The sequence below is a fragment of the Gopherus evgoodei genome, chromosome 19 (assembly GCF_007399415.2).
Source record: "Gopherus evgoodei ecotype Sinaloan lineage chromosome 19, rGopEvg1_v1.p, whole genome shotgun sequence".
Taxonomy (NCBI): domain Eukaryota; kingdom Metazoa; phylum Chordata; order Testudines; family Testudinidae; genus Gopherus; species Gopherus evgoodei.
In genome coordinates this window covers 16,624,893-16,766,541 of record NC_044340.1, presented here as the reverse complement: position 1 = coordinate 16,766,541, position 141,649 = coordinate 16,624,893, and the positions used below count along the sequence as shown (strand labels likewise).

The 141,649-nt window shown below is 48.0% G+C and overlaps 7 protein-coding genes and 1 pseudogene across 13 annotated transcripts in view; 2 read left to right on the top strand and 6 right to left on the bottom strand.

The window, feature by feature from the left end:
• The window catches only part of LOC115637411 (succinate dehydrogenase [ubiquinone] cytochrome b small subunit, mitochondrial-like), a 7,943-nt gene extending 175 nt beyond the window's left edge, over nucleotides 1–7,768 (bottom strand). The window contains exons 1-3 of the mRNA XM_030538659.1: nucleotides 7,665–7,768; nucleotides 6,005–6,109; nucleotides 2,314–2,458 (exon numbers count right to left, since the gene is read on the bottom strand). Coding sequence (XP_030394519.1) covers nucleotides 2,314–2,458; nucleotides 6,005–6,109; nucleotides 7,665–7,719 — 305 coding nt within the window. The 5' untranslated portion in view covers nucleotides 7,720–7,768. The remainder of the gene's footprint in view (nucleotides 1–2,313; nucleotides 2,459–6,004; nucleotides 6,110–7,664) is intronic.
• A 52-nt stretch (nucleotides 7,769–7,820) lies between these two features.
• On the top strand, nucleotides 7,821–9,904 carry LOC115637119 (mitochondrial import inner membrane translocase subunit Tim8 B-like). The gene is made up of 2 exons (XM_030538043.1): nucleotides 7,821–7,952; nucleotides 8,635–9,904. Exons 1-2 carry the CDS (start codon nucleotides 7,863–7,865, stop codon nucleotides 8,800–8,802), a joined length of 258 nt encoding a protein of 85 aa, XP_030393903.1. The 5' UTR covers nucleotides 7,821–7,862; the 3' UTR covers nucleotides 8,803–9,904.
• Nucleotides 9,905–13,194: 3,290 nt separating this feature from the next.
• Nucleotides 13,195–27,237, bottom strand: LOC115637117 (uncharacterized protein NKAPD1-like). Its single transcript, XM_030538040.1, is given in 8 exon segments — nucleotides 13,195–13,405; nucleotides 13,408–13,572; nucleotides 13,574–13,775; nucleotides 14,693–14,746; nucleotides 15,833–15,991; nucleotides 24,059–24,159; nucleotides 26,368–26,444; nucleotides 27,219–27,237. Coding segments are annotated over 7 exon segments (888 nt in total). The 5' UTR covers nucleotides 26,437–26,444; nucleotides 27,219–27,237; the 3' UTR covers nucleotides 13,195–13,267.
• Nucleotides 27,238–27,240: 3 nt separating this feature from the next.
• PIH1D2 (PIH1 domain containing 2) lies at nucleotides 27,241–32,747 on the top strand. Its single transcript, XM_030538036.1, is given in 7 exon segments — nucleotides 27,241–27,361; nucleotides 28,913–29,143; nucleotides 30,566–30,689; nucleotides 31,271–31,510; nucleotides 31,976–32,085; nucleotides 32,087–32,239; nucleotides 32,357–32,747. Coding segments are annotated over 6 exon segments (948 nt in total). The 5' UTR covers nucleotides 27,241–27,361; nucleotides 28,913–28,957; the 3' UTR covers nucleotides 32,492–32,747.
• A 2,436-nt stretch (nucleotides 32,748–35,183) lies between these two features.
• Nucleotides 35,184–46,630, bottom strand: DLAT (dihydrolipoamide S-acetyltransferase). The gene is made up of 14 exons (XM_030538261.1): nucleotides 46,533–46,630; nucleotides 45,788–45,889; nucleotides 44,859–44,983; nucleotides 44,575–44,731; nucleotides 42,190–42,316; nucleotides 41,562–41,752; nucleotides 40,744–40,891; nucleotides 40,444–40,511; nucleotides 39,513–39,605; nucleotides 38,333–38,440; nucleotides 37,616–37,731; nucleotides 37,141–37,303; nucleotides 36,795–36,931; nucleotides 35,184–35,926 (listed from the first exon to the last, which is right to left on the bottom strand). Exons 2-14 carry the CDS (start codon nucleotides 45,860–45,862, stop codon nucleotides 35,797–35,799), a joined length of 1,638 nt encoding a protein of 545 aa, XP_030394121.1. The 5' UTR covers nucleotides 45,863–45,889; nucleotides 46,533–46,630; the 3' UTR covers nucleotides 35,184–35,796.
• Nucleotides 46,631–51,703: 5,073 nt separating this feature from the next.
• On the bottom strand, nucleotides 51,704–126,401 carry DIXDC1 (DIX domain containing 1). 6 transcript variants are annotated; one of them, XM_030538225.1, is made up of 22 exons: nucleotides 126,345–126,401; nucleotides 115,887–116,008; nucleotides 109,637–109,775; nucleotides 90,013–90,142; nucleotides 88,994–89,119; nucleotides 86,523–86,772; nucleotides 85,151–85,258; nucleotides 74,088–74,200; nucleotides 71,498–71,646; nucleotides 68,137–68,226; nucleotides 67,987–68,040; nucleotides 66,937–66,987; nucleotides 65,422–65,526; nucleotides 64,739–64,792; nucleotides 64,090–64,182; nucleotides 63,928–63,999; nucleotides 63,269–63,355; nucleotides 62,728–62,889; nucleotides 61,105–61,171; nucleotides 58,130–58,238; nucleotides 57,380–57,488; nucleotides 51,704–55,611 (listed from the first exon to the last, which is right to left on the bottom strand). In XM_030538225.1, exons 3-22 carry the CDS (start codon nucleotides 109,694–109,696, stop codon nucleotides 55,531–55,533), a joined length of 2,070 nt encoding a protein of 689 aa, XP_030394085.1. In that variant the 5' UTR covers nucleotides 109,697–109,775; nucleotides 115,887–116,008; nucleotides 126,345–126,401; the 3' UTR covers nucleotides 51,704–55,530. The 6 variants fall into 6 exon arrangements, with proteins under 6 accessions (XP_030394085.1, XP_030394087.1, XP_030394084.1 ...); XM_030538227.1 differs by lacking the exon at nucleotides 109,637–109,775; XM_030538228.1 differs by lacking the exons at nucleotides 115,887–116,008; nucleotides 126,345–126,401 and adding an exon at nucleotides 108,968–109,088 and having other exon boundaries at nucleotides 51,705–55,611; nucleotides 109,637–109,679.
• LOC115637212 lies at nucleotides 98,140–98,451 on the bottom strand (annotated as a pseudogene).
• A 458-nt stretch (nucleotides 126,402–126,859) lies between the features above and the next one.
• Nucleotides 126,860–141,171, bottom strand: C19H11orf52 (chromosome 19 C11orf52 homolog). 2 transcript variants are annotated; one of them, XM_030538465.1, is made up of 4 exons: nucleotides 141,033–141,171; nucleotides 132,450–132,490; nucleotides 131,023–131,069; nucleotides 126,860–130,450 (listed from the first exon to the last, which is right to left on the bottom strand). In XM_030538465.1, exons 1-4 carry the CDS (start codon nucleotides 141,062–141,064, stop codon nucleotides 130,199–130,201), a joined length of 372 nt encoding a protein of 123 aa, XP_030394325.1. In that variant the 5' UTR covers nucleotides 141,065–141,171; the 3' UTR covers nucleotides 126,860–130,198. The 2 variants fall into 2 exon arrangements, with proteins under 2 accessions (XP_030394325.1, XP_030394326.1); XM_030538466.1 differs by having other exon boundaries at nucleotides 126,860–130,447.
• Between the last annotated feature and the right edge of the window lie 478 nt (nucleotides 141,172–141,649).

Below are 141,649 nucleotides of genomic sequence, written 5' to 3'. Positions count from 1 at the left end.
CTCTATCTATGCAAAGTTCTGTTTTCAACAATGACCATCATAAATTTAAAATACTGATCTTGGCTTACAGATGCCCCATCTTGATGATTGCCTTATGAACAGGCCTAATCTATCTCCCAACTATGAAACATTAGCTGAAGAAATGCAGTGCCAAAAATCATCACTGACTTATTAGAAAAACCACGTGAATTAATGATACCTATTTTCCATTAAGTGCTGAAGAGTGTGCATGATTAACTGTGTTTAAGTTTTTTTCATATTTGTTTGTTTATTGAAATCCAGATACAAGTAACAACACAAAAGATTTTTTAATTAACCATAACTGGCTATGTATGTTAAGTAAGAATAATAAATATATTGGCACCAGCAGTTCAATAAGTTTTATATATAGGACTGAATATTACTAGCCTACCTTCTGCTACAGCTAGTCTACATTTTTCCAAAAAACTGTCCCATCAAAAAATAATTTTTTTTTTTAAATAAATAAGAGAAAACTGGTTATGATATTTATTTTGTAAAAAGCCTTATTTTTCTTGCAAGTAGAAAAAAGAGCAAATTCACATGTTAAGGTGACGGAGTAATTGCCAAATAATTTATTTAATACCTTTAACATGAAAAATTACCTTTTTTATCTTATGAATTCATATATTATATAATATTAAGTATGATGTTTTTCATATTATTTAATGTACAAATACAAAATAAGCCTTGAAAAATTGTTGGCGCCCACCACACACTTCTGAAAACATGAATGTGCTATTGGCCACAAAAAGGTTGGGGACCACTGTACTACAGTATCACAGCTAACTGTGTAGCTTGAAAGCTTGTCTCTCGCACCAACACAAGTTGATCCAATAAAAGATATTCCCTCACGCACCTTCCTTCTCTAATACCCTGGGACCCACACAGCTACAACAACATGGCATACAACAATTCCATCTGTGGCTGATTAGAAGACTGTGCCAGTTCGGAGAGGCTTGTGAATGCAGAAAACAGAATTTTCACAGGACCTTGACCTAGAATTTCTTACATCAGATAGAAACCACAAGCCTCAGCACAATCAGAACTAAATGCCAAAAAGGTTTATTTGACTAGCTTCCTTTCAGTGGGTCATGCACTTGCACATACAAAGGACCAATCGATAAGTGTGAAACCATTTGTCCTAACAGGCTGAAAAGTAAGAGTGATGCTATTTCCATTTTAAAGTACTTGGAAAAATGGTTTTTCAACTTCTAGAACCAATGGGGGCTACATAAACTAAGGGCCATGGCTACACTGGCACTTTAGAGCGCTGCAACTTTCACGCTCAAGGGTGTGAAAAAACACCCCCCTGAGCGCTGCAAGATACAGCGCTGTAAAGCCTCAGTGTAATCAGTGCCGCAGCGCTGGGAGCGCGGCTCCCAGCGCTGCAAGCTACACCCGTAGAGGATGTGGAGTACATGCAGCGCTGGGAGAGGGTCTCCCCAGCGCTGGCACTGCGACCACACTTGAAACTTTCAAAAGCAGCTGCCAGCAAGTGTATCCCATACCCTTAGAAAGATAACGGTAAACACACTCTCATTGATGCAAACCCATACTCAGGTTCGAAACTTATAACAAGTTTAATAGTGCTATATAACCACAGGGAAGCGAAAAATAGTATCCAACTGAAAAAGGAATTTAGGGAGCTAAAGTGGAGTTACCCAAAAAGATATCTGGCCAGAATTCAAGACTAACATCCTGACTCTCTCAAAAATGCTAGGGAATTAACAAGCATGTGTAGTCAAGACTGATTTTTGTCTCACCCAAAAGATGGCACCTTCAGTAATACAGTGCCCCTAATGCTAAGCTGATGCCCAGACTCTGTACTGGCTCTGAGGAAAAAGAGCCACCAATAAAATCTTGAATTTCCCTTGGAGGTCTTATTTAAGCACAGATCTGTCCTGGTGCTGCTTTAGGGGTATACTCTAAAACATTCAGATCTGAAGGCCATATATAACCTACTAGCCAAAGACAGCCAATAGTCCCTCTTAGGTAGATTTCCTACTGTCTGCAAAGTATGAGGTATGGAAAGTATCTACCCTGCCTTCTAACTGAAGAGACAAAATGACAAAGACCGTACCTGGTGTTAGTCTGGTCAAGGCTATAACAGACCAAGATGCCAGTCACAATAACACAAGGAATAAGAGTTTTGCTCTTGCGTTTTACCAAGTGTTCTAATGTGAACTTCCTGATGCGCATAGATTTACTGCTCAGCTTCTTTTGCATCCAGGACTATAAGCTCTGGCTGGTCCTGGTGAAACATCTACCAGACTTTTTCACACCTACGCTTACCAGTGCCCATGGAGTGTGAGGGCTGCAGCCAGTGAATAGTCCATGGTAGGTCCAGGGTACAGATAGGCTGCAGGGAGGAGACCCAGCAAGAGGACACTGACAGCTCGCTCACTCGTCCAGTGCAGAGATGCAGCCTTGGAACCGGCTGCAAAAAAAAAGCATTTTCAACACAGAGGTTTTTCTCACAATAACCCAATCTGAACAATGGTTAACTTATTCTGACCAGTTTTGTGCAGCTAGGTGCTTTCTTAGCCCTAGATACACAACCCTTAGCGGGGCAAAACCAGGTTGCCTTTGACTTATTGCTACAAACCATATTCGTAAGAACATAAGATTGGCAATACTGGGTCAGAACAATGGTCTATTTAGCGCAATACCTTGTCTTCTGACAATGGTCAGTGCCAAATGCTTCTGAGGGAATGAACAGAACAGGGCAATTATCAAGTGATCCATCCTGTCGTCCAGACCCAGCTTCTTACAGAGATTTAGGGGGACACAGAGCATGGGGTTGCATCCCTGGCCATCTTGGCTACCAGCCATTAATGGACTTATCCTCCATAAACTTATCTAATTCTTTTTTGAACCCTGTTATACTTTTGCTCCTCACAACTTCCCCTGGCAATGAGTTTCAAAAGTTAGCTGTGCATCAAGTGGAAAAGTACTTCCTCTTGTTTCACGATACCTGTTTCCTACTAATTTCACTGGGTTACCCCAGGTTCTTGTGTTAAATATTCCTATTTTAAATACTGCCTTAAACACTTGTTTTAAATATCTCTTCTCTGAATGCTCCCTCTGCTGTTCAGAGAATATAGTTCCTTTAATTATGACACAGTCAACAATAGACTGAAAAAACTGATAGATGAGGCCAAAGCAAATGCCACCTTTATTACTTTCATGGCCTGCTGTTCATTAACAGGCCCTTTCACAAACACCACAGAACAGGCATTTTTTAAAACAATAGTAAAGGTTGTTGCCCTAGTGCTTAATTGTATCAGGAACTGCCAGCAGATGCAGTGCTTGCCAGTTCTGCCTCCTTGTGGCCATCACTGAGGGCCCTGCACAGTACATGACAGTTTGAAAGGAGTGGCTGAAGAACAATGAAGCAGCGTAACAGGATAGAGAGGAAAGAACCCTGGGCACCAAGATGCATTGGTTCTATTTCCAGTTCTCCCATCAACTCTGTGTGACCCAAGGCAAGCCACCTCCCTTCTCTCTGCCTTAGTTTTTCATCTGTGATATGGGATAATGATATTGAAACCCGCCCCCCCATTTCTTTGTGAAATGTTTTAAGACCTTTGCATGGAGTGTGCTGTATCCATTAAGTATCTGGTACCTCTGTGATAACTCTATGAAGAGGTGAGTGCTTGAATTAGGATTGCTGTTATCTTAACAAGAGTAGGGGTTGGAGCCTCTGGGACTTCCCGAGGTATTCAGTGCCTAGAAGTAGCCCAAGAGGCCCCATGCTCTCAATCCTCTTCCATAGACAACTACCAATACACAGTTCTGTTTGCACAAAGTGACTCAGACAAGCACAGAAGTGGTAGTTTGGGTTCCTTGTAACCTTGCCTACTTTTCCTATACATTTTGGACATCAGTAGAAGAAATATGGTTCAAAGAGATGTTGACATATACTGAGGGAAGCAGGATACCTTACAATACACTGGCACTTAATAGCAGAGTGCTAGCAGCGTAAAGTTACAGAGAACTGATTTTAAACACACATGAAATCACTTGTCTAAATGCTTACTGCTGTTTGATCAGCATGAAATCATGAGCTGGAAAAGAGAGAGAATGTGAACTGTACCAAAAAGAAGACATGGAATTTCTCCTGCTCTGTGCAGGGTGACTGATATTAAACAAGAACTGCTGTGACAATGGAACAAAAAGATCACCAGTAAAACAACTGTAGTGGACTAATGTGCTACTACCATGAACTTCAAGAAACACTTTCCAACATGCAACAAGTTTCTTCTTGACATAAATGTAGCAAACTTTTTTTTTTTGAGTTGAACTTGTTTACATATTGAGACTGTCCAAGGCCGTGTTGTTTCAAGTAGAATGGTCTGTGGAAACAACTGTTAACACAGTGTGAGTAGTTATCATAGTACAAGAAAGTAGAAAACTTGGAGGGGACAAGGTGTGGGGTCAGCTTGGCTGTCACGTTTTTATCAGTTTGTTTAGTTGGTGTCTACATTCTTTCTATTTTCTGCCATGGGTTAGGGTAGAGGTCCCCAAACTATGGGGTGGATCCTCCAGGGGCCACGGAGGAAGGTTTGGGGGTGCACAACAGGACCCAGGCCAACCCCCACAGGAGGTGGGGAACGCCACCCAGACCCGATATGACCCCAGCTGCAGCTCCACCCCAGCACCAGCACCAGCACCAGCTGCAGCTCCACTCTGCCCTTTTTCACTATCTGCCACCAGGTCAGCTCCACCTCCAGCTCCGCTTCACCCGCAGCCCAGATCCAGGCACAGCCACAGCCCCGCTTCAGCCACAGCCCATCTCTGCCCTCATACCCTCTCCACCCCCAGGCCAGACTGACCTCTCGCCCCAGTTTCTCCCCCATCCCCAGTTCTATTCCCAGTTCCACCTTCAGCCCAAGCTCCTCTGCTGAGCCAACTGTGCAGTAATGGAAGGGGGGACACAGGCAGATTCCATTACTGGTGGTGGTGGTGACAGGAAAAGTTTGGGTTTAAAGGATATAAAATCCTAATTAATCCCTGGTCATAGCATTTCTCAGGTTTAATGGCATACATTATGACAGTCCTGGATTTCGGTCTTTGCCTGTTTATCTTACACCACTCTCCACTGATTCCTGCTATGTGGAGAAAGGAAATTTTGTCCAGCAATGAACCTTGCCTCCAGTTCATTCTTTCTAGCCTGACCTCAGATGGACCAGAAGCTCCTGTTCACTAGAGGAGCCACAATTTCTGCACCAAGCTTACAACAATCACCATCGATCTATGACAGGGCCATAAAAAGCACCACCCATTCTTTAATCTATCTTCCCTTTTCCTATCTTGTGGATTTATGTGGAAATTGACTTGATTAAACTAACATCTTTGTTAGTAAACTGAGAATGTCTGTTTGAAACTCAGTCAATTTCTACAATTTGAGAGAGATGCTAAGGAAAAAAACGGTGGATTTAGAATGACACTTTTCCTGCACACTGTAGTAAAATGACACTGCATGTGAGATTACCGCAAAGTTAGCTTTAGGTTGACAGAGAGAATCGTGAAGTTTTCAGCAGAAACCATGAAATGCAAAGTGAAGTCTAATAAGCCATAACAGCACTAGCTCCTGTCCATAAAGATGACTGCCAGAATTTTCAGGCAATACCAATTTCTATGCCCTTCAAAACAGGAGGGAAAAACCACACAGCAATTTGCAAATTTTTGTAGCATTGAATTATACTGTAGATGTTTACTTGTCCAACTCCTAATTTAAATTATGTCAATTGATTTTAAATCAAAAACTTGTTCAGATTAGGTGCAGTGAGTAGATAAGGCAACTTCTTATCTGGGACTATACAAATCACTCCATGAGGCCAAGAAAACACTAATGACTAGGGTGATTGAGCTGGTTGAAAGGGTCAGGATCAAATATCACATAAAACAATATATAGACAAAGAATAGCAGCTTCCCAAGTGGTTATTAACAGAACTTTTATCCCAACTTAGACTAACATACCATAGCTCCTGGGAGAGATGTGGATTTGATGTGCCAGAGTTGGCTGATCCAAGGTCGTTGTACAGGCAACCACAGGTCTGGTCAACAGACTTTTATTGAGAAGAACTGTCAACAAAACAAAGATCGATTAGTTGCCTTTTACACCCCCAAAACTTAAAAGTAAATCCCTGGAAGTTAAACTACAGCAACCAGCATCATAATCAATAAGCAATAAGAGTCCAGAGGGCTTCCTGAAAAGGAAAGCCAGTGGTTTCTTCAGAAAAGAGAATGCACAAAGAATAAAGAATACAAATTACATGCCACAAATAACACCTGGGGCGTGTGTGTGTGTGTGTGTATAAATGTGTTATTTGCAAAACTTCTCACAAGCCTGGTGTACACATGTGTCAGAGTTTCCCTACTAAGGATTTAATATCCAAAGCCCCATGCTTCCAAAAGTGAGGCCAGCTGCACCCAAAACAGTGCTTCATGGAATCTGAGACAAGAACATTAACCACCAACTGTGGCATGACAAACTTTGCAGTATTGTTGTGAGCATTAGGGAAATCTTGCCTTCATTTCATGAGCTAAACAAGCTACACTAGAAGAGACCTGCTCAATAAGCTCTTCTGGGTCTGCCAGATCTTTGTGGCATTGACTCATTCAATGGCTTGGCATAGCTGACACATATTAAAATGTTCTGCACATCTACAGTTAAGTAGTAATAATGCTATGCCTTTCACAAAGGGCCCTCAAATGAGCTTTTACTACCTCTTTAAAGCTCACACAGGCAGCTGGAGTGCTGCACAATTACAACTGACAAAGCGTGAATTAACAGATAGTTTGGAGCAGTTGCTCTCAACCTTTCCAGACTACTGTATGCCTTTCTGGAGTCTGATTTGTCTTGCGTACCCTCAAGTTTCACCTCACTTAAAAAACTATGTCGCTTCCAAAATCAGACATAAAAATACAAAAGTGTCACAGCACACTATGACAAATTGCTTATTGTTCTCATTTTTACCATATAATTATCAAATAAATTAACTGGAATATAAATATTGTACTAACATTTCAACGCATGGTCTATACAGCAGTGTAAACAAATCATTCGCTGTATGAAATTTTAGTTTGTACTGACTTTGCTAAAGCTTTTTATGTAGCCCTGTTGTAAAACCAGGCAAATATCTAGAAGAGCTGCTATACCCCCTGGAAGACCTCTGTGTACCCCGGCTGAGAACCACTGGTTTAGTGACTCTAAACTCTCTGGGGAAAGGAGCATTTCTGGCTCTGCGTTTGTACAGCACCCGGCACAAGAGGCTCCAACCCACCTTCGAGCCTTGGGGCACCAAGCCATATAAACAGCAGCGGAGGAGATGGGAAAAAAGCAACAGCCACCCTCCACCCCCCGGGCCAGCCTGCAATGGGGGAGGCCGCCCTAAGCCGCGCAAACCACGGCATTCAGTGGGCAGGCAAGACCCAGGGGGCCCCAGACCCGCTCAGCACCAGGCAGGCGGGTATCCGCCCCTCGCCACAAAGGGGGTCGTCACTATCGCTGCCCCGCCTCACCCAGGCCCAGGCCCCACCGCGGTCACCGCCAGAGCTGGGAACAGAGCCCGCAACCCTGGCCCGGGGCAGCGCCGTGGAAGGGGCGCGCTGAGCCCCGCGCGCCCCCGACACTCACCCCGCCCCAGGCCTCGGGACCGCCACAGGCCCCCCCGGACCAGCAGCGCCGCCATCTTGGTGTCTGACCCTTCCCCGCCCCCGCGGCCCCAAGGGCGTCAGGGCACCCGGAAGCGGAAACAGAGCCGCCGGAGGCGGGTTGGCCCCGTCACTTCCGGTTCCGCCGGTGAAGGTCACAGCGGCCGGACTCGCCTTCCCCATGGCGGAGCCTGGCGGCCCGGACCCCGCGGTCTCCGAGCTGCAGCGGCTGGTGGCCGCTGAGGAGCAGCGGGCGCAGTTCACCGCCCAGGTACCTGCCCGAGGGGCCCCCCAGGCCCGCGATGGGCAGCCGGGCGCCAGCCAGCCCTGCACGCTCTTCCTGGGGCTCCTCCCACATCGGCCCCAACGGCGTCCAGAGCCTCAGTCACTGGGACCCCTGGCGCCACCCGCTTCCCCCAGGGGCTCCTCCTCCTCCCCCTAGATAACCGGTGCTGCGTGGCAGCTCACAGCCCCGGCACCTCTGGGCTTGCTCCATCAGTTAGGAATGTAAACATTGCTCAAGCCGCCGCCACTCTTTCGTTACAAATTAAGCCCTGCTTGTAACCCTCCCGGAGAGAGCAAGGCAGCCCCCTGTACATGTCCCTTGACACTCGTTTTGCGAGATGAATGTGTGTGGGGTAATGTGAGACAGTGACTTGGTTCAGTCCCTAATAAGTAGATGCATACAGCACAGAAATCACACTGTCTTTGGCATTAATGGACCCCTTTGTGTGTGTCAGTAGAAGGGCCAAGTACTGAATCGGCCACAGTGACTGAACTTCTCAGTTCCGAGGGTGATGGGCCCTTTAAGGATAAAGCACAGGGGGAAAGGATGGTGTTTTGGCAGGACTCCTAGACAAGTGATTTTTGTGCTCCTCTCATATTTTAGCTTTCCCATCTGTAAAATATTTGATTAAATAGTAGTAACTAACATGTTTTCTGTTCACATCAAGGTTCATAACTTCATGGACGTTTGCTGGGACAAATGTGTGGACAAACCTGGCTCAAAGTTGGACTCCAGAACAGAAAGCTGTCTAGCCAGTTGTGTGGAGAGATTCATTGATACCACGTTATCCATCACTAACCGCTTTGCTCAGATTGTACAGAAAGGAGGACACTGATTACTGCATTTCCCAACTCCAGACAACCCAATCCTTCCTATTCAGGTCGACAGACTTATCACCTGTCAGTGGAGCATAGTCACATGTTCTAAGCTACATTTTATCTGACACTTTCACAAATGCAGAGGTGGTTGAACAATCATCTGCGGAAAGCACAGTTGTCCCTGTGAATTCTTTAGCTGCACTGAACTGTTCACAAATGCATCATCATACTGCAATTTAATTAACGATCAGGAACACTCATCCAAACAAGTCTTGTGATGTGAAAGTGTATATTGCTGCTTTTCTAAGTCTTATCTAATTAGAGGAAAGTAGAGAAAAGATGTGCTTGTACCGACACAGGGGATGTGCATAGTATCTTAGCATCAAATTAAACTTTAAAAATGTAATACGAATATAAATGTTTTCAATGAACTAATAAATTAATGAAAACTCTTGTTCTGCTGGAGTGTTTGAAGTCTAAATGTAGAAGCTGCACAGTAGGATAATGAATGAAAACCAAAAAGTGAAACTGATTAAAAGCTTATTGCTAAGGCCTAGTCTATTGCACAGCAGTTCTGTGGCTGTGAAATTTGCTGCACGCTCCAAGCTTTTTTTTCTTTTATATCGGTGACAGCCCCTCTGGTTATAAAGATGATCTTCAAAATGTCAGTGTAAATTGATATAGTACCTGAAATTTTGTCTGTATTAGAAAAGTTGTACTGGTTTAACTAAATGTAGTCAAACAGGTGGAAGGCCCTATTACAGAAGCATTTTCATTGGGTTAACCCTCACTTATATCAGCTTAGCTTAATTTGGCAGTACACTAATGCAAATGACAGAAGACCCCAGTTATCTGAGTATGTTAGAGTATGATACAGAAATCTGATGAGTGCTTGAGAGACCAAACTAGATTTCCCCTTACGTTTAAAGGTACAGGAATAGATGCAGTCTTATTAATGATCTACATGGTGATATTTTACACAAATTTAGCCTAACCTGGTGAGCAGTGATTGTAAATAAACTGACCACATATTTGAAAAGTCTAGTTTATTCTGTGAGCCATTAGAACTTATGTTATCTAATAACATGAACATCCACCACTGTCTCTTTCACACACAGACACACAGTAAAAATCCTGTACTTAAATTTCATAGAAAGGATATACAATCTACCCTTCCTTCTCTGGCAACCTCTTCGAATTCTCTGCAAAAATATATTCAGTGGTGGTAGTACAACATCATATGGTGCAGGAAACCTGGTCTTGGGTAGGAGATTATCCAAATAGTCCTGGAGACTAACAGATTTGGGGAAGGGGTAGAAAAAAGAGGGCAATTTCTTAAGTGAATTTCTTATCTGTTCAACAAGCACTATTATGGAGCACCATTCCAGCAGCCTCAGGCAGAGATTTAGTACTGTAGACACTGCCGCGTAAGGGGAAAGAAGGCAAAGTTAGGATCATCGTGGGTAAATAAATAGTGGCCAGGGCTGGGTAAAAGGTCCTGAAGCCCATTTTGGCCAGCCCATTATCCTGAGTAAATGCCTTTAACTGGCAGGAGCCCAACTGGCATATGTTCTTAGAATGAAGAAGCATGAGACAGCCAATGTTAAAATGCTTGGAGACACTAATCCACCAAAGCAAAAGTACTGACATTCCAAGCACTCTTTTCAGTGGTTGCATTAGGAGCTGGACTGTATAGGATAGTAGGATCACTGTTTGAGCCCCAACATTCAGCCCTGCCCTAAAATCCACCCATGAAGTCCACATTGGGTCCAGTGCAATATATGAATCTATTCTGCAGTTACACATTTCCTAATTTAAAATCTTTCTGTAGAGGATTTCTTTATAAAAATAAAATCTCCTGGATGATTTCTCTTGTGGTGCATGAAAAGCTGCTGCACTGTTACTGCATGAACGTTTCTGCAGATTGCAGTAGAGAAGTGGCTCTCACACTGAACTAGAAAAGAACATTGGCAGCTCCCCTTCCTGCCCATGGGAATCCCTGCACCAGGAGACAGGCCTTAGAGAAATAAGACATTGCTTAACCCCATCAGAGAAGGAGCTACCCATATATTCGTGCCCTGGAAAGGAAGTCACAAATATTGGCCTTCTAGAAGAGGGAGTGGATGACAGAATGTAGACCAAGCACTGTGGCAGTGGGGAAGAGGGACACAGAATGAAAGATACAGTGATGTTCTCCATTTTACCAATGTCAGCCCATATGCACAGGGAGACCTAAAAAAGCTTCACCTACAGGTGAAGAAAGGGAGATGACAAATTTAAACAAAGACCAAGAATCTGGGCTATGGTGTATTTATCCAGGTTCCCTCCCTCTCCTCCCAAGTATCTACTAGTTGTCTGATTGAGCAGATTATAGACAGTAAGGCAGGGAAGATTTGTTTGCCAGGCTGACACGTAAGACATTCTCACTAGAAGATAAACTACCCCGATGTTGTGTTTCTGCTATCTAGTTTTGAACTCTCAACCTCTCTCAGCCCCAGGTATTCCCATTCTATGCACTATTCCTCCAGCTGAGGACTGGTCCTTTGGGGCCCACCGCCCTGATTCTAATTCCTCAGGGCCTGATTCTGCTCTCCCCGCAGGGTAAATCAGGAATAACTCCACAGAAGTCAACAGAGCTACTGTGATATAAGATTGGGAGTTCAGAATTGGAATCTCAGGCAATCTACATCTGCCAGAGGCTGTACAAACATTAATTCCACTCACAGAGACCAAGAGGTAGGTACGAACAAGGCACTTTGTCTGCAGCCCAGGAGCTGCGAGAGCTGTCTCAACAAGAAATTCTGAGGAAGAAACCTATAAAACCCCTATGTGTATAACCTGCCTTCAGGAACTGCAGAAGCACAACTGGGAACATTTATTAGTTCATAGATTAGCAGACTGAGGATGGGTAAGAGTTTTTAATACAAAAGCATGCCCCAACCTCAATATGTCAGAGCAGTAATCTACACTGCTCAGACCAGATAAGCATTAGCACTGTCCAGTCTCAGTGGTAAAAGCTTTTAACTGGACACTTCACTCAAGCAAAGCTAAGACAAAGGAGGATCCCAAGACATGCACAGATCTGAACTCTCATAAGAATGATGTTTCCGCTTGATTTGGGCACAGATTTATAATCTCACTGTATTCCCATGGCTTACATATATGCAAGCACACACAGAGAAAGGCTTTGTGAAAGGTTTGAGACCACAGTTTAGATATCTGGGAGCCCAGACACCTCGATTCTGATCTAGAAAGATTCAGACCTCCACATTCCGTGAGCGTAGACACCACCTACTGTTGATATGGAAATTCAGAGGAACATGGAGTATGAGGACTGTATGTGCTAAGAGTCTCCTTTGCCATCTTCTACAGGAGGGTATTAAGCAGGGATGCAATCTCCTATATACAGACTGGCTCCATAAAACATATTCACAGGTCTATGGAACCTAATCAGCGGTGAACATATTGTACAAAGAGAGGAGCAGCCTGACCAGACTTTTAGAACCCCTGAACACATTCATGCTCTGTCCCTGGGTCTTGCACTAAAGTGGTGGTAGGAGATCAGATTTCAAAAGGAAAATACAAATGGAGTCTTCATGTTATTGCAGGGAGAAAGGGTTCATTCCCGCCCTGTATCTCAATCTTTGTGTCAAACATACTGGGCCAGCCAGAGACAGAACAGGAAATCTATCAGAGGCCCGTCCATCAGCACAAGTGGATCGAGAGGGACATGTTGCTGATAAGGAGGGCAAGTCAATCACACAAACGGCAGAGGTAGGGGATCTGAGGTAAGTTTGAAACAAACCACTGCAGTGGGGTCACCACACCCGCAGCTAGAATTGTGACACCCCACTTGCCCTTCCTTGTTCCAGACCAGTGCCTCCTCCTTACTTTGACTGTCCCACCTGGACCACATCCTTTTATTTTCATCATGGGATAATGCTGCAGTGAAGGGCCCCTGCTGTTAAATCCAATGGCACATCCTTTGTAATCAGGTTGGCAGAAGTGCTGTTAGTCTGTGGCCTCTGCTCTTTATTGCAATTGTGGTCTTGGTCATTATGGGTTATGCATGAAAAGAGGAACAATTTTAAAAAAACCCAGAAACAGCGCCGATGCATCTGTTTCCCTTCTTAACATGGCCCACAGGAACTGTCAATTAAAACTGAATATGGCCAGGAAATTAGACCAATTATAGAATCAGGAGTCTGGGGTGGGTGGGTAGGAGACCGTGACTTGGGGGACAGACTTCTTCTCCACAGGCCTTTCAGCTCTCCTGGTTGTAAACCAGCAAAAACCAAAGATGTGCCCTCTGCGAGCCAGCAAAGTGCAGAGCCCATACGTGGGCTGGCACGGTATAAAGTTCTGTGCTCCAGAAATCAGTCAGCACCATGTTTGTACCACTGGGGCAGCATCAGGAGAAAACGTCCGCCTCCATTCGCTGACGTGCAATTTCACCCATGGCCCCAGACTCACAGCCTCTTGTTAGTCCTCATCTGAGCTGTCCTCCGACTTCTCATCAGCTGCCACTTTCCAGTTCTTCCTCTTGTTTTGCTTCTCCTGAATCTCACTGTGCCTCTCTAATGCAGACACAGGGCATTTCCTCCTTTTTTTCTTAGACCACTTTTCCTTTTCTCCTCAGGTTCGCTGTCCTCAGAGCTGCTCACACTGGAAGAGTCACTTTCCCGCCCAGAGGAAGAGGCAGGTTCCTTTGCAAGCCTTTTCCTGGTCTTCTTCTTGTGCTTGTGTTTCCCTCTCCAGGTGCACGAAGTCCCCTCCTGAACACTCGCTTTCCTGGGAAGAATCTGATGATGCCTTCGCCTTCTCCTTTTTCCTCTTCTTTCGCTTTTTTGTGTGACCTCTTTTCTTCCGCTTCTTCTTCTGTGATTTCTTTGGCCTCTTCCGTTTGAGTGACTCAGGCACAGATTGTTTTCCTGGGTGAGACTTCCTCTTTCCATTGACAGCGTTTTGTTCATCTTTCTCTTGCTGGTCACTGTAACAGGAAACACAGAATAGAGCCTGGGCAGATTCTAAATTAGCATTCCCTATTTCAAAGCATCAATCAAGCCCTTCTACCCTGAGCTCCTTTCAGGACAGACATATGGATGCTATGAAGGTAAGCTGGATGCATTTTTAACTTCACCACTTAACAGTTTGGGTCCATATCTTATAATTGAGATGAGGGGCCATTTCAAAGGCATTTTAACCATCCTAGAGTACGGAAAACATAAATTATGCTGTAAAACTTACTAAGAACTCCTTATCTGTGACTGTCAGGAATCAGATAAGTGCTAGATCTGGACATTCTACTATGTACAGTTTTTTAAATAATAAATCTGTGTCCCAATCATTTTTTTTTAATTTGTTTGCATTTTCACTCTTAATTGCTCTCATGCTGCTGAAGCTCTCATTCTGACTTGCAATTTCTAGGTGCACACATGCCTGCAGCTAGTCATGAAAGCTGGATCGCTTCAGGAAATAGCCCAACTCCGAGAAGCCAAACACTTACTTGCGTAACATTTCAGTCACTCTTAATATAGAGTTAAAGCTGGATGTCCTGTTATTAGAAGAGATACAAACACCTCTCAGGGCTCAGAACAGGGAGGGCTCTTCACTGCAGGAACGATGCCACATATGGGCAAAGTAAGGACAGCATTCAAGCCTTAACTGAATGTTTATGCCTTATGAACTGAAGCCGGGCCCTCTCACATTATTGTCAGAATTGTTTTGAGTAAGAGAACACATTAATGGACTGGAATTTCAGGCCACATGTCTGCTAGGTAAACAATTCAATCTGCCTTGAAAGGACAATTTACAGTCTATATTGGAGAGGTACAAGCTCTATATTTCATTGCGTAACTTGACAGAAATTAAGATGTTGGGACTTTTCAGTAAGCCTGTTGTCCTTACCTGTCAGTATCAAATTCCTCTGGATATAACTCTTTATAGCCACTGTGACCCCATCTGCAAGAGAACAGCAGGAAACATGTTAAAATCACACAAGATGTTCAGAACCAAAATGAGGGTGAAATGAAAGAGAGCGCTTTAGGGAAAATACAAAACACGAGTCGGGAGCAATAACAGCTAGTATCTTTCCTTACTTGTTTAAAGTCCTAACATTTGCTTTGCTAGGTTCTGTTCAGACCATTCTGGGCAGACTAATGGCCACTTTGCTTTTTTCTGGTAAGAACTTGTACCTCCTTGTGCAGCAGAAGCCCAATGATTTGGGAGTTCACACTTCTCATAAACACCCAGGAAACATGGGGTGAAATCTTAGCCCCACTGAAGTCAATGGAAGTTTTGCCATTGACTTCACCCATGGGGTGTAATTTGCTTTGCTCACCCTGTGTATTTTCCCCATAGTAAGAGGGTTTCATTTGTATTCAACTGTGTGATCACAAAACTCCATTATAATGCAAAACACACATATATGGTCCTTTATCACTGTGGTAAAATCTACATATATCTAAAACCTATCCAAATACAGAATTATAGCTGTACAAGTATTTCAGGCAGCAAGAATGCCAACAGCCAGATTAGGACTGGGTGCTAATAAAAATAAAAAGAAGACACCTGGAGGAATGAAAACAATTAGCTAAAATGACAGTAAAGGAGGCACAAGGCAGCTCTTGTTTCTTAGAAATACCCCCAAAAGCACTGACTAGTATTTCCCTGTCAAGCTGGGAGATTAGCTATTTGGATATCATAAGTAGGTTTGGTTAAATTCTACAGAGGGCAGTACTAAACAAGTCTTGGGTTTAGGGCTGTATTTATTTCATGCCAGAGAGGAAGAATGCTCTTGTGACTAGGCAGAGGACTGAAACGCAGGAGATCTGGGCTCAGTTCCTGGCTATGTGTGACACTGGGCATGTTACTTAAGTCTCCCTGTACCTCACTTTACCACCTGTAAAATGGGGATGATACTACTTCCTTATTGCACAGGAGTGTTGTGAGGATAAATTCACTAACTTTTGTGAAATGTGGGGGCCATAAAGTACCAGATCCTTTTTCTGTAGGAATCATGCTAGGATAGTAATTCCACCCACAAACCTATCTGGCATGTTGGCTTCACATTCATGGAGCTTCTTATTCCAGGTCCGGGCCCGGAGAAGATCATCTTCAGTCATGTCAGGAACATGCACAAAGCTCTTTGCCTTCCAATCAGCCCTTTGGCTCTCCTCATCGAAACCGTCACTGCGCATACGACTACTGCAGAGAGAAATGAGAGTTCTCCAGTGGTCAACTCAGAGGACACAATGACTTTTTGGGCAATCAATCAATCTAGGGCACAGAGGGCACTTGGGACAAAGCACACATCCGACAGTCTCTGGATGTCACTCCATGCAAAGAGATTCACCTCCATCCCCACAGGATGGTCACTCAGAGCTTCCATGGGACCAACCCAATGATTAATAAATGACTTGCACAGACAGTTGCCTTTCATCAGTTTCTCAAATCACTTTGTAACAGTAATTAATTATACCTCACAGTACTCTGAAAAAGCAGGTATGCATCGCATCAAGCACCACTGAAATGCTACCACCTCCGCTTAACAGTGGACAGTGACACAACAATTTAAGGCAGGAAATAAAGATGACAGTATCCAGTACAAACTGGAGGGGGAACACAATTACTGGAGTTGGAATTTGGTGAGAGTACCAGGGTTAACAGCCCAAATCTAATAAAAAGTGCCATGGGTTCTTCAATTATTACAGCTGATTACAACTTCACTTTTACATCGCATCTAAAGACAGCCTCTCCCAGCACCAAGCTGGGCCACTGAGCTCAATACAGACTCAAATGCAAGAGTTAACAAAACCACTTCTCTCATCACTTGCTCATTCCTTGAAGGTCTTCATCCACGTAAAACCAACCTGATCCTGCTTAGCTTGTGAGATCTTTGTTTCAGAGTAGTAGCCGTGTTAGTCTGTATCCACAAAAGAATAGGAATATTTGTGGCACCTCAGAGACTAACAAATTTATTGTTAGTGTTAGATCTTTGTGAGTTTGTTATGGTGACAGTACCCACAGGTACCTGGCTCTTACCTACATTAATACTGGACAGGAGCTGGGCGAAATTTATGTGGTGCAAAACCTCGGGTCAGAATGATTTAATTTAGTGATAACCCACATCACACTATAAATACTAATGCACCAGCACTGAGTACATCTACCAAAGACACCGCAGGACTTTTCAGATGTCACTATCACATTTCTTAACCAAACTATAATCTTGCTATATCAGAGGTCCCAACATATCTAAAGTATATATTTTTAAAGCTGCACACCTGGATCACCACACAAAGATGCAGTGTGAAACTTCAGCAGGAAGTGTGGTGTGTACAGGTGTGATGGGGCGCCTTCCCCACGCTGGGCTCTAAGGAGTTAATAGAGCCCTAGGGAGGCTGCACAGGAGGCAGCCAATCAGAGAAGGGCTAAAGGGAGCAGCCAATAAGGGCCAAGCAGACCCATATAAAAAGTGAGAGGCTGGGCACAGAAGGGTAGTTCTTCTTCGAGTGATTGCTCATATGCATTCCAGTTAGGTGTGTACGCGCCGCGTGCACGTTCGTCGGAGAAACTTTTACCCTAGCAACCCAGACGGGTCGGCTGGGCGCCCCCTGGAGTGGCGCCGCCATGGCGCCCCATATATATCCCAGCCGACCCGGCCACCCTTCAGTTCCTTCTTACCGCCCGTCGGTCGTTGGAACTGTGGAGCGCGGCTTCACTGACCTCCACACTCCCTAGCAGCTCGTTTTGCTACCGTTGTATATAGTAGTTATAGTCATTATTGTACATATATAGATATATAGTTCTTAGTTAGTAAGTTATATAGTGTGTTAGTTTAGTTAGTAGTGGTAGCGAGGGGATCGGGGTACCCCCCCGCACCGGGAGCCGGAGCCCATGCCCGGCTCATCGGGCTTCAGGCAGTGCTCGGCTTGTCACAAGCCCATGCCCGTGGGAGACCCCCATGACTCATGCTTGAATTGCCTAGGGGAGTCACACTTATCAGCCAAGTGCGCGATCTGTAAGTCCTTCAAGCCGAGGACTAAGGAGGAGCGGGACATTAGACTGCGACAGCTACTCATGGAAGGCGGCCCTGACACCCTTGCCCTTGGCCACCGAGCGCAAGTCAGCCGGTGAGCAAGAGCACCGCCACACCGAGTGCCACCACCAAGAAGCCGGCACCGAACCGGCCCAGAGTTGCTCCCTCTCCCCGAGGCCAAAGGCTGCAAAGGCACAGATCATCTCGCCTTCAGCCATCCCGCAGTCAGACCCTGCGCAGAAGATGGATCGCCCGGCACCGATACCTACTGCGGCACCGCCGAAGCCAGTACCGTTGACTCCGACCCCGCGCGGGCCGTCGAGTCCGGCACCTGGCAGCTCCCCGGTACACACCGTGGGTGGAGCTCGCCTCTCCCTCTACACAGGAAACATTCGCAGGGGTGAGGGAGCTAATTGCGATCACCGAGGCACCGATGCCCTTACCCCTGGACACCGCCGGTGCGGGTTCTCTGCTCTGTGGGCAAACCGACCCTGACCAGACCAGCTTCGGTCAGTGTAACAGGCCGGCACCGCTCCAGATCGCGGTCCCGTGGACGCTCCACATCAAGGCGCCACTCAGGCTCAAGGCAATCGATCACGATCCCGGCACCGATCGCCTCGGCACCGTCGGACTCCCGGCACTGATCACCCCGGTACCGCTCAGACTCCCGGCACCGGTCGAGCTCCCGGCACCGATCACCCCGGTACCCGCTCACGCTCTTGGCACGGTCGGCTCCCCGGCGCCGGTCTGCTTCCCGAGGGTCAACTCGGGTACTCCCGACACCCGCTCCAGCTCTTGGCACCGAGGTGGGCGCCGCACTCCAGGAGCAGATCTAGGCAACGGCGCTCGTGATCCCAGTCGACCTCCCCGGCACCGAGCCAGTCGCAGGTCCGGTCTCAATCCCAGCACCGATGCCAGCACCGGTCACCGTTGTCCAGAGGTGTGAGGTCGGTCGGTACCCGCGGGCACCGACTTTTGCAGCACACCACCGTGGCCATCAAGGGGCACGTCGGCATCCTCCCAGGCGGGCCGTTACTATGGGGACCAGCACCCTGAGGCCACCGCTGGGTGTGTTCCAAGACCCCCGACCACAGGACTCCCTGGGCTTACCATCAGGCCCAGGGCGCCCCCGTGCCTCAGATACGTCCCACCACCTCAGAGCATCGGGTACCAGAGGCCACTGTTTCCCGCCCCCCGGTGGTTGAGTCGGACAGACAGTCGCCCACGCACCTCCCCGGGACAACAGGAGCAGGAACCGGGTCAAGAGCAAGAGGCCGTACAGGAGACCCTTATCCCCGGGGTATCCTCCTCCTCTTCCTCACCAGATGAGGCAGTGGCCGGATCGTCGGCATCGGGGCCTCCACCAATAGACCTCAAGGCCCACCAGGACCTCCTCCGTCAAGTGGCTCTTAATATCAACCTCCCCGGTCGAGGAGGTCGCCAGAGGTGGAGGACCCAGTAGTGAGCATCCTCTCGGTCGATGCTCCTACCTGGGTAGCCCTCCCGTTCCTAAGAACCATTCAGTCCACTGCCGAGACCTATGGCAATCGCCAGCCTCCATCCCGACGACAGCTAAAGGGGTGGAGAGGAAGTACATGGTACCCTCTCGGGGGTACGAGTACCTATATGTTCACCCTCCTCCCCTTCCTCCCTAGTGGCCCAGCGGTTAATGACAGGGGAACGGCATGGCCAGCAGGCACCGGCCCCCAAGTCCAAGGAGGCAAAACGGATGGACCTCATGGGTCGCAAGGTATGCTCGGCGGGGGCTTTGCAACTCCGGGTGGCCAACCAGCAGGCCCTACTGGACGCTATAACCACAACATCTGGACGGAGGTGGGAAAGTTTGCCGAACTGCTTCCCCAGGACTCACGCCCAGAATTTAACACGTTCCTGGAGGAGGGTAAAAAGGTGGCCAGGACCTCCCTCCAGGCCTCCTCGACGCAGCTGACTCGGCAGCCAGAACCCTGGCGTCCGGGATAACCATGAGGAGCATCTCATGGCTTCAAGCCTCCACACTACCACCGGAACTGCAGTATAACAATCCAGGACCTACCCTTTGACGGGAAAGGGTTGTTCTCGGAGAAGACGGACTCCAAATTACAAAACTTAAAGGACAACCGAGTCATCATTCACTCACTGGAAGATGCATACCCCTTCCACCCAGCGTAGACCCTTCAGGCCCCAAGCACGGCGCCCATACTTCCCACCCCGTCAGAGGCAGGACCTCAATAGACGGCGTGGCGGGGGGGACGCAAACGCCAACCCAACTCCCAGGGAGGCCAGAACCAAGGGCCTTCCAAACCACAGCCGGGCCCCAAGTCCGACTTTTGAAGGTGCGCCCGGGGACGACTTACCAGTCTCAACACAGGATCCTTCCCCTACCTTCTCCAACCGCCTCTCCCACTTCCTCCTGGTGTGGTCCCGATTAACGTCAGTGAAGCAGGGTTACCATCTGCAATTTGCTTCCTCTCCCCCTTCCCGCCCCCCCTTCCCGGTCCCTCTTCAGGGACCCCTCTCACGAGCAAACCCTCCTGCAGGAGGTTCGTTCCCTCCTGGAGGCAGGGGCTATAGAGGAAGTACCTCTAGCCGAGAGAGGCAAGGGATTCTACTCCCGATATTTTCTGATCCAAAATCCAAGGGAGGTCTCAGGCCCATCCTAGACCTAAGGGCCTCAACAAATGGATTGCTGAAGTTGAAGTTCCGCATTATCTCCCTGGGAAACCATTATCCCATCCCTGGATCCTGGAGACTGGTACGCCGCCCTCGACATGAAGGACGCGTACTTCCATATCGCCATCTTTCACCACACAGAAGTACCTCCGCTTCACGGTCAGACACCAGCACTTCCAGTTCGCAGTTCTGCCTTCGGCCTCTCGACTAGCTCCGGGGTGTCACAAGTGCATGGCTGTCGTGGCTGCCCCCTCCGTCGGTGAAAAAATCCACGTCTTCCTGTACCTCGACGACTGGCTCCTGAAAGGGTCCTCCCAGTCTCAGGTGCGACGGGATGTCGAGGCCGTTACGGACCTCTTTTCACAGCTGGGCCTGCTTATCATGCCGAGAGTCCAGGCCTGATACCCACACAGAGGTTGGACTTCATAGGCGCGACCCTGGACCTCAGTTCAAGCCAGGGCCTTCTTACCTCAACCTCGCTTCCAGGCGATCGGGGTGATCATCCGGAGCTTGCAAGCCTCCCCACTCACCTCGGCTCGAACTGCTCACAACTGCTCGGCCGATATGGCTACTTGCACTTACGTGACAAAGCATGCCAAACTCAGAATGAGGCCCTCCAAACGTGGCTTCACTCAGTAATTCCGACCGAGCAGGGACCAACCAGATGTATTAGTGACGATCCCCTCCGACCCTCTCTCCGCTCCTTCGACTGGTGGCTGACCCATCTCTAGTATGTGTGGGCATTGCCGTTCCATTCAAAGCAACCATCGGTAACTCTAGCAACCGATGCGTCATCCCTGGGGTGGGGAGCCCACTTAGGGGACCTGCGCACCCAGGGCCTCTGGTCGCCCCAGGAGCTGTCACTCCACATAAATGTCCGTGAGCTAAGGGCAGATCCGCCTCGCCTGCCAGGCGTTTCAAAGACACCTACAAGAACGCTGTGTTTCCGTACTCACGGACAACACAACGGCCATGTATTATATCAACAAGCAGGGGGGGACCCGTTCGTCTCCCCTATGTCAGGAGGCCATTCGACTCTGGGACTTCTGTATAGCCCAGTCAATAGACCTGGTGGCATCCTTCCTCCCAGGGGTCGAGAACACGCTGGCGGACAGCCTCAGCAGATCCTTCCTCTGCCACGAATGGTCGATCAGACCGGATATCATCCATTCCATCTTCCAGAGGTGGGGATTTCCCCGCATAGACCTCTTCACAACCAGGTCCAACAGGAAGTGCCAGGAGTTTTGCTCCTTCCAAGGTCTCTCTCCGGGGTCGATCTCGGACGCATTTCTCCTGCCATGGACCCACCACCTCCTGTATGCCTTCCCTCCGTTCCCTCTGGTGCACAAGGTCCTGTTGAAGCTGCGCAGGGACAAAGCGCATCTGATCTTGATCGCACCTGCATGGCCCAGACAGCACTGGTTCACCACCTTGCTGAACCTATCTGTGGACCACCCAATTCCCCTTCCTCTCCACCCAGACCTGATTACCCAGGATCACGGCGCGCTTCGTCACCCGGACCTACGAGCGCTACACCTCACGGCGTGGCTCCTGCATGGCTGAGCACAGTGGAGCTCAGTTGCTCCGCACCGGTCCAGCATATACTCCTTAACAGCAAGAAGCCCTCCACTCGCTCAACGTACAGGGCCAAGTGGAAGCGTTTCTCTTGCTGGTGCGCTTCTCAAGGGGTGAACCCTACACAGACTCCGATGTCCACGGTCCTGGACTACCTCTGGTACCTTAAGCAGCAGGGCCTGGCAACTGCCTCCTTAAAGGTACACTTAGCGGCCATATCCGCCTTCCGGCCAGGGGAAGGGGGTCGCTCCATATTCTCCCATCCCTTAGTCTCCAGATTTCTTAAAGGCCTGGAACGTCTATACCCCACAGTACGCCGCCCTGCCCCTACCTGGGACCTTAACTTGGTCCTGAACAAACTCACGCTCCCACCATTTGAGCCACTGGCAACTTGCTCGCTCATGTACCTGTCATGGAAGACGGCATTCCTGGTGGCCATTACATCGGCCAGGCGGGTCTCCGAGCTCAGAGCTCTCACAGTGGACCCGCCCTACACCCTTTTCCATAAAGACAAGGTACACCTGCGGCCCCACCCGGCGTTCCTCCCTAAGGTGGTTTCCACCTTCCACACCAACCAGGACATCTTCCTCCCCGTCTTCTTCCCGAGACCACACGCTTCTCAGCGGGAGCAACAGCTACACTCCTTAGATGTACGTAGAGCGCTTGCTTTCTATATCGAGAGAACAAAGCCATTTCGGAAGTCCCCTCAGCTGTTTGTGGCGATCGCAGAACGAATGAGAGGGCAGCCTATATCCTCGCAGAGGATTTCCTCCTGGGTAACTGCATGCATTCGCGCATGCTACGACTTAGCTCGTGTCCCCTCTGGCCACCTCACGGCACATTCCACGAGGGCTCAGGCGCCTTCCTTGAGCACGTGCCTATGCAGGAGATATGCCGTGCAGCGACCTGGTCGTCGGTCCACACATTCGCCGCGCACTATGCGCTGGTCAGACAATCAAGAGAGGATGCGGCCTTCGGCGTAGCAGTCTTAAATACCGCCACATCGCGCTCCGACCCCACCGCCTAGGAAAGGCTTGGGAATCACCTGACTGGAATGCATATGAGCAATCACTCGAAGAAGAAAAGACAGTTACTTACCTTTGTAACTGTTGTTCTTCGAGATGTGTTGCTCACATCCATTCCACACCCGCCCTTCTTCCCCACTATCGGAGTAGCCGGCAAGAAGGAACTGAAGGCTGGCCGGGTCGGCTGGGATATATATGGGGCGCCATGGCGGCGCCACTCCAGGGGGCGCCCAGCCGACCCATCTGGGTTGCTAGGGTAAAGTTTCTCCGACGAATGTGCACGCGGCGCGTACACACCTAACTGGAATGGATATGAGCAACACATCTCGAAGAACAACAGTTACAAAGGTAAGTAACCGTCTTTTCTCTGCTGGGAGTCAAGGAGACTGTATCTCTGGAGGACTGAGAGAACTGCCAGCATCCTGGACAGAGCAGTGCTACAAGCAGGGACGGGGGAGCAAGAGACAGCTCCTGGCTGGCTGGCTGCTGGGGTTTGCAGGCTCAGGCAAGAGCAAAGATGATGATGAGGCCATGAAGAACTGGCCAGACAATCTGCTGCAGCAGCCACAAAGGGAAATGGCTGAACAGTGGACTGCAGATACCCTGGAACAAGGGAGTACTGTGTGTGGCATAGCCAGAGGGCTGTGTCACTAAAAAGGATGCCACGGTCCTTAGACGTGGGTCCTAGAGTAGGTGATGGTGGCAAGACACCACCCAAAGAAGGTGTGCTAATATGAAGAGCTAATCCCCAAGACAGCCAGCAGGAGGCACTACAGGGATGAACGAACCCCATTTCAACAGGATTATATAGGGATGCTCCTGTGTGGTCACCAAAATAGTTAATAAAGTTTTGGCCCTTACACAAGGCTCTTCCTCTCTCTTTAAATAACTTTGTAAACATTAAATAATACTACAATACAGAGTAGTACAGAGGATTATTTCCTCCAGGTAACTAAGTCCCACCTGGAGGTATTGGGTGACATTCTCCCTTGCTTCCATCGGTAAGTCTCTTGAGTCTGCTTCTCCAACTCCCTTATTTTCCACATTTCTGATTCTTCCTGAATCTGAAAAATATGAAGAAAATGATAAAATAAAATTAAGTACTCTACAGAAGTGATGCTTTTCAACTACAAAACACTATAACCTCACTTCTTCTGGGTCAATAATTGAAGTTTGATGGATTTCAAACTAAACTGACCTGCTGCAATGACACAAATGAGCCTTTTAGCTGCATCAAGTTAACTAAAACAAGAAACGTCATAATGACAATTAGCTGCAGCAGCAAATAACTTTGTTTTACAGATGAGGAGCCTTATTCTGTAATCTGATCCATGCCGGTGGACCCTTCAGTTCATACAGAATCTCTCATTCATGGGAGCTCTGTACTCCTCCAGAGTTCTGCTCACACAGCTATTGCAGAGCTGAGTCCCAAGTGAGGATTCATGCTAAACGCTTGAAAATACAGCATACCCAGTGCTTTGACACAGATTTTGTTCACATAGCCTTGTCGTGCATGTGGCATCATCTTAAGCACATATGAGATAAATGCCTCTTGGAAAATGATCCTGATGAATTAAATGCCTTAGCAAAAAATGGCCAATTTCTAAATCTCTCAGGAAATACCAGCCTTGTGCACTAAAGTGAAATTCAAATCCCAGTGGGGATCCATTTTACAGAGGCACAAAAACCTAACAAATGCTAAATTAAAATAATTATCTTTCTTATTTTAAAGAGACGACAAAACTCAAAGTAAATGTTGTGGGGGGAAAAGCTTTTGTAAGACATCAGAGCCACAGAAACACTTCCATTCATTTTAAATAAATGAAACTTGTAAATAAATATTACCCTGCTATGCCTACAAATCAAACAAGGCAGCACTTAGCATCTGAAAGTGAAACTGACCTTTCATTGCCCTAGCTGACAGATAGGCAAAAAACGACACAAGAGTTTAAACAGGGAAAAGCTAGATTAGTAAAAATACAAGTCATTGTTAGTAATGTAGGCAAGGAGCTGTGCTTGTGCATAAAATGTGATTATTTTTTTTTCAACTAATGGGGCTCCTTTAAAAATTAATTCACCTGTGCATTCAGGATTAAATTCACTTCTGTGCAGAAAATTAGCAGACAGCCTTGGCGCCACCTAAGTTCAAAACAGAGCCCTCTGAAATGCTTACTTGTTATATATTTTCATTTTATTTCTGGCAATGTAGTGTTAATTCATTTTATCTACACTCAGTAGGTGAGTTGGATCATGGTGGGTGGGTGGGCAGGCAGGCCCTGGAGGTGGGTTGGGTTTGGTCTGGTCATGTCCTGCCCCTGGGGTAGGGGAAAAAGACCTTGGAGGGACAGGTGGGTTGCAGAGAGAGCCCTCCCCACTCTCACCATGCATTAGTGGCTCCTGTCCTGTGGGGCTGAGCTCAGCTCCTGCCACTGAGACCTGGAGCATGGAGTTACAGCACTGGTCAGGTTTGGCCCAGCCAACCCGCCATCATGATGATGGAGGGGCAGCTGGGTCAAATCTGAGCTAGCTCGCTGTGACCCACGTGCCAGATGGCAATGCATGGAGAGGCAAGCTATGTCCAGCCCCGCAGAACAGGAGCCAACACTGCAGAGTGAGTTTTTCCATTTTATTTTGTGTTATTTCTCATTTGCAAAAAACAGGGAGCTCTAGCCCCACATACGCTCCCAGACTAGAGGCCTTGTGCTGGTCTTCTGCCCAAGAGTTAACTTCACCCTAAGCTTTGTCTGCTAAATTTAAAATTAGTGTAAGTTTTTAAGATGAGTAATAATATCTTTAAAATGTAGGAAGAAAAATGTTTGAAACAAATTTAATCATGGTGCAAGTAGCATGGACCTCTCCCTCATTGTTGCGCTGCAGAAATGTCTACCTTCAAAAATATACATGTATGTGGAACTGATTTGCTGTGTGCAACAACGTAAGTTCAGCCACCATAATTTAGCAACAACAAAATGAAAATAGCATCGCTTCACACAATGGCAGCAAGAAAGATCATAAATATTGTAAATATCATAACTCTGGACATGCAACACTAAAGTAACAGGAGACAGATCTTGATATACATGAGGAAAGCCAGACTGTATCAGCAAGACAAGGGGATACAATAATATCTTGGATTGGACTAACTTCTGTTTGTGAAAGAGACAAGCTTTTGAGTTTACAGAGAGCCCAGACCTGAAGAAGAGCTATCAGAGATAGTACCACACTTCACCACAGGAGAGAGAGAAGCAAAGGAATAGAACATGGTCCCATACCTTGTTGTGTGCATCAGTGTGACGAATGACATTTCGTAAGAGGACTTTTCCTAAAGGGACCCGGGACATTCTTTAACCTTCACAGAAGTAACAAAAAATAAGGCTATTAGAAAATCACATAAGACTCGGTAATGCACAATACGCTCTTGTCAGGACAGGGAGATGAATGGCATAAAGGCAAGTCTTTTTCCATCTGTGTGACAGTAAATGTGCTATTGACACAGGCTGAGATATGTGTTCCCTAAAGAGCCACTGCATTACTCCCAAACTAAGCTTCCTGTGAGACAGTCTGCATGAACAGGGGCAAGAAAGGATGATCCAGCAGTTGGTGCCCACGTCCACAGTCTCTGATAAATCTCTGTATCTCATATCCCACATATCAGTGAGAAGATAATTGATCATTATTCCGTCTCTCAATCTAATACTTCCATGTTGATTGTTTAACATGCTGTGGCTCTGAGCCTGCTGCTCCCATTGACCCCAGCCTGAGTCAGAAGTAACTGCACTGAACTCAAGGAGCGATGTTTGAAGAGAGAGCCAGGCTCTACCTATACAGCCCGAAGCGCAGCTCCCTGTGCGGTATCACCCAGCAGCCAGCTGACAGCGCAGGGCAGCAAATAACGGGAGCACCCGGAGAGCGGGGAGATGTGCTTTCATCTCAGCCCGCGTGGGACCCAACAGCAGCAACACGCAGCCAGCCGGCCAGACACAGCGCCAGCTGGCAGGGAGCGCAGGGCAGCCGGTGGGGCGGGGGCGAGGTACAGGCCCACAGCGATACAGTCAGGCCTGGGGAGACTCCCCCCCAGAACCCCCGGGCCAGTAACCCGCCCCCAGCCCAGAGCCCTTCTCACCCACGGAGCGAAGTACTCGCTCCCTCCACCCGGAAGTGCGTGCCCCGGAAGTGCTTCCAACGGAAGCACTAGGCTGCCTGCGGGGGGAACAGATCCGGGGCGAGAGAGACGCGGCTCTTGTCCGGCTCCGGCGCGGAGACCAAGTCATGAATCGGAACTCAGGGAGCTGAGGGGGGGGTGGGCTGTTGGGACACTTCCACTTCCGGGTGACTTCCGTGCCCGTTGCTATGGAAACGGCGTCGTGTACCCGGAGGGAGGATCCCTGTGGCGAGTGAAGGGGAGAGAGTGGGGGCGGCACGGGGGGGCGCCGGGGTGGGGCTAAGGGGGCGGCACGGGGGGGCGCTGGGATGGGGCCAAAGGGGCGGCTCGGGGGGCGCCGGGTTGGGGCCAAGGGGGCGGCTCGGGGGGCGATGGGATGCGGACTTAGGGGGCGGCACGGGGGGGCGCCGGGATGCGGGCCAAGGGGGCGGCACGGGGGGGGCGCTGGGATGCGGGCCAAGGGGGCGGCACGGGGGGCGCTGGGATGGGGCCAAGGGGGCGGCTCGGGGGGCGCCGGGTTGGGGCCAAAGGGGCGGCTCGGGGGGCGATGGGATGCGGGCCAAGGGGGCGGCTCGGGGGGCGCCGGGTTGGGGCCAAAGGGGCGGCTCGGGGGGCGATGGGATGCGGGCCAAGGGGGCGGCTCGGGGGGCCCTGGGATGGGGCCAAGGGGGCGGCTCGGGGGGCGATGGGATGCGGACTTAGGGGGCGGCACGGGGGGGCGCCGGGATGCGGGCCAAGGGGGCGGCACGGGGGGGGCGCTGGGATGCGGGCCAAGGGGGCGGCTCGGGGGGCGCTGGGATGGGGCCAAGGGGGCGGCTCGGGGGGCGATGGGATGCGGACTTAGGGGGCGGCACGGGGGGGCGCCGGGATGCGGGCCAAGGTGGCGGCACGGGGGGGGCGCTGGGATGCGGGCCAAGGGGGCGGCACGGGGGGGCGCTGGGATGGGGCCAAGGGGGCGGCTCGGGGGGCGCCGGGTTGGGGCCAAAGGGGCGGCTCGGGGGGCGATGGGATGCGGGCCAAGGGGGCGGCTCGGGGGGCGCTGGGATGGGGCCAAAGGGGCGGCACGGGGGGCGCTGCGATGGGGCCAAAGGGGCGGCTCGGGGGGCGATGGGATGCGGGCCAAGGGGGCGGCACGGGGGGCGCTGGGATGCGGGCCAAGGGGGCGGCACGGGGGGCGCTGGGATGGGGCCAAAGGGGCGGCTCGGGGGGCGCCGGGTTGGGGCCAAAGGGGCGGCTCGGGGGGCGATGGGATGCGGGCCAAGGGGGCGGCACGGGGGGCGATGGGATGGGGCCAAAGGGGCGGCTCGGGGGGCGATGGGATGCGGGCCAAGGGGGCGGCTCGGGGGGCGCTGGGATGGGGCCAAAGGGGCGGCTCGGGGGGGCGCTGGGATGGGGCCAAAGGGGCGGCTCGGGGGGCGCTGGGATGCGGGCTTAGGGGGCAGCAGAGGGGGCGCCGGGGTAGGGCCAAAGGGCCTCTAATGTGACTCTCAGATCCCAGGGGCAGGTGAAGGGGCTGGGGACAGGTTGGCAGATAGATCCCCCATCCTTTTTCTTGTGACTAGAACATATTTTGCCCTGGAGTCCCAGATACAAACCCCGTGGACGCTGTGCAGGGCAGCTGTTCAAAGCAAATACTCTCCCTAATTCTCTTATAGGTTAAGTGTAAAACCCCTGCTGCTTCCTGGGGGACATTTGTGCTAATGATGGCGGCTCCTGCTCACTCAAAGGACATGCTGACTCAAGTGACCCAACTCTGGAGTATGCTGGATGAGATGGCAGAAAGCACCCCTGAGAGTTACCACAGATTCATGCAGCAGCAGCTGGAGGATGCAAAGCAATATTGCACTCCTCCTGAACCACATCTTTGCCTACAGACCCACATACTGGTACATGGGGCAAGGGCTTATCCTATGAAAGAGCCATGAGATTCCAGTAGGATCTCACCTGGCAATGGTAGTGCTTGGAAGATGCTTCCAGCTGCAAAAAGGCCCTAACCAGCACTGCTAGCTGAGCTGTGTCTGAATACCCGTGGGAGTGGGTGAAGGTCCTTCTGTGCGCCAGTGTTCACTGCTAGAGACCCAACAGTACTGAGACACCAGTGGGGGATGGAGTGAGGATATCATTCTGCCTAACGTCTCAGTAAGGTTAAAAAAGGATTCGATTTTTGTGAGGAAAAATAGCCTCTGCGGTGCCATTGGTTAGGATAAAAATAATAAAAGTTCTCATGCTTTGTGCTTCTGGGTGGGAGGTAGTGCTCCTTCCAAAATGCACTATCATGAAGGGCACAAAGAACTGCATTGTGGAAGATTTTTATTTTCACAGAAGCATTGGACAATAGCCATTGTCAGAGCCAGGTTACCCAACTGGTCTATATGCCTGTGGCAAAAGCACCATGTTTACATGGAACTGAAAGCAGATGCAGATATGAATTCTAGTGTTAAATGCAAAGCCATTCCTAATTAAACCAAGCAGTGCCCATGGGAAAAGTAAGGGTCTGGAGGAGATCACATATAATTCAGGTATACTTAGTGGCCTGAGGTTCATTAATAAACAGGAATGCATCCCATTGAGACAGAGCTTGATTCCTAGCTCTGAGATTCTGCCAGAATTGATAATCATAGCAGATCACTTAATGTAACATGGAAATCCAGGATATATTCTGCATCTAAGATCACAGTAAACTTTGAGAGGGTGAACCCCATAACTTGAGCTGGATACTAGTACCTCTGGGCAGTGAATACAAGTCTTTAGAGAGGCAGCTCTCCCCCCTTGTGTTATGGAAATAGCCAGCTCCTTGATACTAGAAACCTGATTCTCCTCTCAAACTACTGCAGCAGTGTAACTCCATTGACCACCCTGGAAGTACTCCCCAGTTACACTGGCACAACCATAGGTCACCATCAGACTCTAAAGCAGTGCTGGTTTGTTGTTGAATGTCCTACATAGCACAGACTATGACAAGACACGTGTTGTTGCTGTTGTCTGGTAAAAAGACCCCTTTGTGTCCCTAAAATCAATGTTCATACACCGTATTTAAATCCTATTCTGCTCCTGGTATATGATCATTTAGACTCGCTTTGTTTTTTCCACCTGTGTATTTTTTCTTCAATATGAAAGCCCGGTGGGCACAAATACAAACATAGCTCTTTACGTTTTATATAAAGTTGAACTAAGAAGTTTATAGGTAGTTAAGGATTTGAAAGTGGCCTATGATTTTACCTGTTGTTAACATTTGGTTCCATTGCACTTTTGGCTATAAGGAGACCTAAACATTTGTGGTGATTAAGTGGTTTGGGTTCTCTTTGCAGGATCCTAAGGAAAAATCATTATTCATTAACCTCTGCAGGTGGAAAAGGGTCCCAGCTCCTAAGTCACCTACTGATCCAATACCTCTAAGTGCTGGCCCACTTGAGGAGGTGTCAGATAAAGCAGGCAAGTACATAATGGGTTCCAAAATACTCTTTGTACATGCCACAGTTAGGACACTTTCCTCTCATTTCTATAGGATTGTATTGGAAAGGCAAAGAGCAGCCCTTTTAGAGTGCCACTGGCGGTATATAGCTTGCAACTTGAAGGTTGAGGAGGCATAGACTGAACCCTAAGTAAAATTGGTTGTTCCTTCTGAAAAAGCAGATCACACTAAATGCTTAAGTGCCTTGCAGGATTAGGGCTTTAGCGCATGTACCCATCTTTAAGCACATGAGTAGTCTCAGTTCCATTAAATGCAGGGAAATTACTCCCATGCTTAACTTTACACATGTCCATAAGTGATCTGCTGGATGGGAATGGTATTTTCTACAGGTCAGTTTTCTGGAACCAGGTCTTCATAGGAAACCACACATCAAGCCACTTCCTATTCATATTATTGATTCTTCAAAACATTTAATCATTAAAAGCATCAAAATTATTCTTAATATAGGTTACCTCCACTGTACCTATGGCAGATGTATTCTATCCCCTATAAAACAGATTGTAGCAGTACAGCAATAATGTTTGACACATTGTTTTTCTAGAGACTTACTCCATCATAGATATTGCATATAATCCGACTGTTCTTCAGCGAGAGAACCAAGCAGAAATGGATCACTTGATCCGTCTGACATTTAAATACATTGAGGAGCATTACAACCTCTCTCTCTCCCACTCTTACCACATTGCAACATTCACACTCAAAGGAAGCCTGAAAAGGATGAAACAGAGTCTGAGAGGAGGGCCACTACCAGCTCCACTTTTCAACAAGAACACGAGGAATGGTACATACACTTCTTTTAAATTACTGTCAAGAGATGGTGTAATGGAAACAGAAAAGGCTAAACTCCCAGTCCCATCTATGTGGGGGGTGGCTACAATGTTACTTTCCATCCCCTTGAAATCTAAAGAATATTGAAACTGACCTGTGCCCTGACCCTGCAAGACATCTTGCAGACCTGTGTCCAGTAGAATCAGGCCTGTGTGGTTCCCTGTAAGATACAGAACACTGAAACTTGAGTTCAGTCTTGTACCTACTAACAAATAAAAAGTGGAAATGAGGAATGAAGATGGAAAGAGCTCCATGAAATTAGTATACAAGCTTAGCAGCTGAGTTCATAATCACAAAGCTGACGCTTACATTTTGGCACATTTTGCTAACTGGTATAAATCCATCAGTTAAAGCTACAGCTAAACTATTCTAATAAGATATTTTATTAACTACTGTGTGAATATTATTTTTCTGGAAGAACTGACACTGGACCAGATAAAGAACAACCTCAGAGAGGAGGACCGCAATAATGCTACACTGCTGCTGAACAAGGATGTTACACAGTCTAAAGTGCATCTGATAGAAGAAAATTGCCAGTATGGAGCTGCCACAGGAGCCAGTCACACCAACCTATGAACTGACCATTGCAAAGGATGCAAACAGGAAACCTCTAAAGATTGAACTGAAAGTAGAAATGCCTAAAGTTAGTTCCATTTCTGAATGTGAACTGAGCCTTTCAAGGGTAAGTTTTGTAGGAACGAAAACCTGTGCTTCCTCTCTGTTGAACCCAAACAGGCTTAGAAAGTCACTTTAACACATATACTTGCTGACGGAGTATTTTAATTTGCCTATGTTTTAGGATGATGTAATCATTGAAGTCCCTGAAAAATACAGATTACAGCTGGATTTGCCAGAGTTGGTCGATGAAGAAGCAACTACAGCAACATTTAACAAAGGAAAAGGTGTGTTGCTTATCATAATGCCAATTCCCTAAAGAAAATGTTAGGGACAACAGGTTCTCAAAAAATTAGTGGGTATGTGTCACTCTTAAAGATTAAAAGGAAGGTTAATGGTAAAGATCTTAGTAATATATAGAAATCAGTATCACTGTGTTATTCTAAGTATCTGTTCTGCTGTCTATGCATACACCATTTCCTTTGAGAACGGGGGGTGATGTAGTTTACATAGAGAGGAAGTGTACTGTATATAGAGTAGGAAGGAATTCTTAATAAAAGTTGTAAGCATTTAAGGGTTACTTTAGATCTTTTATCTCTAACGCAATTCTACATTATACCTTTACTACCCGGTTCAGTTTAGTCCACCAGTAGAGCATAAAGGGTGATTAACTCTGAAGAATAGTGTTCCCCTTTCTGTTTTACTCCGCTGAAAAAACTCTTATCTGTGTTAGCAAACTGTTTTCTTTTTAAATAGAGGGTTTAATGCTGGTGAAAGTAGGGTGACATTGATGATGCTTGATATGTAACAGTGCAAGCTCTCCCACAGCCTGGCTTCTTTTTCAACTAGATCTGCAGGGGTTACTTTTAAAAAGTGAGGTAAGCATCCCAAGCCAATTCACTACTCAGGGCCTACTAAGTTGGCCTTAACCCACCCATGCAATGGTGTTGCAATCTCAGCAGAACTAGGGCAGACATAACAGTAGTGCTCTAGCACTAGTCTGCCAATTCCAAAGACTGTTTACATAATGGATATTAATGCTCAAGAACCCTGTGAACGACGGCATCTACCAAAAGAGTTTCTCTACTATAAACACTTCCCAAGTGCTATATGTCTGTGGTGCCAGCTGGCATTCACGAAGAAAACAAGCCAAAGCAGATGAGATAACATTACAAATGAGTACTTCAGAGGTTGGAAAAGGTGGGTCAAGAGTCGAGTTGTCTTACAAAGGCAATAATGATCGTATTCTATTCTAATATCAAATTATTTTTCAGACTGTAAGTGAGGAAATAAAACATGAGTTTCATGATGCCTTTTTGGTAAGTAATTTGATGTCCCAATATACTCACTCCACCCTTTATACCGGGCTGTACCACTTTAGCTTTACCTTACTCTCCTCCATTACAGCATATAACAATATGGCAGAGGAATAACTATGTTAAACAATTGATCAGAAATTAGGACAGGTTAGAAATGTATAATTGTATTTAATTTTAACAGACTCATTTACTCATGAGCAGCAATTCTTAGTTTTCCTCCTTCTTCTGTTCTGAAACTGTTACAAGGATTGCATCTAAAGACTGCATTTCTATAGTTATAGGTCAGACTGAAACGTGTTCATGTACATAAGCTGCCCTTGTTGGAGTGTGTAGCATCCACCAGGGCACTGCAAGCACCACAAAGCCAAATACTAACACGGAGCTGAAAGGATCATTCTGCTGTTCTGCAACCTGTTCCCCAGTCAGGCTCTCACTAGGACAGTAGGTCCTATTGGCACAAGGTAGTTCCTGTTATGATTCATTTTCAGGTTATTATGGGGATGTCCAGGATTTCCTTAACCAGAATTCTAAGTACACAGTGTAGCAGTGGAGTCAGAAACATAGATCATCCAAGTCCAGTGGTGCATGACAGTGGCCTACCAAAGACGTTACTGAAGCACTTATGGCTGGAAATCTTAAGGTTAATAGAGTAAGTTAATTTGCCCAACCAAAAGGGTTGACAACTTGGATAGACTGTGCACAAGCAGTGAGGTCAGCAGCACCCATTACTAAACAGAAAAAGCAGTGGGACAATTTTTATTTGTCTTACAATTCCAAAGATTTAATAGAACACATGGACTCACTAGAGAATCTGGAATTGAGAGAATTAGAACATTTTTAAACTTAAGTGCAACAACTTTTCTTCTTACCCAACCATTAAAGTTAGGCATAACTGCAACCAATCAAGTAAAACGTTAAATAGTTCTCACAAAAATATTTCATCTCCACAGTATATTTTTTCAGTATTACCTTTAGTGGATTCTGTAGCACAGCTTTACAAGAGACAATACTTAATGTAATGTATAGGGTACAGAATAAGTTTCTATATAGAATTTATTTAACCTTTTGTTCCTACCAAGCTCTCCTGATCACTGATCAACTACATGATCATTTTAAAGTTAACATTTCCCTTTGGAAAGTGGAATATTGGGAGTGGCCACAATGTGTCCCCCCACTGTAGGACACAATTATTAGTGTATTTGGGTACAAGTCCAATAGAAAACCATTTAAAGCATTTTACATACATTATATACATGGAACAGCACATTCGCAGTTTACTAAGGCTGGGACAGTAAAGACATTTCATCTAAGAATTGTGGTATCAATGACCTCAACTCATGTCAGAGATTCCTATGTCAAGAATGTCTGAAAAATCAATTTTCAAACATCCAAGTCATCACAGAAATGATTCCCAGGGATGGGATTCCAATGGCCAAATGACACATGCTAATAATGGGTATCAACACACATAGCAAGAAATTCTCCTGACTGTTCTGCAGACAACTATTTCCATTGCAACAGGGTGTATTGTTAACACTGCAAGAGGGAAGCAGCCATTTAAGATAATTCATACAAAAATACACACACGTAAAAATCCACAAGGATGGGGCACATTCTCTGTGGCATTTAGAAGAGATTTGATTTACTGTTTTGATAGCCTGATTAGTGCAACTTCTCTCTTGCCTCTTATTATTTTTTTTAATGATTTTTTAAAGTCCTCTAAAAGGGTTCACTTAGCTGTGAAAATCTGAGCTAGTGTTGAATTTCAAGGAGGAATTGGAATGTGAACCCTTTGTCCTATGAAAAAATATTCCTCCTCTCAATATGTGCCTGTCACTCTCACTAATACTAGCAGAGAACAGACCACTTAGGGTTCACTTTTTAAAAAAAAAGCCAACTAGCTTGTAAATTTGAGCTACCAATCCTTACAAATGCTTTTGCACAGATGTTTACAATCTGGTTCTCTTATTTCTGAGAACACAAGGGATTATATATCTGTGTATGCTCTCCCCTCCACCTCCCGACCTTTAAGGAGTTCTCACATGATTTTAAATCCAAAACGCTTGACTTTTTTCTTTTTTTTTTGAGAAACATTGGCAAATTAACTGTATAAAATACAGTATAACTATATTGCTCTGTAAAGCCTTCCGCAAACTATTTATCTGTACAGACTGGTAAAAATTACCAGTTAATATACATATTAAAATAAGGAAAATTTGTTTAATAGAGTCTAATCACTGAAATATAAATAGCTTGATTAGAACAGAACAATGTGACCTAGGAAAGTCTTGGTTGTTTGGTTCAATTATAGCAGCATGGTTGTTGGCTTTTCAAGGAACTTTTTGAACTCAGCAAGCCACTGGGCTCCAACTGCTCCATCCACAACTCGATGGTCACAACTGAGAGTAACTGACATCATGCTGGCCACATCAAACCTGGGAAGAGAAACAAAATTCCATATTTAGCACTCTGCAAGTTAGTTAGCAGAGATTTGTCAGCTAGTGATATTCACACACCACCCAGGACTTTTATAAAAGATAAACACCAAAGGGGGTTAGTCCTGTAGTACTCAGATCTACTTTTCTATCTCCACAAATGTTCATGGTGAAGATGTACATGACAAAGTAGATCGTATCCATTTTCTGAAATTAGGTGATCCCTTTGGAATATGCAGGTCATTTTTATTTAATAAAATGCAAATACATTTGTGGTACAACTTCACTCCACCTCCATGCTAAGTCACACTCTGGGCCTGTCTACCTCAGGGTGAGTTTTCAGGCAGTATGATGGCTTTTTATCTATACGACATGTCATTCGTATGCTCACCAGATTCAAAAGTCTGCACTGTGTCATCAAAATTTACCAACAAAATATGGTCCCGTGAGAAAGGCACTAATCTAGGATTTAGGAGACAAAGGTTCAATTCCTTCCTCTGCCACACAGTTCCTGTGCGACCTTGAACAAATTATTTCCTCTCTGTGCCTTGGGAACAACAGGACTTCCCTATCTCACAGGGGCATTGTGCGGAGAAATACATTAACCATTGCGAGATGGTTGGATAATATGGCCACGGGAGCCACATAAGTACCTAACATAATTAAACTGGAAACAGATTGATAAGATTTGTCTATACAATGTATTTAAAATTGATGTATCAAAAGCAGCTCATGAAAAGCAATAGTTGCACTGTGCAATATTGCAAAATACTGATCTTCTGATGGGGAAATCAGCCATTATTCCAAAGTAAATGTCACCTGTTTGAAGAGTTAACTGAATCTGGATAATGCTCTATTTAATACTTACCCCTTCTCATTATTTGCTGGCACCAGCCTGTTTTCTGAAGTACCAACTGCCAGAATACATGCCTGAGGGGGATTGATTATGGCAGAGAAATTCTTAATCCCATACATTCCTAAATTGGAAACCGTAAAAGTGCCTCCCTACAGGAAATAAACACAGATAAATATATGGAACTTCACAAAAGTCACTTCACACAGCATGTTAATTAACATGGCAAAACTAGATCATGGACTTGAAAGTGCCTGTTCTGAAGAGGTCATTTGACCGATATTTCATGAAATAGTTCAATTTTTTTTTTCAGTTGGTGACAATCACAGCTGCAGAATTACTAACACATCAAGCGCCTCACCTGGAATTCATGGGGCTGAAGTTTACCTTCTCGTGCTTTGGCTGCCAAAGAGGCAACGTCTTTACTAATGGAAGCCAGTCCCTTTATGTGCGCATTGAACACGATGGGCGTTATAAGCCCTGCGGGAGTACTCACTGCAATGCTAACATCCACTACATGATTTCTGTAAGACACAGAGACACAACCCACATTACCTGAGTAGGACACACAGATTTTTTTAAAGCATTAAAGCCACCTTATATAAGTGAGTAGGTACTGTCATGTCTATTAAGTCTAGTGCCCAGACCTCACTCACAAGGGCTGTGAAGCAAAGTATATGAAGTATTGAGAATCCCCTGAGTTTTACACTGCAGCTGCTCCCATTCCTGCCCCAGCCTTTATGAGATCCTGCCAAAAGTGTGGGAGAATTGCTCCATTTTTGCTATTAACACAATACTGAATAAAGTTACTAGCTACTTTTGGACCATATACTTACTGCCTGATAACAGTGTCCAACCATGAGGAATTGGCTTCAGGCACCTTCACACATGCCAGAGCTGAAGCTTTAATGATGAAATCATTGACAGAAAGCTTAATGTTCTCTGACACCTCCTGTAAAGAGAAGACAGAGGTTTGAAATGTCAGTGATTTACTCACTCCTTATTGTCACCACAAAAACGGAATTAGTTTGCATAAACACGAGACTATACTACCTGTTCACACTTACTGTGTGACCCTATCACAGTCAATCTAGAACATCTCTATGAGGAAACAACATTTGAAAGTGTCTTAAGCCCATTTAACATTTGCATCTCCCCCCTTATAGTCTGAGAAGCAGCATTCAGTTTTGGGATAGGTGTTATCTTCATTTCTTCAAAAGAAAAAACTCAGCTCAGAAGCACTATCTTGTTTATGGTTTGATCCTGCTCTTTATCCTATTTTCTAGCTGAGACAACATTAGTAAAAGAAAGCTGCGCAGCTTGTCTAGGATTCAGTGTGACCAGGTTGGGGAACTCTGAGCACACAATGGACACTGTTTGGATGAAGAAGACTTCTCCACCTGACTAGCAGGAGGCAGCAAACTTTGGATGCGAAGGAACCCGTTCTTCCCAAGTCCAGCTGGCTCAACACTGAAGAACAGACGCAGGAGGCTCACCATACTGGTTATCTACCTGTCGCTCAGACCCACACCACAACCCTTCAATAGTGTTACCTTATTAAGTTCTTTCCTGAGCTCCAGTATTTCTCCCACATTTATATCAATAGACAGATAGTAGTGAGGTATTGTTTGTTTAGACTGCATCAAACGCTGAGCAATGACCTGAAGGCAAACAGAGCAGGTCATCAGAACACAACACACTTTGCAAAATGGGTTTCCATCCAAGCTAAAAGTAGGGCTGACAATGCACACCACTGTCTTAGATGCACACACTGCAGCACAATTGGGTTTGGTCCAAGTGTCTTTGGAGTTGCTACATAAAGACTACTGAGCAGCAGACAATAGCCAAAACACCAATATACGGATTTTGCATTTTTAAAACAGCTAGAATTTATACACCTTCTCTCATTGTGTTCTCCTAGGCTTTTGCTAAATGGAGTAGAGAGATGAACAGATGGGCTGGGACAGAGGAAAACTTTGTTATGGTGATTTGGGAAGCATCTTAGTTTTGGGGAATTTGGTCCTGTTACTTGTATTTTAGAGAGAGAGATTGTACGAGGCCAGAAACATTGGATGGATGCATTTTTATAAACACAATAAAGCAGTTGCTGTATATAAAAGGCACCTCCACAAGAAGAAGATCTCGCCCTCACCTTCAAATGAAGTTCATTACATCAGAAAAGAGAGATTTGGCTAACAGGAATGGTTGTCCATCATAAGGCACCAGACACCTAGAAACAGCGTCACCCTACTATAAATCACTAATAGCAGTAAAAATGAGATTGGGATTTTGCTTCAATTTTCATTTCTCAAGACGTGGGTGGATTTCACCCTAGTCCCCTTTTTTGGGTACATCAACCACCACAACATGATTTAGCACAATTGGCTGTCTCTGCTTGAGGTGCAAACTGGGATAGAAAAGTTGCTGCAGATTAGGGCTGAGGTGCATTGACAAAGCTGTGGACATGAGAGACCTCGCAGGTCAGAATGGAGGTGCATTAGCAAAGCTGCATGGGGGAAGCTTGCTCAACACCTGCCAGTTCCATGCCATGCTCAAGCCAGCGCTATTAAATCACTTCTGCCACCAAGTTCCCTACCCTTCAGCATCAACTGGCCCTCCTGATTAAAAGGGACCTTAGTCAACAGTGGTTAAATGTTTAATGTTTCTGGAAAGACTCCTATGTGTAAATACAATCTCCTCTTTAAAGGGAGAGAAAGAAGGAAAACCTCTTACCCTCCGAATATTACTGATGGGGATATCTGTGAAGACGCCTGAAGGAGGTGGTGCTGCTGTTGGAGCTGCAGGTGCAACAGGAGCTGCCTGGGGCTGTATGCAAAGAGAGACACAGGTAGCTGGGTTTCCAGTCATTGTTCAAATGTGAGCTGGGGTTTGTAAGTATTACGGAGACAAGCTTTGGGATAACTCCTATGAATAAGGCTGTGGTGGAAAACAGATGGCTGAAACACGACTACTCTCCCCGTTTCCAGGTAACCTTCTTTAATAAGCAGAAGGCACTCTCTTCCTATAGCTTCCTATCCTAATGCATTTTAAGTGATTCACAAACCCAAATGTTAAGGCCTTAATAATAATGTGGTGTTTGTGGGTATATGAAACACATGGTATTGATATCTATAGCTACTATATTCTAATTAAGGACTGGTAATAAATATTAGTGATAGGTACCAGCCTATAAGGTTACAGCTACAAAGCAGAACTCCATCAGATAATTGGAAAGTAAGGATGACTGCAGAAGACTTTCAGTTTTTAATATTGGACTTTCTTTGATTTTCCCCTCCTAAACTGCATTCCTCAACGCTCCCCCACTCCATCAGCTGTTCTGTTACTATGGTAATGGGGACCATATAAACACCTGGAGAGGCAGGATGTGCTTCTGCAGCAAAATTCTAAAGTGACAAATAAAAAAGGAGAACATCTTGTCTCACATTTCTGAAGTCCTACACATGCTGACTCCCCAACACTTTCAGATACAACATTCCACACTGTCCAATCACCGGCACAACTTGTCAGTCATCAGAATGCCCACACTTCACCTGCTGGTTGCAGTCTTCAGCTGCTTCCAAAGAACAGCAGGTAGCTCTACACTTATGTCATAACAACTACTAATGCGGTAGTACAAGATCTCACAGAATTCAGTCCTACTCACAGGGACAACCTTTGGAGGCACAAATGACTCAATATCTTTCTTTGTGATTCTGCCATCTGGTCCAGTACCTGGTGGAGGGACATGTGAAATTTAAGATGATTTCATGCAATGCCATATTGGGAAAATGCAAGTTAAAATGAAACCCACTCCCTTTCTAACCCAGTCATTTAGCACAGCAATTGGACATTCGGCTGTAATCCATGACCGGAAAACATTTTCGATGGACTGTGAGGGAATGGACAGCTAAGCACATATCTAAGGGCAGCAGAGACTTGGATAAGAACAGAAATGGCAACTGACCTTTCACCTGCGCAATGTCAATTCCTCTTTCTGCTGCCAATTTCTTCGCCAGGGGGCTAATTATTACCCTTCCTTTATGTGCGGGAGCCCCGGGTGATGTGACTGCTGGAGCTGAAGGAGCAGTGGGCTGGGGTGGAGGTGCTGCCGCCTTAAGAGAATGGGTTAGACACAGTCATTAGCTGCACAGACATTCAGCTAAAGTCTTCAAGTTTCAGTTCATAAGTATAAGGAGATTTAACATGCAAAGAGAACATGGACATCTGGTTGCCAGAAACCAACTAGAGAATGTTCACAGATCAGCAACAAAAGTGATCAGAGGCTCATTTAGGAGATTAAGGAAGAGAATGAGAGCTAAATCAGCAGAACTGTGGCTAAAGTGAGCATCAGAGATGGGGAACATAACACTACAGGTATGGAGAAGAATTATTTAGGAAGGTACAGAGAAAAAAACTAAATTTTCTCATAATGTCTTCCATCAGAAAGCCTTTATGGGAGTGCAACTGATTAGGTTGTGGAATCTTCTCCCAGAGGAAGGAGCAGTAAGTGACTTGTATCCCCATCATTTGGGGCATTTAAAACTGGAACAGGCAGCAGCCTGGATTACAGACATAGGGAACAACCTCCATCAGTTCCCAGAGGACAGACTAGCTTGTGCTAACAGGTGGTAGCCATCTCACGTTATCCTTTGACTCATGAAACCACAAACACATTATTGGAGTTCAAGCTTCACAAGGTCCACACCAGCAGGATTATTCAGGTCAGATTACCAACTGCTAATGGTCCCCCCACTTCTCTTCCCCATCAGAGATAGTCTTTACCGGAGGGGGAGGACTGGGTGGTGGTGCTTGTGGTTTGATGTCAGCTACTCCAGTCTCCCTGTAGTCAGCAAATGCTGGAATATCAGACTCCTTCTCCACAATGATACAGAGTGGGGTTCCTAATGGCACATCCCTTGTTCCTTCAGACACCAGAATTTTTGCCAGATAACCTTCTTCCTGCACTTCAAAGCCTTAAAAGAAAATGACTGATGAATGCTGGGGAAGATCAAATAACCGAAGGTTGGCACTGATGTCTCACAATCTCAACACACTGGTACAATGAAGAGTTCCTCTGGATGATGCTTTCAGTCTCCCCTCAGTAACTAAATCCCTGCCACTTTTTAACAGATCTTTAAAACAACACTGAATGGGGAGAAGTCTCCACGTACTGCAGGTCTAACACAACAGGGCTGGTGCAAAGCTTGGGAGCTGCTATTAGCAGCTCCATCACGTAGGACTACAAGAGGACAGGAAATAGCTTTAAATTGCTTCTTTTACATTGCTCCAAGGCCTGCTGCCCTTTGCAGCTGGAAGAGAAAAGGCTGGTTTGAAACTCTACTGTGGATTGCTCTCTCCCCAGAGGTTACAGAACAATCTATGGTCCCTCTCAGGGTTAGAAATTGCTCACCTATCGTGGCTTTGTCTGTTTCAATTTCTGCCAATAAGTCTCCTTCACTCAGTTTCTCACCAACCTTCTTCTCCCACCTCTGAACCGTGCCCATTGTCATCGTAGGCGAGAGAGCAGGGAGAAGAATCTATGGAGTCAAAAGAATGCGAGCGTATCATAACAGATAGCTGAAAGCCAACAGGAACAGGAGCATGACTTCAAACCCCGACAAGCGTGTTACCCTTGAGAATGAGCCAGCACCAATATGTTCCTGGGCCTGCCTAACCCAACCGAGCAGGGTGCAATGCTGCTGCTGCCATATCTCTGGTTTAGCATCTTTAAACAAGGCAAATTAAGGAAGAAAATTGAGAGGCAACAACTGAGGGATTTTCCTGTTAGGATTCTGCTTTGCCTGTTTAGTGCTAGTAAATAACCATCACCTAGCACTTATGTAACACTTTTTAACCAAAGAGCCCAAGTGCACAGATGGGGATATTGAGACACAGATACGTGGAGTGCTTTGTGTGAGGTCACACAGCAAGTCAGTGGCAGAAATGGAAATAAAACTCTCAATTCCAGAACAGGTGAGGTTCCCCCCACTCCATTTGGAATCTGACTCCTGAACACAATGCTATGAAAAACAAAGGGCCAGATGGGAAGAGCTATGCTAAGAGTGACACACCCTGTCACTCAGGTACTACAGTGACAGGCACTGTAGCTATGCATTCAATAATGAGGACATGCACAACTGTGCAAGACACTAGTATCGCTTCTCCTGCATCACGGCAGAACTTGTTAGAGAATCAACATTCGACCACCCTTGAACAAGAAAGGAGAAGTAGAAAGGAAGCATGGTCCACTGGGCAAGGCACTAGTCTGGGATTCCAGCGATTGGGTTAAATTCCCTGTACTGCCATATACTTCCTGACACACCCTGGGCAAGTCACAGTCTCACTGTACCTCAGCTCCCCACCTGTAGAATTGGGATTACAGCAACTCCCTACTTCACAGGGTATTGCAAGGCTAAGCTCATTAAAGGTTGTGAGATGCTCAGCTGCAATGGTAAAGGGGCCATATAAGTACTTAAGATAGACAAACACAGGGTACTGTAGCAGTACTAGGCAGTCACAGAGATACCTCAGCATCTAACCACATTAGAACTAACCAAGCACAAATGGTCTACTCCCCTGCTATGCAAACTTAAACGAAATTCTTTCCACATAACTGGGCCCCAGCAGAGTAACAGAGGGTGTGATGCAGCTCCTAAGTTCCTTTAACACTGAGTGTCATGGTCCCTAACTTTCAGTGGCCTACAGAAATCCCATGAACAACTCTGCAACCTACAAAGCCAAGCTAGAGGCCCAGGCTTCCTATACAATGAATGAGGAGAGAGAGGTGCCTTAAACATGAGCCACAAAAGCCAGCACGCTAGGTGAGGAACTACCTAAGCCAGCCAATGCCTGCAGGGGTGTGTACGAAACCCTGTCCCACTCTCACTGGTGGCACTCGAGTCTGGGCTGCAGGGAGGCACCTAGCTCTGTTAGTGATCATGACAGGGAACCAACCGCCTAGGCCACTTCTTGTGGGAATGAGTTCAGCACCTGCCTCGCTCCACACAAAAACTGCTGGAGGAGGTGGTGATGGTGCCATCCACCTTATAACTTTTAGCCCAGAGGTTAGCGCATTCACCTAGGATGTGGGACACCCAGATTCAATCCTCCCTTCACTCGGGCTAGAGGGCAAGAAAGGATTTGAATAGGGGTCTCCCACCTCTCAGGAGAACACACTAACCACTGAGCAACGGGATATTCTCATGTGGGGCTCCCTCAGTCTCACCTGTTGAAGCTGTTCCACTGTGGATAAATAACGAACAAGAGATTTGAGCAGGGGGACTGGACCCAGGGTCTCCCCTCTCCCAGAGGGTGCCCTAAGCACTGGATTACAGTCTCTTTCTAGCCCAGTGACTAAGTATTTATCCTCAGGGGACCAGAGACAGGGTGCTACTTTGTGGCTTGCCGGTGCCTTCATCCTTTACTCCAGTCTGTGTGGCTAGGCCATCTACTAGCCATATTACCCAAGCAATATCATTACTTCCTAATAAGAAGAGAATAATGTGCATACAGGAGCTTTTTATAGTCTGAGGGAACTGGAATCCTAGAGGGAGCAGAAAGTCTTCTTCGACTGATACCAGGGACCCTAAAACAATTTTCAAAGCTTAACTGATTGGGGTCCCGCCCACCCCCAAAGCCCATTTTAAATCTGCAGGATCGATCAGCTGACACACTCCTGCAGCTAGAGCTAATAGGCCCATGGCTTATATCTACATCACAGTGCCTAGGAGCTAATAGTGTTTGACAGAAGACAGACACTGAAGAAGAATTCACTGAGGGTATGTACATGCCTTACCTGCATGTGAGGAGGGTAGGAGCTGCCTGGAGCCTGCACAGAGGGCTGAGCTGGTGGTGGGGGAGCTGCCGTTGGAGGAGGAGGCACTGAGGCTGCTGGAGCAGCAGATGCTGCAGAATCCAAGGTAAAATTCTTAAAGGCATCAATAAACTCAGGCCTGGAAGAGGAGCGAAAAGAGCCACAAAGACAACATGGAAGATAATGTGCCTAATGCTTCAGTCTGGGCATCCAACCCACCAGGTTCCCAATACATCACTGTACTGAGATTTTATCAATGTACTTACTTTTCAACTGTGATACATATTACAGACCCAATGGGAACATCTCTTGTCCCTTCTGCTACCAGGATCTTGGCCAAATAACATTCTTCCAGACTCTCAAATCCCACTGTCGCTTTGTCTGTTTCCACCTTTGCAAAAAGAGAACAATCATTATAGCCAAAAAAAACCAAAAAAGACTTCACCTCAGCTCAGAATCCTCCAGTCTGATGTTTGTGGGTGAAGCTCCCTGGCATATAAAGCCATGGTGAGAATTGTCTCAGCTGACAGCAACAACTTGGCTGAAAAGGAAGAGAGACTGTAGAACAAATGAGGTTCAATCCCTCTCACAAGTAGCTAGGAAATGGCAGGCAACTCTGAGGGGTAGTGGCTGTTTTTAATCCCTTCAATAAAGTGGCTTCAGAAGATTAATATTAATTTTTATTATCTGTATTTCACAGTACCTAGGAGCCCCAGACATTGATCAGGACACCATTGTGCTAGGTGCTGTACACACACAAAACACAAAGAGGATCCTTGCCCCCGACAATTTACAATCTAAGCATGAGAGGGGCCAGATGGATAGACAGACTGACAGGCGAGTACAAGGAAACAATGAGGTGCTTGTTTGAAAATTTAACAAGTGGGTAATGGAAGCTGACATTACGGGCTGATCAGAGGCAGGAGTCAACCTTCCAAAGCTGAATCAGAGATAATGGGTAAGAGTGAGGAAAGAACATTTATGTCCATTTGGGGTGACTTGTAACAAAATCCAGGGCATGCACTTAGTAAGGGAACAATTTTAGAAACCACAAGCTGACTTGTCCTCTAGCTATGGAGCTGCCTCTCACCCCACCAGAAAGTGAGAGGCCTAAATAGAGGCCCCCCAATAAGAACTGGTCCTTCCTGCCCCATAACTGTGGACATCCTGGTTAGGAGCAATCTCTCCATGATACCTCTGCAATCAGATCTCCCTCGCTGATCTTCTCCCCTTCCTTCTTCTCCCACCGAGCGATAGTCCCCATCTGCATTGTAGGCGAAAGAGCTGGCAAAGGCACCTGCACAAGAACAATCCAGCCATAGCGCGAAGGATCCTAGAACACCTTCCACCAAGTGAGGCGAGAGGCCAGTCAACGCTCTTCAATCCAGAAACTGCCAAGGTGTCAACAATAAAACGGCCATAACGCTAACGCGACAACAGTCTCACGTTTATTCAGAGCCCTTCATAACTCAGACTGACGCGGGGGACTGCTCACCCCCTTGCGCTGCAAAGGTGGGGAAGGGGCAGGGAGACAAGGGCAAATCCCAACCCGGCCGCAGATGACTGGGCTACCGGCCAGTGGGATCCAGGGGTGGCCGGGGTCACACCTGCGGCTTTGGGCCTAGGAACCCCGTTTGTAGGGCCCGGCCGGCGAGTCGGAGAGGGGATCCAGGGGGCGGCTGGGCTGGGGCTGTTTCCCTCTCACGGGGGCCCCCACCCCGGCTCCCCCGTGGCTGTGGAGTGGGGGTGGGGGAAGAGAAAGGGGGTGACCCTGCGGCTGGGGCAGGGGCAGGGGGGGAGGTCCGGGCGCCCCCCCAGCCCCTCACCTTCTGGTGCGGCGGCTGTGGAGTGGGGGTGGGGAAGGAGAAAGCGGGTGACCCTGCGGCTGGGGCAGGGGCAGGGGCAGGGGGGGAGGTCCGGCCGCCCCCCCAGCCCCTCACCTTCTGGTGCGGCGGGAGGCTGCACCAGCGCCGGGGGAGGAGGCGGGGCCAGGGCTCCCTCGGCAGCAGCAGCCGCCCCACGGGCCGGGGGCCCGGGCCGCTCCGGCTCCAGCTCCAGCTCCAGCTCCCCCCACTCAGGGCGCGGCCCCGCCGGCCCGGGCTCGCTCCCGCCGCGCCGGGCACTCGCCGCGGGGCCGCGCACGGGGCGAGGCGCCGCGCGAACACGCGCCACATGCTCCTGTGAAGCCGGGACCCGCCGGCCGCTCCGGCAATGACCTCGCTCCCCTCCGGACTGCGGGCGCCCACCGCGCTTTACGGCAGCAGCGGCTGCGATAGTGTCGCGAAGAGCCGCAAAGCAAAGAGGGAAAGCGGGGGGCGGGGCAGCAGCCGGAGTGAGCGGCTGGCTGGGAGCTCAGCGGGCAGGAGGCAGGGCGAGAGATCGGGGTGCGGACACGGGAGCAGGGGAGGTCTGGGGGAGCAGGGGTCCCTAGGGGTAGTGTGGGGATGGATGGGGAGCAGGGGAGGTCTGGGGGCAGGAAGGGGGAGCGGGGGTCCCTAGGGGTAGGGTGGGGATGGATGGGGAGCAGGGGAGGTCTGGGGGCAGGAAGGGGGAGCAGGGGTCCCTAGGTGTAGGGTGGGGATGGAAGGGGAGCAGGGGAGGTCTGGGGGCAGGAAGGGGGAGCAGGGGTCCCTAGGTGTAGTGTGGGGATGGATGGGGAGCAGGGGAGGTCTGGGGGCAGGAAGGGGGAGCAGGGGTCCCTAGGTGTAGTGTGGGGATGGAAGGGGGAGCAGGGGAGGTCTGGGGGGCAGGAAGGGGGAGCAGGGGTCCCTAGGGGTAGGGTGGGGATGGATGGGGAGCAGGGGAGGTCTGGGGGCAGGAAGGGGGAGCAGGGGTCCCTAGGTGTAGTGTGGGGATGGATGGGGAGCAGGAGAGGTCTTGGGGCAGGAAGAGGGAGCAGGGGTCCCTAGGGATAGTGTGGGGATGGATGGGGGAGCAGGGGAGGTCTGGGGGCAGGAAGGGGGAGCAGGAGTCCCTAGGGGTAGTGTGGGGAAGGATGGGGAGCAGGGGAGGTCTGGGGGCAGGAAGTGGGAGCAGGGATCCCTAGGTGTAGTGTGGGGATGGATGGGGAGCAGGAGAGGTCTGGGGGCAGGAAGGGGGAGCAGGGGTCCCTAGGTGTAGGGTGGGGATGGATGGGGGAGCAGGGGAGGTCTGGGGGCAGGAAGGGGGAGCAGGGGTCCCTAGGGGTAGTGTGGGGATGGATGGGGAGCAGGGGAGGTCTGGGGGCAGGAAGTGGGAGCAGGGATCCCTAGGGGTAGTGTAGGGATGGATGGGGGAGCAGGGGAGGTCTGGGGGCAGGAAGGGGGAGCAGGGGTCCCTAGGTGTAGTGTGAGGTTGGGTGGGGGAGCAGGGGAGGTCTGGGGGCAGGAAGGGGGAGCGGGGGTCCCTAGGGGTAGGGTGGGGATGGATGGGGAGCAGGGGAGGTCTGGGGGCAGGAAGGGGGAGCAGGGGTCCCTAGGTGTAGGGTGGGGATGGATGGGGAGCAGGGGAGGTCTGGGGGCAGGAAGGGGGAGCAGGGGTCCCTAGGTGTAGTGTGAGGTTGGGTGGGGGAGCAGGGGAGGTCTGGGGGCAGGAAGGGGGAGCGGGGGTCCCTAGCGGTGGGGATGGAGGGGAGCAGGAGAGGTCTGGGGGCAAGAAGTGGGAGCAGGGGTCCCTAGGGGTAGTGTGGGGATGGATGGGGGAGCAGGGGAGGTCTGGGGGCAGGAAGGGGGAGCAGGGGTCCCTAGGGGTAGTGTGGGGATGGATGGGGAGCAGGGGAGGTCTGGGGGCAGGAAGGAGGAGCAGGGGTCCCTAGGGGTAGTGTGGGGATGGATGGGGAGCAGGGGAGGTCTGGGGGCAGGAAGTGGGAGCAGGGATCCCTAGGTGTAGTGTGGGGATGGATGGGGAGCAGGAGAGGTCTGGGGGCAGGAAGGGGGAGCAGGGGTCCCTAGGTGTAGGGTGGGGATGGATGGGGGAGCAGGGGAGGTCTGGGGGCAGGAAGGGGGAGCAGGGGTCCCTAGGGGTAGTGTGGGGATGGATGGGGAGCAGGGGAGGTCTGGGGGCAGGAAGTGGGAGCAGGGATCCCTAGGGGTAGTGTAGGGATGGATGGGGGAGCAGGGGAGGTCTGGGGACAGGAAGGGGGAGCAGGGGTCCCTAGGTGTAGTGTGAGGTTGGGTGGGGGAGCAGGGGAGGTCTGGGGGCAGGAAGGGGGAGCGGGGGTCCCTAGCGGTGGGGATGGATGGGGAGCAGGAGAGGTCTGGGGGCAAGAAGTGGGAGCAGGGGTCCCTAGGGGTAGTGTGGGGATGGATGGGGGAGCAGGGGAGGTCTGGGGGCAGGAAGGGGGAGCAGGGGTCCCTAGGGGTAGTGTGGGGATGGATGGGGAGCAGGGGAGGTCTGGGGGCAGGAAGGAGGAGCAGGGGTCCCTAGGGGTAGTGTGGGGATGGATGGGGAGCAGGGGAGGTCTGGGGGCAGGAAGTGGGAGCAGGGATCCCTAGGTGTAGTGTGGGGATGGATGGGGAGCAGGAGAGGTCTGGGGGCAGGAAGGGGGAGCAGGGGTCCCTAGGTGTAGGGTGGGGATGGATGGGGGAGCAGGGGAGGTCTGGGGGCAGGAAGGGGGAGCAGGGGTCCCTAGGGGTTGGGTGGGGATGGAAGGGGAGCAGGGGAGGTCTGGGGGCAGGAAGGGGGAGCAGGGGTTCCTATGGGTTGGGTGCGGATGGATGGGGAGCAGGGGAGGTCTGGGGGCAGGAAGGGGGAGCAGGGGTTCCTAGGGGTAGTGTGGGGATGGATGGGGAGCAGGGGAGGTCTGGGGGCAGGAAGGGGGAGCAGGGGTCCCTGGGGGTAGTGTAGGGATGGATGGGGAGCAGGGGAGGTCTGGGGGCAGGAAGGGGGAGCAGGAGTCCCTAGGGGTAGTGTGGGGATGGGTGGGGGAGCAGGGGAGGTCTGGGGGCAGGAAGGGGGAGCAGGGGTCCCTAGGGGTTGGGTGGGGATGGATGGGGGAACAGGGGAGGTCTGGGGGCAGGAAGGAGGAGCAGGGATCCCTAGGGGTAGTGTGGGGATGGGTGGAGGAGCAGGGGAGGTCTGGGGGCAGGAAGGGGGAGCAGGGGTCCCTAGGTGTAGGGTGGGGATGGATGGGGAGCAGGGGAGGTCTGGGGGCACTAAGGGGGAGCAGGGGTCCCTAGGTGTAGGGTGGGGATGGATGGGGAGCAGGAGAGGTCTGGGGGAAGGAAGGGGGAGCAGGGGTCCCTAGGGGTAGGGTGGGGATGGATGGGGGAGCAGGGGAGGTCTGGGGGCAGGAAGTGGGAGCAGGGGTCCCTAGGTGTAGGGTGGGGATGGATGCGGAGCAGGGGAGGTCTGGGGGCAGGAAGGGGGAGCAGGGGTCCCTAGGTGTAGGGTGGGGATGGATGGGGAGCAGGGGAGGTCTGGGGGCAGGAAGGGGGAGCAGGGGTTCCTAGGGGTTGGGTGGGGATGGATGGGGGAAGCAGGGGAGGTCTGGGGGCAGGATGGGGGAGCAGGGGTCCCTAGGGGTAGGGTGGAGACAGATAGGGGAGGTCTGGGGGCAGGATGGGGAGTGGATGGGGAACCACTGGGTCTGTGGAGCATGAGAGTCTGGGGTTGTATTATAGGGGAGTGGGGGCATTAGGTGTGGATTGAGGGCGTAATTGGATAGAGGAGAGCAGGGGAATAGGGCACCTGGGATAGAAGAACAAAGGATTGGGTGGGGGGATTAGGGGCAGGGAGGAATCGCAGAGACTTGAGGGTCTCCAGCCCCGCACCCTCTTCTGTGCTGTTCTCTCCCATACCTATTAGAGGCCCTGGTGGGAGACGGCTCCACAGCTGGGCACCAGGGAAGTGGAAGGTTAAACACAGGCAGGTAGATATCGAGCCCAGATTACGTTCAGGGCATCCTCCTGCAGCTGTCACCCCAGCGCCTCGAAGGTGCCCGCTGTGCTGTCTCTCAAGGGAATGCAACTCCCTTTATGATGGCACACAGGCAGATGCTGTGGTTCTTGTATGAATCGATGAAGGGGAAATGCCACACTGATTTGAACTCATGCAGACCCAGAGAACGCCCTAGGTGGGAGTTACGTAGTACAAAAGCGGGGCCTTGTCCTCACCTTCTAGGGGAGGCATGAGGCTGTTCCCCAGTGGGGAAAAGAGCCTTTAGAGCACAGCCAAACCTGCATGTCAGTTCCAGTTAGGCCCACAGTCGCAGGCCTCTCCACCCCAGAAATAGTGCCAGGTTTGACTCTCCCATAACATACATCCGGGTCCCAGAATTAATTGAGCTATAGGCCCCAATTTCTGCATCTGAACTCCCAAAACCATACAGAGCATGACTGACCAGTGGGGCTCACACAGACGTTTCAGCATCAGGGTCTTAATTTGTCCAGTTTAGGGTGGCTCTTTGCCTCAGTTTCCCCATTGGTAAAATGTTCCAACCCATCAGCTATCCTTAGCAATACTGACATTTCCCCATAAGGATTGAGAGACTTCATTAACATCTATAAAGTGCTTTGAAATCCTTGGTTGGCAGGTATTTTATATATATATACGCAAAGTATTCTTGTCTTTATCACTACTGCTTCAAGGTTTTTAAATGATTTAGCAAGCGCTGTTTTCAGCACACAGGACTTGCCTCTACTGTGCCATCACCGTCGGCAAACCCAGCCACTGCACCTGCATGCGTAAACAGGATTGGCTGCAGTGATATTTGCTCATAAATCTGTGAGTTAACTGAGCCCAAAAGCTATTGCATTTCATTTTAAATTATATGAGCAGTATGGTCTGAGTCAGAGGTTAGTCGTAGTTTTAAAATATCTCACTTAAAAATAAGTACAAATCTTGCAAGCAGTTGACCAGCCCAGAGCTGTTTGCTGTTTAATGTGCATGGATCCAAATCTTCTCTTCAAAGTGAGGTTCAGTCTCTGAGCTTTCCTGCTGTCTTTAAAGATTTTGGAAGCCAGATGGAACAGTCCCTTTACTCAGTTCCAGTGCAAGATGGTGTCCTCTGCTGTGTATTCTGTTCCTACTGCCTTGCCAACACACCCATATACATGAGCATTGCATGCCTGTCAACATATTAGAAGCTTCAGTTCAAAGGAACCTCCCTCCCCACCCAAATGGATTGATCAGATTCCATTTGCAAATGAAATGAAAACAGTTTATTTAAATGATTTTTAGTCCATAAATCCAAAGTACATCCAGTCAGATATATACAGCTCTTAGATGTACACACAAACCTCATTTCTCACTCTGTTGGAGGACCTGCAGATTGAAAGTAATTGTCCTTTTAAAAAGTGATGAATGCAATCTTTAGAGTTTCTAGGAAAATATAACTTTACATATAGCATGTGTGTTAAATAATCAAGTTACAATTATAAGGAAACCAAAAAGTAGCTTTGCAGAAAATAGGGCAGAAATAGACATGTATAGAATCAAAGGAAAACGTAAACCAAGTCCAAGGCCGGATTCTGATCCCATATGCCCTGCTCTAAATCAGGAGTAAATCTATTTAAGCCAATGGTGATACACTAGAGTAAAACTGGTATAAATGAAAGGAGAATCTGGCCCCGGTGTACCTACTCTTTTCCAGGATTGTCTTGTCCCCTTTTATTTTGTGTGAATAACTTTCCCTGACCTAACCCATACTCCTTTCTGCTCATTCATACGACAGGAAGCCAAGAGAAAACTGCCATGTCATTGCAGGAACAAAGCTGAACCTGAGTTGTGCATGTGTTAGAGCCTAGGGGAGCAATCCCGGGAGGAGAACAAGGCGTGGCCATGGCCTTCAATTTTAGTCCTCAGGTTCTTTCACACAAGTCGCAGTGACTTCTGTGGGCGTTGGATGTGCATGTCCGAGGGCAGAGTGCTGCCAATACTTTTCAAGGATTTGAACTCAGAACATGCATCCATCCTGTATGTCTATGTTTTCCATTACATGCATCTGATGAAGTGGGTATTCACCCACGAAAGCTCATGCTCCAAAACGTCTGTTAGTCTATAAGGTGCCACTGAACTCAGAACAGTAATTATCACAGAGGGAACAAGGTTTCTGTTCTAGTTTGTATGTGGTTTTAGCACTGATGAAGGGTGCTTGGCTGATAGTGCTACAGAAGGAAATCTTTATCCCCAGAATAAGCATGGGCAGTGGCAATGCAAGTTTCCTTCTCTGTGCCTCCAAATGTACTTCGCTCCAGCCCTGAAGGGAACACAAGACAGTAAGTGGCTCCAGGGCCGATTCAGTCCTTGGTCCCTCTGCTGAGATTGCCAACAGGCATTTCAGTGGTGACAGTGGGGATGGGGATGGGGAACCACTAGGAACAGGACAGATCCCCAACTCATTCCACCTAGGCCATCAACCAGCCATTGCTGAGGTGGTGACCAGGATCACTACTGAGTGAGACTGGACTGAAACCTGTGACCTAGAGGTGAGAAGTTCTATCGCATTAGCAATTACCTCAGCCATTGAGTCACCAAAGACAACTCTTAAACACTGCTCATCTCTTAAAAGCAGAGAGGGATACAGGATGGATACATGGAGGCCTTTGAAAAATTACTGTTTTAATTGTTTCCATAAAATGGATAAGTCCTACCTAAAGCGCACAACTCTGACTGAAATTAAGCAGACTAGTAAAACTTTAATTAAAAGACATTCAAGATAAATTGCAACTCAAATACAATAATGCATTTTAGTATGATAACCCCATGCTGTCTTATAGCAATGCACTAAAACACATGCAACAGAGAAACCAGTGATTTCCAGGGAGGAAGAAAACTTCTGTTTCTTTTCAGTACTGATACTGCTTTTCTCCCATTGAAGAACTTTCCCAAATGCTGACGTTTCGATGGCTGTTTATGATGAGAAAGAGTGTGTGTAAATCAGCCGATGAAATAGAACTGATCAATAATGGCTTAACAGCCAACACGTGTTCTACCAGTGCAGGAATGGGGTCAGAAAGGTATTTGAGCTCTTCCTGCAATAGTGGGAGTGATAAGACAACTACACGTAATTCCTGTCTATATGAGAAACAGCTGGCAAAATATAAAAACAGTAGGAACTAGTTGTACTTTGTAGTGAAATAAAGCTAGCCATGGACCCCACTTTGCGTGGTGTTAACAGGAGACTGTATAAAACATATTGACATTCTCTAGAAAATGAGTAAACTACAGCACAGTATTGTGGAAATATACAGAAAGCACTTGCACTGGTATAAAAATATACACCTCAGACAATGATGTAAACCGGTACAAAATAATTCCAAAAAACAGGAACAAGTTTACAAAAGGTCACATTAATATAAAATAATAAAACCAAGTTCTCCCAGCCTCACCCGCACAACTCAGACAAGCAGGCAGTTCAATGATGGGGCATGTTCAAAGATGAACAGACAGAGGCTGTTTGACCTTTTCAATCAACAGTGCCTATCTGCTGCAGACTGTGGCCAGCTTTGCAGAAGTCAGGCTGCCTGACAATGAGAGCAGGGCCTGGCACTGCAGTGAGATAACCTGGGTCCCTAAGTGTATGTCTATACTGCAAGAAAAAACCACATGGTTGGCTTGTATCAGCTGACTTGAGCTCAGGTTGCAGGGCTATAAAATTGCAGTGTAGATGTTTGGGCTAGAGCTGGTGCCTAGATTCTAGGACCCTCTTGCTTTGCAGGGTCCCAAAGCTCCAGCCCAACTTGAACATCTATCCTGAAAATTTATAGCCTCATGAGCTGGACTCAGCTGACATGGGCCAACCATGGATGTTTTATTGCAGTGCAGACACACCCTAATGGATCTCATAGCACATGCTCTCCCAGCTGACCATTTCCTACTCCATTAGGTGCCAGAGACGAAAGCATGCTGGGAATTGGGGTACTGCTGCTCACAATATCTATCCTAGAAGTTTGGTTATTTGCTTAACGGCCTTGTCAATCAGTGAAGATCAAGTACATGGTGATGCCTGCACAGAGAAAGTGAGAAGAAGGAATACAGATACACCAATCGAACAGACTCTGTCACTTCATCCCTGAAGAAACATCCCTGCTTGTTTCCTGGGAGAGTAGATTAGATTTTCGGTTGGCCTTACTGGATGTATGGAAAGGGCAGGGATGGTAATGGCTGTAGAGAAAGGACTGGCAAAAGGAGAAGCAAAAGTACCTTATCACCCCTGTGGGGAAGCTAGGAAGGTTCCTGCTCCCTTCCCCAAAACAAAAATCCATTGGCAGTTAAGTAAGCACCTGGTTACCAAAGAGTTCCAACTTCCCAGGGCAACAGAGCTCAGACCTGATTGCAAGTTGGAGGGCAAACAGCAGAAGCAAGTCGAGGAAATGGAAGCCTGCACTTGGGAAGAAAGACAACGTTGCCAACCTGGTGGTCTTTGCTATGGTAGTGCCTAGCACAATCCACAAGCTTCTTTCACTGTCAAGTTCCTGGTGCTCTTTGTATCAAGAGCTTGCAAAGTTCACGGGAGGGAGCTCTGCCTCTTCAGCACAAATCATCTGGGCATGGATTTTGGTTGGTCACATCTTCTGGTAAAAGAAGAATCTAGCAGCATCTTCTGGTCCATGAGGGCAGAACTTATGGTTGCAGGTTCATATAATACTGAATGTGTCAAATCAGAGTTGAAATGTGCAGTCTACAAACAGCAGCAGGCATTCCAGGGGGTGGGGGAACCAGGAGAATGGAGAAACACATCAATAAGGCCTCCAGGGTTTTGTTGACAGGACAAAGCAAGATGATTCTTTCCCACCAATCTGCAATTTCAGTCTCACAACACTGTCTGCATTTGGCCATGGAAAGTTAAATGCCAGGCATCCTCGCACACACAAAAGTGTTTTACCCATTGGTTGCAGAGAAGTCCTCTCTTTTGGCAGCTTGAATTGGACATGTCCCAGCTCACACTCTTTTTGGTCATTATCTCCGAGCATTCCAGCCAGTTACGGGTCCCCACAATAATAACACCCAAGAGTCTGATTAATTTTCCCCATGATCCTCTTCTATCCAGGCTACAATTTTCCCCTCCCAACCAGGAATGATGTCATCATCATGGAGGACCTATAAAAAGGCAGAGAGAGAATCAGATCACTTCTGGAGGATGGACACCGCTTTGTTACATCTGAATGGCATGAGAGATGGAGGAATTAAACCAAATAATAAAAATAACTGGCACTTACATAGCATGTTAAGTTCCCACCATGCTTTGAAAACAGCAGTATGGCTGCCTATTCCTCCCCCATAGAGAAAAAATAAGGATTATTATCCCCATTTTTCTGACAGGCAAAGTGAGATACAGAGAAGGGTCATGATTTGCCCAAGGTCACACAGGGAGGCAGTATCAGAACTGGGATTAAAGCGTGGGAACTTCAGTCCTCCGAACATTAGACCATCTCTGGAGAAGCTGGCACTGATGTGTCTTAACAAAAGTTTTTTGGGGGAAAGGCATCGTTTAGGGTTATTGTGGGGAAAAGGGAGAGGATTCTTTGTTATATAAAATAGCTAATTAAAAACCAAGAACCACATTCAGCTGTGGCATAAGTAGGCTCATTGACCTCAACTGGGGTTGCACTGCTTATGCCAGAGCTGACTCTGGCCCCAAGTATTTAGGATACTTTAGCGAAAGCCCATCTCCACCAGCTTGGCTCACACCCATGGGCCACAGAGCCACAAATGGAGCAAACTCTGCACTGATTTAGATGTAGAAATGGCCCGAATCCTGCTGACTTGCCCCATTCAAGAAACCTCTCTGATATCACACCTGCCTTAGCCCCACTGTGCCACCGACCGGGAGCCACCTCAGCTAAGCGCCACCCAGCCGGAGCCTGCACCCGGCAACCCCTTTCGCACCCTAACTCCCTCCCACACCCTTATCCACACCCTGAGCCCCTTCCCGCACCCTAACTCCCTCAGAGAGCCCTCACCCCCACCGGCACACCAACCCCCAGGCCTGATCCACCTCCTGCACCCAAACTCCCTCCCACAGCCCACACCCCAACCCTCCTGCTGCAGTTCAAACTCCCCCTCCCCCGCACCCTAACTTCCTCCCAGAGCCCGCACTCCTACCCCAACTCCCTGCCCCAGGTCAGAACTCCCTCCCACACCCTAATTCCCTCCCAGACCCTGCACCCCCACCCCAACCCCTTGCCCCAGCCTTGAGCCCCCTCATGCACCCCAAACTCCTCATCCCCAGCCCCACCCCAGAGCCTGCACCCCCAGCCAGAACACTCCCTCCCTCCCACACTCGAACCCCCTGCCCCCTCCTGCACCCTTAACCCCTCATTTCTGGTCCCACTCCAGAGCCTAGGGGAAGCCCCGTGCCTCCCCGCAGGGCTGGAGCCGCAAGTGCTGGCTTGACGTGCTGCGAGGGAAGCCTTGAGCCTCCGTTCTCTCCCTGCAGGGCTGTGTGTGGCCCGTGACTGTTTTTTCCTGTGGGTCAATGGCCCCGATAGAAAAAAGGTTCCCCACCCCTGTTTTAGAGGTCTGGCTTGGAATCTGCATCTCCCGAATGGTGCTGTCATAGGAAATGCCTCCGGGTGCAGCTGGCACAGTGAAGGAGGGACCCTGCAAATCCCCATCCACCACTTGTGCACCTTTGTGATCACACTAAAGTCAGTGCTCTGGGTGGGACTGAAGATGTCCCTTTTTGGCTCCTTACTTGGGGGCTGTTGTCCCTTAAACTGTAGCTCTGAAAACTGTAGCTCTGTAGCAAGTTAGAGATTTCGTTCACATGGAAAGTGAATGTGACAGAAATGTCCAGGCTGTTGCTGGTGACACCATACACAAACTTAGATTAGGAGAGAGCTGCTACTAAAGAGGACAAACATACCTCCTCCTTGACTGTGCCAAATTCTGGATCCAGGGCTTTGAAATGGTACCGGTGGGTTCCTTCCCGATCGATAGCTGCCTTGAAGTCCTTCAGCGTCACCTCACCTAACCTGCAAAACAGGAGTTAAGAGCTATCCTCTCTGGCAGATTCTGCCATGGGACTGAGATCAAGTGCTTGGACACAGCTTGTAATATGGCACACTGAACATTAGCACCAGCATGGCACAATGAACAGCAGCACTACAAGTTGAGCCAGAGTGCCTGGAAAATACCTGATACAACCCAAAGCATCTGATCACAGAGAGAATAGTGTCTGTTATTTACTGAAAACAAACCCAAACCAACTCTTCCATGTTTCTTTTTTGCAGTGACTGCGATAGCTGCTATTGTAGATGGAGAGTCTTGCACTAAATGGTTTGTGTTGTGCTGGAGTAAGAGTAAATCTGTCTGGCTGCTGCTCACTCATAAAACCAGAGATGAATTATCATACAAACCAGAGATCAATCTTCTGGGGCTTTAAATAAATAAACTAATTACATATGCATCAGCTGGGAAATCCAGTCAGGCCTAAAGTGACAAATACACATATTGTGGGTCTGCTTTCTTGTCACCACTTCCTCTTTGCAATGAAATACAGTCAAAAGCCAGATTTAAGGGATGGAGAGCATGTTTTGGAGAGGAGAAATACCATGGATTAGATCCGTGCTTTCAGTGAAGCAAACTCTATTAGTGTGGCAAAGCCAGGTCTCACCTCTTTGGTATATTGACCATGAAAGGTGTGAGTGAGCGGTCCGTGAAGTAGAGCACTTTGGTGTAGGCGCTGCTGCTCACAGTGGGTATGCTGTGAGAATGAGGCAATTCTGCAAAGAGAGAAACACCAAGTACTGTCACTGCAGCCAAGGGAGAGCAGTTTTCTTTCCCACCCTGTTCCCCTAGAGGCATTCTCAGCATCATTTCAGCCCAGGAGCAGAGACCCAGAGATGGGAAAGACCTCTTAGATGATGAAGTCCATCCCCTGACAAGGGCAGGATCTTGCCCCCTTACAGGAAGACAGTGCACTGCAAGGTATTACAATGTTAGCCTGAAGGGCCACCCTAGCGCCGCCCCAGGGGATGATGAGACACGGCCCAATGCACACGGTGCATACAGCACACCCCCTGCACTACAGAGACTTCGCCTGCTGTCTTTGTAGTGATCGGAGAATTCCAGCCCATTCTCGGACAATCATTCCGTGAGTGGCACACCCCTTCTAGCAGTTCAGTATAACTGATTATCATTCTGCTTGTCTTCACTGACAGAAAAGAGGGAGCAATAATTGACTGAAACCTACAGGACAAGAGGTCACGTGTCAGCTCAGACCGACTAACTCAGAAAGGCGCAACAGACCCAGTCACCTGCCCTTCTGCCCATATTACATAGACTAGGGAGGTGTCTGTGCGCGTGATGAGTTTCTCTTTGTTAATATGTGCATCTCTCTTTCTGACTGCACCCTTACCCTCCCCATTGCTGCAATACAGGTGTGTTTATGCCAAAGGCTTAAGCAGGGGAAGGTGTACACAGTGAGACCCTCTCTGGTTTTTGACCTTCACAACATGTACACAAAGGAAGTGAACTGCAGATCTGGACATCAATCATAAGGGCTTTCTGGCTTAATGAATCTAGAGCCATCACTTTGAGCTCTTTACACCCAAGCAGATCTGGGTTTGTGATCCGCTAGAGCCTGAATAAATGGACTTCTGCAGTGGAGGGAAGCTGCCTGCAAAGGCTTTGGGAGGTGGCAAGTAAGGCATGTTTTGCATCCATTAGGCTGGTGACATGGAGGCTGCTGCACAAATTGCAGCTTTAGAGAAGAGAGAAAAGGCAACCCAGGTGACTTCTCAGCAGAACCCACATTGGGCTTTTCCTCCAGATACTAAGTGTCCATAATTCCTTTGCTAATATCTCCCTAAAATCCTCCTGGTGCTGAGCACTGCAATGTAGTTAAAAAGTGGGGCTCTCTATTTGTCCCCAACACCAACAGGCCGACTCCTCACTGCTCCTTTGAGAATTCAGTCTTTACAAACCAATGGATTTTTCAGGTTATATTTACAACTGACCCCAGAAAAGCAGTTCCCATGATGCAGAGGAAACTATCGCTGCTCTCAAGTCAGGCAAATGCAGTGAGGGGAATCCTGCACTACAGTGTACACATTAAACCCCGGCCTAAGAGATGGTACTCATGGCCACTAGGTGGTGCAAGCACCCAATGCAGCTAACAATAATCCTTAAGGAGTCTGAGAGAACATGGCATTTCCCCCTGAATCCAAGGAGTAATTACTATTATTTATATTCAGGTATCAGAGGGGTAGCCGTGTTAGTCTGGATCTGTAAAAGCAGCAAAGAATCCTGTGGTACCTTATAGACTAACACGTTTTGGAGCATGAGCTTTCGTAGGTGATTACCCACTTCGTCAGATGCATGTAGTGGAAATTTCCAGGGGCAGGTATATATATGCAAGCAAGCTAGAGATAACGAGGTTAGTTCAATCAGGGAGGATGAGGCCCTGTTCTAGCAGTTGAGGCGTGAAAACCAAGGGAGGAGAAACTGGTTTTGTAGTTGGCAAGCCATTCACAGTCTTTGTTTAATCTTGAGCTGATGGTGTCAAATTTGCAGATGAACTGAAGCTCAGCAGTTTCTCTTTGAAGTCTGGTCCTGAAGTTTTTTGGCTGCAGGATGGCCACCTTAAGGTCTGCTATAGTGTGGTCAGGGAGGTTGAAGTGCTCTCCTACAGGTTTCTGTATATTGCCATTCCTAATATCTGATTTGTGTCCATTTATCCTTTTCCGTAGAGACTGTCCAGTCTGGCCAATGTATATAGCAGAGGGGCATTGCTGGCATATGATGGCGTATATTACATTGGTGGACGTGCAGGTGAATGAACCGGTGATGGTATGGCTGATCTGGTTAGGTCCTGTGATGGTGTCGCTGGTGTAAATATGTGGGCAGAGTTGGCATCGAGGTTTGTTGCATGGATTGGTTCCTGAACTAGAGTTACTAGGGTGTGGTGTGCAGTTACTGGTGAGAATATGTTTCAGGTTGGCAGGTTGTCTGTGGGAGAGGACTGGTCTGCCACCCAAGGCCTGTGAAAGTGTGGGATCACTGTAGTAAAAAAACTTCAGGACCAGACTTCAAAGAGAAACTGCTGAGTTTTGGTTCATCTGCAAATTTGACACTATCAGCTCAGGATTAAACAAAGACTGTGAATGGCTTGCCAATTACAGAACCAGTTTCTCCTCCCTTGGTTTTCACACCTCAACTGCTAGAACAGGGCCTCATCCTCCCTGATTGAACTACCTCATTATCTCTAGCTTGCTTGCATATATATATCTGCCCCTGGAAATTTCCACTACATGCATCTGACGAAGTGGGTATTCACCCACGAAAGCTCATGCTCCAAAACATCTGTTAGTCTATAAGGTGCCACAGGATTCTTTGCTGCTTTTATTATTTATATTGTGGTAGTGCTCAGGAATTTCAGTTAGGATCAAGCTCCTATTCTGCCTACCCCTTGCACTGAAGCTAGTCTATGAAGCAAATGGCCCAGGAGAAATGCTACAGCAATGAGCAATGGAGTGAGAGGTCAGCCTGTACTGCTTCCCAGGAGGGACACTGTGCAGTGGACTTTGTCCAGGAAACCTCTGAGCCGTGAAGCCAGTTTTTGGAGCGATAGAGCTGAAATGCACTCACTGGAGTTGGGAGGCCAGGAGTCTCGATACTCATTCGCTGCTTGGCTTGCGGGCGACTTCCCTTGAGCCTATGGGGAAAGCCAAGAGATTGAGGGCAAAGGGTCAGTTCCACAGGCCTCCAGTGGTGCAAGCAAACTAACCAGGGAAGGAAAATGTCATGAAACACTTTAAGAGGATCATCTTCTTCCACACACACACTTCTAGCCACAAGACCTACCCAGACACACACAACCAGATCTACACACAAGACCCCCCCCCAACACAAACACACAGAGACTCCCAATACACACAGATTTTCACCCAGACCCCTGCTGTAGGATATGGCATTTAAATTTAACCAACGTGAATGACTATTTCTCCCAAGATACTAGGAGCTCAGATTTCCCACAGTCCAGAGGTGCAAAGTGGCACAATCTACAACCCCTACTGAGGGTCAGCATGGCCTGTAGGGATGGACAGGCTTAGAGAGCATAGACTCTGGAGTCAGGTTCGCCTGGACTTTGAATGTCACTGTTTACTTTTTCACTCTGCCACACTTTTTGCAGACATGAAATAGACCCCAACAAAGAAACAACAGATGGGTTGGACTGATTAAAACCACTAACATGGCCCTGCTCCCAGACAGAGACAAACTAACCTTGTGTAGTTATAAGGTCAGCAAGTGTCTGCTTCCAAATACCACCATCAGGCCTAATGGGCAGCACAACAGAGCCCAGGCAGCAGCAATGACAGCCCATGGTGGTGTAGTAACAGCTCTTTGCCCACACAAGCTTCACCGCGCTCTGCAAATGTTAACCAATTAATCCCTACAGCCCCCAGTGGGAGGGAACAGGGACAGAACCAGGAACAGAACTCAAGAGTCCTGATTTACAGGCCCTGTTCCAACTACTTGACTAGATCAGTGGCTCTCAACCTTTCCTGACTACTGTACCCCTTTGAGGAGTCTGATTTGTCTTGTGTACCCTGAAGTTACACCTCACTTAAAAACTACTTGCTTATAAAATCAGAGATAAAAAATACAAGAGTCACAGTGCACTATTATTTGCGTACATTCTCATGTTTAGTATACAATTAAAAAATTCATCAATTGGAATACAAATATTGTACTTACATTTCAGTGTATAGTATATAGAGCAGTATAAACAAGTCATTGTCTGTATGAAATTTTAGTTTGTACTGACTTTGCTAGTGCTTCTTCTGTAGCCTGTTGTAAAACTAGGCAAATATCTAGGTGAGTTGATGTACCCCCTGGAAGACCTCTGGGTACCCCAGGTGTATGCTTACCCCTGGTTGAGAACCATTGGACTAGATGACTGCTTCTCAGTGATATAAGCAGCACATCTTAACATTAGGCTTCCAGTGAGAGGCAGTGAGAGCAGAGATGTGAGGTACAGTAATGAAACACGGTCTGCTGCACCCCAGGGGTTCCTCCAGGGCTGGCTGGGGTCCTCAAGGTCCCTCCATCTGCCACAATCTAGCCTTCTTTAGGATTCAGTGAGCAGAGTGACCACATGATCAGCACATTGCAGGGAGAGATGTGAAGGGATGGAGCACTCCCTGTTTGCTAGCTCTGGTCAGTAAGAGGAGGTGGAGGTATGAAGCAAGCCCAGTGGGGAACGTTTACCCTTCTCTCTTGCCTCTTCTGTGTCTCCATGCGGTGCAATCTCTCCACCAGGCTGGAGATGCCTTGTTCCAGGCTGTCGATGGTGTGGTGCTGCGGGTCGTGGCCGCTGAAACTGTTCCGCAAGCTGCGGAGGGCATCACGCACCAACTGCAGGTCATTTGTCTGCCCGAGAGACCAGGAGAAATCAGCCAATGCAGGGATTCAGAGCCTCGGTGTAACCTCCCTCCCTCCTGGCACTGCACTTCTCCCAGGCCCAAGGGACCCTCAGAGGCCTGCACTTTCCCTTACAGGCTGGCAGCTGCAGAGGGAAGGATCATAGAATCATAGAATATCAGGGTTGGAACGGATCTCAGGAGGTCATCTAGTCCAACCCCCTGCTCAAAGCAGGACCAATCCCCAACTAAATCATCCCAGTCAGGGCTTTGTCAAGCCTGACCTTAAAAATCGCTAAGGAAGGAGATTCCACCACCTCCCCAGGTAACCCATTCCAGATGCTGACTGGAGTCCTGAGCTGGCTCTGACTAAGGAGCAGGGTACCTACCACCCTGTGGGCTGTGGGAGCAGCTCCTTTTCCTGCTGTCTGGAGGAAGCCATTGCTCTGAGTGCTGTGATTGCTGTAGCCCATCACCTGTTGCAAGGAGAAGACGCTTTAACAGAGGGTACAGCAAATTTCTGAATTTCCCAAAAGAAGATTCCAAGGTGCCAACTTCAGATTTGTGAGAGGGCATGGAAAGCAACTGCACCAACAATACAGTCCCATTGACAGCAGCATTCTGCAAGGTACATAAATTCACTTAAGAACCCACACAACTCTGGAACCTAGGCAAGTGTAAGGATTCTCATTTTGCAGATGGGGAAACTGAGGCAGAGATGGGCAGTGAAGGAGGGAGTCAGTGTCAGGGCTGGACAGGAACCCAGGAATTCCTGTTTCCCCATCCTGTGCTCAGATCACTCGACTTCACCCCTTGTCAGGTTGATGGGGGAAGTTGAATAGGTCTGAATTTTCCCAGCTGACCTGCAGCAGAGAGCAGTCCTTCCCAGAAGTTCCAGCTGTGACGTTCCACGGAGCCTGGCCTCTCTGGGATAGAGAGGGAGCCCAGGAGAGCTTGGCACTGGACTCTAGCTGCACATTACATAATGTCAGGCAGAGAACTTCATTCCAAGAGCCTGATGTGTTCCAAGTACTAATGCCCCACTCACCTCTTCTGTCTCTCTCTTCATGCACTGAGCCAGCAGGGCCTCCTTGTGCTCCAGCTCCCGCTCCAAATTTGCCTGCAAAGGGAACAGACAAGTCAGTATGAACTGAGCTGACCAGGCTGGCACCAGCTTCTCAAGAGCAGGGCATGTTGGCGGGCTCTGTACCTGCTGGTAGCTGGCCTCGGAGAGCTGACGGAGCATTTCGTCTAGCTTGGCCTGGTGCTGCTGTACGTGCCGATCCTTCTGGCCCAGCTCCTTCTGCAACCCAGAGGGATTAGGGCATCAGTGTATGAGCAGGTGATGAAGGCTCACCTTCACCTTCCTCAGGAGCAGGGAAGGGTTAAAGCTGGCACACCCTAGCTGCCTTAAACCCCATGTTCTAACTGTACCTTAAGGCCTTGTCTGAAAGAGTCACTCAGGCCCATGCTGCCCTGGGCTACAGACATGCCACAGGCTCAGCACGGAGGCCAGAAGCACAGCTGATCTATAGGCCCAGGATTCATGTAGGGCCCTGAGGATAATTTAATGACACAGATGCGATGGGCAGTAGGTTTGTGGGTGAGCGTGGTGCACTCAAGTGCACACACCTGATGCCAAAGCAACCCGATCACCACTGTGAAAAACACTCTGGGCTATGGCACAGTCCTTCTTAACCTGAGCAGCCATATTCCAAAGGACGTCACAGAGATCTCTTGTTATTGCTATTTATTCACAGTGATAGAGCATGAAGCACAGGGAGGGCAAGAGCCCTACAGGAAGAATGTTTCCAGGGCTCTCCCAATCTCCATGTGACTGGGCTAGGAGAGTCTCTTACTTTGTATTCTCCCAGAAGTCTGTTCCGCTCTTCAACCTTCCTCTGCAGATCAACCTGCAGAAACAAAAGGGAGGTTTGTATCTCAGGAGATCCAGTGCATCCATCGACACAGCCCTCTCCTCACCCTTGTGTGATAAAGGCTGTCGTGGGGCGCATGTGCACAGAATAACAGAGCCTGAAGTTAGCAGCAATGAAGTTAAATGCACAGATTCGGTGCAGTATCCTGTCCCATCTTTTACCACTGCTGCCTCCTCAGTGCTGATTCTACACGCAAATGCTCTGTCTGCTGAATGTCACTTGCCTTTAACACATGGAACAGAGATGACGGGCACACTGCAGTTTCAGCCCAGTTATAATGAAAAAATAAAGCAAAGCTTTCCTCAGTTTCAACCAATGAGGAGGGCCTTTGGAGGATGGGGGAGAAGAAGAGGGACCCCCATAAGTGGGGGGTGAAGCAGGAGATTCCAGTAAGTCTGACTATAGGCCACTGGGTTGCACTGCATTGGTTCCTCTGCATAGCCCAGTGATCACTGCTGTCCCACAGCACATGGACCTACACGGTGCCCACCAGCCCCACACTGTGACCGCTGGGCTCTCTAGCCTGTAGTCTCAGACCCTGCAATCCCCAGCCATCCTCCCCAATACCTGCGACATTGTCTGAGTTAGCAGCACAAATGACTCACATTCAGGTTGTGCAATTCCTCCTTGTCCATATTTGCTCTCAGCAGCTCCTGCTTTAGCTGAAGAACTGAAGCGTCCTGCTGAGCTAACCTCTGCTGCAATGCATCCTGGGAAAATACACATATTACTGTTAGCACAGTGCCACTGGTGTGCATGGAGTAGGCAGGTGCCCTGCCATGAGGAGCTGATGGTCTAAATTTGATAGATAACACAGTGAAAATTACAACAGGCCCAGGAGAAAGAAAGGGACATGCAGAGTGCCAGACTGTGGCCCATGGACAAGGGTGAGCCCTGGCACCCACAGCAGGAGATGTGAAGGCATCTGCCTGAACAAGCTCTCAGGCCTTACACTGGGATGCTCCCTGCTGCTGAATTCTCTGCCTTTAGCTAGCTGTCAAAATCACTGAGGAATTTCTGTGCTTCTGTTTGAACTTCCTGCTCAGGCATGGGGTGGCCAACCTTCCCCAGTGGGGAGAAGCAGCTGTATATTTGGAGGCTCCTTTTGGTGGCACAGAGCCAGTGACCCCCGTCTATTGCCTGCACCACTCACGGGGGAGAAACATCCTCTAAATGTGTCTCTGGGGAGCCAGGATCCATGGCTGAATCAGGGCTCAACCTTGCACTTTTCCATTCATATTACTGTGAAGCAAACAGCTCCACCTTGGACAGCAGTGCGCTTCCTCCACAACGCAATGTGACAGACAGCTCCAAAACTATCTCAAACTCAGGAGCAGATTGTAAAAGGCCTGTACTCCAGAGGGAGGCACTGGGCAAACAAGAACACACACAGCCAAACAACTGCCCCAGCTAAGGAGGGCATCTGCACATGCCGTGGTTCCCTCTCTGCTGCTAGGAATAAACCAATCCACCACACTAAAGTGTTTATTCCCAGGATAACAGGGCTAACAGGCCATGAGAATCACCATACACATACCCTGTTCCACCCATCCCTTTGGGAAACTGAGGCCCAAAGAAGCAATGTGATTTGGCTAAGGTCACAAAGACAGTAAGAGAGTCAGGAATAGAACCCAGATGTCCTAATTCCCAGTTCCCTGCTTTGACCGTATTCACTTCCCAGTGCCAGGAATAGAACCCAGGAAAAGAGCCACAAAAACAATTAAGGATTAGAAAACATACCTTATAGTGATAGACTGAAGGAGTCAATCTATTTAGCTTAACAAAGAGAAGGTTAAGGGGTGATCTCATTACAGTCTATAAATATCTATATGGGGAACAGATATTTAACAATGTGATCTTTAGTCTAGCAAAGAAAGGTTTAACACAATCCAATGGACGGAAGCTGAAGTCAGACAAATTTAGGGCTTGTCTCCACTTACCAGTGGTCCCTTCTGGCTTTGGAATCTATAAAGCTGTGAGCCCTGACTGCCAATTCCCTGCTCTAACAGGCCCCACTCCATTCCTTGGGGTAAACTGAGAGGTATCATGTTGCCACTGACTCCTCTGATAGGTTCCCAAGGGTTACTGTTAATTATTTAATTAATTCTCTCTCTTCTCACCTTTATTCCTTGTAAGTTTCGCGCTTCTTGCTTGTATTTCAGTAATTCCTTCTGTAAATCCAACACAATTTGTTTAAATGGTCGTTTCATGTCATCCCAGAAATATCTCCATCCCTCCCAACACCTGGTCTCTGGAGACCCTCTCAAATAAAACAAACCCCACCTCCTCTCACAGACCAAAAAATATGTCAGACCACAGTTTACAAACCCAGCAACAGAAATCACTCTTTCTCCATGAAACACCTTCTGAGCAGCAGTAGCTTCCTAAACGCTTTATATTAAGTTGCAGAGATAAAGATTGCGAATCCACCAAATCTACCCTTTGGAATGCAGAGCACTTTACTTCCAGCGTTAGTGCTGGGCTACTGCCAACTTCAGCACAGAGCACGAGAGAGACAGGCTTGACAGGAGGGTTTTTCTAAGCTGCTTTTATCTTCCACATGAAAGCTTGTTTACACCCAGACATGGCTAGAAATTTAACAATTGTCCTGGATAAAGGTTTCTAAATGCAGCACAATATGCATCTCTCGAGAAAGGCTCCAGCTTCAAGAACGTGCAGAGAAGTCTATTCAGGGCTGGACTTAATTCAAATAATTGGTTGGTGTTTTGTTTTAAAGGACAGCAGCATTGGCAGCATTATTTAGAGGCAAACTGGGTGAAAAGGGGGCATTTCCCCAGATTCTACCCTACACTAGCTTACAACACAGATGATCATGAAACTACTCATGCATGCGTAATAACAACAACACTCATAAAGCACCTCCCATGTGAGAATCTCAAAGCACTTTCCAAATTCAGTTCTATCATTCTCACGGCCCATTTGGGAGGCAATTATTAATCCATTTTAAAAATTGAGGCATAAAGAAGTGCAGTGACTTAACCAAGTTCACATCGCATGACAGCAGCAGAGCTGCTGGCTCTCACTCATCCATGTGCAAAAACTTTCCCTCCCTCTGCTTAAATTAAAGAGCTATATAGTGCACATAGAAAGGAGCCCCCAAGATCCCAATCCCGATAACCATTCTTTGTCTTTATCTGTCCTCTTCTAACCTTTAGGTCCTGATTTTCGTCCATGCTCTGGTCCAGACGACTTCGGATTATGACCTGAATGCAAATGCACTGCAGTTATTACCCATCCTCTGTCTGAACGGTGCACAAAGTTGACTGAAACTAGATTTTAAGGGAAAAGAACATGCTCACCAGCTGCTCTTCTGGACAAGCTCCATGTTCACAAAGGACAAATGATCCCTCTTGCTCGTCCTCAGGTAATGACCCATTGAGCAGCAATGCCTGGGCAACAGCAAAGGCAAAAAGAATCCATCCAAAAAAGCCATAAGGGGAAACTCAATCCCATCTCCACAGCTTTAGCCAGCAGCATTTCACAGCAATCTAGACCCAATCAGCCTCTAAACAATTTTCTCTATCATTTCTGCTGACATCTTACTGCACAGAAAAGGGGGCTTGTTTTGACACAACCATAAGACACCAGAATGTCCCCAGGAAAGGCTCCTCAGCAGAGAAGTCTGTTGGTGACAGACATACGCAACTCCCATCAAGGTGAAGGAGAATACTGCACCAAACTAAGGTATCAACTCAGCCCTTTTTATGAGTAATGTTTGCACTGGGTTTTAATCTGAGCTGCATAAAATCACCCTTTACAGACAGACAGCATATACAAAAACTGAAGGAAAGAAGCTGAAAGTTAGGCAGAGATTTGCAGCAAGAGAGGTTTTTTCAGACTAGTTTGGAACATGTCCAAGGCACCAATAAAAATTTAATTTAAAAAACAAGCTAGTCTTTCAGTCAATGGACATTCTGATTACAAAGATATTGGAAGGAGGGGACATCTGGATTGAACAAATACAGCAAAGCCTGGATGTGTTTGTTAGGAACATTTTCCACTCTTAAGACCTGCTAAGTAGTCTCTTCACACTAGGAAACAGAACCATGGCTGACAATGGCATTCAGCAGCAGATCCCCCTGAGCTGGTACTGAAAGCACTTCAAATGTGAGAGTAACTGTGACACCTCTGTTTTCAATATCCTTTGGGAAAGCACTACAGAGACTTGAGAGACCACTGCCAGCAACAAGTCACTGTCCTAGTGTAGACTGACCTGGGCCACACGTTTACTGCTGGGACTCAGAAGCAGGATATTTAGGAGCAGACTACAATTCTGCACCACTCAGGGCGAGATGGAGAGAGGTCTGCAAAACTGCAGCCCAAGTTGTAAAGTGAGAGGAGTCCCTCCGCCACAGAGACAGAAGGAAAATCTGAAGCATTTTAAGCAATTCCATCGAGCGTGGAGAAGACAGGGAGGAATTCAGAAGCAGCACAAGATTAACCCTTTTGGCACACCCAAAGTGAACCTGTGTGTCCACAAACAAGGAAGACCATGAGAACTTTAAAACTAAACTGGACAGAGCCCTGAAGAAGAGGGATCAATTCTCCACTGGCTTGTGGGTACAGGAAGTGCTGTTGGGGGGACCTAATATGGCCATATAGTCAGCAGATGTAAATAAGCATAGCTCACTACCTTGATTTACACCAGCCGGAGATCTACTTGTTGTCTTTTCTGCTTCTAGGTTTCAAGAGCCAATTACTTTATGCTGGAGAGTAGCATAGAGGTAGATAGGCCAACAATACAAGGCAGAATTGGGAGGCTGATGAGAGTTAGCACAGAGGGTGCTAGGACAGTGTCATCCCTTACTTTCAGATAGCTTTCTATTTGAGTTCAACTCCAATCTCATTGCTGCCAATTAAAAATCTCATTTGCAGGGATGTTCCATCTTGGACGCAGAAATGCCAAGGCTAAAGGGTCGAGTCCAATTTTCTCACTGGAGAGATGCAAACCTTGCTGAATGCCAAACAGACAGCCATTTGTATTCATTTAATGCAAATCCTCCTGGAGAAACGCTTCTCTGAGTATGGTCCCAAAATTTGCCCAGCAGGACATCTAGGCAGGACTCACACAGGAACACCAAAAGCTGCACAGGGCCTCAGAATTTCAATCAAACCCTTGTGGTCCAGAGGCTTTTAAATATTGAGCAAGAAGGGAAAATCAATTAATCAAATCCAATTTCTTAGACAGCTGTGTCAGCTGCCACCTCCTGCCTCTGAAGAGTGAAGAAGGCAGCATGCCAGCTGCCTTCCCTTGCTCCCGAGGTGTGTTGGGGGGGGCAATGCCAGTCTCCCCAGTGTTGCCTTCCTCTGCTCCCAGAGAGTGCATTATGCAAGCGGATTGCACCAACCATCTATTTTCTTTTGGAATCTTTTGTGTCCCTTGCCCATTGTCAGCTGGGAGCACGCCTGTGTGCTGCTCGCACAATGCGAGCTTTGTTTACTTGTACATAAATATTTACAATTCAAAATAAGTGCGGTTCCCAGCACAAACAGAAAGGGATATTCCTGGGAGAGTTCAGGGTCTCTGCCATATGGAGCAGGGAGTCTGCTGGCTGAGCAGAGTCGCACAAAAGCACAGAGACAAGGGTCATTTGGTCAGGGAAGGACTGGAGCAGGGCAGCTATAACAAGGTCCGATACAGAAAATTGATTCAAATGATCATTAGAGAAAGTGCCAAATTTTACAGCCCAACCAGTCTTACTAAAAGGAGACAGATCTGACTCTTTATGTCTCTTGATCAGTTCTATGAATCTATACTGATTTCCCTGCATTTCTTGTGTCTTTGCATTACTTCCAATCACAAATCACACAAAGTCCGTTTTATTCGCCTTGGCTGCTAACAAAAACCGTGGGCTTCCAAGCGTCTTGGCAAGGAACGGGAGTCCCGGCACATGGGAAAAAACTGTTGCATCTTGCTACTTTGGATAGTAACATACATGTTTTTCCTGGTGACAGCACGTTCAAGTGTTACCGTGTAATCAGGGTATAGGGCACCCACCTAATGAATCCAACAAAATACTGGACTGTAACCAAAAGACATTGACTGGGGAGATGACCATTTACTAAAAGCAGACTTTTCAGCACCCCCTGAAGGAGATCCCTTTCTGGGTGCTCACAATGTTCCCTCTGCACTTTCCCAGTCTGTCCCAGTCATCATTACTGTAATGAATGATGGTGCTCACTAGACTTCAGTCTCTTCATTACTATATACGCAGTCAGCCCCTTTAAGGGCATGCACTGGAAATGAATAAAACCTGCATCCTTGGACCAGCATCACACACGCTTCCATGCACTGCCTCAGCCTTTTCCACCCCTCACACCAGCCTCTCGTCACATCTTCCCCACAGAAAAGACAGCCTGGGAAACCAGGTAAAAAATATGAGTCTCGAATAAAAAAAAAATGTCCAAATTGATTGACACTATCTAAAAATATCTCTCTGAACTACGTCTGGGAGCTTGGAAAAGCCATTCTTTGCTTCCTATCACCTCATTCAAAAGCCCTGCAAAGAAGGAAAGATGGATAGCAACAAAGCACAAGCCCATGAAGATAAGAGAAAGAAAACCCACACTAGTGCTGGGGCTCTCAGCTGGAGCTCAATGAAAAACAAGAGTATGATGGGAAGATAAGAGAAACTGCTGGCTTAAAAGCAAAGCGAATACCTGCAGGCCTGAAATCATCTTCTTTGCTTCCTCCATTTCCTTTTCTAAATGGTCTTGTTGTTCCAGCAGCTGCTCCTCCCAGGAGGTCTCTAGGTATGTCCCAGGGCTTCTGGCCTGCCACTCTGGGAGAAATGGAGAGCCTGACTCTTCTGCAAGAGGAAAAAGCTACATGAAATGGAGATGAACAACAACAGAGAAATTCTGAAAAGCGAGGCACAGCATACAGAGGTCTCCAGCTCTCTGCACTTGGCTCTCAGTGGCAGGAACTGGAATGTCTTCCAGCTGATGTCAAGATAACAGCTAGGGTGAAGCCTCTTCCCTCAGCTTGGGGATTTATGCCTCATTCACCCTCCAAAAGAAACATTACTTTCTCTATGTGTGCATACCTGTGAGCAAAAGGTGACCTGAATCCTTCATTAGCACTAATGTACAAGGTCTCCTGGCGTTAGAGAGTTCTAGGCAAGTTGGAGAGGAGGATGCAGTGTGAGGCTGTTTATATCTCACTGTTGGAGCTGAAGGAAAGGATGAAGGGGAGTGGGAAGGAGGGGATCTCTCAGTGTTGCAGGAGGCACCCCCTCCCTGGCTACTCCAATAAGCACTAATGGACAGATGTAAAGCCTACTAAAGTCAGTGCAAAGACCACACTGACTTTAATGAACTTTAGATCAGGCCCTAAACACTTGTGATCAAGATTTTCCATTGTTTCAGTATTTCTTGCTATTAAGATACTCCACAACTGGTTGCTAAGCCATGAGTGAAAACCCTGGTGGGCAAAGCCAGAATTTTTGAAGCCCTGCCAGGTTTTGCTCCATGTACTGAAGCATTATAGGTGCTGGGAGGGAGAGCATGCCACTTTTAACTGAATGAATGTCTCGCTCCAGTTGCTGTGCTTGGGGAGTGAAATGCACGCCAGGCACATTCACTATGAGCCTCTGTGTCCCATTCCTGAATAAGCCAAGCTTTTCCAGGCAGAACCCTGATTACCAATGTACTCTAGGCCTGGTTCTGTCAAGCTTACTCTTACTGAATAGCAATTTACCTCACGAAATTAATGGGGCTACTTGGGGAGCCAGTTCCTATTCAGCAGAAGGTTGGCACAATTGAGTCCATAGTAATTTGCTACGTGAGACCTTTTCCAACAGAGACATTTGTAATGAGTCAGTTCATTATTCCTGCCTGATCTATCTACTCATACCTTTCACTGCTGTGGTACCTAGGCACTAGTCTCCTGCTACATATCCTCAAAAACATCTGAGCAAGAATTAAAGCAACTATCAGAAAGCTATTAGCCCATGTTTTACAGATTAATAAACATTTGAATCAAAGCCTGATCCCAAAATGCCTGTCCTTGCTTTTCTGACTTTTTGCATTTATATTCAGTATCATCACTGCTGCTCATCACTGGCCTTGATTTTAGATCAAGAGATCAATGGGATCTTTTTTAAAGAGAAGAAGATAAAAATATTTTATAAACTCTGCAACCTTTTGTAATCTCCATAAGACAAGATGGTCTGTGCTAGCTAATGCCACAGCTCTGGAGGTTGCAGGGATTTAGACATTGTACCCAAGGTGTGACGCAAAACTTGGGGATAAACATCCTAGTGGGGCACATCAGCTAATTAACCAGAGTTGTGACTGATCACTGCAGGCAGTTACAGTCTCTAGCCAAGTGACAAAAATATTCCACTGTGCAATATGTGGATGGGCATGCTGATGTTGAAAACAGCAGTGAAACGTTACAATATTTCAACCTCAAAAATATTTTACAAATATTGTAGACTAAAGAGTAGTAAACATGGGGCTTTATTGGCTGGGGTGACAAAGCATTTCACTGGAGAGACTCCCTGTGATTCAGCCTGGGGAGGAGGCTGATCAGAAAGCACTGTTTCTACACTACGTTCATGAGAGGAAGATGATGTCAGAAACTTCATAAAAAACCTTTCCTTTGCACTCTGTGGACTGTTAATAGATTTAAAACAGAAACTAAGCCAGGAGCAGGTCATTTTGGCTAATTCTTTTTGCTCACTTGAAATGAAACAAAAATCAGGTTTATCTCTGGGAGGAGTGGAGAGAGTCATGGTAAAAAGTTAATGCTGTGTCAGTAAAACCAGGCAATAAGCGTACAACAATCCTCAACCTTGCAAAGTGCCACTGCAAGTTAGTCAGGTGATTTTGTGCAGCTGTAGCATAAATCCAGAACGGCAGAACCCCATTAAACAGGCTCAGCTCCAGCCTCCAAGTTCAAACAGACTCAATCTTTCTGTGGGATTGGATTTTTCTTCACAACAGCCTGAAGTAAGGACAAAGCAACCACCATATACTGTAACTAATAAATGACACTGAACTCCATCCGTTCTGTAAGGCTTTTAATTTTTGAAGCACGCGAGTGAGTCTCCTGGACTTTGCCAAACAGTGGCACAATCTTAGCACTACTAAACAGTGAGCTTGGGGATTTAATTTTATACAAACTGATGTACCAGCTCACAAAATTCTACGCTCATATGGTCTCTGGGAATCCATCCAGCAAGTCTCTGCCATAGTTCTCACGTGGGAAGTCCTGGAAAGATGAAATGCATCATCTGTGCTCTACCTGTTTTGGTTTCTGTTTCTTCAGCTCGGATGATCACAAAGCCTGTCTTCTCCTCCGACTGGGTTGCAATGGACTCGCTCTTTGTGCTGTGTATGGGACTGGGTGATGTGAGACTGCAGAGGAGAAGAGGAGATACGATTATTTCCAGTGTGAGCTGCAAACATAGCAGGGAGAAAAGAGAAGTTTCATCTCTGTCTAAAATAAAAAGCTAATATGCAAGAAGGCTGGTTACACTGAGCACTGCCCACATTCAATGAATTCATTAGCAGGCCAGACAATGCCTGTAACTTTTCAGGCCAGTAGCTGACGGAAGTGCTGCAGCAGTAATTACTCTTTTCATTTTTCCTGTGGCTCAAGAAGATTTAAATAGGAGAGACAACCGCTGCAGGATTAAAACAGGTCCCAAAGTCAGGAGCTAATTCTAGACTATCCTTCAGACTGCAGTTCTGCTTACAACATAATGTATTGCAAGGCTTGGCCTACAGTTGCAAACTGCTACCAAAAGTCATTCACAGTATCCCAGCTCTCTTGATTTCTCACCTGTATTTAAAGGGACAATTACAGTACGGGGAACCAACCTAGAATTCTCATGCTAAGGAGCCCTCGGGAACACAAAGACACCAATGCATGATCTAGCTTTAAAATGAGAAAGCTTCTTGAAAGCAGCCACATATTTCTACAACAATCTCAGCTGGTTGTGAAGTCCAGACTCTCAAGCTCTTTCAGACGTTCTTCCCATATCCTTCACCGGGACAACAGCAAAGGCATCCAAAGCTCAGTGATCCATTTAATGTGCCCCCAAAGTCTCCAGGAACTAATCCTTGCAAGTGCAAGGAGGAGTTAATGTTTCATTCTCCTCAAGACAGACACAAAAGCCAGAAAGAATAAAAAGAAAACATGGTGAAAATAACAGAATAGATTTAGAGAAATAAAACGCACTTAAATAGCTTGCCCTCCCAATATTCCCAGCACTTCTGATATAGGTCCCCCAGCTCAGGAACATACACATCTCTCTAATAAAATCAGAGAATTTTAGAAATTAGAGAGGAAATGATCTGTTAGCAGCTCCCACATAGTCCACTCCCAGGAGTCACCCCCAAGAGACAGTTCCTAGTCTATTTTCCAGGCCTTTGACTAATCTAATTTTAAATGATTCAACTAAGTCAGCTTCCACTGCAGTAAAAGAACAAATGAGTGTGAGTCACTAAACGAAGAGAGAGTAACCATTTTGGGCTAGATACAAAAAGCAGCAAGAGTGTTTGCTCAGACCCCGTTGCTCATACAGTGTATGTCTACCATGCAAAGAAACACCCACAGAACACAGTCTCGGGTATAGCCACACTGCAATAAAAAACCTGCAGCTGGCCCAAGTCAGCTGACTCAAACTTGTGGAATTTGGGCTGCAGGTCTATAAAATTGCAGTTTAGACATTCGGGCTCAGGCTGGAGTCCAGGCTTTGGGACCCTCCCCACTCCTGGGTTCCCAGAGCCAGGGTTCCAGCCCAAGCCCCAATATCTACATTGTAATTTTATAGCTTGGCAGCCCAAGCCCTGTGAACCCGAGTCAGCTGACTTGGGCCAACCATGGCTCTGTGTATCACAGTGAAGCTGTACCCTCAGAGCCCAGGTTAACTGACTCAGATTCACGGGGTTCAGGCTGCAGGGCTAAAAATTGCAGTGTAGACCTTCCCACTCGGGCTGGAACTTGGGCTCCAAGACCCTCTCCCATTGCCAGTTTCAGAGACCAGGCTCCAATGATATTTTCAGCCCCACACCCTGAGCCATGCAAGCCCAAATCAATTGACCCAGGCTCTGGGACTAAGGCACTGCAGGTTTTTCTTTGCAGTGGAGACATATCCACAGTGTGCAGACTTGCTAAAGGATGTTGGGTGTGCCTAAAGTTTTACCTTAAAGAAAGCGAATCCCAATGCAGAGTTCCCTAACAGATGATGTTTAAAACTGATATCATTGCCCAGGGGCCCAGGAATGTGATGTTTGTGTTCTGAGGAGGCAACTGATTATTAAAGACAAATGATCAAACTTTAAATCAGCACAGATACACAGAAGTCACAGAGACGGACTGACTCAGAGACATACCCAGGAATATTGCATGGTCTTTGCCATCCTTTAAGGTGCAGTCACTAATGTTCCCTCTGCACATGTTCACCTCAGACCCCTGAGGAGCCATCAGGCCTATATGAGCATTGAGAGGTGTATTTGTGGGTTGTCCCTCCACAAGCAGGAAAACCATGAGGAAGCAGCCCAAGAAAACAAGATCAACCTTTGGTGCATGTGAAGAAGGCTACCTAGGCATACAGGAGAAAGATCAATCTAGAAGGCCAGAAGGCAAAGGGTGGCAGAGGGTGCTCTAGGGAGGTGCAGGATATGGGACGTGTGCGCCATGTAGCAAGGAACAGGACACAGCACAGGGAAGTAACATTTCTCCCCAATGTGCTGTTTTCAGAACTAGATCCACTGCCCAAAGTGAACATTTTTTGTGATAGATTTGGGGGTTAACGCAACTGAGGATCAGATATTTCACACCACATCTACAACAGGATTTTAATATAATCCTTTAGTTTTTCTTACAGACACAGCTCCATCTCCAGGCAGTTTCCCTGCACATGACAGAAACATGGCCATTTGGGCAGGAACACATTTACATGCACGCTGATTGCTCCTGAAGCAGCAGCACAGGCCAAAGGTCACCCCTATTTATCATTCTGCAAACTGGTTAAAGCTGGCCAAATTCCCACAGTTATTCATATCAATTCCCAAAATTATTCGAGTGAGAGATATCCAAAGACGCATTCAAATTTGATTTCTTATTTAAAAGATACATAACTATTCATCATTGAAGCACGCAGAAATGAGTGCTGGGAAATTAAATCAACTGAGGCAGGATTTATGTCACAGGAAAACACTCTGTATTATTCCTTCTAGCCTTGCTTAGTTTCTTAGCTAAAATCCTTGCCTAGTCAAAGCCCTGGACTGTCAATGCTTTGGGATCTTGCACACAATCAGGGCTTATGGAAACAGTTTTAGTAACAAGCCTGAATTCTCTGGAGATTTTAATAAACACCCCGACCCTGCTGTTCCAAATGACAATGACAACAATTGCTCACCATTTGACCTGCTTCCCTCCCATGATCCCACTTTAACCTCTCGCCTCACAGAGTCCGTTTCCTGTGGAGCCTCAGGAATCTGCAGGTCCTGGCTGCAGACATGCCTTGTCCATTCACAGGCTTGGAATTCGATGCCGAGGATGCCAGTTCCTGTCAAACTAACGAAGAAATATTTGCCGGTCGGACTTCCTCGCATGAGCCGAGACTCCAGCAAAACGGTTCACGGTATTTGCAAGGAGATGTTTGGTGATAAATCGGCAACCCCCTCCCACAAAGAGTTTATTACAGAGTCAGAATATTCTGCAGTCCAGGTTTTGATTCTGCTGGTTTTCCTTGCAGGTTATTTCTCTCTTGCTGCTGCATTTTGGTCCACCGTATGCCCTGGTTGTTTTCATCATGAGAATCTTGGCCTGGATTGCAAGTTGCGTTTCTCATCCCATTCTGCCTACTTCAGCTATACAGCTCCTGCTGCAGAGACCCAGGATTCAGTGAGGGAAAAGTGCTCTGTTAAGAGTAGGTTCTTTGCTCTAATAGCCTCTAAGCAGTGTGCAGCATTTCCCAGTCCTATGAGTAGCTTCCTTCCTCGCTATCTCCAGCTCCCTCTCCCTCTGGCTGTCACAGTGTGCAAGGCAGAGTGTATTCTCTGAGAAGATGTCTAGCTCAGGGTGGGGGAGGGAAGGTCGGTGGGTGGGAGGGAAAGGGAAGGGAGGGATTTTGGCAAGTTCTCCAGGAATAATTTCTGTTGTCTCTTCTTATCATAACATTCCTTTCTTGAAATTCTGATATCAAGAACATGTGCATGCCCCATAGGAAATAAATCCAGAAATGTGCTGATATTAGGCTGGGACACTGCACTGGAACTGTGCAGTGGGATGAGATGGGATGGAGTAGTGTTGTGATTACAAAAATATAGTCAGTTCATTAATAAGAAATGTGGTTTGTTCTTGCCAGGCAACTGTGGGGATCCCATGCTCCAACTGGCTTATTCCTTTCTCCGAATAGGGAAGAGAAAGCGAGCATCTTATTTTGCTCCGGAGTTTCCATCCAGGAGACTGGTGCCACCACATCCCAGGAGACGTCACCTGCAGTCAGGGGTGCAGGCTTCTCCTGAGACTGCTCATAGTTTTTCAAAATAATTTATTTTAAAACTAAAGAGACTGACAGTGAAGAGCCCCAGGGTACAAATATGCAGCACGTCACCAGAGCAATAAGATGAAATGGGGTGACATTCAGTGTCAGAATGAATACAAGGAAAACAGACTGATAATAACAATAATGCTCTGCTTGTCTCTAACACCTTCCGCCTGAGGATCTCAAAGTGCTTTACAAACATGGATGAGTTCAGCAACGCAGCCCTTGTGAGGCAAGTCAGAATCATTCTCTTGTTTAGAGATGGGGAAACAGACACGAAGAGGGGACATGAGTTGCCCAAGGTCACACAGTGAGTCAGAGTCACAGGCAGAAAAACAACGCTGATCTTATGAGCCTCAGTCCCCTGATCTAACTGGTTGACCACATACCCTTCCTTCCCGACCCAAAAGAGAACCCAGGAACCCAAGTCTCCATGCTCTAGACAATGCTGCCTATACTCAAATTTGCTCGGGAATGAATGCAGGCAGGGCTTATTCTCAACAAAATGGAATCCTGACTACAGGCCACATGGCAGATTCACAGTGAGTAGCATCTTACTCCACTTGAAATCCTACTGAAGCCAACAAGACTATTCACAGAGTTATGAGGAAGGGTATCACCTTAAGTGACCGTAAGGAGCGGGAGGGTGAATTGGGAGGAGGGCGAAGGGGGAAGATGTATATGGGAGGATGGCCAAAGGGTAGGGCTAACAAGTACATCCCTTGCTCCTTCTTGTGGCTCCTCAATGAGGGGATTAATTGCTAATGAGTTTGACAGGTTCTCTTTTCCATCTCATCTTTTTTACCAAACCGCCCCGCCGGGTCCTAGGGCATATGTGATGGCTTCTGGAAACCTTCATGTAAATTATGCAATGCAAAATCCCTCATGGACATACACAATCCCTCATGGAGGTATCTTACTGGGTGAAGGAGCAGAGCAGGGGACCTGCCCCCTGCCTCAGGTGGGATGCAGGACCCGGGAGAATCAGAAAAGGCAGAACTCGGTCATAAGAGTCAAGACCCATCACAGTAGGGCCCCCAGCTCCAGCAACAGAATATTAGTAGCTCTTGAGGTGATTCATAAATTAGCAACAATACCAGGCCAACATGAAACTTCCTACTCAACATTCACACATAGCTAAGTCTGCACCATGCCTGTAATCTAACACCCTTTTCTCACAGATCTGCGATTCTAAATGAAACATACTGAGTTTGGCTACTGTCAGTTTTTCTCTCCTCAGGCACCAGCCTCTGCCTGGTGTCTTATCACAGGAACAACATCCTCCTGATATTTGGTGGGGCTTGATATGAATAAATCTTTCCTCACTTGGCAGTTACTGTTGCAATTAAACAGCCAGCCTCTGTGTCAGCAATCGCTGTGCCTTTGGCTAGCGGCATCAGATGCCCTTTTCTACAATAGCCATAATCTGCTCCCCCTCCTTGAATACATAAAACAAGTTATATTTCTGGCACTGCTGGAGGATACACAAAACAGCCCTCAGCCTGGCTGCTTGGATCCATTCCCCAGCGGGGCTTTGCATGCAAAACTCAGTAGCATTTCCATGTTTGCTCTCCTTTGCAGCCCTACTGTGGTTTTGCCCTTTGACAACACTGACAGAACCCTGCCTCCTAACTCCCTCTCAGTCTGTCTTTTGTTTCTCACTGCTGATGCATATAGCACAGTCTCTGTCCAACATCTTTGTATGTACAAAGCCAGGGAACAAATCCACAGTAATGGACAAAGAATATTCCATTCTCAAGACGTTATGATTGAAATCTAATGAAACATCAGACCATATTCCCAGCTTCACTTAAAAAGTGTTTTAGCTCCAGTTTGATACAATCTCTGATAATTTCCTATTGAGTTGTCAGTAGCTCTGTCAGCATCTCAGTAGCGCAGGAGTAGCAGAACTCTAGGAAATATACACACAAGGTAACCTGAAAAATATTTGGGCTCCCTCTACCACTGATCCGTATGCACAGCTGTGTAGGGAGCAAGGCAGAGAAAACAGAACCCAGAAGAGTCCTGGGCAGTTTAGAGATCTTTAACTCAACCAGAGAAAAGTGATTATTAAAGACAGTAACCAATGTGAAGAGTTTTACTTTTGAAGGTACAGACTGTGCCATTGGCACTCAGTGCTGACCGGATATACCCTCTACTATTCCAGCCCTGCCTCCCATCAGCTGATGCAGCTCAAACTTTATCCACAACACCCGCTGCTATTCCAGCCCTAGTCCCCCAAAACAGATCAGACAGTGCACCCCAAACCTGATCCACAGCACCACCTGCCATTCCAGCCCTGGTCCCTCAAAACAGATCAGACAGTGCACCCCAAACCTGATCCACAGCACCACCTGCCATTCCAGCCCTGGTCCCTCAAAACAGACCAGCCAATGCATGCCAAACCAGATCCACAGCACCCCTGCTATTCCAGCCATGGGCCCCCAAGGAGATCAGCTGATGCACCTCAGTACTGATCCACAGCACCCCCTGTTGTTCTACTCCAACATAATTTCAAAAGTTCCAAACAAACATTTTATTAACAAAGCAATGATTTTAGTTCAAAAGCAGCACAATTAATTTTATGTTTTTATCTTCAGTTCTGTAAAATTCCCTCTTCTGATCATATAGGTTGTTCAGGAAAATATTTGCTGATTTTATATAATATACAAGCTACTCAGTGACATCACTTTCTGTCAGCAATGATAATAAATATCATCTTACACTTGGTGAACTCCTTGCACTATGAAAAAACCCAAAGCACTTTGCAAAGTATACATGCAAGTATTATTTCACTCCTCATGGAAATGCAGCCACCATGGGGCATTCCACAGCTATTTAGCAGTGCACAACAATGCTACACAATAGGACATGATGTGAAAAATACTGTTGCCAATTCAAACTACAGAGAGAATGGAAAAAGGTGAAATGTATTTACCTAAACTGGTATCTGCCCCGAATAGAAGGGGTCAACACTCTTCAACTCATGTGAAAAATACTGTGAAATCTTTAACCAGCACATGTGGTCAGGCCCAGGGTTTTATTTCTCATCTGATAAGTAGCACCTCCAGCAGCACAGTATCCTCTAGCACCACACTGGGGAAGTGAGTCAGTATTGACTCAGAGAGAAAAAAAAAACCCATACTAAACTGATCTATCTTAGATATTTATACGGCACATGTCACGTGGGCATCTAACCATCAACATTCGGAAGAAGCAAAAAGGTCCAGAACCATCGTGTTTCCTCTCACTCTTCACCTGGGTCCCAAGGGGCTGAATTCACAGGCATGCTAAGGCCACCTTGTGCGGGGCAGGGAGGCCACTTTGTGCTATGGAGGTGCAAAGTAGCCTTAAAGTGGCCAGAGAAGTCCAGTGGAGAAATCTCCCTGTACCAGGGATACTCTCTGCTGGGGGAGATCTGACAGAAGAAAATCCATTACCTCATGTGTCAGCCACCCCCCAAACCCCAACATAAAGTGTATCCTCCAGCACTGCCACAAATAGAATTTGTTCTGTGTGTTCAAGGGCGGGACATGGATAGGACAGGAAAGAAGGGGATATAATGGAGCGGAGCTCCACGATGCCCAATCCTCCACTGGCATAGGGTCCCTGACTCACCTTACATCAGTGGTGTAAGTCAGGGCTGCCTGTGTGCACCTCTGACTTGCACTGGGGCCAGACAGCTGTGAAGCAGGGAGCTAAACAAGCTCCACCACGACATTCCAATGGAGCTCAGAAGGAGCAGAGACTCAAGCTTAGGGGGAGAAGAGGGAACTTACATGTTCAAAGAGATACATCTTTACTTTCAAGCCTAATTAGTGGGGAAAGGCTCTTTCCAAAATGTATATACTCTGACCTAAACACAGCCAGGCTTGGTCAAATCTCTCCAACCAGTGGCAAGGTTCTATCCCCAGCTCCTCATTGGCTACCTAGTTTCTGTGCAGTGTAGTTGCCATAGAAGGTGCTGGCCTATGGGTGAGTGGGTCTCTGACACAGCCAGGTCCCATTCTATTAAGGGCTCCATAGACTAGGGCTTTGACATCTGCTCTGGAGCAACTGAGAGTCAGTGGAGCATGTGAAGAACCAAAGGGATATGTTCTCTCAGCACTTGCTGCTGAGTCTCACTGCTGTGAGCGGCATCCAGTTCAGCCCCAGGTGAAACATGTTGTAGTTCTAACCAATACCACTTCCTGCAAAACCCCTTTCCTTAGACACCTCCCAGTCAAGTGTTGCCTCAGGTCAACTTTGCTTAGCTAGTGAGATCTGACGAGTCCCCAGCCAATGCTGCAGGGATAGCATAGAACGTGTATTTCTCATGTCCCACTTTACATGGCAAAAATTCCTGCTGTGTAGAGGGGGTAAACTCTGACTTTAATGCTCTATAGCAGGTTACAGGGGACTTTTCAGAAATCAATTAAACACTGAACTTGATTGAACATGAAGGTCCAGGGGAGTTGGGGGATGGCTGGATAATGAAATAACTATAAAGCTAAAAGCAGTTAAAGGTGATGGATGAGGGCACAACGGCAGTGGGAACAGCTGCGGCACCCACTTCAGAGACTCTGGGTCTGAATCCCAAAATAATGCATTCCTGAAACTGAGCCTGCTGCTGAAATCCCCACTTCTCCTTCCCCCGAGGTCTGGGTGCAGGGCATCAGGCTTGCTTGGTTTGGAAGTCTCAGATCATTTCTCTTTCATGTCTCTTATACAGATAACTCCTGAGAGAATTCTGTGCCAAAAAATAAAAAATTCTGCACATAATATTTTAAAATTTTGCAAAATTCTGCAAATTTTATTTGTCAATAAATAAATATGGAGGCTCCAGCATGGCAGTGGGGGCCCAGGCCACTGCCTGCATGAAGGTGAGAGATCACCCTGCAACCCCTCCCCTGCTCTGGGACATGGACTCAATGGTGAGGCTGCATCCAACCTTGACACAGCACAAGGGCTGGGCCTGCCCTCAAAATACCCTGGGGCCCTGCTCCTCTGTGTCATGTGCACCAGGTTTGGGGCAGGTAGGCTCAACCAGGCAGGATCCAGGGGTTTCCAGGTGAAGGTGGTTGAGGCTTAACCGGGGGGTCTGAGTGCTGGGGGAGTGGGGTTTCAGGGGGGTCTGGGTGCACTTAGTTGGGGGTCAGTGTGGTGGGGGTCTGGATGTGGGGGATCAGGGGGTGGGGCTCATCAGGATGGGGGTTTTAGTGCAGGGAGCTTGGTGGGAGGTGGTTTGGGTGCAGAGATGGGGGTCTGGAGGCAGAGGGTTTGGTTGCAGGGGGGCTCCAGATGCAGGGATTGAGGTTCAGTGGGGTGGGGTACAGGTATGGAAGTCTGGGGGGATGTCTGGGTGTACATTTGGTGGCGGTGGGGTGTCCGGATATGGGAGGTCTGGATGCACAGGAGCTGGGCAGACAGGGGAGCAGTTCCTCATACAGTGACCCCTCCCACCGCGGCTGAGGAGTGTTAGGGACAGGAAACAGGGGAGGATGCTGAGCTTCCTGCAGGTTGGGGAGGTTTCTAGGGGTTGGTCTGACACAGCCCCAGCCACTCCTTGCAGGAGAAGAGGAAGCCCCATCCTTTCCTGCCTCCAGCTCAGCCGGGTTTAGCAGCTGATTCTGGCAAAGGATAGGAGCCACCGGCTGGGGTGTCCCGAGCCCTGTAGTGATTTACCTCTCTGATGATAGCTCCGGGTGCCTGAAATGGTGTACCTGTGCTGCCAGGGAGGCGTGCATGACAGCTCGTGCAGCTTCCCTTTGCTTCCCTGTCAGAAAGTCATTCTTCTGTGGGTAAGCAATGAAATCTGTGCGGAATACGAATTCTGTGCACACACAGTGGCGCAGAATTCCCCCAGAAGTAACAGATAGATGGTATCAGCTTGCAGAATATCCACTCCTGGTTGCTGTGCCCCTTCCTTTCCTTGCTGAGGGGCAGGCCTGGACAGCTCCTTGGTCATTTACTGGAGCAGAGTTCCCCTTTCTTCAGCCTTGGGATCATTCTGCTCCTCCACTACTCTCAGGCGATGGCTTCACTGCAGAGCTCACAGTGGCACAGCTGCACTGCTGTCGCACTGCTAGTGCAGACACTCTATGCCAAGAGGAGCAAGCTCTCCTGTCAACTTAATTATTTCAGCCTCCACGAGAAATGGTAGCTATGTTGGCAGGAGAAGCTCTGCCACTGACATAGCACTGTCTATGCTGGCACTTAGGTCGGCATAATTTACGTAGCTCGGAGGGTGACTTACTCAAACCCCTAAGCATCATAACTCCGATGTAAACTGTATTGTAGTGATAACCTCTGTCTCATTCATGGAGTCATAGATTCCAAGCCCCGAAGGAACCATTGTGATTCATCCTCTCAGTTTCTCTCAATCTCGCAGCAAACCCTCTGGTTTGGTGTTTCCTACTCCTATTCCCTCTGTTCTCACTGGGGGAGGCCACAGAGCCAGGATTAAGGTCAGAGCCAGGACTACAGCTCAGGAGTTCCCACCTCCTAGCCTTGTGCTCATACCACCTTGTCACACTGTCTCATGGATGAGACGAATCTTCTCTGTGGGAGAGTATGCAAGATCAAGGAAGTCAATGAAAAGTCACTCACTGAGACCCGGTGTTTCATGTTCCAGCTCAGCTGGGAAATCTCAGCGCATGACATTTTCCTTATTCCTAAAACTAGTCAGAGACTGGGCTGTGTGTGAGGGAAGCACATCCATAGGGTAGGCAGGGGACTGGGCTGCGAGGAGGCCAGATGTAGGGTGGGCAGGAGACGGACTCTGCCAGACTGTGAGGGGATACAGCTCTGCAATGGGCATGTCTGTTACCTGGAGGAGCAAGACTCTGAGGGCACGCTCTGCTGTCCCTCGTACTGCTGCACTAGTGCTCGGACACTCCAGTAGGGATTCTCAATCTCTTCGTTGACACTGCTGTTTCTGAAGATAAAAATGACATAATGAATAACAACCTCACAGAGCAGGGGCAGAAATGCTTGGGTTTTTTTTGTTGTTGTTTTCTTTTTAATTTATTGTCTGAACCTAATGATAGACGTTCTTGGTGGAGGGGAAGGGGAGAACAGGGGCTAATGAAATAAAGGGAAGGAGGTGCAGGCAGCAATCCTCTGGACTTCTTACGAATGAGAAAATCTAATTTCTGATCTAGAAAGTGTGAGACAGGAAACCCTTTCCCATCTACCTGTGATATGGCAGGGGAGGGAAACAATGTGTTACATGTTAAATGCCTCAAAACTCCTATGAGTAGCAGCAGGGCTTTGGAGAGGGAGGGAAGGAGGGAGTGGGGAAAGGCTAGCTTCTGCTAATACTATAAGGGCTGGCCATCCTAAAGAGGAACACGTGCCCATGTCCTTCGGAAGAATAATAAAACATCAAACCCTATGGCATTGTGGGACACAGCGGCTGATAAACAGCACTCAGCAACACTACAACAATTTCCACTGCTTGGCATAATATGAGAAGGCAAGAGGAATTTAGAGAGGCATAATGGAATTGGACACCAGGGTTAGCACCCAGACTCTTACAAAAAGTGCACCCAGGATCTCTACATTCCACAAACGGTCAGGGCGTTAGTTTTATGTCTCACGTGAAAGACAGCACCTCCTTTTGCCATGCAGTGGCATTGTGCTCAGTACTGATGCAAAGGGAAGGATGTAATAGAACTCTTAGGCTTTGTCCTCAGTGACACAAAGGTGTTTTGTTTTCTTTTCAAGTGAGATAATAAATGTGTGCTAGTTAACGTGCTGTACAATCTTAGGTGAAGGCAAGGTGCGGTCGTGTATACTGCAAGGTGGTTCGGCGAGGTCAGCACTATACCACCTGTCTGTGGCTGGCCTTCCCTGGTTTACCTTATAGTAAAACTACAGTGCCTTACCTCCACTGTTTTTACACACACGTTAGTTATCCCACGGTAGAAACCTTTTTGCCAGTGAAGACATAGCCTTAAAGGTATCCCATCCAGGTGCTAACTCAGTCCTGCTCTGGATTGTTTGTGAGCTCCAATGAGATTACAGCAAAAGGTGGTCTGGGTTCAGGTCAACAAGCAATGTATGAATTCATAGCAGAGAGGCAGAGACCTCTTTATCTATCCTATAGGGAGATGCCCCCTTTACCTGCCCCATAAGGACTAAGACTTAGCACCAAGATTCACACTCATTCCAGTGAGACTAGATGGGAGCACCAGTACCTCTGTCTGTGCCGGAAAACATCACGTCCTGAGCGTGAGACATCCTGACGAACATCTGCCAGAGCAGCCACGGCACCCTGGGCCACTGCGGCCGCTGAATGGGGCCTGTGACTGGCTGATGATGCTGAAAGGCTCTTCCCCACCATGCTGGCTGGGCTTTGAATGGCTGTTCTACCAGAGCCAGGTTTAAAATGAGCAGCTAAGGCAAGGATCAGCCTCATTATGGATTTCAGGTTCCCATCAACGATATCTGCAAAATGCAATCAAACCTCAGGGCAATGATGCTCAGCAGGTTCTTGTCTGACCAACACTTGTGAATATAATTAAACTCTACAGGGGCATGCAAAAAAAAAGGGACTGAACCATTAGGACTGAGTTATCATTCCAGTGTGCCATAGTATTTGTTTTGTATGAAGCAGCCTGAAGTAAAATCAGTGACTGCCACCTACAGGACAGAAGTTTTATTGCTCCGGGCACATTTGGGACTTCTGTGGGATTATTTTCAACAAATAGTCCAGCCTGTGTGTGACAGTGTTACTGAAGGATCACTACAAAGATGTCACAGTCATTGAAGATCACTGTACCAGTGATGGCACCAATCGGCCCATGGAACTTGCATTACCATTTTTAATAGGAAAGAGGAGGGAGCTGAGCAAGAATGGAGTTCTGCAACGTCTAGTAATCATTAACTAATCAATCCTCATCACCATGCACTTTCCCTCAGTGTACAAAACAGCCCAAATTTGATGACCTTCAGAGCTTACTCCAAAGACCATCCATCTTTTTCTTGGGGGGGGGGGGGGGGGGGGGGTGTTTTTCAAAGCCACCCAAGGGATTTAGACATGCAGTGGCCATTAAATCTAATGGGAGCTGGGCATCCAAATCCCATAGGTAGCTTTGAAAATCCAAGCCCCAGACTTTTGGGGAAGGACTGGATGCCTGCAGTCTCTGGTTAATTTTTACTTTTGTAGTGTGGGATGGGGCCCAAATAAACACTGTTAAAATAGATCATACAGGTAATTAATCCATGTCACTCACAGAGACTCTGAGACAGAGAGCGGAAATGACTTGCCCAAAGTCACAGAGCGAGTCAGTGTCAGAGCTATGATTAGAACTCAGGGGTTTCTGGGTCCAGAGTCCTGTGCCCACACCTCACTCTGTGCAGTAACTTTGATACATTAATCCTGCCTCAATCTGGGGGGATGGACTAAATGACCTCTTGAGGTCCCTTCCAGCCCTACATTTCTCTGATCACTTCATAACATGTCCAACCTCAGAGCCCTGACACAAAGCTCAACAAAGTCCTGTCACTGGGAATGGCGAAAGGAGACTAGAACAGGCCAGACATGGCATGTGACATTTTTTCTAGGAAAACCAGAAGGGATGCAGAGCACCAGCCCTGGGTTTCAATCTTAAGAGCTTACTCTGCTCTCATTTGTGCTCTACGAAACTCTGGATGCTCATGTTTTACTTCCCTGCTACCAACCAAGAAAGCAAATTCAGATCACTGAGTTAAGTGGCCTGGAGAGAGCTTCCTGGGCTGGGCCTAATGTTATATTTGTTTACAGTATAGACAAGTTTTATCAGTATTAACAACAGCTTATAGAGTCAGTGAAATGGTGCGAACTGGCATGTAATGCCTCACTGAATGGGAAAAAATAGCACAGCCTCCAGGCTGCTGGTAGCCATGCTGCTGCCATGGAGCACTTACTGTGTACTCTGAATACACAAAGGCTACCCAGCTGAGGCTTGTAACCCCAGGGCTGTGCTCCTCTCTTCCTGATAACAACATGAAAGGTCATGTGCTCCATGATTCCAGTTTGAGCCATTGGGCACTGCACCTCACCCAGTGCCCTGGGAGGAGCAAACAGTACACTCAGCAACCAGCAAGAATAGGGGACTGTTTTCCTCCATCCATGTGCTGTCTGTGATTAAATGATGCCACAGTAAGAGGAAGAAAGTTCATGTTTTTGTTCCTTGTGTCTCTTTCCCACCACATGTTCTGTTCTTCTTATGACAGGAAATGCTGGCAAACAGAGTTTGCAAAGCATGGGAAACAATACCACTGATTTCCAGTGGTCTGGAATGGTCTTGTTCCCACCACAGAAGGCAACAGCCCAATAACAATTTATTTATGTCCATTCACTTAAGGTTTCCAAGTCTGTGTTCTCAATTATACCATTTGTTTGGTCCTCTGACCACTCAGAGGAGAGGGGGCATTTCTTCTTCATCTTAATACTATTATTTATTTCCCACCCTGGACTGCTCGCTTCTCCTGTTTGCTACTGTTACCAAAGCAACCAAGAATTTAATGCCATTCAACCAAGAACTAAACATATTTCTGGATTGTAGCAACAAGAGAAATTTCCAGCCTGGAAATAAATTATCTGTAGGGCACAAAACAACAAAGGATCCAGTTCTCACATAGATAGCTAAGGATCATGGTGACACTGTCATCAGGGAGCACTTACCTTTCGCTGAAGTTTGGTGCATACGGATCTTTTTCGATGCCACGAACTGCAGGACTTTCTCTACATTTTCTCTCATTTCTTGCTGGCTGGTGGGACTGACTTGAATGCCATTCAGCTTCTCACCGGCTGAGAAAATCAAATGGCCTAATTACAGAGAGTAATGGACCTGCTTGGTGCTGACTGGCTCTGGAACAGTTACAGGTGTAGGATTCAGCAGCTGTTATGTTGGGAAGAGTAAGGGAGCCATATGTGTGAATTCTCCCTGCTCATGAGGTGTCTAATGGCAAAATAAACCCATAGCACTATCTGTGAAGGAGCTTTTTGTGGGTAATTCATTATTCCTTGTATTTTCTTGAGTCAGCATATGTCCCTGCCGTGCAGATACACTACCCCGCCTGGCACAGTCTCAGCAAGGGACAGCATCAGCTTCTAGAACCATTTTTGCTCAGTCCTATTACTTCTTTCTTGTAAATATTTGTGTTTTCGCAAAGAGATTAACACCGACAGACAGGAATCCCATCCATTAACACATACAAGAAAACTCCACGCAGGGCTGCCAGGGTTAGGCAGAGACACAGAACTACAGGACTCAGGTCATACACAAATGAAGTTAAGAAGCCACATACTAGTCCCACCTTAGCCCATACACCCCTCTGGGTCCCTAATGCCATTTATCAAAATAGGAAATCCTTTCATGGCTCCCTTAAAACAGCTCAGCTCCTCTTGTGGCAGTTATCATGGCCAATGCAGTTCTTAAAGGGCCTGGAACTTGGCCAATAGCCAAAGGTTAGCAAGTGATACTGAGCTAACACGTAAGGACTTCAGGGGAAGATTGGGTTTTATGACCCACAATTTTCCTCTCTCTTAAAATGACCACCCTGCTCCGATACTGCAGTAGCTGCTGGCCAGCCTCACACAGGTCCAAACATTCTGCTAGCAGTGCCTCACCAAGACGAGCTTCCTCCATGCAGTATCCCACAGCCCCCACAGGAGCAATAGTGCCACTTGGTGTTACTGACCTACAAGTTCAATGAGAGTGGCCAGGATGACCCCATCTCGGAGATCCTGCCTCAGGTCCTGCACTGGCTTTATTGCTGCCTTCTTCTTCAGCTGAGAATTCACCCAGGCGATGTACGCCTGTAGTTGCTGCTGTAAACAGAAAAGAAAACAAAATTTTGCAAGTCACTGTTGTTTTAGGAAATAGTTGCACAATTCTCACCTTTCACTCAACCATATGTTCGCTTAGATCACAAGTACAAATGGGTTTCATCCCACCACCTACGTAACACTGGTTCACAAAACAAAACCAATATTCTGTTTGGAGTAACTCGGTACAAGCCAGAACTGGAACAGCAAGAAGAATTGCAAGTCAGGATTGAGAGGCATCAGTGAAGCTGAGAAGGAAGCTTGCACTGAACCTGCCTGCAGTGTATCTGGTTCAAAGCAACCACTGCCAGTCTCTCACTTTTATTCCCAGCATTAATTCATTCATAAAATGTTAAAAACCCAAAATTAATTACTTTCAGATATTTAAAAAATATATATATAGCTTAGTTAACAGTTAAAATAACCAGTGTAATTTTCAGTTAATTACACTAATTGTTAAGGAAATGACCAGATTATATAATGGGCCAATTTCACTGTGGTATATGGTACTGACACTCTTGAGCCCAACTTTCGACAGCCTTGCACCTTGTGTCATCATTTATATCAGTGCAAGAGAGTGCAAACTGTGAAGAAAACTACCACTCTAACTGGGTAGTCTTTTACACTCTCTTTGCACAGGTGTAAGCGACAGCAGGAGGCGACAGATAATAAAGAACCTGGTTCTCGATCTCCCCAAGTAGTCATCTGGTGTCAGGGGCTGACAGGCAAAAGCAGTCCCATGTGCATGTGTAAGGGGTTCACTTTTTCATTCCTATAGCTTACATGAGACTTCAGTGGCTAGTAGAAGCCCTGGTGAAACTGGAATTCCTTTGGGACAAGGGCTTGTGCAGCATGTGGAGTGCAATCAGATTTATCCCTTTATGGGATTACCTCCCTTTCACTAAGCTTCCCATTATTCTGCAGCTGTGGCGGGTTTTAAGTCTCCATTCCACGTTATCTCAGCAATATCAGCCATCGTTTATGCTTCTACAGCCTGCCACAAAGTCACATTCTGTTCACAACACCACTTGTAATTGTCCTGACAAGGGAAATCCAACTTTAAACACAACACAGCTCTATCTGTCTGCTCAGAAAGGTGCCCGGACACTTGTGTTCAATTGGTTCTGCTCACTCAGCGGATAAGTGTGGAGCATGGTGTGAGAGGCACACTTGGGCGATTGCTCAATTTGTTGTAAAAAACGAAAGTGGTAGTGCTGAGTGGGAAGTCTAGACTTTGGGAGACACATGAGACTAATGCAGGCTTGCTGGAGTGGATTTTGCCTCCCCTGCTTTGAGTCCAATATAGTCACGGCTCTAACTCATTTAGTGTAAATTAGTTCTGAAGGTGCCAATAGGTGTCAATTTTGCCAATTTTGCTTCCACTGAATGGGAACACGAACCATGAAGCATAAATACAACAAGCGTAGTCCTGGCTTCTCTCCCACTCATACAACAGGTACAAGAGGATGATCCCGCTTTGGTTTTCAGGTCGATAGTAATAACTGCCCATGATAAAGTGCAAGGACGAGCTGAGTTCCTATGTGACCTAAGCTGGACAGAAGCACTTGGGCCCAAGAAAGGAGGGGCCTGAGACTTTACACCAGAATCCAGCCACACATCACAATTTAATTTCAAGGACAAACCAGAACTCAAACCTTCTATTACACAAAGATTCAGTGAAGCTTTAATTTATTCAAGTAACTATCAGTGGAAGAGAGAGATGTTTACTTACAGAGCCAACTGTTACCCACTGAAACAGCTTTTACCCTTATGGAAAAGTCCTACACAATTCAATAAGGTTCCACAGAGATTGAACAGGGTTACATAGAAACTATTTCAAAAACCTATATAATGAAAAAGAATGATCTCCTTTTTACACTTTTTTTATTAACCATCCTATAGGAATCTACATTAGGGGTATAATTATCTACTATATTCTATAGGATGGTCCAAAATACTATAGAAAGCCATATTCTATTAGATTCTGTGCGTCTTTTCCCTATAAGCAACTCCTTTTTCACACAAAAGAAATGTTATATAAAAATACAGCCTTATAATTAACAATTTAATACTTTCCCCTTTGTTTTCTCCAATTCTTTGCACACAAAATAAAAATCACTATTTTGGGGTAGGAATTTTTACCGGTATGCAGTAATTAGTATCATTATTAGAAAATCACTGCTAAAACCCTGTAAATTTATATTTTAAATGATCCTCTCCAAAAGGACAACTTTCTGTGGCTGGGCAACAGTGATGTCGCTATTACAAAGGGAAGGATTTCACAGTAGTTACTGCTACAATACTGCAGACTTCCATTTAATTAGCATGTTTAGTATTTTTTTTTCCATTCAGAGCATAAGATTTTCCTGGAGCAGTTCAACTGTTGGTTTGTTCATCAATAGCTTATTATGTATCCAGAAAACTCTACTAGCTAATTAGTTTAGTGCAGGACTCCAGAGATACTCTGATTTCTGCAAAGCTAAAATCCCAAGCAGCAGCCTCTTTATTTCTGGTAGCTGAGATGAACAGGTGACTGAATTTTCCAAGAAAAGAATAGACATGAAAATTTAATGACCTAAATATTGTAGAGTGGTGTTAAATGCACTAAGGGACAAAACCACCAGCCCTTTATTCCAGACAGAGAACTCCACGTGTCCATATTCCAGTAAATGAAAAAAGGAGAGCAAATTTTGTGAGGATGTATTCTGCAAATGGAAACAAGCATTTCTACACAGCAGATTTCATCCTTCAGGACAAAAGAAACACTTCCTGCACCGTGTCTATCAATGAGATCAGATCCCACTTCTTTATTTGTCTCCATTCAATTCTTGAAGGTACGAAGAGTTACACTTGTTCCAAAATCAGAAACAGGTCTTGAAATTCACTGCACAACTTTGACATTCTCTCTGCATTCTTCTGTACCCAAATCTGAAAAACGGGTTGGGGATAATTTGGAGTCTCTTTGTCTGTCTAAGGTTCTTCCAGGAGTTAACTGCTCAGGAATTTGTTTGGTAAGCTTCTGTTAGCATCATGCATCAATTGACAATCACACAAAAAGAATTTTCTCTGGAGAATAATTCTATCCATAACGCTACACTACTAATTTTAATTAGCAGAAAAGACATTTTCAATCTGATCATTATTTTATTAATTTTAGATAAATCACATATTATATATAACAACTGGCCAAATTTTTCAAACAAGGACTCTGATCATGCACCTCAGTTCTAATAGACCCAGCTTGAGAGACACTGGGCCTGATTTTCAGTGGTGCTGAAAATCACCAACAGATCCCATTAAATTCCAATGGAATGGTGGGTGCTTAGCACTTTTGAAAATCAGACCCAAGCATGCTAGGCACTGTAAAAATAAGTTACCCCAAATCAGTGGCTACTTTTGAAAATATTAGTGTCCAGTTTGTAAAGTCATAACAGGCAGATTTCTCACAATGTGATACAGGTATGTACTAGTTATGAAATGATACTCAATATAAAAAATGTCTGTACTTATTGGAAAGACAATGTGTGCTTTATAATTCTTCCCACAGATGTAATACTTCCTCCTTCTGATTATTTATAGAATTCAACCTATCTGGGAATGTAACTAGTCATATTTCCTTGTTCCTTCTTCCAGTCCACATTTTCCCCTACTTGTTTTCGGTCTGTATGGAAATTCCTGCAAAAGACACTGAAAAGTTTCATCTTTGGATAATTAGCCAAGATTAGTAACAATATTTGAAGTCTGGATCCAGCCACGGGCAATAAAAAAGGGAAGCTGGAATCTGTAGTCTGTCCCTTTTCCCAGCCTCTCTCTCTCCCTAGGGAATATTTTTCCATAGTGCTAATCATGAGTTCTCCTCTATTTAAGGTCTAAAAATTACCCACTATTCTTTTACTCTGGAGAATCACAATCACTCAACAGACCTCACTAGCATAGTGGGCATCAGGGTCTAGCAGCCTCATTAAGCCAATGCTGTCAAAATTACCCGTGTTACATTTAGCTTCTTTAAATTAATATCACCCGAGTCAGGATGTTCTCTCTTCTGCTTCAGTCTTTTGCTTGCTGAACAGCATCCAGGGCTCCCCTCTCTTACTCTCCCTTCTTCCATTACTCAAGAGCAGCTGTCTCTGCAACACTGGTTGTCAGTCCTTGACCAGCATTTCTCAGGCACTTACGCTGCTGACACTGGACAAGATTTTGAACCCAAAAACAACTTTTTTAAATTGTTCTGGTGGCATGAAGGAGCCACAGTAGCCCAGAGGAATTCTCAAAGTGCAGGAGCAGTGTAGAACCAACGTACATTCTACTCCACAGTGTCCTCCTGCAGTCCCAGTATGGGGGCATGTTGGGCATGGGATGGGGAGTGGTCAAAGCATTCTGTGCTGCCTCTGGGGCTGCTCGAATTTACAATGGGGCCCCACTGGCCCCCAAAGCAGCTCAGAATCCAGGCAGCACAAGGTAGTATTAAACCATCTTTCCACCCCACTCCTCCTAGACTTCACTTTCTGACAGACCACAAATCTGAGTGAGAAGAACTGATGAGCCTGAAAGAGGAGTGATTGATGCAGCAAAAGACAGCCATGCCTGGTGGGGAAGAGAGAGAGAAGATGGAAAGAATAGAGCAGTCATTATCTTTTCCCTCATCCCGCTTTCCCCATACTTTGTGATTGTTTGTTACATCCACTTGTGGTGTCTTGTCTTTATTAGACAGTAAAAATTCTGGGACAGGGATCATCTTTTACTCTGTATTTGTGCAGCACCTATCACAATGGGGGCCTGATCCTGACCAGGGCCTTGTATGTGCTACTTCAATACAAGTAAATAATAACAAGGTGTCCTAAGCATGGGAGCAGAACAGACAGAGAGAGGAGCCCAGGCCACGGACACGGAAAGAAGCTCCAGGTCTGGTAGAGAAGGTAGAAAGAAGGGCTCAGGCCTGGACTGGGGAAGCCCATATGCTTCCCTGCCCGCTCAGGTCCATAGCCCTGACAGCTGCTCAGACCCTAATCTATTCTAATGTTGAACCTTTGCTCTTTGAGTGGAAGAGGAAGCTCCCACAGGGTCTATTACACTGGCTCCTGTGACATCATTACCTTGCTGGCTCCTGCCAACTACAGATGCTTCCAAACAGCACAGGATTTAACAAATCCCTGGAGCTTCCCCTTGCTGTCTTATAATCAGGTCTGGCTCATGGCTGCATCCCACGCTGTTCTGAGCGGTAACAGCTATTGATCTAGCCACCCCAGCATCCTTGCTTTCCTGAAGAACTCACCCTTGAACTAGTTACACTGCTACCCCGATATAACTCTGTACTCGGAAGACAAAAAACCTTACCGCGTTATAGGTGAAACCATGTTTTATCGAATTTGCTTTGATCCACCCCCCCACCCCCAAGCACTGCTTTACCACGTTATATCCGAATTCGTGTTATATCAGGTCGCGTTATATCCGGGTAGAGGTGTACTGCTCAATAGCGTACCCAACCTCTGTCACTAACAGTCTGTTTAATCTGAGTTTTGGTCCAGCCATATCCTGGGCTCTGTGGGGCAGGAATAGGTTCTGGTCCCACACCTCAATCTGAATTTCTCTCAGAAGTGAGAATTTCTTTTAGGAATAACATATCATCCTCAGCCCAAAGATTTACTATACAGAGCACAGATTATTAGGATTGCAGAGGGATTAAGATTAATCCTATTTAAATTAACACAGCTTTATGTTCCAAAAGGGGGCCTGCTTTACCTGAGCTCTGTGAATGGGAAAGTAACTGCCTTACCTGGAGCTGCCTGGGGCCAAGATTGCTGAAGCTCCCAGGCAGCTCTTTTCTCTTATATTCAGATCACTATGGATGTCCCTAAAAGATCTTTCAGGGCAGGGCCAGAGTTTGAAGGAACGGACCCTGGGGCCATCTGCTGTTGTGGACACATGTAGCTCCTTCTGCGGCTGAATCACAGCTTGGAACTCTCAAAGTTCTCCACTAAGCACAGCACTGATAGGGGCAGGATCATAACTGTACAATATTTCTAGGTGTGCATTTTTGCTATTTTAATTACAAAATACCCAAGACTGAGGAAGTGGCTCACACCCAACTGATGATGGGACAGCTTTTGCAGGGCTCAGGACTACTCACCCCAGGAACTATTTTGCTTCCAGTAACAGGGAGCTATAAAAAATTTTCAGTGCAAAAAACACCCCTTTAGGGTGAGCGCCTCTTCTCAGGCACTGGAGGCACTTAACGGTTAATTAGTATTACCTAATACTTATGTTGCAGTAGAGTCTGGAGAGTGCAGTCAAGATTGGGGCCCCATTGTGCTAGGCACTGTACAAACACACAGGAAGACAATATAATTTATAATTTAAGGAGACAAGTGACATACAAAGGGTGAGGGGAGAGGAATGCAATAGGATATATATAATTGTATGCATATTTGCTTTTTTCATTATAAATAGATGAAGTAAGGGTCAACTATCCCCCTCTGCCCCTCAAGCTGTCATTAACTGGCTGGTATATTTTGGGAAAGTCACAGCAGAAGTATGTCTTGAGGAGAGAGCTGACAGTAGAGCAGCCTTACAGACTGGTTCAGAGAGGGTCTTCCGTGTATAAGTAGCAGTGTGGATGAAGGTGCAGAGACTGTTTTATGAGAAGCTGATAAAGAAGGAGATGAGGCTGGCACTGCTGGCAGAGCGGAGATGGCAGGGTTGACGTGGTAGAACTCACAGGCAAACAAGCAGGAAGGAGTAGAGCTGGGAAGGATCTTGAAAGTGAGGACCAGAAATGTGAACTTGATGCAGTGAAGCAGGAGGAGATCCAAGAAGGATTCAAAGAGAGGAGTTACAAGATCAGAGAGACAAGCAAGGAAAATGATATTTGTATCTTCACTCTCAGTAGACTGTGGGGATGGAGGATAGTGTGTGTGCTAAGGAAGCAGGAGACGGAAGGAAGCAGTAACCAAGGTGGGAGATGAAGAGGACTTGGACAAGCGTTTCAGCTGTCTAGATAAAGAGAAAGAGCTGGATCATGGACATATTATCAAGGAAGCAGCAAGATTTGGATATGGGCTAGATGTGCAGGGAAAGAGCTTGCAAGAAGTAACAGATGTTATCCAGATGATACTGTTTGTCACCAGTGACAAATATGGAGAGGAAGGTAAAGAGTAGATAAGTTACAAGAGATTGGTGGGAATAGCTAAGGCATGTGAGGGAGAACTCACAACAGATGTGTTGTTTACTTCCTTTCTGGACTTCAAACTTATGCCTCATTACATGCCAAAGACAAGTGGCTCTCTCAAAAACCACATGCCCCATCATTTGTTAATATTTACATAACACAGTTTAGATATATATGAGTGTGTCAACTTGTGGAGTCAAGACTCCTGGATTCTATTCCTTGTTACAGAAATGATGTGTGACTTTGCGCATGTCACTTACTCTCTGTCCATTTTGTTTTCCCTGTCTGTAAAAGAGGGATATTAATCCCCACCACACTAAAATGTGTCGACATCCTGGAAAGGAGGGTGTCATAGAAGGGGAAAGTACTACTGGAGTTGTTATAGTAAAAGTTAATATGTAATTCTGTACTAAAAGGCTGCAGATAATATGGAGATCAGTGTTAGAGCAGCAGCTCACAGCTTTCCCTCTACACAAGGACCAGAGAGATAGTGAGGGCAAGAGAAGCCAGGAGCTCTCGGCCTGCAGTCCACCCACCACCATCTCTTCCCAATGTCACCATAGTCAGCCTGCAGGTGGAAAGAAGGAAAACATAACAGCATCAGCAGTATTAATATTCCCCTTCTGCTTCTCCCATCTCTGTGTCAAAATGAAGTACATAAGTTATATAGGGCTTGTAGTGAATTAGCTTGTAGTGTATCTGGCACTTAACTGGCTGGTTTCCCCCTTTCCCCGGAAGAGAGAAAAGAGAAATAACTAGCACTTCAAGTGTGACATCTCACATGAGCCTTAGTTGCGTTTTTGAGGATGTTTCAACTTTAAAGCGAGATGGAAACTTAGCCCCCGAATCTGTCGAGAGTGTGATCCTGGCGCATCAGAGTATAGACTATGTCCATGACAGTCACAGTCTTTCACTTGGCATGTTCAGTATAAGTGACAGCATCACGGATGACGTTCTCTAAAAACACTTTCAGCACTCCTCGGGTTTCTTCATAAATCAATCCGGAAAAACGCTTTACACCACCACAGTGTGACAAACGACGAATAGCCGGCGTTGTGATACTTTGAATGTTATCACGGAGCACCTTGCAATGGTGCTTAGCACCCCCCTTTCCCAAACTCTTACCACCTTTGCTGCAATCAGACATAATGCTATGATCTTCAAAACTTCCTGCTTAGAAAACCAGAATAAACTCTAGGCATTCTCATCAGCCCGGTGTAACTTACCATCTGCCACTTAGGGCTCGATTCACTCTCCTTTCTAGCACAGTATCAGTGGGGAGTCAGTCATGTCTGCCTGGCAGTAAACAAAACATCATGTTTTAAAGGCAGGTTACTGTGCCTTCGTGTACTAGTCTGCCCTTTATTTTACCCCTTTTTAGAGTCCCACTTGCATGGGACAGTGTGGGGATAACTGCCCTGAAACTTTCAAAACTCTCTCAGAGGTTTGGGGGCTGCTTGTTTTGAAGTTCATCCAGCTTCTTCTGCTTTCAGTAGGCAGCATAGTTGAAATAACAGATCCCTGACTTTTCTTGGGTTCTGAACTTCTTGCTACCTCTTCCCCATGGACTCTCACTGCCATCTTCAACTGCTTCAGGGAAGAGGCACCTCTCCCTTATTTCCAAATTTATCTGGTGATAGAAAAGGTCTCAAGAGTCTGAATCTTTCCCCATGGCTGGGCTTGGGGGTTCAATCTAGGATGGTAACAGGTCTCGCAGTCTTTCCTCTGCTTTTCCATTACATCTTTTGAACACTGCTCACAGAACAAGTCTAGTGAGATCAGTAAGAAGCTTTCTGTGCCCACTGCCCTCATGCTGTGGGGCTGGTTTCAGTATTAAAGGCATTCAGTATCCTGGATGTTCAGAACACTGAGCCAAGTGTCTGCAGCAATGAAGCTCAAAGACCAGCCTAATTGCATCAGGACGTAATGTATTTAAGGCCTTGCATGGTTTCTAAACTCTCTGACATTATCTTAATTAGATGATCTCTGTAATCTCCCATGTTATTACACTTTGAGTTTCTGTTGGTTTTGTTTTGATTAGGTCTTTGTAGAAGCAGAGAATAAAATCCCATAAACAAATAGAATCATGTTACCCTCCAGACCAACATAAAATGATTCATCCAGGAAAGAGATGCCTGGGTCTGATTCTGGCTGCCAAATACACAGGAGCAGCCAGGATTTGGCCTCCATGTAATGAAACTCAGGACTGTGGGCCTGAGTGAGTCCAGAATGTCTATGTCGGGTTACGTTACAGCCAAGGCTGCTCATTCATAAAACGTTCATTTCAAAGCCTGAGATTCAATTTCTTTCAGAACAACATTTGGGCCAGTGTAAGTTCTTCCTTATTCAGTATGAGGCCTGTCCCAAGCACTCAGAATTCCTCAGTCATGGCTGCACTGTCTGGAAAGGAGGCAGCAGTGCAATTTTGCATAGACAAGGAGGCAGAGATAGTACATGAGCTGTAAAAGACAACGGTGCATCAAAATTCCTGACATAGCATCCAGGGAGGTGGTGAATCAGATCAGAATAAAAAAGAACTACCTGAACCTTCACCCATATTTGGAATTGAACATGAGCATTTTAAAATTCTGGAGTGTTTGGAGAAGTGCTTTTCACTGACCTGCTGAGATATGGAGAGAAATATCCTACGGCGGGTCTGCTGGAATTCTAGCCAGGACTGGAAAAACTGTTCTCCATGTGATTTCTAGCCCAGTTTTGAAGACCCAAAAGGTTCAAACCACTGGGAGAAGCGACTTGGCCAACCCCATATGCCACACTATTTCCATAGTGTGATGATAATAGCTTCCCAATAGGGAATGCTATAGAACGAGTATATCTAGGAACTTACAGAACTCTACTTTCAGGAATGACTTGATGAGAGAAAACAATACATGCGAAGGAAGGAATAAAGCCTGAATGTTGACCTAGCCTTGGCTCCTTCCCTTTTTATGCTTGAACACCGAACACTGGGCATACTCAACAGGATTTTCATTCCTGCCTTCTAGTTTTTACGGTCTTCAGTTAAATTGTTGCTTCAGATCAGTAAACTAATCTCAAACAATGGTCCCCAGTTTAATTAGCTGGATTTAAAAAAAAATTGAAGCACTGGGTCCACTTCTGCCCTCCTTTATACCATGTAGCCCCTCTGAAATTATTGGGGGTGTGTGGCCATGACCAACAGCAGAATTTAGCCCAAAGACTTTGGACTGGCTGTGCTCAATGCTGTAGAAAGCCATTGACCAGGTCTCTGAAAATGCTGAAGGGATATTCCAGTCAGCTCTGTGTGGTCAGGATGTGTGTAACTGACTAAGCAGAGTTCTAAACCCAGCTGTCTAAACTTACCTTTCTAAATACAGATCTCACACAGTAACATCTCTAACCCTCCATTAAAAACTCCTAGTTTGGCAGAACAGTATGTCTGGCTCCAAGAACAGAGGAGCTGAAATCTTTACTTCTGAAATCACTTGCTCAAGTGCTGGCGGTAATGGTTGGGTGGGAATGACAGCCACCATCGGAATCCCAGCGAGGCTGCCATTTGCCCCAGGGAGGGGACTAAGTTACTGGCCTGTGAAAATTGTTTGGTCTACGAGGGAGCAGCTTGTTGGCAGAGCTTCAAATGCCAACTCAAGCTCCAAGAGGTATGTGAAGGACGAGGTGATTGGCTAAAAGTGCATTTCACACATTAGCCAAAAGAGGACAAGGGCAAGAATTTCCAGAGTTCCCAACCACTCAGCATAGCATTTGTCTATGACAATTTCTCTCACAGATTTCCCCATTTCCCCCTTTCTTTCAGTCACAACCAAGGTCTCAATAATGGGAATCTTGAGTTTCCAACGGGGGTATCCCCGTATTTCCCACAAGAAAATCAGACTCCAGCCAACAGAAGGGGCAGGGCCAATGTGATAACAACAGAGTTGTTGCCCATTCCAGGTCCAACCCCTGTGTGGCAGCATATAATACCCAAAGGCACCGGCTAATAATCCTCTTCATTCAGCCCCCAGAGCTCTGAGAATTAACCATTTGGAGTCTCTCGAGTTTTGTTCAGAAAATCATGCCTGAAATGTAATTTTAACAACTTCTGTCACTCAAGAGCTGTTTATGTCCACACTGACTTTTAGTGATACTGCAAACTCTACAATCTCTCTTCTGTCCATGTAGACTCAGGACTTAGCAATGCTGGGTACAGACCAGGCAGCCAGCGAGTCTGAAACTGTTGGTAAATTTTCAAATATGTTATTTTCAGAAATACCATTTCTAGAGCCAAAGAAGAGTAATTGGGAATTACAGACCCTATTTTTGTTATGATAAAGTCAGGCCCAGATTAATCAATGAGCACTCGGTGCACATGCACAGGGCCCCTATCTCAGGGGGCCCCCTGACCACCCAGAAACAAAAACAAAAACAAAACTGAGTGGTGCAGCTACTCACACAAATTTGACCCAGCTGCCCTTCCATCTTGATGGGGCTATATGAGTACAGGTCGTGCAGGGGAAGTGAGCAGAGCAGGGTGGCCAGGAACAGGAGGGTATCCTAAACCAGGACAGAAGCAGAGCGCTGAGCCAGGGGGATGCTGGTGAGTGCCCAGGAAGATCCCAGGGGCAGTGGGTAAGGAGCTGGAAGTGAATTGCTGGCGAGCTATGCGAGTGAGGGTGGAGAGTAGAGGGGCTGTGGATGAATGGGGGGTTGTTGGGGTTGGGGTCCAGGACACTGAGGTCTGTGGACAGTGGGGCTGCAATGAATGGGATGCATGTCAGGGCTACTAGAATATCAGGATAGGTGAGGGCTTGGAGAGGGTTGTTGAGGTATATCTGGGATGGGCATTGGGGGTCTGTGTGTAGAGTGGGAGGGACAAGGCATTTGAGGGTCTGTGTATGGGGTGGTGAAAAAGTGGCATTCTGGGATGGGATACATAAGGGAGGGGTGCTTTAAGAAAGGAGGGGAAGCCCCCAATTTCCATAGTGCACAGGGTGCCAAAATTCTTTAATCTGGACCTGAGTACAGTGTGAAACCCCAAACGTTGTGGGCTCAATTCTTGGCTCAGCTGTGTGGCCCCTTTACACCACTCCAGAAGCATAAAGGGCTGTACAGCCGTGGAACTGACCTCCAGGGAATTACCCCCCTTATATGTGTAAGGGGCCCCACTTGGCACAGAGCCTGTAGAAGAGCTCTACACCAACCTTCCCCTCACAAGCCTCAGGGCAGGGGCCTCCCAGAGAAAGGAGGTGCAGGGTGACTGAAATGCAGTACCCTCTCGGGGAATGGGCACTCAAGAGTAAGTTAGAGTCCTGAGGCTGCTGTAACGTACACAATGGTTAGGCAGGCCACACCACAACCTATTACTTACACACAAACACACACACACACACACACTCTTGTACATTTAGGCCAGGAGATGAGAAAGAGAGAATCAGGAGCAGTGTGATGAGGCCAATAAATCTGAGAAGGAATCCATTTCAGCCCCTCTCCTCAACGTGTTCCCTGCACTCTGGGCTGTTGCTGCTATAGGGATAATGACACCTTGAGCTGAGAGTACACAGCGCTAGTGCTTAGCAACAGGTTCTGTACGTTTAAAAATAGCTGGAACATTTCCCTTATATTTTAGTCTGTTTCCAAGCAGAGATGAAGTGGTTCACAGCCAGGAGAGGGGGCTGTCAAATTCACAATTTAACCACTTTGGCACCACTGTGCATCAAATGAAATTGGGCCTCGCCCAAAACCTCAGCTACCTACCTCAGTTCTGATTCTTTAGGAGACTGGGAGCTAATACTTAAAACTGTCATTAGATATGCTGCTGGATGTGCCATCTTTCCCCTGAGATATAAAACTGAGATCTTGAACATTTGTCATCATTTATTACAACCCATTTTTTGCAAGAATTGGAAAATTGCCGTGTCCTGAACAATTTCTACCTCAAGTATTCATATTCTGCCTCCCTTTACCTCCCCCCCCCCATTTTAATTCTTTACTTCCTATCCTAAACTCTTGCACAGCCATGTTCTAAATAGCTGTCCTGTTCCACCCTAGAGATTATTACATTTCAGTGCTGGGTGGAGTGATTCTTGCATGTGCATATGTATATAGATATTTTGTACAATCAGTGATGCACTTTGGGATCCATTTGGAAAAGGTGCTATAGATAAATAAAAACATATATTTCTATTTATTATTTGTAAAGGGTCTGCTAAGTGCACAAGAAACAAACTCTACTTACTGTACTGCTGGCTGGGAACAAGCTGCTTTATTCAACTACATAACAGAGTGTGGTGAAACAGGCACTAAGTAACTAAGAAGTAAGGGAGGAGTGGAGCATGGCTCCCATCCATAATACTCACTGTAACCCATTTAACTCCTTGACCACTTTTACTACAGTTTCTTTAAATCACACTTGACACAGAAGCCAGCACCACCACTCACACTCTACTGACCACAACTTCATTTCAGTTAGTTTGCTGCAATGTAATAACAACTCCCCTTAAATCTCCTCCGATGAAACCACACTTAAGTGAGGAGACCGCAGAGAAGAATGATCTGTAACAAACATCTGAGTATCAATCATTGTTATCACTATAGACTAACAGGGTATTTAAACTTTTGCAGGACACATGTGGGAGAAATGTCCCTGTGAATTCCTTTGTTTCCTTCAATGTAAGTAACCTCTATCTTCCTTTGGCTCTGCCCAAATGGTTGCCTCCTGAACATCTGGTAAAAGACCGTACCGACACATATGGTAACTGTGATACCAGAATTCTCACTCTGTTCCTGCCTGCAGTGGGGTGTTTTTGTAAGTGGCACCTGATCCTGCTTTCCCCAACTGGGAACTTTGCATGTCACTTCCATAACACAATGGGCAGACCCTGTGATTATGCTATTTTCCTATGCACGTACCTTTAGCCCCTCAAACTGTTTCTAAAGGCCCTGCAAGTGCTGACTACATCCTAGACAGGCAACTCTGTGCATTGATGCTATGCCTGAAATCTACAGTTGGCATCCATCTGGTTAAACACGTCTCAGCACTTCTGCAGGATATAATTACCTCTGAAGTCCAACAAGAAGGAAAGTCACTAAAAGGCAAGATGCCAGAGTTTTTTCATTTTAAATTGACTGCTGAACTCCCCACACAACACGTCATTCCCTTCCCAAGCTGTTGCCTCAAGAATAGTTTCTGGCACCTTGCAGAAAGTGTTTTTGTGCCACCGCCTCCTCTCCAGGCTGGTTTTTCAAAGCCTTTTTTCTTTAAATAAACATAATGTTTCTATTCAAGCCCGCATGTAATAGGCTTTGCCCTTAACAGTCAGAGATCATTGAATGGTTGTTGCTAGTATCTTGGAATACGTAGATGCTTCTTTCACCCAGAATCTCAAGTGGTTCCACTGCACCAATTCAAACATACCAAAGACTTAGTTTAAAGTCTGTCAGATCAAGTCTGGATGAAATATTATCCAACACTTCAAGGAAGAAAAGGAACATTGGCCCTTTATATTCAGGGTTAGACAGTGGCCAGCTCTGCATACAATGTAGGAGAAAGAGAGTCAGGAACCTTGTGTCCTTGGGAAAAGGCTGGGCACAATGTGGCTGAAGAGTGCTGTTGGTGATGCTATGTCAAGACAAAAACATGTACCCTCCAAGGAGAGGAAATAGCTAGGGAGGCAGCATGATCTAGTATACAGGACACTGGACTGGGAGTCAGAAGACCTAGATTGTATTCCTAGCCAGAGACTCACTGTAAACTTGGGCAACTGACTTCTCCTCTTTCTGCCTCAGTTTCCCGTTTGTAAAGTGGGGATAACAATTTTTACCTTTCTCCGTAAAGCACTTTAAGGTCTATGGAAATAACAATAACTACTTAACTGTTGATATTATTATTAATAAATCCTGCAAAAGGATGGCAAAGCTGCTGCTGAGGAATCAATGCATAATCTAGCCCAAGGTCACTGAGTGAGTCTGTCAGAGCTGGGAATAGAACCCTAACTGCTTGACTCCTAATCCTGTACCTTAACCACAAGGCATCTTTCCTCTGTTAATAGCCCTGCTGCTGGCCAGGCACAGGGGCTTCTTCTGTCAAAGTGATAAGAAACCCTACTTGGCCAAGCACTGAGGAATCACAGTACCTTGTAGGAACAAACGAATCTCTCAGTGTAAATCAACGTCTGGTAAACCCCGGCTGTGTTTTCTGATCCTTGGTACTTGTGGTACAGCAGAATTACCAAGCAGCAGCTGCCTGGCATCTCACAGAGCAGATGGGCAACCTGGCAGGGCCATGTGGCATTAGCAGTTCTTTCATCTCCCTGCCTTTCTTGATCTGAACAAGCCTTAAGCATCCTGAACCTGATTCTCCACTTACTTACAACAGTGTAAAACAGGAATTCCAAAGTCCATGGAGTTACACTAGAGTAAAACTGGTGTGAGACCAGAATCAAGCCCAATCCCATTATGTGGAAAATATCAAAGCCTCTAAGGAGTCACATATAGCCAAGTCATTGGAATCCAGCCTCAGCTGAGCCACTGCATATCAAGTGTCATGGTCCTATAGCAAGTATACAGGGATAGGAGTGACTCTAATAATCTGAGCTACTACAGGCAGGGAGACAGGAAAAAGTAAAAAACAGCTCTCCATGGTGAATCTTATTAGCCATAAACAGTATTCATTACAAAGGGATACCTAAGGCAGAATTTTTTCTGCTAAGATCTCAACAGTTGAGAGAGAGAGATCTCAACTGGACCTATCATGGACCAAGAGGAACAGAAGAGCTGAGAGAACCACATTGGAGAGAGACTCTTCAATGCTAGAGAATTACTCTAACTTAAAAAAAATAGGCTCTTTCACTGGCACTTGGATCTCACGGAGATGGGTACTATTTAAGAACCTATGTATAAAAATAGATATAACAAACCCTGTTAATGCAATAAGACAGACTGTACATGCATAAAAGTTCCCATCACAGCAATCACTCAGCTAAAACCCTGCAGCGCTGGGACTATTATTATTTCCCACAACTAAGTGGCAATTCTGAGACTCTTTGCTGCTGTCAGGCAGTGGCACTCTGATTCAGACAAGATTCACACAGGGGTCCTGAAAGAGTCCTCAATGTTTTATCCTCCAAGGAGGAGCCAGCCCTACGCAAAGATCATGCGTGTTCCTCAAACAAAAGCCTGGAAGGAGCAAACAGCCACTTTAGGCAACACATTGCTCAACCATGAGTCTGTCAAAGGAAATGATCCTCCTACTGCCAAAGGAAAGTACGGATAGGGGAATAATTGTTGAACTTCAGGAGCGTTAACTGTCTGTAGCTGTCAGGGCCTTTTCTGACATGTTTACTGAAGCTCTGAATTCCCCATCAGTCTGAAACAACTGACAGAAGTCTGTGCTCGTGTCCTAAATAAGCTGCATTTCCTCAGTGAGAGAGGTGCTGAGTTGAGACCACATAGATTGTATCATCACAAAGTAGATCCTGTCCTCTAGGGTACTCTGTTATAACCTGCCACTTACAGCCACCATGCATTCCCGTGCTGCCGTCCAGCTGCGGGTCTGAATTATTTAACAGCCTCAAAGCAGCAAAAGCTGCTTTTACAAACAGCAGGGAAGCACCTTCACAGCAGAATATTCCATTAATGAAAAAGGAACAGGAGTTGTATGATGCCCATGGGAGACCTTTCTGCATTTCAACATTAAACAAAACTCACTCTGCTTCAGATGTGTCCAGATGACATACTTGCAGCCTCTTTTGACCTAGGGACTTTGAAAGGGAAGGAAAACAACCCTGAATTGCAGTTTGAAGGTCCCCTCAGCAATCAGGGGTTACGTTAGCCACTGAGATAGCACCTTCTGACAGGTGATCTGTGAAGCAGAACAGGCACCAGCTGCAGAAGGGGCAATAATGGCACATTTCAATCCCTTCTCCTGGGTTAATGAGCCTGATCCTTAGCCAGCAGGATGGATAGGGAGGGAAAGAAACAAAGGAACCTACCCAACTCAGTTTACAGGCTACATGCAAATTCCCATGTGCAAATTGATTCCTGCTTAAGCTGGAACCACACCTGCTCTGAAGGACTGACTGTACAGGGGGTGCATCTGAGCCCTGTGAGTGTATTTGTATGCATACTAATGAGTTGTGTGTTTGTGCATACTGTATGTGCGTGTTTATCTTCCATGGACAGGTTTGGAAATGGAGCCCACATTCTGCAAGGTACATAATTCCAGGAACAGCCACCGGTTCCCGGGAGAGATCCGCTACAAGGGGCACAACAGCAGTTAAGCCGGTATGGTGGCTCCTTCAGTACCACAATTGGCCTATTGTGTGAAATCAGGTCCAAGACTTTTTAGCTTGGACCTGGTTTTATACTCCACCCCAATGCTGAGAAGTTTCTCACTCTCCGCGCTCCTGACATCAGCATGCTGGGTTGGCATCCGTCACCACGACTTTTGCCTACACATAAAGGCTGCACAGACATTGGGGGACACTGTTTCAAAGCTGTGGGAGGTCTATAAATAACCCTTTTAAGGCATAAGGAAGTACTGTGGAGGGAGTGTGTCAGAGAAGAGGATAAGGAATGGGGACTTTTAGTTCCATTCTCAGCTATACAACTACATACTGTAAAATGGGGATAATGATACTGTCCCACTTTACTAACTTGCCTTTAGTTTTAACTTGGAGTGCATGGGCTAACCTCGTGCACTCAGCTGCCATGCAGGAGATTTAAGGGGGAATCCCAGTATTGTTTCTCTGCCCCACGGCTAGACCAAAGTGGGAATATTCGAGTTGCTACTGTTAAACTGGGAGAGGAAAGGGTTTCTGTTTTTTTCCCTCATGGCTACCAGGACAGCCCTTGGATGACACCAGACAGTTTGGGTGGAATGTGGGAGCAGACATTGCAAAGTCTGATTTCTGCTCCCACATGGAGAACGCTTGTTTCATGGCCACCATTTTGGCTGATACCAGGAACTGAACAGGGCTCAAAGCAGGAGTCTCTTACAGTTTAAGCTAAAGAACCCGGCTCTCTAGCTCAGAGCAATAACAGACTGACATCCTTTGTAATGGGCACAGTAGAGATAACACACACTCACCGGTGGATTATCCTAAAACTGCATATGTTTGATATAGGGATGGACTTTTTGGTACAAGTCAGGCAAGAGGGCCTGGTACAAGGATGCTGTATTGCAGAGGGGGAAGAATATTTATACTGTTAAGAAGGAGGGATTTCAAAATCAGTAGAGTATTTAAAGAGATAAATATGGCCTGCCATGAAGCTGACGTCTCAGACCCTTCTTGTCCCCCCGTTTTCTGTCTGGCCTACCAAGCCCAGAAGGGACCTGTGTTTGTGGCTGAGGACGGTGACAAAGAAAAGTCATGTGATGATGGGGCTTGGAGTGGATGAAGAAGCACTAACTACAAACAAAACAAGCCATACTATCTAGGAAGGAATAAAATATAACAAGATTCCATCACTTCCGTGTGAGGAAGGAAAGAGAAGGAAATCCTTAATTCCAGCACAACTCCCTATTCTCCTTCCTTCTCATCTTACAGACAGGAAATGCCTCCTTATTGTGGTGTATAGGGTGCAGAACACTTTGCCCACAGAACCAGCCCAGCAGGGGCTGCCCTGGCATTTTTTACTGGGGCCACACAAAGGCAAATGGCAACTAGACAAAGTTCATTTAAACTAACTTTCTGTGGATCCTGAAGAGGGGAGGTATGAAACTATCCACTTCTCGATGTAGTCTCAGGAGTTGTATGTCAGTGACTTCTTGGCAGGTCTCACCCAGTGATTCAAAACTCACCCGGCTCCCTGCGATCAAAACAAGGAACTTAGACACACTTTAAAAATGATAGTTTCCTCCCATCCAAGCTGAGTTTCAATCCCTGGCTATTTAACCTACAAATCAGGATGAAAAATGAACCACACAGACCACAACATGCCACTCACTCTCAATAATTCTGCAAGCCCTTAAAACAGACTTACAGCCTTTTCCAACAGCAATTCAAATACAGAGATCTACAGAACACAAGAGGAGCAGCCTCTTGACCTCGCTGCACTTTATATTACGTTTTGATCCCAAAATGCTTCTGCAGCATTTTGCATAGAAACTACTAGCAGTTAATGACCCACAAACTCTTCTAAACTACTGCACATTTGCAGAATGCCAGCTGGGCTGCCCAGTATGCCCTTCTATCACCAAGAATCTCTTTCTCCCTTTCCAAGATAATTTCTCTCTCCCAGTTTCTCATTTAGTTCTGTGAAGCACTGGGAGGGACACAGCTTTATGAGAGATGCTATGTAACAGAAAGCTGCATTGCACTGTAAGGGTCTGTATGAGACCTGGGACATGCATTTACCTCTGAGAAGCCCTCTTGCAGAATATCCAGTAAATTCCCCCTGGCCAAACAGGCAAGCATTCTTCACGAGCCACGTTCTCAGAGCACACAGTGCAGATCCTCCAGCTCAGGGCACGACCTCCTTCTCCTCCTCCTCCTCCTTTCAAAGACAAAGAGTTGGAGCTCATCGGGGACCTTATTCATAGCCTCATATGTGCAGCCCGGTACTGCAAACAGGATACTTGAGCCAAAGTCAAGGCTCGTACTGAGCATGCTCGTGAGGGAGCCACTGAGGGAGTAGCAGGCAAGATGTCACACGGTTCCTATAGAAACGACTCAGCTCACAGGATGCAGGCCCAGGAACCAGGGGGTGAACATCTGAAACCTATTTCCAGCCAGCGGCCCTGGGTCTCACACAGCGCCTGCTGGTACAAGAGACTTTCAAACCTACCAAACACAGCACGCCTTGTGCTGTGTGGGGGTGGGGAGAGCGTGCAGGGTAGAGGTTAGCAGATAGCAGATTCCTGGCTTACTTAAGAAAGAAAAGTTAGAGGAAAGGCTGGAACCACTGCTAGCTGTAACTTTCATTGTTGCTGTGAAGCCATGGAGAAAAAGCAGAGCGCTTAGCAAACCCAGCTCCAGTACCGCGGCAGGAAGCTGCAACCAGGCCCTTCGATAATTAGTTATATTTATACAGCACCGAAGCAGGGCTCTACGTGCTGTGGGATAAAGTAAAGAGGTAAAAGGGAAGCAACTTCCAACAAACAATTTAACACAAAGAATTCTGCAGAAAAAAATTACAGTGCAGCTCTAGCTGATCCATCAGACTTCAACCCATCACCATTGTCAAGGGGCACATCCCAAAGAGGATGTAGCCTCCTGAGCGAATGCCACCTAGATGTATCTCTAGCTAGGTCCATAAAACAATTGGTTGCTCCAGCAAAGTCTGGCCTTTCTACTTTCACCCAATGTCTGACAAGCATTGCAGGCTTGGCGAATGATTAGTGAGCAACTTATCAAACTTCAGCCCACCTCGTCAAATGTCCAGGAAAAAAAATGAGGAGTCTTGCAGTGTGGCCAGAAGATTAGCAGATCCAGGCTCTTTCTGCAAAGATATGCAGAAATCACCCGTGAAACTCAAGCTGCTCCTTAGGATTTCATCATGTGGTTTTGGCCGTGCATTTCTGAGCAAGATGATATATTTAAAACACACTATTGTTTCCTGCCCAAATATAAAAAAGCAGAAGGCTTTGGAGCAGTTATCAATGCACACATATACAGATATACAGTATTACGTTTTGCTAGTGTTCTCTTTAATAAAACTGGGTGGAACAAAATCATGGGACCAAAGAGTATGCATTATTGCCTGCAAAAATTCAGAAACTCAGGCTATAGATCATCCACCAACATTGCCAACCACAAGCTTTAAAAAATGAGTTGGGCCCCAAAAATCACGAGAGTGGCTTAACAATCATATGATTTAAAAAAATAATATTAATACATGTTAGGTTCTTTTTATTTGCCTTCTGGTTATCAATGTTTTCAAGCTTTTTTCCAACCACAATGGCTCAAAACTTACATTATTTTCAACTATTTAATAAAAGCTGAGATTCTTGTGTAACCACATGATTGCAAGGGCTGGGGTTTAAAGGTAAATGACAACTATTGTGTGACTCACAATAAAATCATGAGGGCTGGCAACATTGCTTATCTGCACTCAAGCCCGTCCCTCATGAATCCTTGGACTTGTCCTGCTTTTGGAACACAAAATGGCCAGCACAGTGAATGCAGTTAAGATTCAATCACAATTTTTAATAAATAAAATAGATTGTGCCTTTAGGTTTTCAAGCAAAAACTAGATAAAAGGTCCTCCTGGGACAGAAATGTTCTCAGCTTTTGCAAAAGACATTATAATCAAACCCTCAGCTATCAATCACAAAACCAGGCCACATTTATGATCTACTTTTTAATGCAGAAAGTGCTATATAGTAAAAACATATTTGTAGCAGATATCTGAGCATTAACAAGTGAGGATATTATGGTCGTCTCTGCATTAATTGAGTTTAAGGCATAAAAAATGAGACAGAAATGTAGTTAAGCAAAATCAAATGCATGCAAGTGCAAAACATTCTTCTGCATAGAAAGGTAACAGATGTCTCAAGTGGTCTTTGATTTTTTTACAATTTGGTTTATGAGTTTTATAGCAGATTAAATATGATCTGCTCATAATCCCTACAGTCAAGAGATATTTTTCAGCCACAGGGAAGGCAGGCAGCCCCCAACTCCGGATTTTTTTTTTAAATGACAAAACATAGAGAGATGATCTTCTTGAACAGCTTGGAAATGTGGGGCATCCAACAGTATTTAATCTGTAAAATATATTGTTCAAATAATGCCAAACCAAATTCACTGAGAAGAATTTTCCATTTTTCTTGGTCCCAAGGAGAATTTAGTGGGTGGCTTGCTCTATTAATATTAGGTAATGATGAAGCACCTTTATTAGTGCTTTCACCTCAGAGTGCAGAGACTGGAAAACATTTTGGCAACAAATTGAGATGCTGCCAGCTGCGTTAGGGAGTTAACTCTGCTGTTAAGTTATTGCAGACAGTTTGTAACCTTTCATTCAGCTACAGAAGCCATAAATGAGATCATGGGAGAGACTATTCCAGCTTGTCTGGGATTTCTCCAGAAGTAGGTGTGATTATACAAAAATCTAGAGTATAAACAACAATCCTAGGTTTTAGTGTGGGCTCTATATGGCGCCAACACCTGGAAAAATGTAACAATCGGGGCCTGCAATAAGGGATAATCACTAGCCTGGCCCAACACATACAGTATACTGTACATGGTACACCTTCCAGGGCACCCTGGAGTGAGTACCAACACTGACGGGGCACATCACGCCATTCGTGGAACACCATGCACAGCACACTGCACTACACAAGGCACACCCAGTTCACTGCAAATAGTGATTGCTGACACGGTTAACAGATTGGATGTTACACACAGTTGAGAGCCTCATGAATTGAGCAGCTGTTTTCACATAGTGACCAACAACAGAGTCCCTGTACTTCCTTTGGAAAGTCTTGTGGCAGAATCACTGAATTGGAGGGAGAAGCCTTGATATTCATGGGGTGGCTGTGTCTTGCAGGAGCAGAGTCCAGTGCAGTCTGGGGAAATGGCATTTTGTTAAACCAGCAAAACACTGCATGTTACTAAACCAAGTAACTATTAAGCCTGAGAAGCATCTCTCCTACTCTCCCCCCCCACACACACACCTCTCCACGCCTACTAGGAATGTGTATGCCTACGTTTGGCATTTTCCTGGCATGATCCAGGGAACCTGAACTCAGAGGTGTCACCCATAATATTGAAGAGGTCCCTTTTAGTCCTCTCATTATGTGGCCATCCCTGAACAAGACAGAAGATCCTGTTCAGATACTCTTTGGGAGAAGCGTGGAGAGACTGGGCTGGCCCTGAGCTCACTCAATACGCTTCCAGATACTACAGACCATCTGGGCGATGAGCTCTTATCTGTCTACCTTGTTGGATCAACCTGTAAAACGGTATATTGTCTTGAAAAGATCATAAAGATTATAGATCTTCTGCCTGTTACCAGATGTGCAGGGAGGAGGGAGCGTCTAGAAGAGCAATAAGACAGCCCCATCCAGTCTAGAAAACTGATAGACCAAAGTGCAAGCTGTTCGCATTATGGTTATCGGGAATCAGAGATGGAGCCATCTGTGGCTTCCATTCTGTCAGCTGGTTTTGCTGTCAAACACTTGCTTCTTCACTGGGACTTTGACCCCGAAACGACCCAGTTGTGACAATCTGAATACCAGAAAGAAAAAAGCAACCAAATTATGATGGCTGAATTGAGACGCAGTGGAGGATAGTTGGCCCTTCATCTGTTTACAATGATAATTTAAACAGGGCAGATATAAGTCCATATTAAAAATATCATATCTGTGATTGTATCTCCCTGATCCCACACCTCGTGGGTCACTGTTCTTTCAGACTGTAAACCTCTTGGGGGTAAGAACTGCATCTTCATATAGGTTTGCACTGCACCTAGCACAATGGCCTGGGTGCAGTACAAACCTATAAAAACAATATGTAACACACCTAGCCCCCCTTTTTTGTCATATGACTGCAGAAGTGTTAACAGATCACTTCACCTTGAATGATCCCTTAGAATACATGCCAACTACTTATGGTAAACAACCTGTGCCACTTTGTATTTAGCTGTGACACTGTGAGTGCCTTTCCCAGACCTGAAGAAGAGATCTGTGTAGCTGGAAAGCTTGTCTCTTTCACTAAAAGAAGTTGGTCCAATTAAAGATATTACCTCACCCACCTTGTCTCTCCAACGACCTTCAGGGCAGACATGCAGAACGTAAGAGATTTGTTGGTTACAGTGACCTCTGGTGGCCAGTTCCAATATAACCCTCGCGCTCCCATACCCATTGTCACAAGCATGAAAAGCACAATTGTTAAATCCCATTGTCTTGCTTCTGTATTTCCTCTATTTGAGATGTGATTATGATAATTTAACAATTAAAATGTAATAACAATAATCATAATTGCAAACACTTTGCCCTTCCCTTGCCCTGCCTATCCAAAAATTTCAAAGAGAGACAAGGTAGGTGAGGTAACAGCCTTTATTGCAGTGGTTCTCAAAGCCGGTCCGCAGTCCACTGCTTGTTCAGGGAAAGCCCCTGGCAGGCCGGGCTGGTTTGTTTACCTGTCATGTCCGCAGGTTCAGACAATTGTGGCTCCCACTGTCTGCAGTTTGCCGTTCCAGGCCAATGGGGGCTGCGGGAGGCGGCACTGGCCAAAGGATGTGCTGGCCGCCCTTCCCACAGCCCCCATTGGCCTTGAGCAGTGAACTGCAGTCAGTGGGAGCCATGATCGGCCGAACCTGCAGACGCGGCAGGTAAACAAACCAGCCCGGCCTGCCAGGGGCTTTCCCTGAACAAGCGGCCGACCAGCGTTGAGAACCAGTGCTTTATTGGACCAACTGATGATGATGAAAGCAACAAGTTTTCGAACTGCACAGAGATCTTCTTCTGCTCTGTGTAACTCACAAGCTTGTCTCTTTCACCAAGTTGGTCCAATAAAACATATTACCTCACCCACCTCCTCTCTCTAATATCCTGGGAACAATACGGCTACAACTATATTGCAAACAAAGATTTCAAAGCACTTAACAAACATTAATTAATTATGCCTCATGTCTACCCTTGGGAGGTAGAAAAGTATCACTGGAAGGACCAAGGTGCACCAGTGAGATAATACTTGATGCCACCTCAGATCCCTGGCCCTCCCTGCCCAATATGCCATCTTCAGCAATGGCCATCCTTGACGTTTCAGAAAAAGGAAATTAAAAAAACACAGACTACACTGATGAAAAAAAGTATTTCCTGACCCCTGCAGGTGGCTGGCTGAAACCCTGAAGCATGAGCTTTTAGGAACATAAGACATAAACCAGAAATGAGCCCCAGGGCTACTGAGCCCCACCCCTTACCATCATAAGCAACTCCATCATACAATCGTACTCTTACATTTGTCCAGCTCTCTCTTAAAACTAATTTAGTTGCTTGCCCACACAACTCCTATTGGGAGACCGTTCAGAACTTCACCCCTCTGAGGGTTAGAAACCTTCTTCCAATTTCCATCCTGAATTTGGCCAATTTATAGCCATTTTTTGTTTGCCAACATTGTCCCTTAGCATAAATAGCTCCTCACCCTCCCCAGGTATTTACCCCCATAATGCATTTATAGAGAGCAATTATATCCCCTCTCAGCCTTATTTTTGCTAAGCTAAACAAGTCAAGTTCTTTCAGTTTCCTGTCGTAAGACAGGTCCTCCATTCCCTTGATCATAGTAGTAGCCTTTCTCTTCACCTGTTCCGGTTTAAATTAATCTTTCTCTACTATGGGTGACCAGAACTGTACACAATGAGTCAGTAGCTGAAACAGAAAGAGAACCCAAACCTCCTGACTTCTAGTGCCCTTGCTCTAACTGCTAGATCACATTCCCTCCATACTTAATAAAATTAAACAAAACAAAGTCAGAGGTACTCTTGGAACTTTCATAAAAAGGGGAAATGAATGCAAGTGAATCTGATGCTGAAAATATCTGAGGCCATCACAGCCCCTACCATAGTACATACAGGCCTGTAGTGCCCCATCATTACATTGATTAGCCGTCCTGGCATCCAACAGAGAGATTTTCTCCCTGGGCAAAATAAAGAGTATTGGAAATTTACCGAAGGCTCGGCATGCCGAGATGCACTGCTAGGCACCATGTCCATAGGAGTTCCCATGTCAGCCTCCACGAAGCTGGATCAGAACACATTGGAATGGACCAGAAGATCCTCCCCTTGGAAACCTGAGGTGAAGAAGGAAATGTATTAAACACATGGCAAGGAAACTCTTTAGGAAAAACAATTCTATCTCTAATGCTTTAGGGGAAAGCAACCCTCTTCTCTCATCCCCTGCAGCAAGCACCTGTGTGGGGCTAGGGATTCAGGTAATGGAAAACTAACAAACTGTCCGCCTCACAGGCAAAACCAAAGCATTTATGAATATGTATCCTGCAAGTGGTGGGTCCTTCCAGAATTGTCTAGATTAGAGTAATCAAAGCACTGATGCATTGTGATTGCTATAAGCCCTTTATACTCTGATGCCTCAATACTTCCAAATATACAGGTTGCAACACTTCAGCTTCAGTATTTAGTATTTCTAGTGACAGTGATGTACAGAAATGAACAGTGAGTTGACAGCAAGGTTTTGTGGGACCAGGGTGAAGGAAATTGCCCTCATAGGTTGGGGGCTGCTTGAGTTTGGAACATATTGGGCTTGTATTCTGTCCACTATTTGTAAAGTATATATAGTGAATTGAATGCTTCCGAAACATGTGTAACATAGAGACTACTGGTCACACGGCTCATACTATATAGATTTCACAAAGAATCAATTAGCCTTCATGTTCATGCAGGAAATGCCATTCAACTTCAGTAGAAGCTATATATGCCAAGTAGTAGGAAGTCTGACTGCGGGAGCCAAAGCAGGACCACTCCATATACTCTATTCTCCAGGGCATTGTCTGATCTAGTTATAAATGACCCAAGCAATGAGGTTTCCACCACTTCTATTAGGAAACTATTCCACTACCTGTTAAAGAATGTTTCCTGATATTCAGCGCACATTTTCATTTGCTTAGGGTATGTATACACTACTGGGACTACACCAGCATCATTATGGCACTGTAGCTATGCCAGGATAACTCTGCAGTGTAGATGTGACCCACACCATCTCCTCAAGTGAAAAGAGCTAGGCCGCATTCTTCTGTTGACCTAGCTGCATCTATACGGGGATTAGGTTGGTATAGCTACGGCGCTCGGGGTGGGGATTTTTCATACCCCTGAGTGACATAGCTAGATCAACCTAAACTTTAAGTGCAGACCAGCCCATAGTTTCCTCCATTAATTCTAATGCTGTTCTCTTTACTTCTTAAAACACAGTTCAAAATACACATTGTCCATGGCTTTTGGGTCAAGGAAACCTACCAGTCCCACCCATCTCTAGCACCCACCACCATAGAGTATCTATGTGCTGGCATGCCTACGGTACTTTTTTAAAATGTGCTTTCCTTCCCTTTGGTTTCTCCCAGGCCTCTAGGGGAATAACATTCCAAACGCACTTGCCACTGCGGGGGCCTGATTCATGACAGCCAATTTGATGGCAATAACATCACAGTGCTATGTGCAGATGTGCTATGGCCAGGTCTGGATCGGTAGTTCAGTATGAGTTGCCTCCTTTCAGGCAGACAGAGCTGAGACAGAAAATGAGATTGGTGAGAGGTTGGAGCAGGTTGTAGATATGAGAAGTGGCTGCAAAGGTTCAGGCTTAGCCTGCACAGCAGAAAGGAGGAGGGGTGGGGAATAATACTCCATCCATAATTAGACCACAATGGAGGTATAGGGGGTGTCACTGGGGAAGTATTATTCAGAGGAATGGAGAAGAATGTCCCTGAGGGTTGCAGATATTGTTGTCACTGGGGTATCAGTGACAACCTGGGGCACAGTGGAATATCCTTCGGTGTGTGGTGAGGGGATGGGGATGACACTGGGTGTATGGTGGGGGATGAGGGTATCGCTGGGTGTGTCATATGGATGTGTGGTGGAGGATGGGATGGTGCCACTGGCAGTATGCATGCTGGAAGGTGTTCCTGGATATGTGGTCAGCTGTCACTGGGTGTGTGTGTGGAGTATGTGTTAAGGGGTGACACTGGGTGAGTGATGGGAGGATAGGCATATCCCACTGTAGGTGGTGGTATGGGTATATCATTGGGTGTGCAAGGGGGCGTGTGTGTCTGTGTATGTGGTAAAGTGGTGTAACAATTTGAGGTGGGAGGAAAGAGGTGTTCCTGGTTGTAGCAAAGAATCCTGTGGCACCTTATAGACTAACAGACGTTTTGGAGCATGAGCTTTCGTGGGTGAATACCCACTTCCTCAGATGCATGTGATAGGGGTGTCACTGTGTATATTGGGAGGCATGGGGATGGGAGATCACTGGGTGTATGGCAGGAAATTGAAGTGTCACTGGGGGACATGGAGATAGGAGAGCAATAGGTGTACAGGGGATAGGTGGGGTGTCACTGGGTGTGTATTGGGCAGTGCAAAAGGGGGTCACTAGGTATGTACTTAGTGTGTGGTGGGGAGGTCACTGGGTGCATAGCAGGAGGTGCAGGGGGTGGGGAGATCACTGGGAGTATGGTGAAGGGCTGGGGAGGTTACTTGGGTGTATTGGGGGTTGGGGTGTCACTGGCTGTCTGGTACAAGGTTAGGAGGCACAGCGGATGGGGCTAGGGGGACCATTGGGGGTCTGGTGGGGTCAAAGGGTCTCGTGGGGTGTGGAAGGTCACTGGGGGTGTATGTGAGGGCTGGGGGTTATTGGGGGTCACTGGGGGTGTATGTGGGTGGCGGCTGGGGTGAGTGAGGGCAGGCTCACAGGAAGTCACTTCGGGGTCACTGGGGGTGTATGTGGGGGTCACTGGGGGTATAGTGGGTGGGGGGCTGGGTCACAGGAAGTCACTAGGGGTGTATGTGAGACTGGTGGTACTGAGGGGTCACTGGGGATGTATGTGGGTGGGGGATGAGGGCTATTGGGGGTCACTGGGTGTATAGTGGGTGTGGACTGCGGTGAGTGGAGGACGGGCTCACAGGAAGTCACTGGGGGAGGCCCTGGGGGTGTATGTGGGGGTGGGGGCTATTGGGGGGTCACTGGGGATGTATGTGGGTGGGGGCTATGGGGGGGGTCACTGGGGGTATAGTGGGTGGGGGCTGGGGTGAGTGCGGACCTGGGTCACAGGAAGTCACTGGGGGTGTATGTGGGGTGGGGGCTATTGGGGGTCACTGGGATGTATGTGGGTGAGGGCTATTGGGTGGTCACTGGGGGTATAGTGGGTGGGGACTGCGGTGAGTGGAGGATGGGCTCACAGGAAGTCACTGGGGGTGTATGTGGGGGTGGGGGCTATTGGGGGGGGTCACTGGGGATGTATGTGGGTGGGGGCTATTGGGGGTCACTGGGGGTACAGTGGGTGGGGGCTGGGGTGAGTGGGGGGCTGGGTCACAGGAAGTCACTGGGGGTGTATGTGGGGTGGGGGCTATTGGGGGGTTCACTGGGGATGTATGTGGGTGGGGGCTATTGGGGGGTCACTGGGGGTATAGTGGGTGGGGGCTGGGGTGAGTGGGGGGCTGGGTCACAGGAAGTCACTGGGGGTGTATGTGGGGTGGGGGCTATTAGGGGGGTCACTGGGGATGTATGTGGGTGGGGGCTATTGGGGGGTCACTGGGGGTGTATATGGGTAGGAGCTAGGGTGAGTGAGGGCAGGCTCACAGGAAGTCACTGGGGGGTCACTTGGGGGTGTATGTGGGGGCTGGGGGCTATTGGGGGTAACTGAGGGTATAGCGGGTGGGGGACTTGGTCACAGGAATCACTAGGGGTGTATGTGAGGCTGGTGGTACTGAGGGGTCACTAGGGATGTATGTGGGTGGGGGATGAGGGCTATTGGGGGGTCACTGGGTGTATAGTTGATGGGGACTGTGGTGATTGGAGGATGGGCTCACAGGAAGTCACTGGGGGGGTCACTGGGGGTGTACGTGGGGGTGGGGGCTATTGGGGTTCACTGGGGATGTATGAGGGGTGGGGGCTATTGGGGGGTCACTAGGGGTATAGTGGGTGGGGGCTGGGGTGAGTGGGGGGCTGGGTCACAGGAAGTCACTGGGGATGTATGTGGGGTGGGGGCTATTGGGGGGTCACTGGGGATGTATGTGGGTGGGGGCTGGGGTGAGTGGGGGGCTGGGTCACAGGAAGTCACTGGGGATGTATGTGGGGTGAGGGCTATTGGGGGGTTACTGGGGATGTATGTGGGTGGGGGCTGGGGTGAGTGGGGGGCTGGGTCACAGGAAGTCACTGGGGATGTATGTGGGGTGGGGGCTATTGGGGGGGTCACTGGGGATGTATGTGGGTGGGGGCTGCGGTGAGTGGGGGGGCTGGGTCACAGGAAGTCACTGGGGGTGTATGTGGGGTGGGGGCTATTGGGGGGTCACTGGGGATGTATGTGGGTGGGGGCTGGGGTGAGTGGGGGGGCTGGGTCACAGGAAGTCACTGGAGGTGTATGTGGGGTGGGGGCTATTGGGGGGTCACTGGGGGTATAGTGGGTGGGAGCTGCGGTGAGTGGGGGGCTGGGTCACAGGAAGTCACTGGGGATGTATGTGGGGTGGGGGCTATTGGGGGGTCACTGGGGATGTATGTGGGTGGGAGCTATGGGGGGTCACTGGGGGTATAGTGGGTGGGGGCTGGGGTGAGTGGGGGGCTAGGTCACAGGAAGTCACTGGGGATGTATGTGGGGCGGGGGCTATTGGGGGGTCACTGGGGATGTATGTGGGTGGGGGCTGGGGTGAGTGAGGGGCTGGGTCACAGGAAGTCACTGGGGGTGTATGTGGGGTGGGGGCTATTGGGGGGTCACTGGGGATGTATGTGGGTGGGGGCTGCGGTGAGTGGGGGGCTGGGTCACAGGAAGTCACTGGGGATGTATGTGGGGTGGGGGCTATTGGGGGGTCACTGGGGATGTATGTGGGCGGGGGCTGCAGTGAGTGGGGGGCTAGGTCACAGGAAGTCACTGGGGGTGTATGTGGGGTGGGGGCTATTGGGGGGTCACTGGGGATGTATGTGGGGTCAGGGCTATTGGGGGTCACTGGGGGTGTATGTGGGGTGGGGGCTATTGGGGGGTCACTGGGGATGTATGTGGGGTCGGGGCTATTGGGGGGTCACTGGGGGTGTATGTGGGGTGGGGGCTATTGGGGGGGTCACTGGGGATGTATGTGGGTGGGGGCTGCGGTGAGTGGGGGGCGGGCTCACAGGAAGTCACTGGGGGTGTATGTGGGGTGGGGGCTATTCGGGGGTCACGGGGGGTGTATGTGGGGTGGGGGCTATTGGGGGGGTCACTGGGGATGTATGTGGGGTGGGGACTATTGGGGGGTCACTGGGGGTATAGTGGGTGGGAGCTGCGGTGAGTGGGGGGCGGGCTCACAGGAAGTCGCTGGGGATGTATGTGGGGTGGGGACTATTTGGGGGGTCACTGGGGATGTATGTGGGTGGGGGCTGCAGTGAGTGGGGGGCGGGCTCACAGGAATTCACTGGAGGTGTATGTGGGGTGGGGGCTATTGGGAGGGTCACTGGGGGTGTATGTGGGGTCGGGGCTATTGGGAGGGTCACTGGGGATGTATGTGGGGTGGGGACTATTGGGGGAGTCACTGGGGATGTATGTGGGTGGGGGCTGGGGTGAGTGGGGGGCTGGGTCACAGGAAGTCACTGGGGATGTATGTGGGGTGGGGGCTATTGGGGGAGTCACTGGGGGTTTATGTGGGTGGGGGCTGCGGTGAGTGGGGGGCGGGCTCACAGGAAGTCACTGGGGGTGTATGTGGGGTGGGGGCTATTGGGGGGTCACTGGGGATGTATGTGGGGTAGGGACTATTGGGGGGTCACTGGGGGTATAGTGGGTGGGAGCTGCGGTGAGTGGGGGGCGGGCTCACAGGAAGTCACTGGGGGTGTATGTGGGGTGGGGACTATTGGGGGGGTCACTGGGGATGTATGTGGGTGGGGGCTGCGGTGAGTGGGGGGCGGGCTCACAGGAAGTCACTGGAGGTGTATGTGGGGTGGGGGCTATTGGGAGGGTCACTGGGGGTGTATGTGGGGTCGGGGCTATTGGGAGGGTCACTGGGGATGTATGTGGGGTGGGGACTATTGGGGGAGTCACTGGGGATGTATGTGGGGTGGGGGCTATTGGGGGGTCACTGGGGATGTATGTGGGGTGGGGACTATTAGGGGGTCACTGGGGGTATAGTGGGTGGGAGCTGCGGTGAGTGGGGGGCGGGCTCACAGGAAGTCACTGGGGGTGTATGTGGGGTGGGGGCTATTGGGGGGGTCACTGGGGATGTATGTGGGGTGGGGACTATTGGGGGGTCACTGGGGGTATAGTGGGCGGGGGCTGCGGTGAGTGGGGGGCGGGCTCACAGGAAGTCGCTGGGGGGTCACTGGGGGTGTATGTGGGGTGGGGGCTATTGGGGGGTCACTGGGGGTGTACGTGGGTGGGGGTTATTGGGGGGTCACTGGGGATGTATGTGGGCGGGGGCTGCGGTGAGTGGGGGGCGGGCTCACAGGAAGTCGCTGGGGGGTCACTAGGGGTGTATGTGGGTGGGGGTTATTGGGGGGTCACTGGGGATGTATGTGGGCGGGAGCTGCGGTGAGTGGGGGGCGGGCTCACAGGAAGTCGCTGGGGATGTATGTGGGGTGGGGGCTATTGGGGGGTCACTGGGGATGTATGTGGGCGGGGGCTGGGGTGAGTGGGGGGCGGGCTCACAGGAAGTCGCTGGGGGGTTACTAGGGGTGTATGTGGGGGCTGGAGGCTATTGGGGGGTCACTGGGGATGTATGTGGGGTGGGGGTTATTGGGGGGTCACTGGCGGTATAGTGGGTGGGAGCTGCGGTGAGTGGGGGGCGGGCTCACAGGAAGTCACTGGGGGGTCACTAGGGGTGTGTGGGGTGGGGGCTATTGGGGGGTCACTGGGGATGTATGTGGGTGGGGCTGGGGTGAGTGGGGGGCGGGCTCACAGGAAGTCACTGGGGGTGTATGTGGGGTCGGGGCTATTGGGAGGGTCACTGGGGATGTATGTGGGGTGGGGACTATTGGGGGAGTCACTGGGGATGTATGTGGGTGGGGGCTGCGGTGAGTGGCGGGCGGGCTCACAGGAAGTCGCTGGGGGTGTATGTGGGCTGGAGGCTATTGGGGGGTCACTAGGGGTGTATGTGGGGTGGGGGCTATTGGGGGGTCACTGGGGGTGTATGTGGGTGGAGGCTATTGGGGGGTCACTGGGGGTATAGTGGGCGGGGGCTGCGGTGAGTGGGGGGCGGGCTCACAGGAAGTCACTGGGGATGTATGTGGGGTGGGGGTTATGGAGGGGTCACTAGGGGTGTATGGGGGCTGGAGGCTATTGGGGGGTCACTGGGGGTAGAGTGGGTGGGAGCTGCGGTGAGTGGGGGGCGGGCTCACAGGAAGTCGCTGGGGGTGTATGTGGGCTGGAGGCTATTGGGGGGTCACTAGGGGTGTATGTGGGGTGGGGGCTATTGGGGGGTCACTGGGGGTGTATGTGGGTGGAGGCTGCGGTGAGTGGGGGGCGGGCTCACAGGAAGTCACTGGGGATGTATGTGGGGTGGGGGTTATGGAGGGGTCACTAGGGGTGTATGTGGGGTGGGGGCTATTGGGGGGTCACTGGGGGTGTATGTGGGTGGAGGCTATTGGGGGGTCACTGGGGGTATAGTGGGTGGGGGCTGCGGTGAGTGGGGGGCGGGCTCACAGGAAGTCACTGGGGATGTATGTGGGGTGGGGGTTATGGAGGGGTCACTAGGGGTGTATGGGGGCTGGAGGCTATTGGGGGGTCACTAGGGGTAGAGTGGGTGGGAGCTGCGGTGAGTGGGGGGCGGGGCTCACAGGAAGTCGCTGGGGGTGTATGTGGGCTGGAGGCTATTGGGGGGTCACTAGGGGTGTATGTGGGGTGGGGGCTATTGGGGGGTCACTGGGGGTGTATGTGGGTGGAGGCTGCGGTGAGTGGGGGGCGGGCTCACAGGAAGTCACTGGGGATGTATGTGGGGTGGGGGTTATGGAGGGGTCACTAGGGGTGTATGTGGGTGGAGGCTATTGGGGGGTCACTGGGGGTATAGTGGGCGGGGGCTGCGGTGAGTGGGGGGCGGGCTCACAGGAAGTCACTGGGGATGTATGTGGGGTGGGGGTTATGGAGGGGTCACTAGGGGTGTATGGGGGCTGGAGGCTATTGGGGGGTCACTGGGGGTAGAGTGGGTGGGAGCTGCGGTGAGTGGGGGGCGGGCTCACAGGAAGTCGCTGGGGATGTATGTGGGGTGGGGGCTATTGGGAGGGTCACTGGGGGTATAGTGGGTGGGAGCTGCGGTGAGTGGGGGGCGGGCTCACAGGAAGTCGCTGGGGATGTATGTGGGGTGGGAACTATTGGGGGGGTCACTGGGGGTATAGTGGGCGGGGGCTGCGGTGAGTGGGGGGCGGGCTCACAGGAAGTCGCTGGGGATGTATGTGGGGTGGGGACTATTGGGGGGGTCACTGGGGGTATAGTGGGCGGGGGCTGCGGTGAGTGGGGGGCGGGCTCACAGGAAGTCGCTGGGGGGTCACTAGGGGTGTATGGGGGCTGGAGGCTATTGGGGGGTCACTGGGGGTATAGTTGGCGGGGGCTGCGGTGAGTGGGGGGCGGGCTCACAGGAAGTCACTGGGGATGTATGTGGGGTGGGGGTTATGGAGGGGTCACTAGGGGTGTATGGGGGCTGGAGGCTATTGGGGGGGTCACTGGGGGTAGAGTGGGTGGGAGCTGCGGTGAGTGGGGGGCGGGCTCACAGGAAGTCGCTGGGGGTGTATGTGGGCTGGAGGCTATTGGGGGGTCACTAGGGGTGTATGTGGGGTGGGGGCTATTGGGGGGTCACTGGGGGTGTATGTGGGTGGAGGCTGCGGTGAGTGGGGGGCGGGCTCACAGGAAGTCACTGGGGATGTATGTGGGGTGGGGGGTTATGGAGGGGTCACTAGGGGTGTATGTGGGTGGAGGCTATTGGGGGGTCACTGGGGGTATAGTGGGTGGGGGCTGCGGTGAGTGGGGGGCGGGCTCACAGGAAGTCACTGGGGATGTATGTGGGGTGGGGGTTATGGAGGGGTCACTAGGGGTGTATGGGGGCTGGAGGCTATTGGGGGGTCACTAGGGGTAGAGTGGGTGGGAGCTGCGGTGAGTGGGGGGCGGGCTCACAGGAAGTCGCTGGGGGTGTATGTGGGCTGGAGGCTATTGGGGGGTCACTAGGGGTGTATGTGGGGTGGGGGCTATTGGGGGGTCACTGGGGGTGTATGTGGGTGGAGGCTGCGGTGAGTGGGGGGCGGGCTCACAGGAAGTCACTGGGGATGTATGTGGGGTGGGGGTTATGGAGGGGTCACTAGGGGTGTATGTGGGTGGAGGCTATTGGGGGGTCACTGGGGGTATAGTGGGCGGGGGCTGCGGTGAGTGGGGGGCGGGCTCACAGGAAGTCACTGGGGATGTATGTGGGGTGGGGGTTATGGAGGGGTCACTAGGGGTGTATGGGGGCTGGAGGCTATTGGGGGGTCACTGGGGGTAGAGTGGGTGGGAGCTGCGGTGAGTGGGGGGCGGGCTCACAGGAAGTCGCTGGGGATGTATGTGGGGTGGGGGCTATTGGGAGGGTCACTGGGGGTATAGTGGGTGGGAGCTGCGGTGAGTGGGGGGCGGGCTCACAGGAAGTCGCTGGGGATGTATGTGGGGTGGGAACTATTGGGGGGGTCACTGGGGGTATAGTGGGCGGGGGCTGCGGTGAGTGGGGGGCGGGCTCACAGGAAGTCGCTGGGGATGTATGTGGGGTGGGGACTATTGGGGGGGTCACTGGGGGTATAGTGGGCGGGGGCTGCGGTGAGTGGGGGGCGGGCTCACAGGAAGTCGCTGGGGGGTCACTAGGGGTGTATGGGGGCTGGAGGCTATTGGGGGGTCACTGGGGGTATAGTTGGCGGGGGCTGCGGTGAGTGGGGGGCGGGCTCACAGGAAGTCACTGGGGATGTATGTGGGGTGGGGGTTATGGAGGGGTCACTAGGGGTGTATGGGGGCTGGAGGCTATTGGGGGGTCACTGGGGGTAGAGTGGGTGGGAGCTGCGGTGAGTGGGGGGCGGGCTCACAGGAAGTCGCTGGGGATGTATGTGGGGTGGGGGCTATTGGGGGTCACTGGGGGTATAGTGGGTGGGAGCTGCGGTGAGTGGGGGCGGGCTCACAGGAAGTCGCTGGGGATGTATGTGGGGTGGGGACTATTGGGGGTCACTGGGGGTATAGTGGGTGGGAGCTGCGGTGAGTGGGGGGCGGGCTCACAGGAAGTCGCTGGGGATGTATGTGGGGTGGGAACTATTGGGGGGGTCACTGGGGGTATAGTGGGCGGGGGCTGCGGTGAGTGGGGGGCGGGCTCACAGGAAGTCGCTGGGGGGGTAACGGGTGCGGGGTCACTGGGGTCTCTGCCCTTCGGGGCCGCCGCAGCCGGTAGCCGGCCTGGGGCAGCGGCGGCCGGGCCCCGCGGGCTCGTTTCTCCCCCCGCCCCGGCCCGTACCTGCAGCCCGGGCCCGGCCCAGGCCCAGCAGCTCCCGGCGGCGGCGGCAGCGCGTCCCCGCTGCCATGGAGACCGGGGGGCGGAACAGGGAGGCCGCAGCGACCGCCCCGCCCCGCCCCTCTCGTAGAGCCGGGCGCCACCGCCCCCTGGCGGTGCTGAGCGGAAGCGCAGGGCAGGGCCCGTTCCCCAGCTCTGGGGGGCGGGATCCCCTAAGTGATGGGGTAGGGCCCTTGGGGGCCAGGGTGGGGCAGGTCGGCTAGGGGGAAGGATGGAGGGAAGGGGGGATCCCAGTTCCCCAAAAAGAGAGGATCGGTGTACTGAGTACCAGGGGGCCCACTGCCCTGGGCACCCAGCAACCCAGCTGGGGTGGTCATCTGGGGAGGATACAGGTGGTGGTGCTGGGGTATCAGGGTGATGGGTGCCAAAATGATAGTAGATGGGACAGAAATGTCTCATCGCAAATGGCGAGGATCCAGCAACAACACAACTTCCAGATTAGCTATAAAAATATTTATTTTCCAATTGTAAAATCAGCAGTCCCTGCTTCTGATACCCAGCAGTCATGCAGCAGAGCCAGACAGCAAGGCAGAGGGGGACTGTACAAATTCTTCATTAGCCATTTCTGACCCAAACTCAGCAATTAATAACATCACACTTAATTCAGTCAGATATTGGGCAGAAATTCTCTTGCTATGCTACAGAGATAGTCTGTTTAATGTGCCTAAAGACAATATTTTAGAAATGTTGTTTTACTGTTTTAGTAAATCATGTCATTGTATGTTTATTATATACATCAGCATTTCTAAATAAGAGTGATTCAGCATACAAACAGATTTCACTGTAAATGAGTATTGGCTTCACATTTTCTGAAAGTACACAAGAATAATTTTCCTTCACACTATTTATTTTAATAACAAAGTGTCAGAAATCTCCTTCTCCTCACTGGTGGCACTGATAGACCTGTATCTGCCATGTATGCATGTGAGTAGCTTTATACATGTGTTGTGCATAAGTACAGGAACGAGGTGCATATCACCATAATGACCATTTTAAAAGTGCAATTTCATTAGTTAAAAGTACAATTAAGCCTCAAACATGAAAGGAACATTTGATTTCACACTCATTTAACTCAAACTGAACAAGCCCAGAAAACAAAAGATGTTTGCAGAATATGTTAACATTCAGTGCAAAAACAAGTCCTTCAGAGAAATCATTTCTAGACATGTATGTTTGCAATTTATCTATTTGAGGACTGTTGAACAGGCAAAATTACTGTATTATTTCTGTTTCTATAGAGCGCATTTGATTATCTCTAAGATACACTGTACCTCTAGAAACAACATGGAGTACCAGCTAAGCATGAAAGCTAGAATTCCCCAGGAAATCTGAGATAAAATACCAGTCCACGTGTTGAGGAGCTCATTAAAAGATAGTGGTAACAGCAACAGAAACTAATACAGAATACAAAAGAGCCAGAGGTACAATTAATCTACAGATCAATAGAATCAACTGACATGCCCAGCAAACAAGTTCCTTAGGGCCAGACTCTGTTCTTATTTACACCAACTACAACCTGGACCAACTCTATTGACTTGTGGATTTCCCCCAGTGTAACTGAAATCAGAATCTCGCCCTTACTGTTTGTTCTATGCTCTATTTGTATGGCTCACTTTCCCATTCCCAGCTCTGCATTCCAGGGGGGAGAACTTCAGATCAGAAACCGATTCTTTGCAGAACATTTTGCGACAGCTGGTTGCTTCACTCAGAACTAGAGCATAATTTGTTCTCAAATGAGTCCCATTCATTTTTGGATGGATATGCAGGTACATGCCGAGTTTCACCACTAAATGACAAACTACCGAGCTGCCAGCATTCTGCATGGCTACCCACTAGCCTTTAGGTGGACTTGGCACCAAGGGTGCATGGTGTCAAAAGAGACCACCCATTTCTGCCATTAGTAGACGAGCAGATGGGAAGTGTCCTATGCCATGTGTTCCTATATCAAGAAAGTTATGGTTGCAAAGGAAGGCTCCTCACTAAGTGATAATCTATATTTAATAAGGTTTATATAAAACCTTTATAATAAAATTATTTCATCCTGCACTGGCTGAGGGAGGTTGAATTAGATAATGGTGAACTAATGGCTCTTTCTAGTTCTAATATTGGTGATTCTATGAAAAGATGTAGTTGCTTGCTACTCCCACAGTCTAGCATGAACAAGATTTGGGTCTGAGATCCCACTTCCATCCTTGAATACTGGGCCAGCAGGGGCAAAGCACTCAGCCTGTCTCTTGTAATGAGGGAGTGCCCCGTGCCACAAAGTCGCACTGGCCAAAGCCCATCCATTCCCCCTTGGTCAGAAGGATGGGTGATCATGCAGGGCCTGGAGAGTGCGGGGATATGGGGGAGAAAAGGGAGAATCCTTGGAGCTTTAGGAGGGAGTCAGAAGAACTAACCCTCACAGTAATATGGGGCTTTATCCAGCAAACCTGACTATAGGCATAGCACTTCCACTGAAGTCTTTGGGACTTCATAGGTGAACAAAAGCCATTCAGGTGAAAAGATTGCAAGACTGGTCCCCAAAATATCTCTATGGTAACATACAGATATCAGTACCTCTTTTCTTTTTTTAGTGTACAGTAACTCATACTGACCACACTCAGGTCTTTAGTTAATAAAGTTGTTGTAGGCAAAATGGAATTTGATTATAAACTTTACGAAACTCCCCATTTTCAAATACTGGTATTTGACTAGGATGTCCCAAATCCTGCAGTGAGCCACTCAGATCAGCGCATAGGTGCACAAAGTTTCATTTAACAGTGTAAAGTTCTGGTTTAAGTTTGGAAACCCTGTTTAGGCGACAACGTTGGAAATTCAGCCCATAATTTAACCCCTGCCATGGAGGGATGCAGGAACCTACTGGATTATTGCTAAACGACATTATTAAGAATCAATATTATTAATCTATAAACAAAATCTCAAATGTATATTGGTGAGGGGGTGTCTAGCATGAGCCCTCTGCTACGGGAGATTATGACGCCATCTGCTACCATGACACAGGAAGGAAAAAGAAAGGGTCCTAAACCCTATCTGAGGTTGGCTATGATTCATCCCCATAGCTAAGAGCTTCTCATTCCCTTTCAGGGGCAAGGATCTACATCTGTAACCATCATACTGCTGAAAGGGCTGCTTTATAGCCATGTCTAGACCCTGCATTCCTGCTCTTAGCATTGCAGAGCACTGTGCATGGTGGGAACACACTGCTTCATTGGGGAAATGGTATGGGGTTAGTGTCTGAAGCATGCCAAGTGGAAGGGCCAGTGTTTGCAGCATGCACAGAGTGACATGGTCCATGCAATTTCCTCACAGTATCACCCACCTGTCATTTTCTGTAACAGCTGCAGGGTTTTCTTAATGTTGAAACAAAATCCAGTGGCAAACATTTCACTTGTTCTATCTTATCTAATCCTTTGTTCTGGGTTTCCAGATCCGCCTTATTATGGTGCTGGGCTAATCCTCCTGCCATGCCATGAACCACCTTCCCATGGCATTGGGCTATGATTTCATTAGACAGGGAGCAGCTTTACTTTCTAGAGGGGCCCAAAGGAGACATCCTTCCAGCCTCAGAAACATCCCTGACGTTTCTAAAGGGGTAAGTTGGATTTTCTCAGCAAAACCCAATGAAAAGTTTTATTCAGTTACGACAAATATTAGAGTCCTTCAAAACCAAATACAACTGGAGGATCCAGGTTCTCTGCACATTCTCAGAGAGACCCATGCGTCCAAGGTACAGGCTTGAATCTACGGCATCTCAGTCTGTGAAACACTTTTGCTGAAGGAGGCTGCTGCACCTCTTACACCAGGGTCCCATTTCTGCTGTCGTATTTCACTCTGGGATAGGGGAAGTTAAGGGTGGCATACTCCGTTGCATTCTGTATTTGCAAGTTCTTCACCTCTTGGGCTGAGCGCTCCCGGGCCCTGGTGAACACCTGGATATCAGCATAGTGCACACTGTCATCACGCTTCACATTCCTGGGCTTGTTCACAGTAGCATATACTGGAAACTCCGAGACATCATCGTACATGTGAGCAGCCTGCAGGCCCTTCTGGAAAAAGAGTGCTAGAGAATCAGCTCCCCATTCTTTCCCCCCATCCCACACTGTGGGCTCACAGGAGGGCTCAACACTACTCCCTTATTGAACCTGGCGTCAACCAAAAGGCTATGCCAGCTCCCCATAGACTGCAACATGCTGCCTCCAAACCATTCTCAGTCCCTGCCAGCCTGGCAATGGGAACTACCCTAGGGGTTGAGCATGCAGCTCCCAAAGCTTTCCCAGCCCTGCTAGCCCAGAAAGTAAGGGTGTGTCTATACAGCAATCAGGAAGCATAACTGCAGCATGTGCAGGCAGACCCAAGCTCGCTTCGATTGAGCTAGCTCGCTAAAAAGCAATTCAGCCACTCAAGTACAATATTTCCCAGGATCTTAGGTATGTACTTGAGCGGCTCGCTTGTGCCATTGACGCTACATGGCTATTTTTATATCAATCAAAACTCAATCAAAACTACCTTGTGTGAGTCTACCCTTGCTGTCCCAGTTCCAATGCAGATGTACCCTGAGAGGCTGAATACTGTATTTTCAACTTATCTGTTTAGTAAAATGTCTTTAGGGGCCATTTACCTTCCTGTCATCCTGGTGCGGTTGGCTCATCTGTTTTGCTCTAGTGCCTGCAAAAGAAACACCAGACAATCAGGGTGATTTAACTGGCGTGTATTGCTCCTTCTTATGCATATCACAGCAATGGTGTCCAGTACACAGGCTCTCTCCACTGAGCCCTTTTCAAATTTCCAGCCCAGTTGAAGTCCCCACTGAATCATGTCTTCAGAGCATGCCTCACACAAGAAAGCCCAGGCCTGTTCTTTTTGGAAAATGAGCTTTCCAGAGAGGACAACGTGCTGTGGACCATAAAGTGCCTAGTAGGAGGTACACACCACAGACAGCGTCAGGCCCTCTGAGCATCTCAGATCCACGGTTTGTCTATACCCATTTTGTCCTTTGCTATTTGGCAAATGTGTTTTGCAGGGTCTGGTCTGGTTTAGAATTTTCAGAAGCTCCCTCACAAAATCCTAAAACATTCCTAAGGCACTTTAGGTGAAAGACTAGGAGTGACACACGAATCCCTTACGACCAGCTTCACACAGCCCTAACATTGTGCTGTCATTGTCCAGCTGGAATTGTTTTGTGGATAATTTAGCACAAATGTGGCTATTTACCAAAAGGCACAATAACAAATTCCCAAATCCAAAAGCGGTGTCTGTCTGTGAATCATATTTATAATACACACACCCCTTTGGTATGGTATCTACACCAGCATGGACACACCCTCTCCCTTGAGAACTTTGTTCAGGTATGCATCCTGTTAGAAAGTGCATTAACTCTGTCTAGGAGGGAGTAATGATAATAAAGGAAAAACAGTGCACTGGGGACTGAATCCTGCGCCCACTGAAGTCAATGGTAAAGCTCCCATTGATTTTAATAGGGCAGGATCATGCCCTGCCTGGCTTTCAAAGGTTTCTTAGCTGCATTGGAAATTATGTTTTATTCTTGGTGTTTGTCATACTTTCCTGGTGTTTGCCGTGTTACCAGTTTAGGCACCACAACAGGTAGCAACTCCGGAGGCCTGCTGAAGAAAAAAAACCCAGGAGAGAATGCATCTCTCAGGGGCCATGGAAACTCTGCTGCCTAAAGGCCAGAGTCTGGCACTGCTGTCTGTCCCCATGTCATTCTCCTTCCTCATATGCCCATTCCCACCATGTGCAAACCCCATAGCACATACACTTCCCTGCTTTAGGAGGGTGCACCAGACAAGGAAATTTCCAATACATTCTATTAAACCTGTATTCCATTGATCAGGTGGTTCCATCAAGTCTCAGAGTTGACTTGTGTCCAGTCTCAGCATAACTTCATAGGGAGTGAAACTTGGCATACAGACCATTGGAGGGGATGGGGCCTCTGGAGTTTGAATTAGAATCCAGATTTGTAGCTGTTCTGAGTGGAAGCCACAAGCCTGTGGGACTGTTCTCCACAGATGTTTCACAAACCCTTACCTTGCTTTTCTTTTTTTCTTTTAAAAGGTGAAGGACATCTCCTGAAATCAGAGAGAGAAGAGGGTTAACACTGCAAGGCCTGAGTCTCTCCTGTCATTGCATGTACATGTACAAACACACACATGTCGCCCAGACACCGCATTTGGGAATAATGTGAAAGGAACCTGAAAGCTCCCTGGAAGTATGTCAATGGGCACTAGGGAACTTTCAGTGTGCAGCAGCAGGGTCCACATGGCCACTTGGTGTACAGCAAGCGTGCAGCAGGATACCCCAGCTTGTTGTACACTAACTACTCCTGTAGCTGTGTAGACACACCCCAAGAGCCATTAGCCCAAGCAAGACTCTCTCAGTTGCAATTACCTAGGAGCTGTCCTGTGGAAAGTGTTACTGAATTAACCCACAAGACTGCAGGGTCTGAGACAGCCCTCTCACCGTAGGACTTCTGTTTAAAATTGCTCACCTGCGGCAGCTATGGGAGAAGCCCAGACTGGAGTTTGAGTTTTAGTCTTGACTCTAACTTCCCTGTACAGAAGAAGCTTTGTTTTGTTTTTTACAGAAACTTAATAGTACTCAGTGGAAATCACCCTGCAAGATAGGAGGATTTCAAAAAGGGCTGAGTCTGTAAAGATAAATTAATTCTGCTTCCTAGTGTTCCCTTAGGTTGTTTGAGACCCACCAAATTCCTTCTCTATTGTGATCCAATAAGGATTTGGCCCCAGCTCTCTTGAGAGTGGTTCTGATGAGGCATCTCTGCCAGTTCTCCTGACTCAGGGAATCATATTCTGGAGATCCTGCAATGCCTGCAGTGGTCAGTGTGAACACAATGGTCCCTCAGATTCTGTGCACACATCTCCCACTAGCTGATGGGCTTGAGGTTCTCCAGGAGGTGCAGGAACTCACTGGGCTGTGCCCCCCAATAAGACCTTGGAGAAGCAGCTTTCCCTGGATGGGAAATGCCTGCATGAAGTGATGACACAGAATCCCACTGTCCCTGGGGCTCCTCCAGGGGACACCAGATGTGGATCTGAGATTTTTGGGTTCCTGTGTCAAGGGTAGGTGCTGGTCACTCTTGTGTATTGTCCCTTGGCCACCTGACTCTCTGTTCCCGCACAGAACAGGGAGGCAAGATTTGAGCCTCACAACTGTCTAATCCACACAGATCCATGGAACTGAACTAAAGCACTGATGGTGATTAACTTGTCAAGCCAAACACCTAGCTCTGTAGTTTGCCTGTGTGACCAGCCATCTCTGCCTTTGCAGCACTCTCTCCCATTTCCAAGGGCCAGGAATTGTCTCTTGTTAGGATAGGTCTAACGCAAACAGATCTATGGGACTATCACCCCTAACGGGCAAAGACGTGCCATCTCTAGGTGGCCCAAATGGAATGGCAGGTGAAGTCTCAATTTCAACGACAGCCACTCAGAAAGGAGCTTCTGCGGAGACCATAACATCTCTGCTTGTGTGGAGAAGCTGGTTCCTGACTGGCCATAGGAGCTGGAGACACTGATTAGGTTCTGCTATTTAAAAATTACAACTACATTCTACGGAAAAGAGCCCAAACACTTCAGTAACACCTTAGCGACACCACAACAACACAGCCCAGAGATGGGGTGACACTGTGGCAACACAGCCCAAAGCCACCACAACACCATAGCGACACAGCCCAGAGCTCGAGAGATACCACAATGATATGGCCCAGAACTGGCCTGACGCCATGGCAACATGGCCCAGAGACGGGACAATACTGTGGGGATGCCCCCATGAGCTGGAGTGACACTGTGCTGTGGTAATGCCTTTATGAGCTGTAATGATACCATAGTAACACTGTTGAGAGCTGCAGCCAGAGAAACAGAGAGAGGAGAATGACAAGGAGTCCCTGTTGCTAAGATACCTGAGCCTAACAACTCCATTTCTGTGGAAGGATTGGAAATGCTGGGGCCTGCTGGGTACCCTTCCAGAGTTAGCAGCTCCGTGACGTGCTGTGCATATACCCTGCTTTCCCCAGGAAGCCCTGGCAGCTGGGGAGAGGCACAGCAGTCACAGAGAAAGAAGCAGGGTCTAGCCAAGGAGGCTTGCTCACCGCCCCAAAGCAGAACTCGGAGTACAGACACAGTGGGCCAGACTGGCCCTCGGGGGAAATTTGTGCACCTCAAACCTGTGTTCTGCCTTTGCGGGGAGAGAGATCTTTGGTGGAGCCTGGTGCCACATCATCTGTACTCTATAGATGCCGTCAAACATGTACCCACCTCCCGCAGCTACTTGGACAGTCCAATATGCACATACCCCCAAAAACGAGCGAGAACCATTTAGATTGGACTGCTATGAGATCAAAGGCTCTGGGTGCTGAGGATAGTCTAGGATTGTCACAAAACATTTTCTTCTGGGGCCAGGGGCCAGTTTGCCGCCCCGAAAGCTCCGAACCTTCCAGCTCCTCCCTGATTCAAGAAACAGGCGCATATGGAACACACGCTTCTGAAGGATCCCAGGTAATTTCACCCTTACTGCAAGTCTTTGGACTAAACAGAACCAGAGCAAACAAAACTGTGCGCTCCACAGAGCTGAGCCAAATCCTGGTCTCAGCTCCCTCATTAGGACCAGAGAGAGAGAGACAGGTCAAACATAGAGACATCCCAGTAGTGCACTGAACAAGTGTGAAATTCATCCCTAGAGGAACATCACTGACGTTAGCAGAGTTACACAGGTCTGAATATGGCCCCAGGAGCACACACTGTCTCTCTGTGCAGATATGTGTCACGTTCTGAGCCAGATGCATGAAGCAAATGTTATCATTCCGTAAAGCTAGAAGGACCAGAGGAAAGCAGGTGCCAATCCTTATATGGCTAGTAACATGCTAGCATGTACATCCAGCCCTGGACTCTGTCCAGCACGCTAGGCCTTGGAGGCTCCCAGAGCTGGGCTGTGTCTCTGCTGCAGCACAGGGGCTGGGCTGCACATGTGGGGCAACAGCTTTTAAAGAGTGGAAGAGAATCATTGGAGAGTATCCCAGGAGCATGTGGCTTTGTGTGTCCCACAGGGTTTGCATTACCCACCCCAGCCATGCCCAGGGGCAGTGCAGTACCTGAAGGAGCTCTGTGCTTTCTAGCTTTAAAGACCCAGGGATGGAAGGGCGTTAATAGCCTTTGGTTTTGCACCAACCATGTGAAGGAAGGAAGCGAATTAGGTTTTAATAATGGGCAGTAGCGATTAACCATTGTCCTGCTGCAGTATAGGGAGGCAAAATCAGCCTAGGTGGACGAAGGGCAGTTCCCACTGAAATCGGTGGGCTTGCAACCAGTGACGCTGCTGAGTTTGGCCCATCGTCTGCAAACAGCTCAGGCGCCATGTGAGCTGAAAGGCTATATGAAAATGAGATGGGTTATTATTATGAATACCCAGCCCTGCTACTGTCACTGTTGCACTTCAGTTCACCACCCTCCTCTGGCCACGCCCTGCGTATGTGACCAGCACAGCAGGAGCTGTACCTTGTTGCAAGAGCTATGCTGAGATCACTGAAGACGCTGTTAACACAAGCAAGAAGAGACCAAACTCCTTCCAAGACAAGGCTGGAGTTTATCCTGCGGAAAAGGGCTGCTGCTCTGAGCAACACTGTTCTATTTTGAAATGGTTCCTGCATTGCCCTGTCAGCTCCCTATGCCCTCCCATGTATGGCACCAGCCCCAACAGGGAAGCAGCTCCAGCACTGACTCTCATGAGTTGCCTTGCCCAGCTTCTGGACTCTGGAGTTGGTTGATCCTTTGCAGCATGCAGGAAGGTCGGCAGTGTAATTAAAATAGCTCAACTTTAAATATAATCAGCAGAGTCTCTGGCCAGTTCCCTGAGATGCAGGGTTCAGTATCAGCTTTCCAAGCTGCTTTCACCTGTTTGCTTGCCCTCCTTTGTGGACACAGTTTAGTAGCCAGTCTGCAGGCAGGAGTTATTCTGAGGCTGTCTGGAGGCTAACAATCTCCCCATCTCAGATCTTCTGTAATCAGAATGGACAAGGGAAGGGAAGCAAGAACAGGACACAGCTCTTCCCATTTCCATTCAAAGAGACCATAAACGTTCGGCCCAAATCACACTCCATCACATGCCCATCTGGGCCTGCACCCCCTGCATGCACACACACCTACACCCCGCATACCCCACTGATACACACCTGCTTCTACACTCCACCTCGTCAACACCCAGGATCCTACACCCGATCACACAGGCACAGACTTGCTCACACAGATTTCTGCACTGCATCCCATCTCACTCACACACAAATCTGTTTATACAGCCCCCCCCATCCTAAAACTCATCACATATCTCCACTTACTGCCCATCACGCACCCCACCGATCAACTCTCTCTCTGTTGTGTGACACCCCACTGCCCCATCACAGGCTCAAACACCTTATGACGGCAATATTCCCTTTTTTTCTATTCATTGCATTTAATAGAGCTTGAGAAAACAGCAAAGTCCGAGAGGCTTTGTACATCCTTGTTTGCAGAGAATAGTCTGATGCTGAATGTTTCCTTCCTTCAATGAGAAATTAAGGAATATGTGGCCTAGGGCAGTGGTTCTATCAGGGGTACACATACTCCTGGGGGTACATAGAGGTCTTCCGGGGGTACATCAACTCCGCTAGATAATTGCCTATTTTATAACAGGCTACAGAATAAGCACTAGTGAAGTCAGTACAAACAAATTCCATACAATGACTTGTTTATTCTACTTTATATATGATACAGTGAAATGTGAGTATAATATTTATATTCCAATTGATTTATTTTACAATAATATGGTAAAAAGAAAGTCAGCAATTCATCAGTAATAGTAGGTTGACACTTCTGTTTCTTTCTGTCTGATTTTGTAAGCAAGTTAGTTTCTAAGTGAGATAAAACATGGGGATATGCAAGACAAATCAGACTCCTGAAAGGGGTACAGTAGACTGAAAAGATTGTGAGTCACTGGACTAGGGGACACAGTCTCAGTGGAAACACTGTCCAGATGTGTCCAGATGTTAGGTAAAACTCTTTTTTTCTATTACTATTTTTGCCCTAATGGTTCTTTTTAAAAATGATTTCTTAGACTCCAGAAACCATTTGAATTTCTTGCCACCTACTCTCCATTCCCAAGGTAGTCTGTGTTAATAATAATGATTTAGACTAGGATTTTCAATGGCATTGGGTGCCTAACTCTCTTAGGTCTCTTTGAAAACCTCAGCCTTTATTTAAAAAGCCTTGCTCTCTGCTGAGGCACCTAGGGCCCAGGCAGGTAATATGTAGGAATAACAGCAATTTACACACTCTGAAATAGCAAAACTAAAATAAGATACTTAAATGTCAAAGAAAGTGATACTGATGGTTAGCAGGGCAAGACAGGTGTGTGGAGTTTTTTTATAGCTAGATAACTTGCAATAAAAACACATCTCTTCTTGGATGACAGGAAGGATTGTCCACAGTAATTAGAGCACTAACCTAGGACTTGGGAGAACCTGTGTTCAATTCCCTGCTCTGCTACAGACTTCCTGGGTGAGCCTTGCCAAAGTCACTTTCCCTATCTATAAAAATAAAGACAAGTAGAATAATACTTCCCTGCTTCCAGAAGTGCAGAGAGGATAACTACATTAAAGACTGTGCAGGGCTTTGAGAGCCACTGATGAAAAATGCTATAGAAGAGCTAGGTATTATTATTTGGCAGTTAAGTCAAAGCCGCATCTGACCCACTGCTGCAGAGATTATATGGAGCCCATTCTTTTCCTGCTCTTTCCTCTGCCGAACCCTCCAGAGCCCCCATTACCTCGTGTACCTCTCTGCAGGGTGTGACCAGTCGGAATCTGGAAGTGGAGGTCTCCCCTTTGCTGTGTCTTTCCCCCCATTCTTTGTAGACTCTCAGGAGAAGAGCACTTCTCTGCTTCTTGCTCCCTGATGCAGCCTTTAAGGTATATGCTTGCTCTGAATTCACGGCCATGCATGCATGGCAGCAGAGGGCAAAAGACAGGTCACAGCTTCCAGGAGTCTTTAAGCCAAAGCCCTCTCCACTACACAAAGACCTTACCAGGGAGCAGCAATTAGAGGATAGCATCAGCTTAGGACAGACCAAAAGGCACCAATATAGAAGTGAAGCAGGAAGGAAGCTTGGGACTCTTTGTTCCCTGGATCATTCCTACCTTGCTGTCATTCTCAGGAAACTTAAATGCCTTTTCACAAAGCTCTGGCTAGTGATTTCTCACCACCATGTACAGCGTCTATGACATGGAGCCTTGATCTCAGCTGGGGGCTCTAGATGCTACCATAACACAAATACATACTAATACTGCAGAGTGCTGAGTCTTTTGGTGCTCAGTACTCTGCAGGATTAGACCCTAATATCCCTGGCATTTGGAGGATCAGGCACTTAGTGCTATCCAGCTGGCAGACATATCAGATTGGCCCCCTACTTTCCAGGCAATCTTTGATACAAAGCCAAGGGGGAACTGGCAGCATCTATCCCAGCACAATCACTACGCAGAGGGGCCCTCAGGAGATAGGCTGCCCCAGGCCCTCCTGTGAAAGGGGAAGGCTAGAAAGGTGAGCTCCCAATTAGCTCAGCCCTGCACAGAGATTCACCCCTATTTCAGCGGTGCATGGCCTCCAGATTCTGGTTTCTGTTTCTCTTTGAGGGCAGAGATTGTGTCTACTTCTCTGTTTGTACAACACTTGGCACAACAGGGGCCTGACCCCGACTGGGGCCTGTGATGCTTCCTAGCAGAAATTACAATGATAACAATCTTCTTTATCCTCAGGAGTCCCTGGCCTCCCTGCAGACTGCCAGTTCACCTGGGAGGGATTACAGCAGAGCACGACCCTTCGTTCTTCAGGCAATTCCAGAACATTAACAGATAGCAAAGGATGGCCGGGAAACCCACAGGGCAGGAGATGGAGAGATTGTAATGGAGATGAGGGGTTGTAATGAGCCCTTGGCAAGGGGAGAAGCCAACACCCACCATGGGTACCTGGGCAAGGATAAGTAACCGAGTCACACGCCCTGGTTCCTAGACTACCCCTAGCTCCCATCCCTCAGGCAGGTACAGATTCTTGCATTCCATCCTGACTCCCAGACCCCATGCGCTCTGACCAATAACCCAAGCCAGGGAATGAACCCAGGAGTCCTGATTCCCAGTTCCAGTCACTAAGCGATGCTGTGTCTCTTTTAAATATTCAAATATTTTAGCAAATGTAATATTACAAAATGAAAACAAAACTATTTATATTTATATATTATGACACCCCCACTCCCGCAACCCACCCAGCCAGGGGCTTGACTTCACATAATTCCCTTTCACCTTGGCCAGATTTTCACGGTCATGAACTCACACCCAGGCCACCAAATATTGCCACATGGCATCAAACGGTGGTTTATTGTACACCTTTTCAGTAGGCAGGATGGGGCTGGGCCCCACATGAGCTTGGAGGGATCAAGCAAAAGCAGCATCTACAAATGTGCCCAGGGCCACTTTCGGGATTTCCTGACTGGAAATAAAGCCCATGCGGATTGGAGGATGGAGACAGAGCAGGAGGCTGCTGCAGTTAGGGGTAGGAGATGCTGAAAGCTGGAGTCAGAGGGGCTGAACCGCAGTACCCTGCCAGAGTAAAGGCACCACCAATCCACCCTGAGGGCCCCCTCATGCAGAATGGCCCCTGAGTGCAGGGAGACTCGGGGAGGTGCAGCATTGGCTATGCAGGTCCAGCTGCAGGGAGTGTGGCCAGAACCTTCCTACACCCTATTCCCAGCTGCTGGAATGACCTGCAGGGGTAATGGCAGCAGCCAGGCATGAGTTAGGCCCAGGGCTGGCTTTAGGCCTATTCCCCCAATTCCCGCCTAAGAGGGCCCCGCACCCAGTGAGAATCCCTTCCCTGGCTAGAGGCGCCTTTTTAATTTTTACTCACCCGGCGGCGCTCCGGGTCTTCACCAGCACTTCGACAGTGGGTCCTTCAGTGCTGCCGAAGACTCGGAGCACCGCCCGTGAGTACAAGCCCCATGCCGGGGCCTCGCCGAAACTACTCGAATTGAGCCCCACACTTCCTAAAGCCGGCCCTGGTTAGGCCTGCCCCTGAGGCTGCTGTAAACTGTGTCTGGAGAGGAATCAACCTCAGCACAGGAGAGAGGTGAAAGTGACCCAAGTACCTCCCCACCCCAGCACCCTAGGCCAGGTTCAGCACCAGAGCAGGCCCAGATCCTCCCCGCTCCCCAGGGAGCAGGCGTCTCCCCTTCTCTGTGCAAGCGTGTCCCTCTCGCCAGCAGAAGTTGGTGCAATAAACGATATTACCTCGCCCACCTTGCCTCTCTGTTGACCTGCTGTGGCATTCACCCCCCCCCCCCACCCGGTGGGTGTCAATCACTGCTCACTCCAACCCCTCCGCTGGCTGCACAAGCTAGCACTCTGCCTGTGGTACAGGCCTGCCCCCTGCCCAGGCAGATGGGAGCCCTGGGAACTCAGAGCAGGAAAGCTTTCCCATGCAGTTGGCAAAGTCAGCCAAAACTTTAGCCCTCAGCCGCCCCAGCCTCACCTCCTTTCCCCTGCATGATCCCTCCACCGCCTACAAAGCCTGTACTCACCAGCGTCCCGCACAGCTGCAGGAGGTGCCCATGTCGCTCCTGCTTCCATGAAGCAGAAAATGTTTTTCTGAAGTCACAGGGAGAGCAGAGATTGTATTTCCTGGTTCTCTGTTCAGCCCCTGGCAGCTCCAAGGGAGTGTCTGGCAGTGTCAGGTTTCTCTCTATCAGTGAAGCAAAACTTCACTAGGCCTGTGTGTGCCATCTGCTGGAGGGATTTCCAGAGGCGGCTGCTCCTGCCAGCCACATACTCAGCTCTCCCTGGCACATGGGGAGCTAGGATCAGGTCTCCAGCCTGAACCCTTGAGGGGAAATTCTCCTGTTTGAGCCAACAGGACAAATCTCATCTCTGATATTCTGCGCTCCCCCAGAGTGCGCCAAGCCCCACTGATATCAGGGAATCGGCACACCCCAGAAATGTCCATGCTGAGCAGTTAGGGAGCTGGGAGACAGTCAGGGAGAAAAGATCAGAGACAGGGAATTTTAAATCTCCCTGAATGTGATAAGCAATTCCAGGCTAGCTTTTCCCCAGAGGGAAGGGAGCTGTCAGTGCTTTTCATGCTCTGATCATCCTCATCTCAGACAGAACGTCAGAAAAATGTGTAGCATTAAAAGAAAGA

Excerpts from the sequence above, each read along its gene's own strand:
- LOC115637119 (XM_030538043.1), top strand. The coding sequence starts at position 7,863 with ATGGCGGAGCCTGGCGGCCCGGACCCCGCGGTCTCCGAGCTGCAGCGG. Across the intron at positions 7,953-8,634 it reads GGGCGCAGTTCACCGCCCAG|GTTCATAACTTCATGGACGT; the intron begins GTACCTGCCCGA and ends GTTCACATCAAG.
- DLAT (XM_030538261.1), bottom strand. The coding sequence starts at position 45,862 with ATGCAGATGGGGACTATCGCTCGGTGGGAGAAGAAGGAAGGGGAGAAG. Across the intron at positions 42,317-44,574 it reads CCTACCCTCCTCACATGCAG|ATTCTTCTCCCTGCTCTCTC; the intron begins GTAAGGCATGTA and ends TTGACTCCATAG. Across the intron at positions 39,606-40,443 it reads TGCCTCCAAAGGTTGTCCCT|CCCCAGGCAGCTCCTGTTGC; the intron begins GTGAGTAGGACT and ends CTTTGCATACAG.
- DIXDC1 (XM_030538225.1), bottom strand. The coding sequence starts at position 109,696 with ATGCTTGCCTGTTTGGCCAGGGGGAATTTACTGGATATTCTGCAAGAG. Across the intron at positions 74,201-85,150 it reads TCAGAGTCTTGCTCCTCCAG|TCTCACATCACCCAGTCCCA; the intron begins GTAACAGACATG and ends TCTCCTCTGCAG. Across the intron at positions 68,041-68,136 it reads CTTGTCCAGAAGAGCAGCTG|GTCATAATCCGAAGTCGTCT; the intron begins GTGAGCATGTTC and ends ATTTGCATTCAG.
- C19H11orf52 (XM_030538465.1), bottom strand. The coding sequence starts at position 141,064 with ATGGGCACCTCCTGCAGCTGTGCGGGACGCTG. Across the intron at positions 132,491-141,032 it reads TGCAGCTGTGCGGGACGCTG|GAGATGTCCTTCACCTTTTA; the intron begins GTGAGTACAGGC and ends CTCTGATTTCAG. Across the intron at positions 130,451-131,022 it reads CGCACCAGGATGACAGGAAG|AAGGGCCTGCAGGCTGCTCA; the intron begins GTAAATGGCCCC and ends CTCTTTTTCCAG.